Source organism: Hippopotamus amphibius, chromosome 4 (genome assembly GCF_030028045.1).
Source record: "Hippopotamus amphibius kiboko isolate mHipAmp2 chromosome 4, mHipAmp2.hap2, whole genome shotgun sequence".
NCBI classification, from domain to species: domain Eukaryota; kingdom Metazoa; phylum Chordata; class Mammalia; order Artiodactyla; family Hippopotamidae; genus Hippopotamus; species Hippopotamus amphibius.
The window spans coordinates 131,687,760-131,831,938 of NC_080189.1; the positions used below are offsets into that span (position 1 = coordinate 131,687,760).

Consider the following 144,179-nt stretch of genomic DNA (forward strand, 5'->3'; position numbering starts at 1 on the left):
ACCTGGGGGAGACGTTCACTTAGTTGGGAGCCACCTGGCTTGCGGCTGGGATGGCAGAGATGCTGGGATCAGCTGAGACTAGTGATGGGTCCATCGGGAAATCAGGGAAAAGATCTCAAAGTCCCAGCAGGGGGCGCTGTCCTGGGACCGCTGGTCACAGCCAATCAAGATCCAGCTCTGCCGTAACCAGGAAGGTGTTACAGCGGGACTTGGGCAGGGAGGGACCATTTGGGGACCTGCTGATTGGAGGTGGGCCAGGAAGCAAGGACTTAATTCCACAAATGAGGCAAAGCTGAGGTTCTGAAGGGTAGCAGGTGACGGTAGAACTGGATAATTTGCTCAGTGGGTTTTGGGCTACTTTTCCTGAGTCCGTGAGACTGAGCTAGGGTGGAGCCTACAAATGATGCTCAGGTGATCCCGGCTGCGGGGATGCAACAGGCCGGGAGCAGGAGCGTGCAGGGAGCTTCACCATTTCCCTCTCTGCGTCCACTGGTTCCACGGCTGGAAGGGCTTGACCACCTCCTCGCTCTTCTGTTGGATCGAAGTTTCTGGACTCTAACTCCAGGTAACCTCCCCCCACTGAGCTCGTGAGAAACAGGCTGAGGCCCTTCCCTTGCGAGTTTAGGTAAACCCGAGTGTTCCGTGCTGTGGGATTCAGAGCAGATGGGCGTATTCTGGGAGCCTTGGGCTTCCTTGTTTCCAGCAGGGTTGCCAGCGTCGTCCTCGGGTTATCTCACTCTGTTGGTCCCAGTTTTCATATCCAGCGAGCAATGGCGAGACTAATTATTCCCACCTTCTTTCTCTCTGTTTCCTCCGCCTCCCTCCCCGGCCACCACCTTAGAAGCCAATTCAAGTCTCTCTCCATTTCCTACACTCTTCAGATTCACTTTTGTGTCTCTATAGCCTGTGTGCTGTTTCCACGTGCACTTGTCCACTTTGAAATCTTGGGTTTTAACTTCTCTTACCTCCTATAAAATTCAGCACTTCGTTTGTTCTTTCAAGTCATGTTTTCCCTAATAACTGAGAGCTCTTTTCACAGGGCCTGACAGCGTTATGTAATTCTACCCCAGACTCTGGGATCAGAATATATACAGCTAATTAAAGTTTCCCACTATGTCCCAGGTTAGTGTATTACTCGAGCGAATACTTTTTGTTTGAAAGGTCTATTTATGAGTTTATGAATGCCTGAAATTGTTTCAACCTCTGCACCTTGTAAAATAAAGTTCTAATGAGCCTATCTTTGCAACAAATCTTTGGTTTGAGAAGTGGCTAAACCAGTTATCACAATCATCTGGGGGAAAAAAATCTTGATCTAACACACAAACCTTTCCATTCTACAAGGTGAACTCATTTGACCTAGCTCTGTCTTTTAAAGGGCAAGTGGCTGTAAGGAATTCTAAGGTTTTCCTCAGAATTCTAAGACAATGGGTAAATATTGATATAAAAAGTCAGGTTCATTAGTGATACTAATTTGATTTTCCTGAAAATTGGCCAGACAGAAAGTTCTCACTTTTTTCCACCTTCATTGTTACTCTCCATGGCAACTGAAAACTTTTCTGGGCTGAAATAATCCTCTCTAGCTCCCAGCGTACAGTCAAGGAATTTTAAAAACAGAGGACTTTGTAACCACGAAATACTCTCCGAGATTTAAAAGGCCACAGAACTCCAGATAAATAATCATTTGTCTTCTCAAGGTAAGCACTGGGTTTAGAAATGTTTGTATCATCCTCTCTCATTTTTTAAATGCTAACATCAGAATCTTAAACTCTCTCTCTCTCTTTTTTTAAACCATAAAAATAATGCTAGTATTTTTGTTGCTACCCCACAGTCATTATTACCATCTCTGGGCCAACATTTGCCATGAGATGCTGTTAACATTTTGCATTCCTTAAGCAATCGGTTGAAAAGATTAATTTTTTTCCAGAGAGCTGATTGGCTCTTAAGCTGTTCTTTCACTTCTCTAGTGAGCCCTGAATGTGTGGATTTATCATCGCTCATGCGGTCTTGAAACTCTCTTGTTTTTCTAAGAGAGTTCATACTTTTAATCAACTGAAAACTAAAAACTAACCAGTATTTTCTGGACATTACTATTTTCCTTCGGTCCCTTCCTTATCGAAACTCTTCTAACTCAAGTGATATCTGTAATTTATTCAAATTTATTTTCTGTTTACTTTTATTTACTTACTTCACTGATGTGGTCCATGAATCAGTGGGATAAAATGGGGGTGTTTCCCATTGGCAGGGTTGGAGAGATAAATTAGGAGTTTGGGATTAACATATACACACTCCTGTATATAAAATAGGTAAACAATAAGAACCTACTGTACAGCACAGTGAACTATACTCAATATCTTGTAATAACCTATAATAGAAAAGAATCTGAAAAAAAGATGTGTGTAACTGAATCACTTTGCTGTACACTTGAAAACTAACACAACAGAGTAAATCAACTATACTTAAATTTTAAAAAATGAGGGTGTTTTCTGTCCTGGGTCTTATGCCTTGTAACACTTTCAGGATAGACAGTGAAATCTATTCTTCCTAATTTTTGACTCTAGTTCTGAGAGAGGCAGTATAACACACTTCTTGGCTGTTGTACAGTTTGAAATTCTACATCCACCATAGTTTCCTGTGGGTGGGGGTTATAAACGACCTACAGACCCCCTGTTGTTCAGAAACAGCTACTCGTTGCCAATCAGCTTAACCACCCAATTAATGAATCCTTGCAAACCTGTTGCAGGCACAATAATTAAAGCCTTTATTTTCCCACTTTCTAAAGACATTCCTCCAGTTACCAGTTGACACCGTGAACACCAACCCACCCACCTCCATCAGAGACAGACTCCGGGTAAAGGAAGAGTGGAAATGTGCTTCTGGACAAAGCTTCCTGTGTTCTGGGCGCCCTTGTTCCTGCTACTCAGCCTCGTTCTCTCAACTGAGACAGAAAAACCCTCAACTCAGGACAGCAGCAGCACTTGGAGTCCAGGGCAACTGACGGAAGTTCTACGCGTTCTCTCTGCTGAAGACCCCCCACCCCTGAACCACTCCAGAAACCTCATCAGAACATTGCTGGAGAAAACCGGGTGCCCACGGAGGACGGACCGAAGGCAAGGAGATTGCAATCTGGTTAGTGCCGTAGACTGGGACCAGGGACTGGGCATGTTCCAAAGAGAGTCATGTATTCCCTAGCCACTTACTTTAGGAAAGTAAAATCCCGTGCAAACCTTCCAGTATCCAAGTGGGCAATGCACCCCATATTTAGCATATGACAAGCCACACAGCATTCTGCCTATGGCATTTAAAGACAGGGAGAACTTGCTTTTATTAAAATAGTGATGCTTCTGTAAGCCTTGCTATAACCCTTCTGCAGGTTTAGAGGTATTTATTTGCAAGTATGCAACTTCTAGTTCCCTCTTCTTTCTGATTGACTAATCCTTTTTATGAGCTTGCAGCGACCTTGAACATGATTGGTTAGATACATGCTATTTGTTTTCGGAGGTATAATAATAACAAATTGGTATTAGTCTAATGTTGAATTTTAAGTACTTTCTTCTGGATATCAGTAGGTGCGTTCTAATATTTTGCATCGTGGGAAGTTAGTGAATTGGATGGTGGTCATCTTAAAAATGAGGAATCTGAGCTGGGGAAGGCAAAGGCTACCGGTGGGGCTAAAATGAGACCCAGGGCCCTGGAGACCCATTTTCCATCCATTTCCTAGTCTATCAAGTGACTCCCAAACCCTGGCTATCATCAGCATCACCTGGCCAGGTTTCACAAAATGCCCAGGTTGGAGCTTCCATCTCCAGAGACTGAGATTTCACTTGCCCTGGATGGAATTTTTTTTAAACCAACATTTATTTTATTTTTTAAAAAACTTTTTTTTCAAAAATTTATTATTTTATTTATTCATTTTTGGCTATGTTGGGTCTTTGTTGCTGTGTGTGGGCTTTCTCTAGTTGTGGCGAGCAGGGGCTACTCTTCATTGTGGTGCATGGGCTTCTCATTGCCGTGGCTTCTCTTGTTGTGGAACATGGGCTCTAGGTGTGCAGGCTTCAGTAGTTGCAGCACGTAGGCTCAGTAGTTGTGGCTCACAGGCTTAGCTGCTCCACAGCATGTGGGATCTTCCCAGACCAGGGATTGAACCCACGTCCCCTGCATTGGCAGGTGGAGTCTTAACCACTGTGCCACTTAGGGAAGTCCCTGGATAGAATTTTTAAAAATCTCTGCAGGCCACTTTAATGTAAAATCAACATTTAATGTAAAATCAGAATGTCTCCATTGGCAGGGGAAGGGGGGAGGGGATTGACAAAAGCAGCTCCAGAGGTAAGTGCTTATGTCTTCAAATGACTGCAGACAAAAAACAGACCAGAACACTCTCAGCATTCCTTTCCTGAGATGAAATATTTTCGGGATGAACTCACAAATAAATAAGTAAATAAATGAAGACATAACTAGCTAACTAAGAGAAGCGAATCATTTCCTCCCAAAATAAATTTTGGCAGATTTTCTGAATCAGGCTTAGTTCGGGGGGAAACATTTCCTGGCCGTTTTGGTTTTTGTTTTTGTTTTTTTCATGACAGAAGGGTCTTGCTAACAGAGAGAATTTTTCTCTGTGCAAATGATAAATAATTCAATAATTAGTACAACTCCCAAGGGTTCTCAGAGAAAACATGTGTTGTAACAGGCAACTTGTCTGTGATGACATTAATTTATATATATAGCAGCAGAAGACTTCCCACCGGAAATAACTAGGAGTCATATCTTATTAATGTCCTCTGAGAATTTACTTCAGAGAAATGTTCTTCTCTAATGACATGAAATACCTTATTAAGGCTGGCTGACTATTTGCTTAGCTAGGAGGAGATGTAAACAGGCAAGATTGTTCTCCATTTTGCGGGGGAAATGGGTTGTTTTGCACATTTTTTGTATTCTATGACATTCACAAGTGTTTGGCCAATGTAGCTTCTGTTCCATTCCCAAGGAGTGAAACACTGTCTATAACAGCTTCACCCTCTTGCTGCTGCTGTTTCTCTTTCTTTAGCAGAGTAAGGTTAAAACAAAAACAAAAACAAAAACACCTCCCTGATCTCAGCTTCGCCTGCTTAGAAGTCTGCAATTAACCCGAATCACCATAACCTGAGCAGAAGCCCACGAAATCCTTCTGTGTCAGTTCAGAGGTACTGGACAGAAATACCCTGATTTTACAAACACCCACATTCTGGTGCAAACCACAAGTCTTCACCATGTTCTTGAATCTTTTTTTTTTTTTTTTTATCTTTTTATCTTTGTCCGCTGAGAGGCAGGGTACCTATCAGAAGTTCTGTGATAAAAAGAGGTCAAGAGAGTGAGTTCATGTCCTTAAATGTCTGAAAAAAAGAGATTGGTGCATATCTTGAGTTTGTGGGGAGGAAAAAAAAGTTTCCAATTTTACTTCAGATCTAGGTAGAAACTGAATTTTTTAAAAATCCGATCTGAAGTTTTTGAGAGCGTTGCACGTTTAAAACTAAATCCATTCAAGCTGCTGCCTTTGGAAATGAATCCTCTTGCCTGATCATGACTTTTCTTTTTCTTTTTTTAATGAGAAGGGTGAGAAGGGGGTTTTAATACATTTAATGAGGGTTTAAGTAACTCCAAAAGAATAAATTCCACTTCAGTAATGATGAGAACCACAACCCTGCATGGGTTCTGGGCGTGGTGAAGGGAAGGGAATCTGGTTTGGAGTCAGTCAGCCCTGGGTCCGTATCCTTGTGCTGACACCTTCTAGCTGTTAGGACGCCAAGATGCTGCTTTCCGTCTCGGGGGCTCCCTGTGAGGCCACATGACCATCTATGAATGCATATAGGAGCTCAAGCTTTCTTCCCCTGCTTATATTTGTGGAAATGTCCATCCCCTACTTTTCTGGGCCACTGCAACAGCCTTTGTGAAGGACCTTCGTGCTGCTGAAAAAACGAGACTTTCCTCGGCATCCCCCTCCTGCCCGTCCCCCAGCCCCACCTCAACTGTCCCAAGAGGTTTGGGGTTTTTAACCAAGATCTCCAGGTGATTCTCAGACACAGTCAAAGAGAACCGATGCTTTAAGGTCCTGCATTTAATTCCCTCCCCCTCCCTGATTTGTCATGATGGTCATGGGATAAAGTGTGAAAGGCATCAAGCTTTGTCTTGTTTATCAACCAAGTTTATCTGAACTCTTCTCAGTTAAGACTTTTCTTCTGTCACTCAGAAATGCCTCTAAATCTAGTACAGACCCACAAAAAAGCTAGCGCCCACCATCAGCTGACATCCTTCCAGGTCTTTGGGAGGAAAAGGAAGAAATAAAATTTCCCTCTTGTGTTTTACAGTCAATTGGTAGCAACCCCTCCCCCTCCTAAACAAACTATAAAACTCTAAGAACTTAAAAGAAGGCAGTTGATTTACTCATAACCCAAAATCAAATGCTAAGCATCTCTTGGTCTAAAATTCCTAAAGTTTATCCTGCAGGTTCTGATAACTGCCTTATTCATGTAGAAGATTTCATATAGCTCTTTGTCACCACAGCTCTCACGTGAAATACACAAGCAATAAACAAAGCTGAATTAAGCAGTTGGGAGAAGGCAGTCTGACTTGGCTCCAGGGCGTTATAGAAAATTATTACCAAACATCTGAATAGTCCATTTAGCTTAATAGAGAGGATGTCTCACATTTTGACTAGTCTTTTTACCAAAGTTTATTTCCTTATGAAGTTGAAAAACTAATTCGGGGAATCTGTGTTTTTCTTTTCCTGTTAAACCCAACAAGATTAAAAGGAAATCAATGGACTATTTCTGAATGACTTCATTTTTCTTTAACAAAGAATCACTTCACTGGAGTCAGAGCCTGGGACAGATCTGATGCCTATGGGGTGCCAGTATTTGCAAAATTTTTCTAAACATCCTCTCCCAAACCACAACTGAGCCACTTCTGAAAACTGTAACAACTGAAACAAATCTAGTGGTGATGAACTGAAAATTCCAGTCCCCCCACCAACCCGCATGGCAACTTTTGTTACGTCCATGCCCAGAAGACAATTCACCTTATGTTAGCTCTTCTGATTCTCCCTACACCATTCTTCCCTCAAGCCACCACCTTCTGCATTAAGGTAACTTGTCAAAGACTCAAATATCAGAGCACAAAGTTTGCACCATGTGGTCCTTTGATTGACAGTTGTTTCATTTCACTGGCCTCAAAAAACTTAAGTAAGGGGTAGGCAACCTCTCTTCATTCAAGATAACCAAAATCTAGTCAGACAAAATGAGATGCTTACACAACTTATTGAAAACTTTTCAAAGTCAGAAACTGATTTACCTTCCAAGCTGTAAGCATTTTACAAACCAATTCTGAAGTGAACATCTGCGTGATAACAGACCTTCCCCTCTCCTCTGCGGCCTCATGCCACACCCCTAGAAAGGGACACAGCAGAAGCATGGAGAGGAGCCACGAGTGGACAAGGGTCTCAGGCTGCTTGGATAGAATGAAGGGTCCCCACAGACACTGCTGTGTGCAACCAGCACACAGCCACACCTGGACCACATAAACGTCATCTGCTGGCCTCACGCAGGTCCTGTGTCTTCTTGACACTCTTCTTCTACCCCTGGTACCATCAAACAACCTGAAGAGCCCTTGGAAGTCTATCAAGATGAACTTGTTCAGCACTCTAGTTGTACCGTGTTCTCATTGATGGATAGTAGAGCCTTACCAATCTCCTAGCCTCCTAATTGACCAAATCTCTTCCTACCAAACAGGAGGGAGAGGCAATTACTGAGTGAGGGGCCGCACAGCAAGTATGTAGGTGATCCACAGCTGGTCTTCTCCATGACACATAACAAAGGAATGAGAATATAAAGTCTGTCAATGGCACAGCAGGAATTAAGACTGGGCAACCATTATGAACTGTGTGGCTTTAGGTATGTTACTCACCCTCTCTTAAACTTGGCTTACAAGTATACTAAGGGTATACCTTCCTCATAGAAGAAAAACGTACTTCATACTTAATTCTGGGCAGGGCCTTTGCATACTGCATATACCTATTCATCATGCATTAAATAATTGCATAATTGGTATTCTGAATGCTTTCTATTGTGCAGAAATGTTTGGTGGATGATGATATAGGCTTTTGTTTTTCCATTTAAAATAATGTAGTAGGTTTCCCCCATTGAAAAATTGATCATCCGACACCTTTTCCAGAACCAATTAGATTTATATACTGAGGGATGCCTCACTATATGGGAGGTACTTAGCACTGTCTCGGACACATGGCTTCTGATGAATGGTAGCTTTTACATTCAATAGTCTTACCAATACTTTAGTTTCAGGAGGTTATTTGGTACAAAGCATGATTTAGCTGATTCACCTCCTTGTGACCTGGTATCAGCCCCATCCAACAGGCACCAACCCATGGACTTTTCTCTCAGGCTGATTAGGGAACAAAACGGCTGGTGTGGTTTTGGTGGTTGAGTTTAATATTGGCATTCAGAGTTGATCTCATTGGGAAGCCTGCATCTGTTTGCTGAGTTCTTGGCCCCTCGCAGTTGAGTTGGGGAGAAATTGGAATCTGCATAGCTTATGAAAATGTGATTAATGCTTTGCTTTACAGATGGATGACATGTTTCTTTCTGACTCAGATGGTATTTTCCAGATGTTACCCAGTGGGACACACAGCAGACATGGAATTAGAACCCCTGAAACTTCTACCTCAGAGAACAGATTAAAAGGTTTTTGAGTAGATTACCCCACAATGGGACTACTCCCCTGGGGCTCAAGATAGGCATCTGTATTTATTTATTTATCTACCTATCTATCTCTAGATATCTGTTTATTGGCCACACCATGTGGCATGTGGAATCCTAGTTCCCCAGCCAGGGATCAAACCCGCATCCCCTGCATTGGAAGCACGAAGTCTTAACCGCTGGACCGCCAGGGAAGTCCCTCGAGATAGGCATCTCTTGATGCCTTTACTCTGAGGCTGGTGCCATGTCTTGAGCCGCTTCTCAGATCCTGGGAGCATCTCCAGAAGCTCCCCAACTGTCTTTGAAGAAATACAGCTCGTGTCTTGCTGGCAGAGCTTCTCTTCCACAACCCCTGTGTCTATCTTTTTCTCACCATCCCAATACATTACCCCAAACAGCTTCCTCTGCCCTGTAAACTTCCCAGATTAGACAAGCCAGGCTTCTGTCTGTGGGTTGTGGAACAAAGCATCATGGAACCATTTTTAGTAATTCTCGAACCATCAACCTCTTTGTTAACAGCAGGATAAAATAACTGATTGCATCTCAGAAAGGAACTGACATCAGGACTTCGCTGGTGGTGCAGTAGTTAAGAATCCGCCTGCCAAGGCAGGGAACATAGGTTCAATCCCTGGTCTTGGAAGACCCCGCATGCCGTGGATCAACTAAGCCCGTGTGCCACAACTACTGAGCCTGTGCTCTAGAGCCCTCAAGCCACAACTGCTGAGCCCATGTGCTGCAACTACTGAAGCCCATGCACCTAGAGCCTGTGCTCCGCAACAAGAGAAAGCCTGTGCACAGCAACGAAGACCCAACACAACCAGAAATAAATTTTTAAAATTAAAAAGAAAATAGAGGAATTGATGTCAGTTCTCTTAGGTAGGAGAAGAGAGATGCAGATGGTCCCCGTTCATTCCATTTTCACAGTTCTTAAGTGCCAGGCATGGTGCTGGAGGCTGAGATAGACCTGTGAACAAAGCAGACAAAATCCAGCCTTAATGAACCAGTTGTCTTCAAGAGGAAATAGAAAATAAACAAGGAGACAAAGTAATCTTAGAATTCTAGTTCTATGTAAAAAAAAGGGGGGAGGGAAGGGAGGGAGAAAAAAAGGAAAAATGGTGTTTGCTAGAGCTGCCTGTGGCCGTTGGACCCTTAACATGTGACTTGCCCCAGTTGAGAGATACTGATAAGTGTAAACCACACAGCAGATTTCAAAGACAGCATGACAAAAAGAATGCCAAATGGCTCACTAATACTTTTTAAGAATTTTTGATTGTTTTGAAATGATTATATCTTGCATATATGTTTCAAGAAAATATTCACATTGATTTCACCTGTTTCTTTTTATGGTTTAAAATGTGGCTACTAGAAAATTTTAAATGATGTGTGCCTTGCATCTGCCGCTTGCATTATGTTTCTATTGAATGGTGCTGTGCTGGAGAACACAGGGCAGGGATGGGGACTTTTGACTTTGGACAGGGTGTCTAGGAAGCCATCCCTGAGGAAGTGGCACTGGAAGCTGAGACCTGAGAAATCAGGTGGGAAAGAGCCTGGTGGAACTGACAGAAAATCTCAGAGGCGGAAGTTGAGTGAGAGAGGCTAAGATAAGGTAGGAGAGGTAGGATAAGCAGCAGCTAGAACCGAGGAGAAAATTATAAGGAGCTTGGATTTCATTCTAAACGCAATGAGGCATCACTTTAAAAGCCAGAGTCAGCTGGTTTTAATCAAGGCAGCAAATTGACAGCTTGTGTTGCTATAGTTGGAGTTAGAAGGACTGCATTTAGGGAATAAGGCCTTCCTGGGAGGGCATCCTTGTTATATAAAATTCCAGCCATGACTGTCTTACTTGAATCAGGCTGTTGAGGCTGCCCACTTTCCCCTCCTATTCATAAAATAATAAGCAACAGAAACTCTGTGGTTGTTCGTGTTCTGGGACTACTTGTCAAGCTTTGTTTCTGTTTTTTATTATTATTACTTTTTGTTTTCTATGTTTTTGCTCAGTGCTTTGAACCAGATGCTCTGTTACTAATAGCTGGAGGAGATTTTGAGGATCAGCTCAGAGAGGAAGTGGTCCAGAGAGTTTCTCTTCTCCTCCTTTATTACATCATTCACCAGGAAGAGATCTGTTCGTCCAAGCTCAACATGAGTAATAAGGAGTATACATTTTACCTGCACAGCCTTCTCAGTCTCAGGCAGGATGAAAACTCCTATTTCCTTTCACAGAATGAGACAGAAGATATTTTGTCTTTCACCAGGCAGTACTTTGACACTTCCAGAAGCCAGGTAAGAAAGTCAGAATTGCTAACTATCTCTGCTGCTAAGATACAGTCTCAGAGCATGATTTTTTGTCACTAATTTATTCCTAAGATACTCAAAAACTTCTAAGAGAGGTAAGTAGTTGTGGTTTTTAGTGATGGGATGTTAAGTGATGTAATTTAAAATTCTGAGTCGGAAGGGGGAAATGTAACGACTAATCATGTGAATGTACAAAAATATTTCCTTATTTTTTATTTTGTATAAAATAATTCAGAATAAATCTCAACAAAGCTGTTTTTTTTTTTTTTAAAGAAAAAAATAAAAGGGGAAATATAACAACTAATCAGTTGTCAGATGAGTTTTAGGTAGAAGCTGGGTGGGTGGGTGAGCAGGAGGACAGACCAGGTGACAGGGCAGCTCTGTTCTGAGTCCCTCTAAGCACTAAAGTGAGTGTGACTCATGGCTTTTGATCAGTCTCCAAGGACTGAACTATAGCAGTGAGAGTAGTGTGTCTGTTTGCCTTGCCTTCTGGCCGGGGAAGGAGAAGGCAGTAAGAGTTGGCAAGAGATGAATTTATCATTAGTTAGTTCCCCAAGGATGCAGCTTGCAAAAAGCATTATCCATGACAGTCAGGACAGGCATGATCTCTTTTGGGGCTTTTGATTGGTGCTTTTCAGGGGTCCCAAGTGCTTTTCTTTTCTCACAGCTCCCACTACTAGGAAACGGGCATCCTGTTGCCTTCATTACTATTCCAGCAAAAGCTGGCCTTTCAATTACCTTTTTTGCTTTCTGCTTTGCAATGGGAAGTTTGAACTGATAACGTTCTCTGAACATGAGTTTTTTTTAAGCCATATTTTCTTAAAGAGTCAATTGAGGAGCCACCAGCACATCTTGAAGAGTGTAGCAGGATGTGCTTTTTTTTTTTCTCTTGAATTATTCATTGACATGTGTCTTAGTCCATTTGGGCTGGTATAAACATAAATGCCATTAACTGGGTGACTTATAAACAACAGAAATTTATTCTCATAGTCCTGGAGGCTGAGAAGTCCAAGATCAAGATGCTGGGCAGATTTGGTATCTGGTGAGAGGCTGCTTTTTGGTTCACAGAAGATCATCTTTTTGTTGTGTTCTCACCTGGTCGAAGGAGCAGGGGAGCTCTCTGGGGTCTCTTATATAAGGGCACTAATCCCATTCAAGAGGGCTCCACCCTCATCCCCTAATCACCTCCCCAAAGCCCCACCTCCTAATATCATCATATTGAGGATTAGGATTTCAATATGTGAATTTTGGGGGGTAACACAAACATTCACTTTATAGCAACATATGTTGACAAATTTGATTCTTGCCCTCAATTCTGGTTTCTAGGAGTTCAAGGGTATCTGTGCAATAATGTTGCAACTTAATGCCAGCAAACGTATCCTCCAATTTGCTGTAAATAGGCTTAATTTCTCTTGCAATCAGCAGAACAAATGGAAAGCCTGTTTACTAAGGACTTTGTGGATATCACATCAGTAACCCAAATCTCATGGATCTCAAACTTTGGTTATGTTTTTTATTTCTATTTCCAATGGATAAAATGAGGTTCCTTTATAGAATTCAGTTTTCTGCTTAAATAAGGAGGTGTGCCTACCTAGAATTTCCTCAGTGCAACGTCTATGTAAGGATCGGTTTAAATTAGCCACTAGGATTTTAGTCATCCTATGTGCTACTGTCTTGATACAGATTAAATGCAAATGCAAAGCCAACACTTAAAGGCAGATGGAGTGTATATATTTAACGCAGATTTAGGGTTATCCAACACATACTGCAAATACCTGGGCTTCCGAATGTGTGTGAGATTGAACATTCCTAGGACAGAATAAACTAGTTCAATATTATATGTAGACCTACTTTATTCACCTATTCAGTCAAGAAGAATTGAGCTACTGATGAGTCATGGCCCTGTGCTAGGCCTTAGAACAACTGTTTTCTGGAAGATACCATTGCTTCCAGTTCCTAGGAAGGGTCCTGTGGCCCATGCCCTTGGCCTTGAATTCTCTAGGAAGTCAGTCAGTCCAGACTTTTGCAGGAGGCCTCTTGACACCTCACTGCAGGCTGCTGCTCTCTTTGACTGGAGGGTGTGAGGTCACAGAAGATATTGGCAGTCCAGACCCACCATGACTAGCATTTCCAAGTCTTGGTTTCATTGGATTCAACCTCCATAGGTCTCAAGCCACTAACAGCAGCTCCAGGTGGGCCTTAACCAGCTCACTAAGAGAAACCAGCTTACAGCATCATACCCTGATCTAGCCACCCTCCCTAATGGTCCAGACAGAGTCTGACCTCCCTCTATTCTTTCCTTCTCTTCCTAACTCTGGTTTATCTTCCTGACTCAATCTCTTAAGGCTGCCACCTCTGTCCATTTTTTCCACTCTTTTGCTGTTTCCGTGGTAAATGTACATGGTCCTCTACTAGCTCTGCCTCTTATATGGAGGACGGGTATTCGTGACCACATCCTAAGGACTTCGGGGTTGGAAGCAATGGTTAGAGTCCTTTGTCCTCAGTGGCACTTTGGGACCGTTACTCTTTCACACCCTCTGTGAAAAACTCACACCTCTATGAGGTTCACACTCTGTGTTATTCTAACTTTTCGTTGTCCTCCATGAATCTTCTGGCTACTTCTCCAAATCTGCTAAAATTCTGATAACTGCCTCTTGGCCTTCCATGCTGCTCCCTACCATAGCTGTGAGTAGGCTCTTGCCAAGCTCACCAATTACAAGCTTAAAAAAAAAATAAACCCAGGGTATTGAATATAGTTCCCTAAACCATAATGGAAAAGAGTATGAAAAAGAATATTATATATGTATATCTTAGTCACTTTGCGGTACAACAGAAATTAAACACAACATTGTAAATCAATTATACTTCAGTAAAATAAATCCAATCAGCACTCCCTCCACCCCCCCCCCCCCACCCATGTCACAAGAAGGCAACGTTGACATAGTGATCTTCCCTTGGTTCCTCCTTGACGAACATACTTCCTTCTTCACACATTCCTGTACCCTGTATTTCTCAGCAATCTCTGTCCTGCTCATTGCTCTCTCACTTTTGTCAAGTCCTGCCTCCATGAAGCTCTCTTTTGTTCACTGATTTCTGTCATCCCATAGTTTATGCTTTTTTCCCCCGTTCCTATCACCCCATCTTCTGTTTTTTTTTCCTCCCTTGTCCAGCTATTTTGTATCAAGTTGCTTTGAAAGATCCACTTGACCTGCCATCCCTTAAATCATGGTGTCCTCCTTGGCCCAAACTTTGGTTTTCCCTCTCTTCACTCTACATATTCTTGTCGAGTGAGATGCTCTCACAACATCAAGCACTCCTTAACACTGCTGACTTTCAATTCTGCTGCAAGCCAGCCCAGATTTCTCTTTTGAACCATCAACTCATGTATACACCCATCTTTCAAACATCTCCATGTGGATATTTCATTGGCACTTGAAAGTCAATATTAAAATCAAAAGTCATATTTCTATTCTGGCACCTGTCCTTTCTTCGGTGTTGCTTATGTAGCTCTTGAAATAGTCTCTACTTTGGCTTGTATAACTCTGTACATTCCTGGTTTTCTTTCTCTCTGACCCCTGTTTTCACCTATGCAGGCTCTTCTCTCTCTTTCTGTAGATTTTTTTTTTAATTCCTTATGCTGTATATTATATCTCCATGATTTGTTTATTTTATAACTCAAAGTTTGCTCCTCTTAATCTCTTTACCTATTTTACCCAACCTCCCACTCCCTCTGGCAACCACCAGTTTGCTCTCTATATGTGTAAGCTTGTCTCTCTTTTCTTTGGTTTGTTTTGTAGATTCCACACACAAATGAGATTACATAGTGTTTATCTTTCTCCACCTAATTTATTTCACTCAGCATAGTAACATTTTGTTGCAAATGGCAAGATTTCATTTCTTTCTCAGCCAGTATAACTCATGGCTGAGTTATATTCCTTTGTACATATGTACCACATCTTCTTTTTTTTTTTTTTTAAGCTCTTTCTTGGAATATAATTGCTTTGCACACTTGTACCAGCTTATGAGGTACACCAAAGTGAATCAGCTGTATTTATACATATATCCCCATATCCCCTCCCTCCCACCCTCCCTATCCTGGCCCTCTGAGGCATCACCCATCATCGAGTTGATCTCCCTTTGTTATACAGCAACTTCCCACTAGCTATCTATTTTACACTTGGTAGTGTATATATGTCTGTGCTACTCTCTTACTTCATCCCAGCTTCCCCTTCACCCCCTGCCCAACCAAACCCCATATCCTCCAGTCCATTTTCTGCATCTGCATCCTTATTCTTACCCTATCACTGGGTTCATCGGTATCCTTTTTTTTTTTTTTTTTTAGATTCCGTATATATGAGTTAGCATACAATATTTGTTTTTCTCTTTCTGGTTTATGTCACTCTGTATGACAGACTCTAGGTCTATCCACCTCATTACGTATAGCTCCATTTCATTCCTTTTTATGGCTGAGTACTATTCCATTGTATATATGTGCCACATCTTCTTTATCCATTCCTTTGTTGATGGGCATTTAGGTTGCTTCCATGTCCTGGCTATTGTAAATAGTGCTGCAATAAACATTATGGTACATGTTTCTTTTGGGATTATGGTTTTCTCTGGGTATATGCCCAGTAGTGGGATTACTGGATCATATGGTAGTTCTATTTGTAGTTTTTTAAGAACCCTCCAAACTGTTTTCCATAGTGGCTGTACCAGCTTGCATTCCCACCCACAGTGCAGGAGGGTTCCCTTTTCTCCACACCCTCTCCAGCATTTATTGTTTCTAGATTTTTTGATGATGGCCATTCTGACTGGTGTGTACCACATCTTCTTTATACATTCATCAATCAATGGACATTTAGGTTGCTTCCATATCTTGGCTATTGTAAATAGTGCTGCGGCCACTATGGAAAACAGTATGAAGTTTCTTCAAAAAATTAAAAATAGAACTACTAAATGATCTAGCAATTCCACTGCTGAATATTTACCCCGGGGAAAAAATCCCACTAATTCAAAAACAGCCCTGTGTTCACTGTGTATAGATTTTAAGCATTAGCACTCTTTCAGACATGGTCTTAGCCCACGTCATTCTATATGCTTTCTCCAGGGTAGCACATCTATACTTAAAGATGACTCACCACAGTGTATCTCCATCCCAGACCTCTCCCCTGGACTCCAGACCCACACAGACTATACATCTTTTCTTTAAGTACGTATTAAAGACACCTTACACTTAAAATATCCAAAATCAAGGTCATAAATCAACCCAACGAGACCCAATCTTCGTGTATCCTTTCACAGGTCAGCAAATAGCATTACCATCCAGTCAGATGCCCAATTAGAAATTTTATTTTCCAAATTTCTTCTCCTTTTATGTCTAGTTGGTCTCCAAGTCCTACTGCTATTACCTGCTGAAGAGATCCCTGACCTGATAAATTTTCTCCATTACCTTCATGACTGTCTTGTACCTGGACTGCTGTAATAGTCTTCTAACTGTGCTACGAGGAATCACTGACTCTCTTTCTGGTCTGTTTGTTCTCCACCATGTAGCCAAAGTGAATGGGTCCAAACACGCATCCAGTCCTATAACCCCCATTCCCATCCCTTGCTCAAAATTCCCCTTTTGCTTCTGGTTGATTTTAGGATTAAGGGCAAACTCCACTACATGCCAGCAGACCTTCAGCTTTCACTATGCCCCCCTCACTCCACCGAGTGCCTACTCCAGTGACGGTCCTCCTTCCAGCCCTTCATATCTGCCATCCTTCCTCTGGTCACAGAAACTTTGCACATGCTGTTCCTCCTGCCTGGACAGTTCCTTTCTCCCACTCCTTCAGATGTGTGTGTGTATGCGTGTGCATGTCAGAATCCCTGGGATGCCTTCTTAGGTCAAATTGTTGTCTATTTTTACATCACTGTACCATGTACCTCTCCTTCAAAGCCATTGCCAAAGCTATCAACTTACATTTGATTACATTATTGTTTTCTTAACGATGCTATATGTTAAGCTCCAGGGCAGGCAAGGAATGCCTTTAGTTTGGGTCACCATTGCATTTCCAGTATCCAGGGAAGTACCAGATATATAATGGGTATTTGGGGAGAATTGAGGGAATAGTGGGTATTACCCACTATACAGTTATACAGTTATACCATTGTACAGTTGTCAAACCCAGAAACCTGAGTCATTTTTGACGGCAGTCCTTCACATTTTCTTCCAAATCCTTTTGTCTAACTTCTTAATATTCTTCAAATGCATCTGCTTCTTTCCATCTCTAGTGCTACCATCTTAGTTCATGAGATATCTTGGATTAATCAATAACTTCTTAACTAGACTTCTTGCCCTCAAGTTCTAACCCTGTCAATCCACTTACTACTTTGCCACCTGAGTGACATTTCTGTAACCTACTTTATTGTATGATTCTCTTATTTATAATATTCAGGGGTTTCTCTGGAGATTTGCACTGTTGCATTAATTTCTGCTGTACAGCAAAGTGACTCAGTTATATAAATATGTGTGTATATATATATATTTGTTTTCATATTCTTTTCCATTATGGTTTATCACAGGATATTGAATATAGTTTCTTGTGCTGTACAGTAAAACAGTGAGAAAGGTTAGACAAATAAGAACCAGTGGGATGGGAGTTAGAAAATTCAGTGTCACAGCAAATGAAAGAAACAAATATTTTCCAGATGGAGCTCTATCTGAGACTAGAGAATGATGCAAGGCACATTCCCACAAACAGTTCAATCCTCTTTTAGAAGAACGATTCCTTGTCTTTAGGGGAGATCCTAGAGATGTTCTAAACAGAATAACGTCAGAAGTTAAAATTTTCTTTTTACTTTGTGTCTCATTTCAGTGTATGGAAACCAAAGTGCTGCAGAAAAAATCTGGAATCTCAAGCAGTGAAGGTGCCGATGAAAACACCCTTCCTCAGTTGGCGGCGGCAATCATCGCTTTGTCCCTCCAAGGTGTCTGTCTGGGGCAAAGAAACTTGCCGTCCCCAGACTATTTTACAGAATACATTTTCAGTTCCTTGAATAGTACAAATACTCTCCACCTATCGGGTAAGGATGCTTTTCATGAATTTCACTTCCAAGTCACACCTACTAAATATAAACTGCGCCCAAAACAAAGGCAGAAGCTTTGTGATGACTGACTGTGTCCAGGTATGTTTTAAACACCCTCTTTATCTCAGCATGTAATGAGACAGCCCAGGGGGCCTTTTCAGGGCACACATGCTATGATATTTATGTGGTGATAAGGCAAAAGTGTGCATTCAGCTCACTTGAGCAGGGATGATGGAATCGTGGATGGAGAGCAAGGGATGATCTGGTACTGGTACTAACTGAACACTTCCCTGTGTGGTACAGAGTGCTGGGCCAGGTGTGCCAAAGTATCGTGTATAAGAATAAAATAGTATTCCAAGTGGTGCAAGGGGCTTGGTAGCAGTTTGCTTGGAACCATAAAAGTAAGTCATTTAACATTAAATAAAAGTCCTGTAAAATACGCCTCCTGGTTACATTCGTGACTGCCAGCATTTCAAGGATCTGAGATAAAATAGGACGTCAGGAATGGAATCAGAATGTTTCTTTCACACATTTCTTTGTACTTGACAAGACATGGAGAGTGAAATGACTTATTTTTTTCATCTGCATCAGAACACCCTGCTTTGCACACACACCAAGGCGACATACTTCCTCTCTGGAAGTCACAACATGGAAGAGAAATACAGATTTTCCAAGGCACCAGCAACACCTTGATAATCTAGATAAATCTTCCAACCCTGAATGGGATCAAGAGCTAGGAGTCTTATGATTCCACACAGAACTTTCTCTGACTTGTTTGTCTAACCCACTGAATGACAGATGTGCTTTTCTGCAATTTGTTTGTGTTTGCTTTAAGAAATGAAAGAAAGAAATCTTTGTTAAGATGCAAGTTGAAGTATAATTCAGTCGTAGCTGTCATCACGAGGAAACAGGCCAGGGAAAAGCATGCTATGCTGAGAGTGATTTTGAATGTGACAAACAGGAATTGCGAAATTCAGATTTTGAGTGATTGAGTTTTAGCAGGACTGTTACCATGTCAACCAAAGGAATGCAACGATTCCACTTTTCAAATAAAAATATATGCCAGTTGAAGGCTCAGTCACTCTCGAAATAGGAAAAGCCATCAGACTGGAATACAGAATACAGGTAGAGGCAAGCTGTACTGTAAGATCAAGGCAAGGTGTCTGAGTATTGACCATCATGGACCCTGGATAAGAAAACCCACATAATTGTTTGTGAGAGGTTCTCAGTATCACCCATTTGAGCACAAAGCAGCCACATTTGCATCTGAGAACTCAGAATTCCATCCCATCTCAGTGCAATTAGATACTTATTCCACAGGCCCTAAGGCATTTTTTTTTTTTTCTAACAGCTGCCTCTGAGCTAGGGCTCTCCTGACACTGATTGCATTTTGGGGGTAGGAGGGAAAAAACTGTGCTATTTTTAAGTGTTTTTTAAAAAACGTTTTTATTATAGAGATTGTCAAACATAGACTTTCATATAATTTTGATCTCCTGATTGAAAATTGCTATTTGTTAATTTATTATTGTCATACTTTCCTTTAATTTCTCAAATATTATTCTTTTTAGTTCCCTGAACATACTTATAATGGCTGCTTTGTAGTCTTTGTCTGCTAAATCCAACATCTGGGAATACTCAGAGACTTATTCATTGACTGCTTTTTTTCCCTGACTCTGGGTCACACTTTCCCATTTCTTTGTAGGTCTCTTTCTTTATGTTGTTGTTGTTGTTGAAACTGGCCATTTAAAATAAAATATTGTAGTAATTCTAGTTTGTAATTTTTCTATGACTGATGGTAACATTGAGGAGAACACCAGAGATATTGTTTTCAGCAGTAAGAAGAGGAAAAAATCCAAAGAAATTCACCATTATACTCAATTATTCTCTGTATCAATCAGTTTTTAAGGCTGCAGCTGTACCAAGGGAAACCAAACTGCAGCCTGTAAACTGACCACCGTACCATAGTAGCATTAGAAAACAAGGTCTAGTTTGTCTCGATAATCTCAGCTCCTTTTCAATTCCTTTCTCTTTCCTGCATTAAACACTTAAGAGGAAAATGATTAGATTGACTTTAAAGTTATAGTTAATGTACTAAGGATGTCTAATGCCAAAAGGGAATAAATTTTCTAAGGATTAATTCGGTTTCATCTTTTGTTTACGTTTTTATGGGGAACGCGTAGAAAAAGATTTAGTTGACTTACCAGAAGGCACTCCATTTTTGGAGTTGCCCATTTCATCATGGTTCAGCCCTAAAACTTAGCCAAGATCTTGTGAGGGAATCAATGTCCATTTGAAGTGTGAAGTATAAATGCTCTTTATTCTTTTTTTTTTTTGGCCGCACTATGCGGCGTGTGGGATCTTAGTTCCCTGACCAGAGACTGAACCTGTGCCTCCTGCATTGGGAGTGCAATGTCTTCACCACTGGACCACCAGGGAAGCCCCTGAATGTTTTTATTCTTCTTCAGAATAAAACCTTGGCTTTTCATTAGAACTTAGAAATGTATCTAACTCATTAGATACTTAGTAAAATATCTATGCTGTGGCCATGTGACACTGTGATTATTCTGAAACTGGCCTGTCTTTATTCTATGTGACACCAGATTTTGTATGAAATTTCTAGAACTAGACCAGCTCCTCGACACTCTCTGGACTAAAAGTACCTGTATCAGAAAAGATAAAATCCATCTGCTTCGAAGGAAACAAAACAACCTAACAATCCATGATTGGGACTCCCCTAATCTGTCTGTATCCATGGACCCAGAATCAGATGATGGTCCAGTTTCCTGGGATCAGGTATTGTCATTATTCCTCTTGTACCATCATTTGCTACTGTCAAAGGAAGTAGCTGTGAACATTCTCTGAGAGTTGTAGAAAACTTGAAGGATAATGTAGATTTCCTTAAATGTAAAAATATTCTATTTCCACAGCGTGGGCAGGGCTTTTTGCTTTTACAAGTGGATCTCTATAGACATAAACTTGAGGCCAAGATATTTAGGAGGATGATATATCTTGCTTTTTCCTCCATTGGGTCCATATTGAATGCATGAATAATTAATTTGGCAAACATGTGAGCGTTTACTATATGCTAGTCACCATCGTGGGTTCCAGGGATAAAGAGCTGAACTAAAACAGGCACAGCTTCTATGGAGCAAACAGGATAGTGGGTGGATATAGACATTATATAAAAACTTACAATGATGAATGAACACTTTAAAGTTAGATTATGAAGATATTCCTTTGGAATCTGTGCAACAGAGAAATATTTGTATAGTAGGTAGAAGTGAGAAGGTTTTTGTGGAAAGGTGATGTGAGGCTATAAACATATTCATATTTTTATTTCCTAAAATTGGGTTCCAAAGTACATTCACTAGTCTACCTAGATAATTCTTGAAAAGGGGTGCTGTGGTCAAATCTCATTGGGAAATACTGAAGATGTATATTGCACTATAGCGTATTAACGTATCTGGGAGAGGTCCTGTCATAAATAAAATTCTTTGATCTTATTGAATCCAGCATTTTTCAGACTCTGTTACACATAGAAAACTTCCCTGCCCTCATCATTTAAAATCTTGTTTTATAATTTCATGCCTATAACTTTAGATCTGTAAAAGAGATACTTGTGTATTTTTTAGTAAAAGACAAAGATGGCAACTAGTTATCTCAACAGAAAAGAGTTTTTATTTATGAACTGGGATTTTGTTTATCGCTCCAGTGTAGGTGGGGAAGCACTTACTAGGATCATTCATGGGATAGTTAATTCCAAGTAGTCAACAAAGAATAACTATTAGTTTGGTTTATGCAACAAACTCCATCATCTCATTAATGTTCATTGATAATCAAAAAGATAAAACATACCTGTTTTACTACTATTATTATCAACGTGACGATTTGTTTACATAAATAACTGTGATCTTCATTAAAGGCTGTTACATGAAAAAATAAAATCTTAAAAAATTGATATTCCATGATAATGGCTTACATTTAATTAGTACATAAATACCATGTGTTAGACACTGCACAGTTTTACCTGCATTCTTCATGTAGCTATTACAACAACTATTTGAGGTTGGGTTATATGATTCCATCCTACAGATGAGGAAATTGACGCATGGAGCTAGTAAGTAGTTGCTTAATTTCACAGAAACTGAGGATATATACGTAGGTTGTCTGATAGCATATTCTGTACGCTTAACAACTATGCTATTGTTTGCGAAATGTTGACTTAAATAAAACTATTTTTGTTATTTGTATCTTGGATGAGTTAATATTCCTATTAAGCACAATCTGTATTTTAAAAGAGTAAAATTCCTTATATATTCCTAACAATAGTGAATGTTGTTCCTGTAAGTTATAAGTACCTGATTGGGCATTCTCACATATTCTAAAACTAGAAAGTATTCAGTGCCTTGACAGTGAACTAGGGAAAGATGCATGGCGTTCTATTTATGTTTATCTTTCTTCCCAGGAAGGCATTTTTCAATAAGAATATTTATTATGAAGGATTCATCATCAGAAGTTTGTTCTTAGTTTCTTTTTATTGTTGCCAATATTTTTAATGATAAAGTAATTCCGTCCCATGATTAATACATGATGCAAAAGAGACTATTGCCTTTGGTGTAAATTATTTTCACAGAGGGAAAAAAATCACAAGTTTAGCTTTCTGTTGCTGCTTCGTATAGTAGAAACCTTTTGGAGTTCTTGCCCAATCCCTTTCTGAGAAATGCCTTCCTCACCCACAGGGCTGGGTCCAGTGACTATGTTTGAACGGCATGGTCCTACCGCCTATCTTGGGAGCAAAACTGATGGAATCAAGTGGGCATTTGACTAAGAAAGCACATCGTGGCTTTGCTGAGCCAATCAGATCTGTCAGGACTTGCAGACTCAATCCAATCTTGGGTTCTTGGATGGAAAGGTCACTTTAGGGTCAGGACTTATATGGCCACGTGTTTATTGAAGAGAGAAGGACAGATTGTGAAAGGAAATAGATGTCTGCAGAGGGAAACAGAAAGGAGAAAATACTGAGCCCTGAAGAGAGAGAGAAAAATCTTTGGTTCTAATTTTTCAGCTTCCGGTTGAGTACCTCTTGAGATGTGGCTGTCCTTCCCATCTCAGACATCCTCTGTAAGCTTCATGCATCCTCCTCTTGGTGTCTGCTGGTTTAAGTGGGTTCTATTTTCATGCAACCGAACATCTCCCGATCAAGATAAAACTTTTTAACCTTCGGAATCATCCCAAAGGATTTTAATGTGGGAAAACTTGGCAAATGTGTCATCATTATTTTCTGATTAGCCATGTGCTTTTGTTTAAAATCCCTACTTTCTACAGCATGGCAAATCAGACAATCCTTGTATACACCACTGATTTTTTAAAGGTACTTTACTATAACTAAAAATCACACTGATTTTGCGTTGGGGTCTTATTTCAATAGAAGACAGCCATTTGTGCTAGTGAAACTATACACCCTTCTCATCCACATATGAAAACTTTTCAATGTAATTTTTGATAGATGGGATGTCTGCCCTTAACACTTCTGAAATGGACAAGTGCTTTGAGGCAATTTTTAGAGACCCGTTTCATCTGTTGTTTGTTACTACTTCTTATCTTATGAATATTCCCATCCAATATGAAAAAAACCCCAAAGATCTAGATAAAAATTAGTGAAATCAGTGGGCAAGAATAATGATTTCAATTGTTTTTGTGGTGAAAGGCTGTCAAGGGACAGAGATAGCTATGTCGTTTAGTATTTACATACCAGCAAGTTGACACTGCAGTCACTTTTAAAAATATTACTTTTACTGCTTTTGAAAATGCTTGTTGCCTACACAGGCTTATTAACTCAGAGAGTATTAAAGACGATGATCTCATCACCTGAGAGCTCCTGTTTATCCTATAAAGTTTTAGCTTTGTCCAACAAGAGCTTCAAGATTTCCTTAGGCTGCTGGTTAGAACACCATACAACACATTGTAAAACACAGCGCATCTTTTCAGGAAAGAAAAAAGTGTGCAGAACTGCTACAACAATGCTCAGAATGAAAGTGAGATACAGCTGCTTTCATCGGGGATGAAAAATAATCCTCGGGAATTATTTATGAACAAAAGTTGCAGGGAAACACAGAGAGTAATGGCTTCATGTGTTGACTTGAACCTCTCCATGTAGTCCTGACTCCTCCAGGATAGTTGTTGATGGTGAATTCGGCTCAGTGCTGAGATGGTAACAGCGTGTGTCCTTCCTCCTACAGACTTGCTTCTCCGCCGAGCAGTTGGTAGAGATATTTCTACAGAACAAGCTTTCACCCATTTCTAAGGAGGACTTTAAGCAAATGAGTCCAGGAATCATCCAGCAGTTGCTCAGCTGCGCTTGCCAGCTGCCCCAGGACCAACAAGCAAGGCTGGCACCCACCACTCTGGAGAGTAAGTTCTGGTTCTTCACTCAGAAAGCTAATAAATGCACACAACGTATGTAGTCATGATGGTGGATGAAGGATACATACCCCATACCAGGTACTGTTCTCAGTATTTTACATTGATCACCTCACAACAGTGCTACCAGCTAGAAATTACTATTTTCCCCACTTTATTTTTTTAAATAAACTTATTTATTTATTTATTTATTGGCTGCTTTGAGTCTTCGTTGCTGTATGTGAGCTTTCTCTAGTTGTGGCGAGTGAGGGCTACTCTTCATTGTGGTGCACAGGCTTCTCACTGTGGTGGCTTCTCTTGTGGCAGAGCACAGGCTCTAGGAGCATAGACTTCAGTAGTTGTGGCACTCGGGCTCAGTAATTGTGGTGCTTGGGCTTCGTTGCTCTGCAGCATGTGGGATCTTCCCAGACCAGGGATTGAACCTGCGTCCCCTGCATTGGCAGGTGAACTTTTAACCACTGTGCCACCAGGGAAGTCCCTATCCCCACTTTAGAGATGAGGAAACTAAGGCACATAGAAGTTAAGTGACTTGCCCAAGGACACACAGCTGGTAAGTGATGGAGTTGGGATTCAGATCCAGACAATCTGGCCCCACTACCTTTCAATGAGTATTTTATATTTTGTATATAACTTATATAAATCAATTTTGTCCTCTGTATTTGACTCAAGCATGGACCAACTTCAGAGTCCATAGTTGAGACGGGGCATGGTGTAAGAGAAAGAACTTCAGTGCTGGGATCAGAAATGCAGAGCTGAGTCACGCCTTCTATCAGCAGCCAATGCTGCGAGCTTCAGCAGTCTCTTTATTTCCCGAGTCTGTCTCTTTCCCTGCACAGTGGGAAGCAGTGACCCTACAGGGCTTCCTGTCCTTTCCCACATCATGGCACATATTAAAAAACGAAGGCACATTGGAGTAAACCAAAGAGGCCACTCTGGAATGGAGGTAACCAGTGCAGGGAGGTGCCAGCCTCCCAGCTGTGGTTGGCAGCCCCAGGAAGTGGAAGGGTTAATAGTCACTGTCACCTGTGACCCATAACATCATTGCAGTAGGTGAGCTCTTGTTAGACGTCACAGGATACCAGTGAAGTTCCAATGGGATAATACGCACAAAAATGCGTTCTGTCCATTTAAAGCACTTGATATTTAAAAGACAAAAAAAAAATATTGTGGCTTAAGAACATCTACAATGGATAGTAAAAATATGACAGTTAACCGTATTTAAAATGTTACCACTGATCGGAGGGACTTCCAGATTTTTCAGAACTGCTTTTCTTTCTCTTTGAGGTAATCTGCAATGCCATCATAGCAGAATTGTTCAGTTACTTATTTCTGACTCATAATGGATTCCACATCAGGTGGCTCATTTGAAGATTGTGAACCAAAACACGCCAGGCCTATGTATCTAGGACTCTACATCCACTGAGAGGAAAAAAGCTTCATTAAAAGTGAGCAGCTCAGTAATTCAATACCTTGTGGTCAGTGATGGCTCAAAAATGGATGCAGGGGACAGAACCGTGGTACCTAGGAGCTCTCATGTTTGTATTTGCCCTCCCTGGTATGATGTCTGGTCACACATGCCAGTTGGAAACAGGGTTCTGGACTGAAGATCCATGAAAAAAGCTTTATCCCCTTTTTAATTAACTTCTAGACCCTTCTGGGAAATAGTTTTCCTGAGAAAAATCCAAACCAGTCATACTTACTAAAGAACCTAGCAGAACGTCACTGTCCTCAATTTAAAATGTTGCATCGTATAACTCAAGAGAAAGGTTTGTGTTGTTGGCCTTTTGAAATTACAGGAATATATGATGTTCAAGAGAGGGAGACACAGGGAGACATTATTAAGAACACAGTGTTCCGAGCGCTGAAACTCAACCCTTAAGCCCCAACGTCAATTGAATTTCCAGGAAAAGAATGGTACGGCAGTGTAGAAATCATTTCAGACTTATTAACAGAAGCTGCTCAGGACTGGCTAAGAATTTAGTTGGTAGGTCCAGTTCTGTCTTAAGGATGGGAAAGATTTATGTTGAATCTGACCCCAATCAAGATGCCGAGACACTGTGTAGAGAACTAGAGTAACACAGCAGAGTCTGGTGGCCACGGAAATCAGAGATTTTATGGTTTGCAGACTGTTCTTGCCGCAGAAGAGCAGGTAAAACTGACTCACAGAAGACCTAGAAAGATTTACAAGCTCTCAAGGAATGAAACATCCTTTCTCTTCCCAAACCACACTGGAGCTGCCCTTGGGACAAAGGGGAAAGTAGGAGAATTTGAAGAACTTGAAACGCTGCCTTTTGCCTGGGAAATGTCAGCCCCTAGTTTGTCCTTGTGAGTTCTTGACATTTTCTGATGTTTTGTAGCCACCATAAAAATGTGGCAACTTTGAACTTTATTAGGCACCCAGGTGCTCATGTTAAACTTCAAATGTCTTTAATTTATGTGCTAGTTGAGAAGAATCACTTTCCCACTCAGAGTCTATGTGTGGAAGAATGGGATGTGAAACTTGGTTAAATATCTCTAGGGATTTTTAAATAACATATGTATTAAATTAGAGCAAAATAAAACCTCTAGGCAGGTGTATGGTCATTCTGAACTATTTTTTTTTAATGTGGTAAAAAAATACATGAAATTTACCATCTCAATCCTTTTAAGTGTACAGTTCAGCAGTATTAAGTATTTTCACCTTGCTCTGCTGCAGATCTCTAGAACTGTTCATCTTGCAAAACTGAAATTCTATATCCATTGAGCAACAGTCATTTTATAGAGATTCCCTAGCAGCAAAGCAGTAGTGGTGAGAGTGGGAAAAATCAGTGTGAACGTTTTTTGCCTCCCCTGAGTACGCTACCAACATAATTTTAATGTTCAATCTCTGTATAATTTAGCGCTTATAATTCAGTAGGGGTCCTCTTCACACCACAAGCCTCTTACCATCTTATCAGCTAGTGTCATTAATATGATCTACCGTAGACAGTGAATGTCCCAGAAAAGGACGAGAATGATGAGGATGGAACATCTTCAGTTATAACAAATTTTAAGATGGTAGTTTCTTAAAATCCATCTTAATATGGGCTTTAAGTACAATAGTACGATAGCTGAGCTGTTTGATTTATTGTCTATCTGTAGTCACAAAAGGAAATGATAATTTGTTTGTTATGACCTACCTTCATTGTTTACAGACTATTTGGCGTGAACTTGTTAGTAACTTCTAAATAAGTTGAAACAGAGTATTTGCTCTGAATATCTGCAACTAAAGGAAAATGGTGTGTGAATACTCTTTATCCCCAGATCATGTATACTTGCCTCTGAAAGCCTTCTTTTTTTTTTAATTTATTTTGGCTGTGTTGGGTCTTTGTTGCTGCGCAAGGGCTTTCTCTAGTTGTAGTGAGTGGGGGCTACTCTTTGTTGCGGTGCATGGGCTTCTCAGTGCGGTGGCTTCTCTTGTTGCGGAGCATAGGCTCTAGGCGTGCAGGTTTCAGTAGTTGCAGCACATGGGCTCAGTAGTTGTGGCGCATGGGCTTAGTTGTTCCACGGCATGTGGGATCTTCCCGAACCAGGGCTCAAACCCATGTCCCCTGCATTGGCAGGCAGATTCTTAACCACTGCACCACCAGGGAAGTCTCCTGAAAGCTATTTTTTTCTCTTTTAATCTTTCTCTTTCCTTTCTTCCTTTACTCTTTTATTTCTTCTCTCCTCCTACAATATTTGTTTCTGTTTGAATAATTGTGTAAAATTGCACTTTCTGAGTATTTTTTAAAAATCTAGAAGCTTAGAAATTGGAATAAATTTTAGGGGTTATAAAAAATTATTGCAATAAATCAAAATGTAGGCTGTCCAAATTTATATTATCATCCATTACTCATTCATTGATCAGTTTTTACCAATACAATCACTTGTTTTAGTCACTGAGAATAATAAACACTTTTGACATTACAAATGATCTTGAGAATTTGGGGAAGAAAGTACTCATTTTGTCCACAAATATTGATCTACAATGGCCCAAACTATATGCTTCCTTCTGTAACATTGCTTCCTTGCCTTTGAAAGGTTTAAATGTGATTAGATGACAAATATTACCAGTGTCTGTCAGTGGAGATTGTAGTTTAAAGTGAGGGAAATTATTTTCTTTGGGGACAGGAGGTAAGCTAGTACCTTGCTTGCTACAGTGATTTTTTTTCATAAGGGGTACTCAGGGTAACTTCAAAGCAACAGGGTAATTTGGTCAGTCTTTTCATTCTTTTCCTTATAAAACCTTAAAACCTTTCACCCAGTATAGCACTCACAGAACAATTCCGTATCCCTATGCATTGTAGTATAGGATGGATTCTTCTGGTGTGTTCGCTGACAGGGGCCCTCACAGGGGGCTCTGACGGGTGTTGCAATCTCCTTCTGACTCAGAATATGGCTACGGCACCATGGCAGTGACGGTGCTCACACTGGGCTCCATGCTTGGGACCACCCTGGTCCTTTTCCACAGCTGCGAGGAGAACTACAGGCTCATTTTGCAGCTGTTCGTGGGCCTGGCTGTTGGGACACTGTCTGGGGATGCTGTGCTCCACCTCATCCCTCAGGTAAGCTGCTGTTTTCTGTTTCAGGCGGAGTGGTTCTAATTTCTCTTTCCTTTGAGCCACTGGAGGTGGTTATGCAGAATTTCACAGTGACTTGGATGCATCGATACAGTGGCCAGTGTTTTCCTTGGGAATTAGTATTATTTCCCCAAAGCTCTTATAGGATAAAAGAGATTAGATTCACCATGTTATTTTTGAAATGAAAAAATATGTGATCAGATATAGGTTCCTCTTAGGAAAAATTCAGGAAGTGTACGTATCTAGTTCATGTTTCGCCATATGATGGTATAGACAAACCCGAACAAACTTTTTGGCCAACCCGATAAATAAAAATGAATGGGCTGTAAGATGTACTGGTTTTTCTCCAGTGACCCCCAACCCTCATCAGATCCATTCTCTGCCCTTCTCTGCTGTCTTTTCTGCCCCAGGAGATTGCAGCCCCTCAGCTCCCTTGCAGGCTGTATGGTTTGGGTTCCCCCAAGGGGGGCACAACAGAGAAGCCAGGGCAGGAGGAGAGAGTGGCAGGGGTATTTCTTCCCCGTTCTCTCGCTCCGGCACTGGCTCTAGATACCTGCAACATTACCGCATTTGATTACCTGCAGTATTACAGCTCCAGCTCCTGCAGGAAGCCTCCTTCCTGACTTCATCTCCCACTGAGCTTCAGTAACATTTATTTCCAACCTTTGCCCTTTGCCCTTTCAGCCCTAAAAGTGGTCACGGTTTCTTGGGGTTGCTAGTTTCCGGGTGTCCCATCATCCCTCATTCATACCCTTGACACCTGCCCACGCCTCTGTCATAGACCATCATTAACCTCTGCATTTGAACTATCAAAAGGAAGTTCTCTTTCTTGCCCAATTATTAGCGTCTAGATTTCCTTTAAGAAACATGCAAGCTCCAGGAAGCTGGCTCTTTGCTGAAGTCTCCGGAGACTCTTTATTTGTCAGAAATGAAAGGATTAGGACCAGACATGCAAAGAGTTCAGCGAGAAGGGTCTTCAGATGAGGTTATTCATTCCTTCTGAAATCTCTTATGATGGATAACGATAAGCAAATGATTTCCCCGACCTCTCTCAACGTCTGAGATGTTAAAATTTTCCACAAGCCTCTGGCAATTTCCTACAGGGTCCCTCTTGTTGCTTAGAGGCTCAAACATTATTAGATGTTCTGAAAATTGCTAAGTGAGCATTGGAGAAATGAAACAACCCATTATGAGTTTTAATTTCCCTTGTAATCTAATTTTCTGGAAATATTTCAGGGCTTACTGGCCTGAGCAGTGCCCAAAGCCTGTTTCTAGGTTACTGCAGTGGGTGCAGGGCTGTTCACAGCCCAGGACCCCGGGAAATAGCCGCAGGATCTCGAGGCTGCCTGGGTCTCCCCCAGTGGGAGAGCACACAGCCTAAGGCAGCAGGGCTGGACGTGTGGGGTGGGGGTGCTGTCCACCGACCCTGCAGAGACATGTTACAGAGGGGAGCTTCTCTGGGTTCCACTTAGAAGGCAGTTGCTTTACTTGAGAAAAGAGAGGAAGACAAAGGTTATTGGGACGAGGAAGAAAGGTGCAGTACAAGTGTGGTGGAAAGCTGGAAAAATCAGTGGTTCCTGAATGGGGTCCAAGGCAAGTGTTTAAAGGTCTGCACAGAAATGAGAAAAATCCCACTGTCATGATTTACTCTTTTATCTAGCTAAATTGATTAAAGATCTACATTTTCATTCTGAAATTGTGAGGTTTTCCTCTGTTTTCTTTGTGACATTACAACATCCTCTGTTTTGTGACATAACGGTAATTCCAAATACTAGGTGGTTGTCCTTCAATGTCTTTACCCTAAGAAAAAGTGGACTAATGTGTATATGTTTTTAGTTATGTCCATACACTCAATGTGTATATGGAGACCCATACACATACCACACATGTACACATATGTATCAATACATGTATGTGTACATACATAAATATCTATACGCATATTTACATGAATATACACACACATGATTTCTTCCTTCTTTTTAAAATTTAATGGTCAGTAGCATCCCAAATGTGGAAACCAGTGAGCTATTTCCCAAACTCTCTTCTCCTGGAGAGGGAATATGATACATTACGATCTACTAGCTCACAAGAAATCAGGAGGTCAGCCAATGGAATGAGTCAACTAGAGGAAAATTCTTAGTGCTTTTCTAGTATCCTTTTGTATCCCAGAGAGCTGACCATATTGCTGGGCATATAGGATGCACTCGATGGAAAAAGTCTTTCAGGTGGATTTCTTAGTTATTTGGACGCTTATTAAAAGCTTTCTTTAATTGCAAGGGGGCATGGGGAAAATAAACCCTGGATGATATGTATCTTTATATGAGGGTGAGTCAAAAATTATCCGCACTCTGGTTATGTTAAAACTTCTATAAATTCTACAGCCAGAGGGTGGATAATTTTTGACTCCCCCCGCGTATTTGTTCTGAGTATAAAAAAATCCATTTGTTATAAAGCATTGCTGTGCAAATAGGGACGGATTGAACTGAAAAAAATTCAGCTAAAGGACTGAGAATGTATGAAAATTTAGGCCACTTGCTGAAATACGCTTAGGCTTTATTCTACTCATTAGCAAAAGCTAGTCAAAGCTCCCCTTTCTTTTCTCACATCTTTTTTGACCCTGATTAAATCATATAGTGGAAGTATTCATACATCTAAAAGCAAACTGGGCTTTGAATGAATTCAGGTGTTGTCTTGGGTTCCCCAGCATGGAAGTTGAATATATTTTCAACAATGGGCCTACTGAATAATATTTAAGTCATCAAAAGTTGTTTCTATCCCTCTCTTTTCTTTTTAGGTTCTTGGTTTACATAAGCAGGAAGGCTCAGAGTTAGGACATTTCCATGACATCAAGGGCCATGTTTGGAAACTGTTGGGATTAATTGGAGGCATCCATGGATTTTTCTTAATAGAAAAATGTTTTATTCTTCTTGTATCACCAAGTGCCGAGGTATATTTTAAATTTTATTTATCTTTTGCTTAATGGTTTTATGATATTTGTCTTTTATTTCAGAACTGCTTGTTCAAAAGTAATTGGCATTTCATGAGTTTGTCGGCGTAAGGAATGGGGCTCTGATTTCCAGAACACACAGATCCTTCTGACGGATGGCTTCCCTACAAAAGCATGATTATTAATTTTTCTTTTTCTCTTTTTTCTTTTTTCTTTTTGGCTGTGCCATGTGGCTTGTGGGATCTTAGTTCCCCGACCAGGGACTGAACCCAGGTCCTCAACAGTGAAAGTATGGAGTCCTAAACACTTGACTTCCAGGGAATTCCCTAATTTTTCAAATATCTGTTACTGGCCCATTAATATACTTTTTACAACCTTCTATTTGACCTCCCTGGCTAGTTTAGAAGCAGGAGAATATTTCATATCTGAGAATGAGGGCATTTAAAGGCCTAGCTACCAGCTTGTGTTTGGGGTATCTTAACCCAAAACAAATGAACAAGGAAACAAAAACTTTGAAAATTCCCAAAATTATGCATCATTTTCTATCTTAAGGACATTGAAAATTATGAAAATAAGAAGCTCAGGAGTGGAAATTCCAGCAAATCTTTTTTTCAGCTTGAATATGTGCTTTCATCATGCTTGTATTTGATCAATTTCTACATATATGATGAAATGTAAAATGCAGTGTGGTTTAGTTTTAGATTTTGTTTCTTTTTGCTCTAATATATTATCCTATAAGAAAAATAGATGAACAGTTTTGTGGGATGGTTAAAAATGTAAATGCTTGTAGAAAAAAACCAAAAAACAAAACTCCCAGAGACTGAAATAAACTTTCCCTACAAAGTCCTGGCATTCTGCAGTCTTCATGGTTTTCCGCTTATTCCCTGACTTTCTGACTGTTCACATACTATAAAATGCTTGTGCTCAGGGCAAACACTAGTAGTCTTTTAAAATATCAGCACTTGTTGTTTATTATCTTTCCTAGATTTATTCAAAAATTCTATTTTATGCCTCCAAAATAAAGTGGCTTATGGAGGGAGAGAGGGATGGTAGGTGGATAAAATAGGTGTAGTAAGATGTCAATGGTAGGATCTAGGGAGTGAGTATCTGAGTGTTGACATCACAATTCTTTTAGCTTTTTTTTGTATATTTGAAACTTTTCCCAGTAAATTTATTTTAAGCAAAATTTTGTAAACATTTTCTGTTTTAATGTATCCGGGTTGTTCTTTGGCCTGGGGTCCAAGCTAGGATGCTATAGTAATTCAGGAATTAGGAATGGCAGTTTCAATCCCAACACTTTCTCTAAAAATTCAGGAATTTAACCTCCACAAAAGGAGTTCTAATCTAAGCAAGCATAGAAGACGATAATGAGATCTGCGTTTACACACGATAGGCTGGCCTTCATGGACTGGGAAAACTAATTTCCGAAGCCACCGTATCAACTTATGCATAATAATTAGGAATGTAGCCAGATGGAAATGAGTGAAATAAATTCTGAACATCCAAAAATTATACTTTTTTCAGATTGTCCTTGGATTTGTCAGGGAACTTAAAATGTCTTAACATAATTTTAAGATTCATGATACTGTGTAAAATAAAAAAGGAATGTGAATATTTTAGAAGCTACAAGTACTGTAATTGGTGAATATCTTTCTGGAGATATTCATTTAGTAGTTGTAGGGTACAATATAGTTTCAATGATCCTCCTTTTGGTATCTCCATCAGAAAGAGCTCACAATTTAATTTTGCAGTAAATAAAAAAGACAATATAAAAACTATCACTGTTCAAGCTTTTGTAAATCATGACTAGAAATTTTGAGGTTGCATTCTTTTTTTATGGAAGAATAGTTGATTTACAATGTTGTGTTAATTTCTGCTGTACAGCAAAGTGACTCAGTTATACATACATATATTCTTTTCCATTATGGTCTGTCACAGGATATTGAATCTAGTTCCCTATGCTATACAGTAGGACCTTGTTTATCCATCCTCTATATGTTAGTTTGCATCTGCTAACCCCAAAGTTGAAGTTGCATTCTTAAAGCATTTAGACTATGCATGATGTTTCCGGGCAGTCCTGTGCTTCTCCATTTTAGCAAGAATTTATCGTGATGAAATTCTCCCAGTAATCTTTTGGTGTCATCCATCCTTTTGGCCAATAAGCAAAATGTTAAATAGAACTGTGGAATTGATAAAGGCTGTACCTGTGTCCTTCTGGCTTCAGCACTAATTTTAAACCATCCTCATCCAGCAGGACGTGTCATTGATTAATGGGCACGTAGCACATTCCTGCCATCTTGCATTCAACTCTGAATTAAGTGACCAGTCAGACAGAGGCAAATCCACTTCAACTATCCAGTTGGTAGGTTACTGATCTGAAGTATTCTAGTGATTTGATTACCTTCTTTCCTTAATTCCTTGATAAATAGATGAAAATCAGTAGGATAGATAATAGAATCCACTCCTGATTTGCCTATTCTTGATCATGACAAATCCTATTTGCCAAACTTTGCCAAGCACCTGAAGGCTGTTTTAAAGGGGAAAATACATTTCTGCAGATTCAAGTCACTGCTCTCTGCACGACTTTGAAACACATGTGGATCAGATTGATATAATATACATATTTTCCATGACAAAAGTCTTCCTTATGAATTCTGAAAACCCAATCTCCAATCAGGTTCAAAACAATATTCCCCTTCTAATTCTTAAAGTCATAAGTAAAGGGACAGGAAGAATGTGAAAGTATACATATCACAGTTAGAAAACGTGACTTCTACCATGGCCTTGGGGGAGGAGGTAACAGTTCGAGGGTAGATTCCTGAGGAGACAGAGGTAAGCTATTCCTGAGACAGTAACCTGGCAAAACACAAGTCTGGCAGTAGATTGCAGAGCTAGAGTTAACTCAAGGATGTGAACAAAAAACATTTCTTTAAAATAATGTTTTTAAAAGCCTTATTGTGTTTATTGTTCAGATACGTCACATATGGCTTGAAAGAAGATAACTTCAAGCTGAGATTAGGTTTTTGTTTTATTTTGGTTTTGGGCCACACCCTGTGGCCTGCGGGATCTTAGTTCCCCAACTAGGGATTGAACCCAGGGCCCATGGCAGTGAAAGTGCCGAGTCCTAACCACTGGACCACCAGGGAATTCCCTGAGATTAGTTTTTAAGTGGCTTTAATGCTGCCCTCATTCCTTCTATGTGAATTAAGGGCCCGGAGCCCCAAGATGCAAACTTAATGAGTTTAGAACGATTTGACTGCACTAGCTCACTAATAATATAGTCACCATTTCTTTTGTTATTTAAGCTGCAAGATCAACCTAAAGACAAATGGAAATAATACGAACGTTTAGGATTGTTTGACAGGCTCAATTTCCTGTTTTTTAAGGAAGGAGAGAAACTCACAAATCTTTCCAGTCATCAAAGGAGTCTTAGATGTTTGTCTCAAAATTCCTTTACATAGTGTGACAATATATAGCTTTCTGGGGGAAAAAAAAATTCTGGAATAGATATGTGAACTATCTTTTAATAGAACTATAGAGTCTTTTGATTATAATCAGAATTTTGACACAATGTAATTTTAAAAAGCCCACATTTTCCTTTTGTTTCTAGATTCACCAATTTCAGGCAAGAGGCCTGTCTACCTCCTCTAATCCTGTATCCTTCAGATCCTACCTTCTCAGCCATCCTTCTCCAAAAATAGCCTATCTTGACATCTTTTGAATAACTGCTGTTATTCTAACATGTGAATGTTAAGTTTACATCCTCTGTTTTACATTTAAAAAAAGATGCTTATGTCTCACATTAAATTTGTCTCAAATTTCCCACAATTGGGGGTAATATGAATATGCTTCTGAAAGGACATCCCCCATGGGTAGATAAGAAGTATTCTTTTCACATAATAGAATAAGAATCTGAGGCCTAGGGAGGGAAGGGGGGAAAGTGACTTTCCTGAAATCGTCAGTCTCTGAAATAAAATCACATCATCTCAACTTGTAGAGAAGTCAATTTCAAAATCTCACTTCCCTGTCATGTGAAAGGATGAAAAACCTTTTCAAATGTATTGTAGTCATCTTTTGTAAGTTTGTTGATCTACTTTGTTAAACAACACAATTTAAGAAAGTAGAAAAATATTCTTGAAATGGGGCAGGAAAACAGAATAAAAAACAAATTATTTCAATAAAGTATCCTATCACATAAAAAAAAAGCAGCAAGATTCTTTTTACTGAATGGAAAGGCAACAAAAACAGCATCTTCTGCTATGCTGAACAAAAGGAGGTGTTGGAATTGCGAGGGTTTCTTCTCCACCACCTACTGTATTTAAAAATCAGACGGTGAACCCTAGATCCACAGTCTGCCACAGAGAAGGGCCAACTTAGGTCAAGAATCCAGCATCAAGAATCATTTTTTTCTACAGCTTTTGGGTTTCATAAAGGCTTCCATAATTTAAGAGTGAATTACAGACTATCTAGGTAGCCTCCAGCTCTCTGTGGAAGCCTGAGCTACGTAAGAGTGCTATTTTCATCTAAATGTAGACAGTGGGAAAATCGTGCTTTGCAGTCTCTCGGCTCTACCTTCTATGTCTATCTATGAAACTGAGGAGTTCCCATATACTCCAGAGGGTCAAAAATGTCTTTTGATAATCAACATGTTTCATTTTTCAATAAAATGACGACTATTGCTTATGTTTCATCTTTTATTTTTTAATTTAAAATAGAAAGGCCCAGAAGATGCACAGGCAGCTGAAATTCCTATAGGCAGTATGAACGCCCCCAACAGAACACGTGAGTACCAATTTAAAAAATCAAAACATTAAATACAGAAAGCGCCACAGAGAAAGGCTACATCTGTTTTGAAATAAATATGTCAAAACCATGTACATTTCATACTGGGTATGTATTTCATTACTAAAACCTTTGCAACGAAATTTTTAATAAAAGCTCATTCCTATCAGTCTTTGAAACCTAGTACATGTTAATATCAACTTTACTTCATTCTTTAAAAATGTTTTTCCCAATAGCTTAAAACTGATCCTCTGGAAACTTCTATTAGTGTAAATACTTATGTGGTTATCGAGGCTCTTTTAAAATCCTGCTTACATGATGATTTGAACCTTTCACTTCCCATGAAGTCTGGAGACATTATTGATTTTTTACCCTCTGTCACAGTCTACTGATAATTCATCACAAAGGTCTATCTCCTTTGTGATATTGTCATTAAGATGGTGGAGTTCAAGTCAGTACTATCTTTTTATTTACATCTTATGCTATAAGTCATTTGTTTGTATACTTTGCATGCAACCTTTTGCTTTCTGTGATTTTCCCTGTTTCTGAATTTGAGTTCCCAGTTTTAAATAGGACTGTATTCCCTTTTGCTCGTGCTTCTGAACAATTCTTAGAACTTTTTATATTTTTTTGGCCTGTTTTGGTTTTCTTCAGGTGCTCCTGAATCTTTGCTCCATTTTTCTCACTGATATCACCCTTTTGTAAACACACTTCTCAGTGTTTTAATGTTAAGCAGTCATGATGAGTTGTTCCCATTTTGCCAGAAGTTAGTTACCTAAGAAGAAAAAGAGCTATTTATTGAGTATTTATTATATGCCAGGCACAATGCTAAACACGTGACCTGGATTATCTCATGTAATCCCCTTACACTTTACTGAAGTAGGAATAGTTAGTATCCAGATTATACAAATGAAGAGACTGGTGATTAGAGAGGGTAAGTCACTGCCCAGGACTACATAGCTACTAAGCTCTAGCCTTGAGGAACTAAGAGATGCTAATACAGCAGCAATTTCCTTGTGACCATTCATTCAGACATGCATCCCTGCATTTTTTCGCATTTTTTCATTCATTTCAAGAAATGTTTGAGGATGTCTTAGGCGCTGTGTGTGCACTGGGGGATAACATTAGGACTGGTCTTCATCCCTGTTTGCGACGTGGCTGAGGATATAAATGCTAATAAGAACAGCGTTCTGAGTATGTGTTCAGGATGTGTTTCCTGTTTTCACACCTGTGATTTATTTCTATGATTCAAAATATGTGATTACATAGTCTGTCCAATTCTTTTTTCAGGACATTGCTAGTGATATTTTTTCCTTCTTAAATCTTTAGTTCCAGGAGAAATTTTAGAATGCCTGGCACATAGAAGGTGTATCAGAGACATTTCTTTGTATTTGTTTTGGAAGAAAGGAAGAGGAAAGACGGCTACACCTAGTCAAATTAGGAGCAGAGAGCGGTTGCTGGATCAGGGAGTAATGATGATCTTATTCACATATTTTGTAGACCTCATATCTTTCCACTTCAGATATCAAGCTTGGCATAGAGAATGAATAGCGAACAAATCCAAACCCTATTATGCAACTGCCCTTTTTGTCAGGGACATATTGAATTAGCTTCAAATATTTGATTACTTGTTTCATATTACCTCATTGGTGGGACTCAGGATGTGGAAGTCCTATCCACAATCTGATTTAAATAAACAAAAAGCAACATGATACAAGGTCCAGCCTGGGTATCACCATGGAAAACCTCTGATAAGTCAGAAATGTGGAACTCAGTATGACTTCCAGGTACCAAAGGAGAGGTAAAATATTATCCATAGTTCTGTAATGAGTACCTTGCTTTGCCAGTGAATGCTTGTCTTATCTTCCCCCGAATAATGTTTGAATTGTCTTAAACCACATGCACAACGTGTTCCTTGTAGCTTATATGCAAATTAGTATATTTGCCTTGTGGCTTGTTAGGTGGCCATGACCTGACATTTAGAAACCCATCATCTGAGATAATAAAATCATAGGCAACAAAAATAGGCCGCACTGTTTCTTGGCAGAGTATAAGTTGGGTAAAGATTTTCCATCTGAATATCAAAGCTGCACATAGGCATACACACAGGCATAAAATGGAAATCACAATTTATTTCTATGCTGCAATGTTGTCAAAAGGATTACTTTAATTTATTTGACTTTATTTCCACACACAAAAAAGAGCTTTCCTTCTGAAAACTGGCAGGAACCGCTTAGGGCCCTGTGTGCATCATCAGGCTCAGACAGCTTCCAGGCAATGGCACTAAGAACTCTCTGAATTCAATAATTTGATATTTATTCTGTGTTTTTATGACTGTTGCCTAAAATCTTCTCATGTTTAATAAAGAATAACATGAATTAGGAAACCACAAGAATGGTAGAACTGAGTCTCACAGGGATGGGTCTAAATAAAGCCTGACTTTGGGAAGTAAAATGCATGGGATGTCTTTGCAGCACAGTCAATACACTCATCTCCTAGCTGATGGTCTGGACCAGATGTGCTGTTTACGGAAGTTCCTTGTTTCACAGTGTGAGCTATGAAATAAGTCAAATCATATTCCCCCAATAAACTGTATTATAATCTGACACCAGGTAGCAGAACCCAGAAGGTACATCTCTTCCTATTTTTATTGAGTGTCCAGTTATTAGAATATTTTGTGCAGTTCTGATAGGAACAATAGCAGCTCCGCACAACTGTCACACAATATACATCAACCAAGTAATTAATGAAGTTTTAGACCACAGCCATTGATTGTAATGGCTATTCCTATCCAGTGGCATTCCTAGGTAGTTCACTGTCAGAATATGTGTTTATTCCTGTGATATTTTTTTGTCTCTGTTAATGGTTCCACCCTATAATACTAACATATAATTTTAGGTTTTTTGAGACAAATCGGTCTGTTGAACACTTGAACCTAATTATTTCATTAACTAAACTCATTATGGTCCAAGTTATGTCATTGGCTGTCTCCTAATCAGATAATGTATATGATGTAATAGAATCTCATGAAGACGGCTTCTCTTTATTTTATTCAACGTCTAATTGGCCTAGTACTGACTTATGTTTCAGAAAGACAGAACATTCAGTAATTGTTCCAAAGCTAACTTTGGGATCAGAAGGCTGGGAGTCATGGTCACATTTGGGGAGTGAAGGTCGCAGTGGGGGTAGGACCAGAAAGCGGAACCACAACAGAGTGGCAGGAGGTTGACAGTTGACTCCAGGAGATTGATACAAGGGAAAGTCTGACTCAGGGGACAGTTTCAGAGAATAGACTACATTTTAATGACATTCTGCCTGAAGGGTCTTAAATTATTTAAAAATGCTTTACGAAAGACATATGTGGAAAGGTCATCGAATGTATTTTGGAAAGTTATAACAGTATTATTTTTACCTTCTCTTGGCACAGCTGCACAGGAGCATAGAAGACCAAATGCTGTAATTTATCTCATAATTAGACCTGTTAGAAAAACAGTGACCGTACATCCAAGCATGCCATATTGGTGGCTGTATCTGCATCTCCAGTCCTGACTTACTTTGAAAGTTGAGACAAAGTAGAGTTACTTAATCTCATGCCATTTAAGAATGTCGAGGATAGAGGGGAAAGTTGGTCATCATTGAACGATTCCATGAACTACGTAGCACTGTTAATGCTTCTTACACCTTTATTTGGTTCTTTAGGCAAAAGCATTAGCTTGTTAGCAATAATGATCCTGGTTGGGGACAGCCTGCATAATTTCGCAGATGGCCTAGTGATAGGAGCAGCCTTCTCATCTTCATCCGAGTCGGGAGTGACCACAACAATTGCTATCTTGTGTCATGAAATTCCCCACGAAATGGGTAAGTCGGACAGTAGAATCACTGCTTCCTGCTTCTTGAGAAAAGCATAATATATTTCTAGCCACAGTTTACTAGGCTTCTTTTTCCAGCACACGATTGAAAGATGAATACTTTCTGCTCATAATTTATTTAAGCCATCAAAAGCAGAGAACTAGAAAAAAATTCCTGCACCTTGAGATAGAATTCAATTAGACTCCTCTATGGTATTTCTCAGATCCAGAAGTGAATCTTTTTGGATTCTGGAGACTTCTATACGGGAGAGAGTCATTAAAGGTGGGAGGAAGGGATAAATTAGGAGGTGGGATTAACATATACACTACTATATATGAAATAGATAAAAAAAGACCTACTGTATAGCACAGGGAATTCTACTCAATATTCTGTAATAACCTATATGGAAAAGAATCTAAAACACAATGGATATATGTATATGTATAACAGGTTCACTTTGCTGTATAACTGAGACTAACAAAAAGTTGTAAATCAACTATACCCCAATATAAAATAAAAATTAAATTAAAAAATAAAAATAAAAATACTGGCACAATAAAAAAATTTTAATTTTTTAGAAAAGAACTTCAGCAATAACTTCAAAATCTGCATATTAAATGTGAGAAAAGCATTAAGAGGGGAACTTGACCCATTATGTCAGCAAACAGGCCAATGAGAAAAAATAACATTTAAATTAAAACCAAACCATGGTTTCATCAACCTGATTTATACAGAATGTCTAAAGCCAAGCGTAACATTGAAATGACAGGCGTTTGGTAACAGATGCACGTAAGACGCTTTTTCTGGATAATCTTAATAACCCGTGTAATTCAAATCCTGCCTTCCAGGAACCAAGAGGAGACAGAATAGACATTTCTGAAATGGGTCCAGAAAGAGGAGATGCTGGCTCAGGCACATGCATGCTCTAGAGAGAGGGCTCTTGGCGGTCATTCTTATGCCGCTTTCACCTTTACGTTGCCTGCTTGGGCCACCCCGACCTCTTGGGTTCTGTGTCTGTTGCCCAAAGTCCTGTCACTGATCATCACTGACCTATTCCTCTCTGAGGCGTTTATCCAAGGTCCTTCCTAGATCCATTAAAATGTACCTGGTCTGGTAGCCACATTGTATGGTCCTCTTTTAGCTACTATAAAGAAACCAACAGAGGTGGGTGACAGTCTGTGACAGGCCAGCAAAGACATCTAAAGACCTGTTCATGGGATTAATTATGCAATAGAACTAAGAAACTGAGTCCCCAGGCTGTCTCTTTTTTTTTATTGAAGTATAGTTGATTTACAGTGTTGTGTTAATTTCTGCTATACAGCAAAAGGACTCGGTTATACACATATATACATTCTTTTTAATTTTCTTTTCCATTATGTCTCTTTATTTATTGAATTTCAGCCTCTTCTTAATTCAGAACCTCTCAGATTAAAAGATTATTCTTCTTTTGGAGGAAAAGGGTGGAGAGGATAAGGTCATTTTTCTACAATCATTGAGGCAGTAAAACATTTTCTAAAGGAAAAATTTGTTTTCCTAACCAACTTTTGCAATGATTTAAAAATCTCCTATTAAGTCATTTTCTCTTTCCCCATAGCAGTCCCTACATAAGTAAAAAAAGAAAGAAAGAAAGAAAGAAAGAAAGAAAGAAAGAAAGAAAGAAAGAAAGAAAGAAAGAAAGAAAGAAAGAAAAGAAAAGCCCATAGAATGTTTACTACCTCAAGATTTTGCCTGGCAAGTTTCCAGGTAAAAAGATTGAGAAATCCCAGGGCAGCGAGTGCTTTATTTTGCATTTGCCTAAGTTGAAAATGTCACAGGACGTTAGGAAGTAAAGAGTATGTCACAGTTCTCTCTGTGTGTACTATCTTCCAGGGCAGGAAAAGGAATAGAACTCTTGAAATGTGACTTCCTAAAATATGATGAGTTAGGCTATAAATCCTAGAGAAATAGAGGAAGGTGTTTTATTAATTGATCATTCAATTTTACTTAAAAAATCGGCCCCAGTTGCTGAAATTTGAAAAGAACTAATAGCACAGGAGTCGAACAAAGGTATCATCAGTTAAATGATAATTCTATTTTCTTTTCCCTTAACTTTCAGGAGACTTTGCAGTGCTCTTAAGCTCTGGACTTCCTATTAAGATCGCCATTCTGATGAATTTTATAAGCTCTTTAACTGCCTTCATAGGACTGTATATCGGCCTCTCGTTATCAGCCGATCCGTGTATTCAAAACTGGATCTTAACAGTTACTGCCGGGATGTTCTTATATTTATCCTTAGTGGAAATGGTAAGCTTTGTGGTTTTTCTGTTTTGTTTTTCCAAACATCAAACATGTAAAACAGAGAAAAGGCTGCAAAATGGTAGGATCAATGAGGAGAAGAGAAGAACCTAGATGACAGTATAAGAAAGTAAGGAAGTATTCTGTGCATTCCAAGAAAGTAAGTGGTAGGCAGAAGAAACATAATTTGAGATTCAGAGAATATTGACATTCTTTAAGTGAATTTAAGTGGAACAATTGAAACCTTTATTTATTTTTTTATTAATTAATTAATTTATTTATTGGCTGTGTTGGGTATTCATTGCTATGTGCAGGCTTTCTCTAGTTGTGGCGAGCAGGGGCTACTCTTCATTGCAGTGCGTGGGCTTCTCATTGCAGTGGCTTCTCGTTGCGGAGCACAGGCACGCAGACTTCAGTAGTTGTGGTACATGGGCTCAGTAATTGTGTCTTGCGGGCTCTAAAGAGCAGGTTCAGTAGTTGTGGCGCACGGGCTTAGTTGCTCCACGGCATGTGAAATCTTCCTGGACCAGGAATTGAACCTGTGTCCCCCGCATTGGCAGGAGGTTCCTAACCACTGCACCCCCAGGGAGGTCCCTAAAACCTTTATAATCATGAAAAAATTTTCGTCATTTCATTTTGCTCCAGCTTTGCTTCTATAAAAGATGCCTATGCTTCCAGCTGAAAAATGAGAAATTCTGTTAAACAGCCAGTCATTTTGTTTATACATTAGAAAATATTTCAACTGAACTTGTCATTAAATTAAAGAGCTGTTTGGGTTAATGAACCAACCCTATTTTTAAAAACAATGATTTCATCTTTAAGTTTTAATTGCTACAGTGCTATCATGCTGGTGAAATGAGAAAGATTATTATAGTACTGAGTCTCTAAAATTGCAATATATTTTTCCTAAAGAGGTCCTTGCTGACATTAATGGTTAACTCAGTCATTACTTTTCATCCTCTATAGTCTGAATTGAACCTGGGAAATTTCACATTATTTTTGCCTCTTAAATTCTGGTCTCTGCAAGATAAACCAGTTTTTAAGGTCACCGTCTATTGGATTTATAGATTCTTTACAACTTACATGTTTTATTGGTTTCTTTTTGCTGCTCCGTGGGGCTTGCGAGATCTTAATTCCCCGACCAGGGATTGAACCTGGGCTCTGGCAGTGAAAGCACCAAGTCCTAACCACTGGACCACCAGGGAATCCCCAACAACTTACATGTCTTAAGATAAAAGTTATAATGATTTTCCTGTCTCCTGGGCTGGAATATGGCAAATAAAAATGGTATAAATTAAAAGAAGTATTTAAGACTTAAAATCAATAGAAAGCCAATCTGATCAGAAATAAAATGTGTAATTACCTGTATCCTGGAGCAGCAACGTAAAATAAACAATCTTGAAGGTCAAATGTGGAACAGGACCATTGGGGTTGACTAGTGATGTGATAGAGTTCAGCGATTGTCCCAAAAGTAAGTAAAGGGACAGTTTCATGAGGAAAAAAATCTGGAAGGCAGGAATCTAGGCTTATACAACCAGAACAGTGCATTCTGTAAGCAGAATTCAAGAAGGGGACTCTTCAAGTGAAACCACCATCTGAAACCCCACTGTAGGGACTTCCCTGGTGGTCCAGAGGTCAGGACTCCACCCTTCCACTTCGAGATCCCACTGCACGAGTTTGATCCCTGGTTGGGGAGCTAAGATTCTGCATCTTGCATGTGGCATGGCGCAGCCAAAACCAAACCAAAACAAAACAAGAGCAAAAGCAAAAACGAAACCCACAACCACTGTAAATGCTTCTGACTTTTTGGTGGTCTTTCTTAATTCTCATGAGATTCAAACATGAGGTAAACACCAAGATGTACTTCCATGTTTGGAAATATTCTTATATATTGTCTGTGATACTTGGGAAATTTCCTAATCTTAATAGTGAATATTGTCAAAGGAGCGGCAGATCCTACCCATCTTTTCTGAACCCCAGCCCCCAACCCGTGATCAACGTTACAGAATCCTGCCATCCTTCCAGTTTGAGAAATCTGGATTTCTCGCCTTGTGTGACTTAGAAAGCACACGGCCACTCATCACTGAATGTTGTGAGCTACCTTTTGTTTAAAATGTCTGTAGGTCTGTCCTTAAGTTCACTTTGCAGCCTTCTGATTTTCAGCTTTGCGTTTCTAATTCCTTTTCTCTTTATGAGTTTGTTGGGGGCAGTTGCTATATTCTTTTGAAGTTGATTTTGTGTTTCAACACTGTGGATCTCTCTTCAGGTAAGATGGATGTGTATGTATGTAGTCAGTCCTTTCTCTTTGTCTGCCAAAATTGTCCTGAGAAGATTACCAAGAACCATTTGAGCCCTAAGCTAAAGACATCATTTTTCCCCTCTATACTTCTCCTCCTGGTCTTATAAGGATAAAGAATTGCTTGTAAGAAAACAATGTGGCTAACATCCTATGAAATTCCAACTAGAAGAAATCCTGACCTTATTGCAAATGACTGTTGGCCAAAGGAAAATCAGCATCCTGGCAAAAAGACAGGGAAGAAAATACTTGGAGCTTCCTGGGGCGACTTCCTATAATCCAGGTCGCCTGCTCTCACGGCCTTTTGAGTAACTTCTAAACAAATACAGCTCTTTCACATAGTGGCAAGATTAACTGTTGTTGTATTCTGGGGCCGTGCCAAAGAAAATACTTTTCTTGTCATGTCAAGGGAAGAAAACAAGGTTTTAAGACTCTATAACAGCAAAGACAGTAAATGACAGCAACTAAAGGGTAAGGGGGAATACTTTCATACAATGGCTATTTACCAAATTCTGGAAATTTACCAGGCACCTTCCGGGCAGGGTTAATGTGAAAAGATTAGCTGGATTTTTGCTTTGCTTATTTGTTTCAAAGAAATTGGGTATGTTATTTCAAACTCCTCAAAGGAAAAGAACTGGGAGCAAAAATGTGGCCATTAGCAGTGAGGCCAGCAAAACAGAAAGCCTTCACTAGGGAAGTTGGCCAGCCTAAAATTCTCCAAAGTGGTATTGCCTTATCCAAGCACACCAACTCCCAGTTGCATTGAATGGTTTCTAAAGGAAGTTAAGAATGAATGCAGCTCTGGGTGGCCAGAGGAAATTCATTCTCTATTATGAAGATCCATGTCCTAGACTGGGTTTCCCCAAAACAGTCGAAGACAAAGGCGTGTGTGAAGTCAGTTCAGCTGGGAGGTGATCCCAGGGAGCAGGAGTGAAGGGCAGGTGGAGTGAAACAGAGAAGGATGAAAAAAGTCAATAAAGCAATGGGTTTTTATGAAGTTCAGCACCATCATGGGGCATCCACCTCACAAGACCTTCTGAGGGGGGGGTCCTGTCCCCATTGTTCAATGGTCCCCTCAGCATCACACCCCACACTTCAGGTTGTACATGCTTGAGTGCCAAGATAGGTCCCTGGCAGCACCATGCCATCACATAGAGGAGCCTGGGGCAGGAGAAAGAGGAATGCAGTGTAGACCTGCAGCAAGGCTCTGTGCAGGGCTAGCTAACGCCCTCTTGGAACTGGTCTCTGCAGCAGTAGCTGGGGTGAGAGATGGACTGAAAGAATATAAAATAGCACACACGTGCTGGCCATTCACAGCTGACCCCATCCACCACTCAAGTATGCTCCTGGTCTCCTTTACTTTGAAGTTGCATCTATACAAAAGCACCTGCATGGTGGTAGACAGCCAAAAACTCCACGAAGACTTAACACAAGAGAGTCAGTGGAAATAGTCCCTAAACTCTCCTGGTCTTGAGGTAATATTTGATTTCATGGTCTCTGTCCTTCCAGCACCCAATCTTGATTCTCCCCACCTTCAGGCAGCACTTTGGCTGACTTAGATTTCTTTCCTGGTAGGGACACCCAGGTTTTCCCTGAGGGGTCCACTCTGTCCTTGTCAGGCCATGTTTCCTATGGTTTGTCACCAGGCGTGGAAACACCAAGAGAGGCTCCAAGGAATTCTTAGGTCTCCAGATACAGTCCTGGCTTACTCCATTGTGTAGCAATCACCCAAACTCTGCATGGTAACCATTGACAATTGCTCTCATCAGCACAGTAACTTTTTTCTCTGTTGGTTGACTCCTTAGCATGAGATGCTCAAGTGACCAGGTGGCAGTCATAGCTTCAAGTTCAGTGGAAATGTTCCCTGGTGTATTCTCCTCAAGAACAAGGATCTGTGTGATGTGATGGTGCTAAAGTTTGCAGGAACAGGAAGCACACATTCTACAAGCAGAAAAACTGGCAATGATCATATACCATTGCTTCATGATTTTCCCTATCATTTTTGCTCTTTTTTCTATTATTTCCTTCATTCTGCTCACTTTGCATTTAATTTTCTGATCATTTTCTGGCTTTATGAGGTGGAATGATGTGTCATTGATTCTAAATCATTTCTTCTTTTCTAGTATAAGCATTTACATCTGTAAATTTTCTTCTAAGCACTGCTTTGAATCTCATGGATTTTAATACGTTCTGTTTGCAATAATGATCATTTTTGAAATGCTTTTAAACATTCAAAACATCTCATAATTTTTTCTTATTTAATCCACGTAGTATATGGAAGTATGTTGGCTAATTTCTCAATATTTGTAACTTTAAAGAATATCTTTTCATTATTTAATTCTTGCATAGTCAGAGAATATAATTTGTAATATTTTAGCCCTTTGAAATGTTTTGAGACTTTTTTTTATGGCCCAGAATATGTGTCTGGTGAACAGCCCCACGTGCACTTGAAGAGTACATGAGTGCAATAGCTGTTGGGTGTGGGGTTCTGTGAGTGTCAATTAAGTCAGGCTGGTTGATAGTGTTATTCATATTTTCAAATTCTGTACTGTTTTTTTTTTTCTCCACTAGTTCTGTTAATTATTGAGGGAGTTAGAATACAGACCTATATTTGTGGGTTTGCCTGTCTCTTTCTCAGTTCTATCAGTTGTGCTTCCTACATTTAAAGATGAATGCATACGTAGGGCTGTTCTTTCTTCTTAATTGAACTGATAACTTGTATCACCATAAACGAATCCTCTTTATCTCTGTTAAAACTCCTTGTCTTGAAGTTTCCTTTGCCCGATGATAATGCAGTCACACCTGCTTTCCTGCTTACTATTAGCACAGAATATGGAAAGTAAGTGGTAGGGCTTTGATAGAGTATTTGAAGTGGTATAACAGGAGAAATGTCTGATATAATCAGCAATGTCTGTGATTAATACGTTAGTATCCATGTATCTTATTCATTGAATTTCTCTAAATCTTATTTATAACCAGATGTATTGGTTTGCCATCTTTTTCATATTCCCATGTTTGCTACAAAGATATCATGAGATTTGTTCTTCACAGATATAATGGCCCTTGAAAGATATACATGTCCTAATCTTGGAAACTTGTGAGTATGTTATTTCACAAGTCAAAAGAGAGTAGCAGATGTGATTAAGGTTTAGAACCCAGAGATGGAGAGATTACCGTGGATTATCTGGGTGGTTCCAATCTAATCACCAGTTCTTAAATGTGGAAAACCTTCCCCAGCTGTGGTCAGACAAAGATATGTGATGACAGAAAGGTCAGAGAGCTTTGACATTGCTGAATTTGAAGTTGGGGGAAGGGGACCTGGAGCCAAGGAATGCAGGCAGCCTCTAGAAGCTGGAAAAGGCAAAGAAACAGATTCTCCTTGAAAGAATTCAAAATGGAAAAACACGCTACCAAACTCAGGTCCAGCTGTTCGCTGCTCAAAAATCAATACCCGATCCTCTAAGGCATCATCCATCCTCGAGTTGAACTCCTTTTGTTATACAGCAACTTCCCACTGGCTATCTATTTTACAGATGGTAGTATATATATGTCTATGCTACTCTCTCACTTCGTTTCAGCTTCCCCTCCCCCCCGTCCCCCCAATCCTCGAATTCTCCAGTCCATTCTCTGCATCTGCATCCTTGTTCTTGTCTTGTCACTGAGTTCATCAGTACCATTTTTAGATCCCGTATATATGAGTTAGCATATAATATTTGTCTTTCTCTTTCTGACTTACTTCACTCTATATGACAGGGTCGGGGGGAGTCGAGGGAGGGAGGGAATACAGGGATATGTGTATAAAAACAGATGATTGAACTTGGTGTACCCCCAAAAAATATAATAAATAAAATGGAAAAAAAATAAATAAATTCAAGCCAGACCGACACTCTTAAAAAAAAAAAAATCAATACCCAAGAGGCAGTTGTTGGTAGAAAGGAAAATTGCTTTTAATCAGAATGCTGGTGATCTGGGGAGATGATGGACTCAGAGTCCCCTAAAACTATCTGCAAAGATTCTGCTCAGCCATGAAAGTTTTTAAAGGGAAAGGGAAGTGCTCTCAGTTAATCATTGAGATGGGGGTCAGAGTCATCACCATCCGTCACTGCATGCAGGGTTGTTGACTTCTTGTGATCTTTCTTTAGATGCTATCTTGTTCACACAGTTTGTTCACCAGGTTACTGAAGGAGAAGCTAGGGAAGAGGAATTAATTACTTATTCCTCGTGTCTACTTCTTTGATCTATGGGAAGAACCAACAGCCCAGGCCAGGTATTACGTGATCACAAGATCTGATAGGTGCACTAGGGCCAGCGATGAGTAGAGCATGAGGGTGCCTGATTTAAAAGTTAGTTACAATGTAGCTTTGCTAAATTGACAGGCAAGGGGGTTTCCTTCTAAGGGTTGTTTCCGGCAAAGAGCTGCTTATAAATCTCCCCCCCCCCACCACCATCAGATATCATTCCATTTCTATAGGATTAGGGATGAAGGTCCGTCTACTACAACTACTTCACGCTGAGAAAAGGCATTGAGGTCTTAGTGTGAAAGATATCGACATGGGTTTGAAGCAACTCTTTGCTGACAGTTTTAGTTGCCCGTTTACAGGTACAAGCAGAACAGGCTAAAATTATTTTGTTGCCCACAAAGACATAGATTATTATGAGCAACAGTGTTAATCCCATTCTGTTACGGCCAGTTCTTGAAATTGTGCTAGCCACTGATTCAGCTCTGCTCAAGATAGAGCAGCTTGTGTCATGACTGCAGTCTGGTCATCATGCAGTCAGTTTTTCCCTCAGGTGGCAGTTATAGTATCTGTAAACAACTCAGGAACGTGCATCAGACACTGAGTCTGTGACTCTATTGTCCTAATCCTTGAACCTGCTCTTTTGTGACCCAGGAAGGCCTGGGAGATGTCAGCTTTTCTACAAACAAGAGACAGGGTACATGGAGGGGCCTTTTTACTTGGGGGGCCCACAGGACTCTGCTTGGTTCCAAACACGTTGATTTTAGCCTGGTGAGACCCATGTCAGACTTCTGACCTTCAGAACTGTAAGATAAATATGTGTTGTTTTAAACCACCAGGTCAGCAGTAATTTGTTAACAGCAGCCATAGAAAGCTAATATGTCCCTGTGCTACTAACCTTGGCTTAGATGTACTTGGGAACAGAGGAGCTTCTCATTTTGTCTGAGAACTGAAAATTCCTTCTAAGAAAATTCCCAGAACTAAAAAATCAGGAAGATCTTTCACAGCCACCATCTCTAAAGTTTACAAAATCTCTCAAATAGAAGGAAAAGACAAGCCCTGAAAGTATTGTTTTCTCAGCAATTCAAATGAGAGACTTTATTTTTAACAATATGATTTATTATTTAAAGAACAAGTTAATTCATTTTGAAGAGCATTAAGTAGGTTATGCCAAGGAAAGGTTTATTTTGGATCTGAAACAAGTTTCAAACCTTTAGGCATTTTTCCTAAGGTTTCAAATCCTGCAAAACTGTTTCCATAGCAATAAGCCCATAGAAATCTCAAGGGGCTATCACGATGGATGTGACTGGAGATGTCCCTAAAATGGGGATAACTGGACAGCTGCCCAGGATCCAGTACTCTCATAGCATCCAAGCTGATAGGGGAGGAGCTGTAACTCAGAGAAGTATTCTTAAACATTTATTTATTTTACTTTTATTTGGTTTCACTGTTAGTTGTGGCAGGCAGACTCCTTAGTTGTGGCAGGTGGGCTCCTTAGTCATGGCATGCGAACTCTTTGCAAATATACCCAAACACAGAAAAATAAGATTCATCTGTGAAACCCACTCAGTAAATAGGATTATCAGTAGTCCAGATGAAGAGCATTTATTGGCTTCTCTACCATTATTTTATTTCAGTAAATATAACAGCTTTTCAAGAGAGTGAATTGGGTAAAAAGAACATAAATTGACAAAACAGCCACCTTCCTAGCTAGGTTTCGCATCTCTTTAAAATCAGGTGACTATAATATTAAGCTATTCCTACACTTTTAGGATATTGGTCCTAGTCCCTGCTCCCCATCATTCTTTTTTTATCTTCTAATTTATTGCATTTGATTGAGTCTTTCTCAGAGAAATTTAAATAGATGCCAGTGCAATTCAATCAATAATCTGTAATCACTAAACTGGCTCTGGTAAATGAATCCTTTATCCAAAGAACTAGTAAGCTATCTTTTCTTTGAAGTTTGGCAATAGCTAGGTGTAATGCCCTTTAAACAATATCCATCCATAGAAAAGGGATAGTTTATTTGAAAAGACATAAAATAATCTTGATATGCATATTTGCTTTCAACAAACACTGCACTTGAAATTAATGAGTGTAACTGACATCATTTAGATACTCTTTTGCTGTGAAAAAAAATGACAAGCATTTAAAAACCATGTCAGGCAGTACAGTGAATATAATTTAACATTCACAATTATTTCTTCACAAAAGCAGGAAGTATGAATCATTCTTACCAACAATTTTGGAAGATTTCCATTCTCTTTCTGTAAAAATCAGTCAAACCCTACACTTAGATACTTTCTACTGAGAAAATGATTAATAGGCCCAACTCTGATGAATACTGAGCTCTGTAATTTTTAAAAATTGACCACCAGAAATATTTGTATTTTTTCCTCTTCATCTTTCTTTTCTTCTAGCTAGTTTCTCAGACCATGTGGCAATGTGCGCACACGCGCGCGCGCACACACACACACACACACACACACACACACACACACCCCTTCCAAAGTAATCCATTTCTTAGGAAAATACTACAGCTGGCTGATGACTCTTTGCTGAGCTATACAAGTACAGTTTGTCTAACTCAATTGTTTCCCCTCAGGAAAAAATGGAGAAGTGAATTATTAAATCCAAATTAAATGCAGGTAACATCTTTGTCTCTCTGAATTGTGTGTGACAGTGATGTTGTCTTTGTCTTACAACTCAGTTTTCATTTCTCTTCTGTTGCAAATGGCTTCATGAATTCCTTTGGGATACCACTGAGAAGGAAGAAACCTATAATGTATCTGAATATTGAACAAATAAAATATCTAATGCTGAATTTTTTAAAAGAACCTTATAAGTCCACAGTTTGGTGATCTCAGACACAATGAGAGCTGTGGCCCTTGCTTTCTTTCTTGATAAGGAAAATTAAAACTACTGTATTAAGTTGTTTTACAGACATAGCTACTAATTTTAAAAGACCTAAATTCAAAACAGGACTTGTGTCAGTGGGAACAAATCTGCCAATTTCAGGATGTTGCTGGGTCAACACAGTAATTTGTGTTGAGGGCACTAATTCTATTCATGTGGGCTGTGTCCTCATGACCTCATCAAATCCTAATTACGTCCTAAAGGTCCCACCTCCTAATAACAATCACATTTGGGGCTAGGGTTTCAGCATATGAATTTTGAGGGGACAAAAACATTCATAACATGACATTTATGTTCTGGGAATTTGAGATCTAAATGTAATCCAGAACCTCATATCTCTCAATACAAAGTGAATGCAATGAATCCTTAGTAAATGACACCTCTCCCTATTGTATATTTTCTTTTTTTCTTTTTTTTTTTATTTATTTATTTTTTTATTTTTATTTTTTATTTTTTTTTGGGGGTACACCAGGTTCAATCAACTGTTTTTATACACATATCCCCGTATTCCCTCCCTTCCTTGACGCCCCCCCCTCGAGTCCCCCCCACCCTCCCTGCCCCAGTCCTCTAAGGCATCTTCCATCCTCGAGTTGGACTCCGTTTGTTATACAACAACTTCCCACTGACTATTTTACAGTTGGTAGTATATATATGTCTGTGCTACTCTCTCGCTTCTTCTCAGTTTCCCCTTCAGCCCCCGCCCCCTCCCATACCTCGAGTTCTCCAGTCCATTCTCTGTATCTGCATCCTTGTTCTTGTCACTGAGTTCATCAGTACCATTTTTAGATTCCGTATATGTGAGTTAGCATACAATATTTATCCTTCTCTTTCTGACTTACTTCACTCTGTATGACAGACTGTAGTTCTATCCACCTCATTACATATAGCTCCATCTCATCCCTTTTTATAGCTGAGTAATATTCCATTGTATATATATGCCACATCTTCTGTATCCATTCATTTGTTGATGGGCATTTAGGTTGCTTCCATGTCCTGGCTATTGTAAAGAGTGCTGCAATAAACATGATGGTACAAGTTTCTTTTGGGATTATGGTTTTCTTTGGGTATATGCCCAGGAGTTGGGATTACTGGATCATATGGTCATTCTATTTGTAGTTTTTTAAGGAACCTCCAAATTGTTTTCCATAGTGGCTGTACCAACTTACAGTCCCACCAACAGTGCAGGAGAGTTCCCTTTTCTCCACACCCTCTCCAACATTTGTGGTTTCCAGACTTTGTGATGATGGCCATTCTGATTGGTGTGAGGTGATACCTCATTGTGGCTTTGACTTGCATTTCTCTGATGATGAGTGATGTTGAGCATCTTTTCATGTGTTTGTTGGCCATCTGTATGTCTTCTTTGGAGAAATGTCTATTTAGGTCTTCTGCCCATTTGTGGATTGGGTTATTTGCTTTTTTGGTATGAAGCTGCATGAGCTGCTTGTATATTTTGGAGGTTAATCCTTTGTCCGTTGTTTCATAGGCAATTATTTTTTCCCATTCTGAGGGTTGCCTTTTAGTCTTGTTTATGGTTTCTTTCGCTGTGCAAAAGCTTTTAAGTTTCATGAGGTCCCATTCGTTTATTCTTGATTTTATTTCCATGATTCTAGGAGGTGGGTCAAAAAGGATGTTGCTTTGATGTATGTCAAAGAGTGTTCTGCCTATGTTTTCCTCTAGGAGGTTTATAGTGTCTGGCCTTACATGTAGGTCTTTAATCCATTTGGAGTTTATTTTTGTGTATGGTGTTAGGAAGTGTTCGAATTTCATTCTTTTACATGTTGCTGTCCAGTTTTCCCAGCACCACTTATTGAAGAGGCTGTCTTTTTTCCATTGTATACTCGTGCCTCCTTTGTCAAAGATAAGGTGCCCATATGTGTTTGGGCTTACTTCTGAGTTCTCTATTCTATTCCATTGATCTTCCTTTCTATTTTTATGCCAGTACCATACTGTCTTGATCACTATGGCCTTGTAGTATAGTTTGAAGTCAGGAAGCCTGATTCCACCAACTCCATTTTTCCTTCTCAAGATTGCTTTGGCTATTCGGGGTCTTTTGCGTTTCCATACAAATCGTAAGATTTCTTGCTCTAGTTCTGTGAAAAATGCCATTGGTAATTTGATCGGGATTGCATTGAATCTGTAAGTTGCTTTGGGTAGTACAGACATTTTCACGATGTTGATTCTTCCAAGCCAGGAACATGGTATGTCCCTCCATCTGTTTGTGTCATCTTTGATTTCTTTCATCAATGTCTTAAAGTTTTCTGCATACAGATCTTTTGCCTCCTTAGGCAGGTTTATTCCTAGGTATTTTATTCTTTTTGTTGCAGTGGTGAATGGGACAGTTTCCTTAATTTCTCTTTCTGCTCTTCCGTTGTTAGTGTATAGGAATGCAAGAGATTTCTGTGCATTCATTTTGTATCCTGCTACTTTACTAAACTCATCAATGAGTGCTAGCAGTTTTCTGGTAGAGTCTTTAGGGTTTTCTATATATAATATCATGTCATCTGCAAAGAGTGACAATTTTACTTCTTCTTTTCCAATTTGGATTCCTTTTATTTCTTTTTCTTCTCTGATTGCTGTGGCTAACACTTCCAATACTATGTTGAATAACAGTGGTGAGAGTGGACACCCTTGTCTTGTTCCTGTTCTTAGAGGGAATTCTTCCAGTTTTTCTCCATTGAGAACAATGTTGGCTTTTGGTTTGTCATATATGGCTTTGATTATGTTGAGGTAATTTCCTTCTATGCCCATTTTCTAGAGAGCTTTTATCATAAATGGTTGTTGAACTTTGTCAAAAGCTTTTTCTGCATCTATTGAAATGATCATATGGTTTTTATCCTTCAATTTGTTGATATGATGTATCACGTTGATTGATTGCGTATATTGAAGAATCCTTGCATCCCAAGGATAAACCCCACTTGATCATGGTGTATGATTTTTTTAATGTGCTGTTGGAGTCTGTTAGCTAGTATTTTGTTGAGGATTTTTGCATCTATATTCATCAGTGATATTGGTCTGTAGTTTTCTTTTTTTGTGACATCTTTGCCTGGTTTTGGTATCAGGGTGATGGTAGCCTCGTAGAATGAGTTTGGGAGTGTTCCGCCTTCTGCAATATTTTGGAAGAGTTTGAGAATGATAGGTGTTAACTCTTCTCGAAATGTTTGATAGAATTCGCCTGTGAATCCATCTGGTCCTGGGCTTTTGTGTGTGGGGAGATTTTTAATCACTGCCTCAATTTCCGTACTTGTGATTGGTCTGTTCATGGTTTCTATTTCTTCCTGGTTCAGTCTTGGAAGATTGTATTTTTCTAAGAATGTATCCATTTCTTCCAGGTTCTCCAATTGATTGGCATATAGTTGCTTGTAGTAGTCTCTCATGATCTTTTGTATTTCTGAGGTGTCCGTTGTGACTTCTCCTTTTTCATTTCTAATTCTGTTGATTTGCATCTTCTCCCTTTTTTTCTTGATGAGTCTGGCTAAAGGTTTATCAATTTTGTTAATCTTCTCAAAGAACCAGCTTTTAGTTTCATTTATTTTTCTTATGGTTTCTTTCCTTTCTTTTTCATTTATTTCTGCTCTGATCTTTATGATTTCTTTCCTTCTGCTCACTTTGGGGTTTCTTTGTTCTTCTTTCTCTAGTTGTTTGAGGTGTAAGGTTAGGTTGTTTATTCAATAATTTTCTTGTTTCTTAAGGTAGGACTGTATTGCTATAAACTTCCCTCTTAGAACTGCTTTTGCTGTGTCCCATAGGTTTTGGGTTGTTGTGTTTTCGTTGTCATTTGTTTCTAGATATTTTTTGATTTCCTCTTTGATTTCTGTAGTGCTTCCTTGGTTGTTTAAGAGTGAATTGTTTAGCCTCCATGTGTTTGTATTTTTTGCAGTTTTTTCCCTGCAATTGATATCTAGTCTCATGGCGTTGTGGTCTGAGAAGATGCTTGATATGATTTCAATTTTCTTGAATTTGCTGAGGTTTGATTTGTGACCCAAGATGTGATCTATCCTGGAAAATGTTCCGTGTGCACTTGAGAAGAAAGTGTAGTCTGTTGTTTTTGGATGGAATGTCCTATAAATATCAATGAAGTCGAGATGGTCTAATGTGTCATTTAAAGCTTGTGTGTCTTTATTTATTTTCTGTTTGGATGATCTGTCCATTGATGTAAGTGGGGTGTTCAAGTCTCCCACTATATTTGTGTTACTGTCGATGTCCCCTTTTATAGCTGTTAGCATTTGCCTTATGTATTGAGGTGCTCCTATGTTGGGGGCATAGATATTTACCATTGTGATATGTTCTTCTTGGATGGATCCCTTGATCATTATGTAGTGCCCTTCCTTGTCTCTTTTAATAGTCTTTACTTTAAAGTCTAATTTGTCTGATATGAGTATTGCTACTCCAGCTTTCTTTTGACTTCCATTTGCATGGAATATCTTTTTCCATCCCTTCACTTTCAGTCTATATGTATCCCTTGGTCTGAAGTGGGTTTCTTGTAGGCAGCATATAGAAGCGTCTTGTTTTTGTATCCATTCAGCCAGTCTGTGTCTTTTGGTTGGAGCATTTAATCCATTGACATTTAAAGTGATTATTGACATGTGTGTTCCAATGACCATTTTCTGAATTGTTTTGGGTTTGTATTTGTAAGTGTTTTCCTTTTCTTGTGTTTCCTACTTAGAGAAGTTCCTTTAGCACTTGTTGTAAGGCTGGTTTGGTGGTGCTGAATTCTCTTAACTTTTGCTTGTCTGGAAAGCTTTTGATTTCTCCCTCAAATCTGAATGAGATTCTTGCTGGGTAGAGTATTCTTGGCTGTAGGTTTCTCTCTTTCAGGACTTTCAGTATATCCTGCCATTCCCTTCTGGCCTGCAGAGTTTCTGTAGAAAGGTCAGCTGTTATCCTGATGGGTTTTCCCTTATATGTTGTTTGTTGCTTTTCTCTTGCTGCTTTTAATATTTTTTCTTTGTGTTTAATTGTTGTTAGTTTGATTAATATGTGTCTTGGTGTATTTCTCCTTGGGTTTATTCTGTATGGGACTCTCTGTGCTTCTTGGACTTGGTGAATTATTTCCTTTGCCATGTTGGGGAAGTTTTCCACTAGAACCTCTTCAAATATTTTCTCAGACCCTTTCTTGTTTTCTTCTTCTTCTGGGATGCCTATAATTCGAATGTTGGTACGTTTAAGGTTATCACTGAGATCTCTGAGGCTGTCTTCTATTCTTTTTATTCTTTTTTCTTTTTCCTGCTCTGTGGCGTTTATTTCTCCCATTCTATCTTCCAACTCACTTATTCGTTCTTCTGCCTCAGTCATTCTGCTGGTTATAGCATCTAGAGTATTTTTAATTTCAGTTATTTTGTTATCCATTGCTGTTTGTTTTTCTGAGTTCTTATGAACTGTTTCTTGTACTTTCTCTATTTTGTTATCGAGATTTTGTATCATTTTTACTATCATTACTCTAAATTCTTTTTCAGGCATTTTTCCTATTTCCTCCTCATTTATTTGGTCTTGTGGGTTTTTTTCCTGCTCCTTTGCCTGCATGGTGTTTCTTTGTTTCCTCATGGTTGTCCAAGCTTTTGGGGTTGCTTGTCCTGGTGATAGAGGTGTTTATAGAAGACTGTCCAAGCCTCAGACTAATGTCCAAGTATTGGATTAAACGAATATTAAGTCTAGGAAACACATACATGTATAAGACACACAATTATTGAATCCGTTAGGACATAAGGCTCTGGAAAGACCTGACAGAACCCCAGTGTGCTATCAGATATTCAAAGAGAAACCCAACAGAAATTGACAACTGAAACAGAACAAATCAGAGACAAAAGCAAAAGCAAACAAACAACTAATAACACCCTACACTTACAAACATCAATCCAGGGAGATTTTGTAAGCTAGGATCAAATATAGAAATGAGCTGGAGTACCACCAGAGAGAATGGAGATTCTCAGAATGTAATTAGACAACTGTACTAAGAACTAAGATAAAGACAAAAGCCTAATATTAATACCAAGGCAGTGCATCATCTGGAGAATAGAGTAAGGAGTCTGAGCAGACCGATAGTGTTGCTTATATGTATGTTAAGATAAAATAAACTTAAAATGGCTGGAAGAAAGGGGAACAGAAGAGCGTAATGTGGTTGGAAATATGGAAATAAAAAGAAAGGAATAGAAGTGTATAAAAGAAAGGGATGAAAGGAAAGTATGAGAGATATTTTGTCCGTACTACCAAAAACTTAGCTAGATATAGAATATATAAAAAGGCAAAAAGAAAAAAAAAAAAAGAATAAAAAATATCCTTAAAAAATTATGTTATAAAACTTGTAGATCGCTTAGGGCTAAGATCGTATTTAATAAATCAAAAAAAAAAAAAAAAGAGAGAGAAAGAAAAAAAAAAAAATCCAGAACTGATCCCAGAATGGACCAGTTCAATAGGTATTGATACTACTATTTCTGTTTCCTTAGCGTCTCAGCTGTAAGTGTCCTTCTCCTTGCCTTGGGTTTTTTTTTTGCGTTATTCTGTGACCAGCAGAGGTTCCTTTATTGTTCGTCTGTAAGCCTCAGTGTGTGGGGAGGGAGAGGGTACAATAGTGGCTCCTTCTCCTGGGAGTGAGTGAGCAGTGGCGCACTGTTGTTTCAGTCAGGCTTGGAGGTGCCTGTTGCAGAGGGCGCTGGTGGCTCAGGCGTACACAGAAAGTCTTAGAGTTGGGCCTCTCTCGGGGTTTTTTCTTTTTGATGCTGGTTTTTTTTTTTTTTCTCTTAGCAGCCTCCCCGCTGCTGGCGTTGCAAGGAGTTTTAATTGAGCCCCGCCCGAGTGCCTGAGGGTGCTTGTTATCCCTGAGCGCCTTAGGTGGCCCGCAGGGCGTCTCTCTACTGCCTGTTGCAGAGGCAACGAAAGAGAGGGAGAGGCTATGTGCGCAGCTCCTCCCCCCTGCCCGGGAGCCTGCAGCCTCCAGCTGCCATCATGGCCGGGCAGCTCTCAGGGACGGGCACTCCTCTCCGTGGACCTCCTCCCTCCTGTGCTCTCGGTCCGTCACCTTACTGGCAACAATGTTTCTCACCCTGAACCAGCTCTCCGGTTCCCACGCTCCCGCTCCTGGACCCTCCGTTCAGCCGCGGATCGATGTCTCGGTCCGGGAACGCTGAGCTGCGCTGCGGACCCTCCGTATGTTTCTCACTCCCTCCCGTCTGCCACAGCTCCGCCGCCTCACCCTCTTTGAGCCCTCGTAGATGCCTCCCTACCGGCTATGTCGGGCTCCCCGCAGTCCTTTCTGGTGTCCGAGGCCGTCTGCTGGTGTTCAGCTGGTTCTCTGTGGGAATGACTGCGTCCTTCCGTGCGTTCCCAATGCATCTGTGGAGAGGGATGCACTCCACGTCTCTCTACTTCGCCGCCATCTTTTCTCTTGTATATTTTCTTAGATGTAATCTAAATGCTACTTATTGTAATGTTACAATAAGCTAAAGAATTAATCAAAGCAAAGGTTTTGAAACCTTGGAATGAGTGAGTGTGTGTGTTTATTATTGTGCAACCTTCATCACCATCCAGCTCCAGAACTTAAAAAAATCTTTTCAAACTGAAACGCCAAACTCATTAAACAATAACACCCCGCTACTCCCAGCCCATGGTAACCACCATACTTTCTTCTCTTTGAATGTGACTGCTTCCTGTCGGTGCCTCATATTAGTGGAATCATGCGGTATTTGTCCTTTTGTAATTGGCTTATTTCACTTCACATAATATCTCCAAGGTTCATTTGTGTCATAGTATGTGCCAGAGCTTCCTTCCTTTTTATAAATTTATTTATTTATTTATTTATTTATTTATTTATTTATTTATTGGCTGAGTTGGGTCTTCATTGCTGCACACGGGCTTTCTCTAGTGTGGAGAGTGGGGGCTACTCCTCATTGTGGTGTGTGGGCTTCTCATTGTGGTGGCTTCTCTTGTTGTGCAGCATAGGCTTTAGATGTACGGGGGTTTAGTAGTTGTGGCTCACAGGCTCTAGAGCGCAGGCTCAGCAGTTGTGGTGCACAGGCTTAGTTGCTCTGCGGCATGTGGAATCTTCCCAGATCAGGGATTGAACCCGTGTCCCCTGCATTGGCAGGCAGATTCTTAACCACTGAGCCACCAGGGAAGTCCCCTAAATTCTTATTGAATGACAAATTTGGTCCTCATGTGATCTTTTTCATTCTCTAGTACAACTTCCCAAGTGTTTTTGTAAAGTTTGCGACAGTGAAGGCCAGATATAATCTTGTTCGCTCATCAGGAGTAACATAGGCTGTTTACAGTTCATCTAAAGTTTATTGAATGTATGAGATGATCCCTGCACTGAAGGCCCAGCCCATGAATGTTGTCAGCAATCTGGAAGAAAAGCAAAAAGGTCATGTGGTTGTGTCTGTGGTGGAACACTTACTAACACAAGTAAATTGGTCAGCCAACACATGGGAGAAGACTGACAAAAGGCAGTGCATCTACTTCTTGGATTCATAAAGGCCAAATAGTCTTTTTGCTTTACCAGTTTTTCAGCAAGTTGTGATCTCATGGATGATATCTTCAGAAAATTTCCCTGGAGACAGTGTATAGACAAAAGATTACACAGACTGAGTGTTTAGATTTTGCAAACACTGAATAAACTTTTGGGTGTCATTAACAACTGTAATAAATCTATCTACCTATCTACCTATTCAACAGAAGGACTCCTACATGTCTCTTTGTAATCCTTTTTTAGACCACATGTTATCAATGAACAATTGTCAAATGACCCTTCAAAAGTCAAGAGAAAAACTAATTGAAAAATTAACATTGTTATACTGTGTGAATGAGTGAATATTCACAAGTTAATTTTTTTCTCATGTGCTTGACAATATAGAGATGTTGCAGTGGCTCTTCATAGCAGTGATGATTGTCTGGAAAAAAATCTCGGTGTATTAGTGTTATAAGACTACGGAAAATACTTGGAAAAAATCTTCCTGTCCTGAGTATAAATAAAAGGCACTGTCTGGTTTGGCCGTAGCCACCAAACAGTCCAGTAACTCAAAATATGCTTTAGGTTTTCCTTCTCCTTTTTTCTTTTTTTCACTTTTAGAAAATAGGAATGTGTAGGTAGAACAGGAGAAATATCATTAGATTCATAATTGATACCAGAAGATCCATAACCGTTATGATTTTTCTCCCAGTAAACCTATAGGCCATACTGAGTGTTTCTTTAATTTACACTGGGCTTAGATAATAAAATATTTTGTCTGCACAGTCTCTGACAGTGGCCACACCCACATTTGACTATCCTATCGAGTGCTTGAAATATGGTTAGTGTTAGTAGGAAATGGAGGGCGTTTTTTAATTAGTAAACTTTACTTTTAGAGCAGCTTTAGGTTCATGGCAAAACTGAGTGGAAAGTACAAAGAATTCCCACACAGAATCTGACCCCCACCACATACACACACACCTTCCCGCACTATGAACATCCCACACCACAGTAATAATACGTTTGTGACAACTGATGAAACTACACTGACACAACATGAGTACCCAAAGTCCAAATTTCCATGAGGGTTCATGCTTGGTGTTGTACATTCAAGGGGTTCTGACAAATGACACGTGTTCTACCACTGTAGTATCAGACAGAAGAGCTTTCCTGCCCTACAAATCCTCTGTGATCTGCCTGTTCATCCCTCTCTTTCAGTTAACTCCTGGAAACTACAATCTTTTTATTGCTTCCATAGTTTTGCCTTTTCTAGAATGTCATATAGTTGAAATCATATACTATGGTACCTTTTCAGATTGGCTTCTTTCACTTAGTAATATGCATTTGCATTTTCCCCATGTCTTGGTAGCTCTTTTTTTTTTTTTTTTTTTTAGCATTGAATAATATTCAGTTGTCTGGATGTACCACAGTCTACCTATCCATCTACCTACTAAAGGACATCTTGGTTACTTCCAACTTTTGGAAATTATGAAAAAAGCTGCTATAAACATCCATGTGCAAGTTTTTCTGTAAACATAAGTTTCCAATATATTTAGGTAAATACCAAGGAGTGTGATTTCTGGATCTCACAATAAGAGTGTGTTTAGTATTGCAAAAAACCTGCCAGACGTTTGTCAAAGTGGTTGTACCATTTTGCATTCCCACGAGCAATGAAGGAGAGTTCCTGTGGCTCCAGATCCTTGCCAGTATTTGGTGTTATCAGTGCTTTGAATTTGGGCCATTCTTATAGGTGTGTAGTGGTATCTCATTGTCAGTTTATTCTGAAATTCCCTAAATTCATGTGATGTTGGATATCTTTTCATATGCTTATTTGCCATCTATATGCCATCTACTTTCTTTGGGGATTTGTCTTTTCAGCTCTTTTGCCCATTTTAAGTATTGGGGTTTTTTGTTTTCTTATTGTTGAATTTTAAGAGTCCTTTGTGCATTTTAAACAGTCTTTTATCAAATGTGTCCTTTACAAATATTTTCTCCCAGTATCTAGCTTATCTTTTCATTCTCTTGACATTATCTTTTGCACAGCGGTTTTTAATTTTAATGAAGTTCAGCTCATCAGTGTGTTCGTTCATGGATCACGTCTTTGATGTTGTATCTAGAAAGGCATCACCATACGAAGGTCATCTGGGTTTCCCCTATATTATCTTCTAGTAGTTTCATAATTTTGTTTTTTATTTAAATCTGTGCTTCATCTTGACTTAATTTTTATGAAATTCTGTGTATAGATTCATTTTTTTTGCATGTGCATGTCCAGTAGTTCCAACACCATTTGTTGAAAAGATTGTCTTTGTTCCATTTTATTACTTTCACTCCTCTTTCAAAGATCAGTTGAATATATTTATGTGGGTCTGTTTCTGGGCTATCTACTCCATTCCATTGATCTGTTTGTCTATTCTTTTGCCAGTACCACACTGTCTTAATTACTGTAGCTTTGTAGTAAGCCTTGAAGTTCTTCTCCAACCTTATTCTTCTCCTTCAAAATTGTGTCAGCTATTCTGTGTCTTCTGCCTCTTCATATATACTTTAGACTCAGCTTGTCAGTATCCACAAAATAACTTGCTAGGATTTTTATCTTGATTGGGATTGCATGGAATCTGTAGATCAAGTTGTAGAGATCTGACATCTTGACAATATTGAGTCTTCCTGTTCATAAACATGCAATATCTCTCCATTTATTCAGTTTTTCCTTGACATCTTTTATTTGAGTTTTATAGTTTTCCTCATATAGATCTTGTACATATTTTGTTAGATTTATACCCAAGTATTTCATTTTGGGTACTAATATAAATGGTAATACGTTTTTAATTCAAACTCCACTTTTTCATTTCTGGTAAATAGAACAGCAATTGCCTTTTGTACATTAAACTTGTATTCTGCAAACTTGATATAAGCATTTGTTAGTTCTAGGAGCTTTGTTGTTGATCCTTTTGGATTTTCTGCATAGATGATCATGTCAAGTGCAGATGAACACAGTTTTATTTCTTCTTTCCCAATCTGTATACCTCTTATTTCCTTTTCTCCTCTTATTGCATTTGCTACAACTTCCAATATGATGTTGAAAAGCAGTGGTGAGAAGGGACATCCTTGCTTTGTGCCTGGTCTTAGCAGGAAAGTTTTGAGTTTCTCACTATTGAGTAAGATGTTAGCTGTAGGCTTTTTATAGATGCTCATAATGAATTTGAGGAAGTTTTTCTCTATTCCTGGTTTACTGGGAGTTTTTATCATGAATAGGTGTTGAATTTTGTCAATGTTTTTATGCATCTATAGATAGGATCGTGTGATTTTTCTTCTTTAGTCTGTTGATGTACTATAGATTAATTGATTTTTTAAAAAATTTTATTATATTTTTTTATTTATTATCTTTTGGGGGGTACACAAAGTTCAATCATCTGTTTTTATACACATATCCCCATATTCCCTCCCTCCCTCAACTCTCCCCCCACCCTCCCTCGAGTCGCCCCCACCCTCCCTGTCCCAGTCCTCTAAGGCATCTTCCATTCTCAAGTTGGACTCCCTTTGTTATACAACAACTTCCCACTGGCTTCTATTTAACACTTGGTACTATATATATGTCTGTGCTACTCTCTCGCTTCATCTCAGTTTCCCCTTCACCCCCCACCCCCCCCCCCACAAACCGCGAGTTCTCCAGTCCATTCTCTGCATCTGCATCCTTGTTCTTGTCACTGAGTTCATCAGTACCATTTTTAGATTCCGTATATGTGAGTTAGCATACAATATTTGTCCTTCTCTTTCTGACTTACTTCACTCTGTATGACAGACTCTAGGTCTATCCACCTCATTACATATAGCTCCATCTCATCCCTTTTTATAGCTGAGTAATATTCCATTGTATATATATGCCACATCTTCTGTATCCATTCATTTGTTGATGGGCATTTAGGTTGCTTCCATGTCCTGGCTATTGTAAAGAGTGCTGCAATAAACATGATGGTACAAGTTTCTTTTGGGATTATGGTTTTCTTTGGGTATATGCCCAGGAGTGGGATTACTGGATCATATGGTAGTTCTATTTGTAGTTTTTTAAGGAACCTCCAAATTGTTTTCCATAGTGGCTGTACCAACTTACAGTCCCACCAACAGTGCAGGAGAGTTCCCTTTTCTCCACACCCTCTCCAACATTTGTTGTTTCCAGATTTTGTGATGATGGCCATTCTGATTGGTGTGAGGTGATACCTCATTGTGGCTTTGACTTGCATTTCTCTGATGATGAGTGATGTTGAGCATCTTTTCATGTGTTTGTTGGCCATCTGTATGTCTTCTTTGGAGAAATGTCTATTTAGGTCTTCCGCCCATTTGTGGATTGGGTTATTTGCTTTTTTGGTATGAAGCTGCATGAGCTGCTTGTATATTTTGGAGGTTAATCCTTTGTCCGTTGTTTCATAGGCAATTATTTTTTCCCATTCTGAGGGTTGCTTTCTAGTCTTGTTTATGGTTTCTTTCGCTGTGCAAAAGCTTTTAAGTATCATGAGGTCCCATTTATTGATTCTTGATTTTATTTCCATGATTCTAGGAGGTGGGTCAAAAAGGATGTTGCTTTGATGTATGTCATAGAGTATTCTGCCTATGTTTTCCTCTAGGAGTTTGATAGTGTCTGGCCTTACATGTAGGTCTTTAATCCATTTGGAGTTTATTTTTGTGTATGGTGTTAGGAAGTGTTCGAATTTCATTCTTTTACATGTTGCTGTCCAGTTTTCCCAGCACCACTTATTGAAGAGGCTGTCTTTTTTCCATTGTATACTCGTGCCTCCTTTGTCAAAGATAAGGTGCCCATATGTGTTTGGGCTTACTTCTGAGTTCTCTATTCTATTCCATTGATCTTCCTTTCTATTTTTATGCCAGTACCATACTGTCTTGATCACTATGGCCTTGTAGTATAGTTTGAAGTCAGGATGTCTGATTCCACCAACTCCATTTTTCCTTCTCAAGATTGCTTTGGCTATTCGGGGTCTTTTGCGTTTCCATACAAATCGTAAGATTTCTTGCTCTAGTTCTGTGAAAAATGCCATTGGTAATTTGATCGGGATTGCATTGAATCTGTAAATTGCTTTGGGTAGTACAGACATTTTCACGATGTTGATTCTTCCAAGCCAGGAACATGGTATGTCCCTCCAGCTGTTTGTGTTGTCTTTGATTTCTTTCATTAGTGTCTTAAAGTTTTCTGCATACAGATCTTTTGCCTCCTTAGGCAGGTTTATTCCTAGGTATTTTATTCTTTTTGTTGCAATGGTGAATGGGAGAGTTTCCTTAATTTCTCTTTCTGCTCTTCCATTGTTAGTGTATAGGAACGCAAGAGATTTCTGTGCATTCATTTTATATCCTGCTACTTTACTAAACTCATCAATGAGTGCTAGCAGTTTTCTGGTAGAGTCTTTAGGGTTTTCTATATATAATATCATGTCATCTGCAAAGAGTGACAATTTTACTTCTTCTTTTCCAATTTGGATTCCTTTTATTTCTTTTTCTTCTCTGATTGCTGTGGCTAAAACTTCCAAAACTATGTTGAATAATAATGGTGAGAGTGGACACCCTTGTCTTGTTCCTGTTCTTAAAGGGAATTCTTCCAGTTTTTCCCCATTTAGAACGATGTTGGCTTTTGGTTTTTCATATATGGCTTTTATTATGTTGAGGTAATTTCCTTCTGTGCCCATTTTCTGGAGAGCTTTTATCATAAATGGATGTTGAACTTTGTCAAAAGCTTTTTCTGCATCTATTGAAATGATCATATGGTTTTTATCCTTCAAGTTGTTGATGTATCATGTTGATTGATTTGTGTATATTGAAGAATCCTTGCATCCCAGGGATAAACCCCACTTGATCATGGTGTATGATTTTTTTAATGTGCTGTTGGAGTCTGTTAGCTAGTATTTTGTTGAGGATTTTTGCATCTATATTCATCAGTGATATTGGTCTGTAGTTTTCTTTTTTTGTAACATCTTTGCCTGGTTTTGGTATCAGGGTGATGGTAGCCTCGTAGAATGAGTTTGGGAGTGTTCCGCCTTCTGCAATATTTTGGAAGAGTTTGAGAATGATAGGTGTTAACTCTTCTCGAAATGTTTGATAGAATTCGCCCATGAGTCTGTCTGGTCCTGGGCTTTTGTGTGTGGGGAGATTTTTAATCACTGCCTCAATTTCAGTACTGGTGTTTGGTCTGTTCATGGTTTCTATTTCTTCCTGGTTCAGTCTTGGAAGATTGTATTCTTCTAAGAATTTATCCATTTCTTCCAGGTTATCCAATTGATTGGCATATAGTTGCTTGTAGTAGTCTCTCATGATCTTTTGTATTTCTGAGGTGTCCGTTGTGACTTCTCCTTTTTCATTTCTAATTCTGTTGATTTGCATCTTCTCCCTTTTTTTCTTGATGAGTCTGGCTAATGGTTTATCAATTTTGTTAATCTTCTCAAAGAAACAGCTTTTAGTTTTATTAATTTTTGCTATTGCTTCCTTCCTTTCTTTTTCATTTATTTCTGCTCTGATCTTTATGATTTCTTTCCTTCTGCTCACTTTGGGGTTTCTTTGTTCTTCTTTTTCTAATTGTTTGAGGTGTAAGGTTAGGTTGTTTATTCAATAATTTTCTTGTTTCTTAAGGTAGGACTGTATTGCTATAAACTTCCCTCTTAGAACTGCTTTTGCTGCGTCCCATAGGTTTTGGGTTGTTGTGTTTTCATTGTCGTTTGTTTCTAGATATTTTTTGATTTCCTCTTTGATTTCTGTAGTGCTTCCTTGGTTGTTTAAGAGTGAATTGTTCAGCCTCCATGTGTTTGTATTTTTTGCAGTTTTTTCCCTGCAATTGATATCTAGTCTCATGGCGTTGTGGTCTGAGAAGATGCTTGATATGATTTCAATTTTCTTGAATTTGCTGAGGTTTGATTTGTGACCCAAGATGTGATCTGTCCTGGAAAATGTTCCGTGTGCACTTGAGAAGAAAGTGTAGTCTGTTGTTTTTGGATGGAATGTCCTATAAATATCAGTTAAGTCGAGATAATCTAATGTGTCATTTAAAGCTTGTGTGTCTTTATTTATTTTCTGTTTGGATGATCTGTCCATTGATGTAAGTGGGGTGTTCAAGTCTCCCACTATTATTGTGTTCCTGTCGATGTCCCCTTTTATAGCTGTTAGCATTTGCCTTATGTATTGAGGTGCTCCTATGTTGGGGGCATAGATATTTACCATTGTGATATGTTCTTCTTGAATGGATCCCTTGATCATTATATAGTGTTCTTCCTTGTCTCTTTTAATAGTCTTTACTTTAAAGTCTAATTTGTCTGATATGAGTATTGTCTAATTTGTCTGATATGAGTATTGCTACTCCAGCTTTCTTTTGGCTTCCATTTGCATGGAATATCTTTTTCCATCCCTTCACTTTCAGTCTATATGTATCCCTTAGTCTTAAGTGGGTTTCTTGTAGGCAGCATATAGAAGCGTCTTGTTTTTGTATCCATTCAGCCAGTCTGTGTCTTTTGGTTGGAGCATTTAATCCATTTACATTTAAGGTGATTATTGACATGTGTGTTCCAATGACCATTTTCTGAATTGTTTTGGGTTTGTATTTGTAAGTGTTTTCCTTTTCTTGTGTTTCCTACTTAGAGAAGTTCCTTTAGCACTTGTTGTAAGGCTGGTTTGGTGGTGCTGAATTCTCTTAACTTTTGCTTGTCTGGAAAGCTTTTGATTTCTCCCTCAAATCTGAATGAGATTCTTGCTGGGTAGAGTATTCTTGGCTGTAAGTTTCTCTCTTTCAGGACTTTCAGTATATCCTGCCATTCCCTTCTGGCCTGCAGAGTTTCTGTAGAAAGGTCAGCTGTTATCCTGATGGGTTTTCCCTTATATGTTGTTTGTTGCTTTTCTCTTGCTGCTTTTAGTATTTTTTCTTTGTGTTTAATTGTCATTAGTTTGATTAATATGTGTCTTGGTGTATTTCTCCTTGGGTTTATTCTGTATGGGACTCTCTGTGCTTCTTGGACTTGGTTCATTATTTCCTTTCCCATGTTGGGGAAGTTTTCCACTAGAACCTCTTCAAATATTTTCTCAGACCCTTTCCTGTTTTCTTCTTCTTCTGGGATGCCTATAATTCGAATGTTGGTACCCTTAATGTTATCACTGAGGTCTCTGAGACTGTCTTCTATTCTTTTTATTCTTTTTTCTTTTTCCTGCTCTGTGGCATTTATTTCACCCATTCTATCTTCCAACTCACTTATTCATTCTTCTGCCTCAGTCATTCTGCTGGTTATAGCATCTAGAGTATTTTTAATTTCAGTTATTTTGTTATCCATTGCTGTTTGTTTTTCTGAGTTCTTATGAACTGTTTCTTGTACTTTCTCTATTTTGTTATTGAGATTTTGTATCATTTTTACTATCATTGCTCTGAATTCTTTTTCAGGCATCTTTCCTATTTCCTCCTCATTTATTTGGTCTTGTGGGTTTTTTTCCTGCTCCTTTGCCTGCATGGGGTTTCTTTGTTTCCTCATGGTTGTCCAAACTTTTGGGGTTGCTTGTCCTGGTGATAGAGGTGTTTATAGAAGACTGTCCAAGCCTCAGACTAATGTCCAAGTGTTGGCTTAAACAAATACTAAGTCTAGGAAACACATACATGTATAAGACACACAGTTACTGAATCCATTAGGACATAAGGCTCTGGAAAGACCTGACAGAACCCCAGTGTGCTATCAGATATTCAAAGAGAAACCCAACAGAAATTGACAACTGAAACAGAACAAATCAGAGACAAAAGCAAAAGCAAACAAACAAACAAGTAACACCTTACACATACAAACACTAATCCAGGGAGATTTTGTAAGCTAGGATCAAATATAGAAAAGAGGTAGAGTACCACCAGACAGAATGGAGATTCTCAGAATGAAATTAGACAATTGTACTAAGAACTAAGATAAAGACAAAAACCTAATATTAAATACCAAGGTGGTGTGTCATCTGGAGAATAGAGCAAGGAGTCTGAGCAGATTGATAGTGTTGCTTATAAGTATGTTAAGATAAAATAAACTTAAAATGGCTGGAAGAAAGGGGAACAGAAGAGTGTAGTGTGATTGAAAATATGCAAATAAAAAGAAAGGAATAGAAATGTATAAAAGATAGGGATGAAAGGAAAGTATGAGAGATATATTGTCCGTACTACCAAAAAGTTAGCTAGAAATAGAAGTATATAAAAAGGCAAAAAAATAAAAATAGAATAAAAAATAGCATTAAAAAAAATGTGTTATAAAACTTGTAGATCCCTTAGGACTAAGATCGTAATTAATAAAGGAAAAAAAAAAAGAGAGAAAAAAAAAATCCAGAGCTGATCCCAGCATGGACCAGTTCAATAGGATTGATACTAATATTTCTGTTTCCTTAGAGTCTCAGCTGTAAGTGTCCTTCTACTCACCTTGGGTTTGTTTGAATTATTCTGTGACCAGCCGAGGTTCCTTTATTGTTGGTCTGTAAGTCTCGGTGTGTGGGGAGGGAGAGGGTATGATAGTGGCTCCTTTCCTTGGGAGTGAGTGAGCAGTGCACACTGCTGTTTCAGTCAGGCTTGGAGGTGCCTGTTGCAGAGGCACGCTGGTGGCTCAGGTGTAAACAGAAAGTCTTAGAGTTGGGCCTCTCTCGTGTTTTTTTTTTTTTTTTCTTTTCTCGGGAGCCTCCCTGCTGCCGGGGTTCCAAGGGGTTTTAATCTAGCCCTGCCTGAATGCCTGAGGGTACTTGTTATCCCTGAGTGCCTTCAGTGGCTCACAGGGCGTCTCTCCACTGCCTGTTGCAGAGGCGCCGAGAGAGAGAGAGAGAGAGAGAGAGAGAGAGAGAGACAGACAGACAGACAGACAGACAGACAGACTACGGCCATGGCTCCTCCCCCCCACCCCCTGCCCGTGAGCCTGCAGCCTCCAGCCGCCATCTTGGCTGGGCAGCTCTCAGGGGTGGGCACTCCTCTCTGTGGACCTCTTCCCTCCTGCCCTCTCGGTCCGTCACCTTACTGGCAACAATGTTTCTCACCCTGAACCAGCTCTCCGGTTCCCACGCTCCTGCTCCCGGCCCCTCTGTTCAGCTGTGGATCGACGTCTCAGTCCGGGAACACTGAGCTGCGGTGCGAACCCTCCGTGTGTTTCTCACTCCCTCCCGTCTGCCACGGCTCTGCTGCTTCACCCTCTGAGCCGTGGTAGATACCTCCCTACCGGTGATGTCGGGCTCCTTGCGGTCCTTTCTGGTGTCCGAGGCCGTCTGCTGGTGTTCAGCTGGTTCTCTGTGGGAATTATTGTGTCCTTCCGTGCATTCCCAATGCATCTGTGGAGAGGGCTGCATTCCACCTCCCTCTACTTCACTGCCATCTTTTTCTCTCGATTAATTGATTTTTGAATGTTAAACTAGCCTTGTGTGCCTGGGATAAATCCCACTTTTTTTGTGGTATAAAATTCTTATACATTGTTGGATTTGATTTGCTAATATTTTGTTGAGCTTTTTTACACCTCTGTTCATGAGAAATATTGGTCTATAGTTTTCTTGTAATGTCTCTGTGTAGTTTTGGTATTAAGACGATAGCCTCTTAGAATGAATTAGAAAGTATTTCCTCTGCTTCTTTCTTTGAGAAGAAATTGTAGAAAATTGGCATAATTTCTCCATGAAATGTTTGATGGAATTCACCAGTGAACACATCTGGGCCTGGTGTTTTGGAAGATTATAGATTATTGATTCAATTTCTTTAATAGAAATAGACCTCTTCAGATGGTCTATTTCTTCTTGTATTAGTTTAGGCAGATTGTGTCTTTTGAGGAATTTGTATATTTCATCTCAGTTATCAAACTTATGGGCATAGATTTATTCATAATATCCCTTTATTATCCTTTTATTGTCCATGGATTTTTTTGGTGATGTCCCCTCTTTCATTTCTGATATTCGTAATTTGTGTCTTCTGCCTTTATTTCTTAGTTAGCCTGCAAGAGGTCTGTTTTATTGCTCTTTTCATGGAATCAACTTTTGGTTTTGTTGATTTTTCTCTGTTGATTCCTGTTTTCAATTTCATTGACTTCTGCTCTAATTTTTTAATGTCTTTTCCTTTCCTTGGATTTAATTTGCTTTTCTTCTTCTAGTTTCCTAAATTGGAAGCTTAGATTATTGATTTTAGATCTTTCTTTTTTTCTAATATACGCATTCAATCCTATAAATTTCCATCTACTCACTGTGTTCACTGAATCCCACTAATTTTGATAAACTGTATTTTCATTTTCATGTAGTTCAAAATATTAATTTATCTTGAGATTTCTTCTTGACTCAGGTTATTTAGAACTGTGTTGTTTAATCTGCAGTATTTGGGGATTTTCTAGCTATTTTTCTGTCATTAATTTCTAGTTGAATTCCACTGTAATATGAGATCAGACCTTGTATGATTCCTATTCTTTTACTTTTATTAAGCTTTATGGCCCAGAATGTGGTCTATCTTGTGAATGTTCCACATGAACTTGAGAAGAATGTATATTCTGCTGTACTGGATGCAGTAGTCTATAGATGTCAACTTTATCCAGCTGATTGGTGGTGCTGTTTAGTTCCACTTTGGTCTTACAGATATTTTGCCTCCCAAATCTGTCCATTTCTGATAGAGGCATGCTAAAGCCTCCAACCGAATAGTGGACCCATCTAGTTCTTCTTTCAGTTTTATCAGTTTTTGCCACTTGTATTTTCACACTCTGTTGTTAAGCACATACACATTAAGGATTGTTATGTCTTCTTGGAATATTGACTCTTTTTTCCTTATGCAACACCCGTCTTTATCCCTGATAACTTTCCTTGCTCTGAAGTCAGATCTGTTTGAGACTAACATAGCTTCTCTTGCTTTCTTTTGATTAGTGTTAGTTTTAGCATGATATATCTTCCCCCATCCCTTTACTATTTTTTTTTTTTTTTTTTTTGGCTGCGTTGGGTCTTCATTGCTGTGTGGACTTTAACCACTGAGCGACCAGGGAAGCCCCCCACCCCCATCCCTTTACTTTTAATCCATATGTATCTTTGTATTCACAGTGGGTTTCTTGTAGACAGCGTATAGTTGAGTGTTGGGTTTTTGATACAGTCTGAAAATCTCTGTCTTTTAATGAACATATTTAACCATTGACATTTAGAGTGATTATTAATATAGCTGAGTTAATATCTACACATTTATGCCTATTTTCTAATTGTTACCCTTGTTCTTTGTTATTTTTGTCTTCTACATGTTTCTGCCTTTTGTGATTTGGAGCATTTTATGACTCCACCTTTACTCATTTCTTAGCATATTAATTATACTTCTTTTTTTTTAGTTTTTTAAGTAGTTGCCCTAAAATTTTCAATATACATTTACAACTAATCCAAATCCACTTTGGGATAACACTGTACTGCTTATTGGGTAATGTAAGTACCTTATAATAATAAAATATTTCTAAACCTTCTGTCCCATCCCTTGTGTCAATGCTATCATTCCTTTCACTGTTATATGAGCACACATATTCACACACACACACAAGCATAATCAAATACATTGTGACCATTATTATTTTGAACAAATTTTTATCTGTTAGATCAGTTAAGAATAAGAAAAAATAAAGCTTTTATTTTACTTTTACTTATTCTTTTTTTGAACACCCTTTCTTTCTGTAGATTCTAGTTTCTGATATATGTTATTTTCCTTTCTCTGAAGAACTTTTAACATTTCTTATAAGGCAGGTCTACTGGCAAAAAATTTCATCAGTTTTTGTTTGTCTGTGAATGTCTTTATTTCCCCTTAACTTTTGGAAATTTTTTTTCCTTTGGCTGCATTGTGTCTTCGTTGCTGCGAGGGCTTTCTCTAGGTGCAGTGAGTGGGGGCTACTCTTCGTTGCAGTGTGTGGGCTTCTCAGTGTGGTGCCTTCTCTTGTTGCAGAGCACAGGCTCTAGGCACACAGGCTTCAGTAGTTGTGGCACGTGGGCTCAGTAGTTGTAGCACTTAGGCTCTAGGGTGCATGGGCTTCAGTAGTTGCAGCGTGTGTGCTCAGTAGTTGTGGTGCATGGGTTTAGTTGCTCTGCAGCATGTGGGATCTTCCTGGACCAGGGCTTGAAGCCGTGTGCCCTGCATTGACAGGCAGATTCTTAACCACTGTGCCACCAGGGAAGTTCCTCCCCTTAACTTTCAAAAGATAATTTTGGGGGTACAGAATTCTAGATTGGTGGTTTTTCTCTCTCAACACTTTAAATATTTCATTTCACTTTTTGCTTGCATAGTTTCTGAGAAAAATTCAGATATAATTCTTATGCTTGCTCCTCTATAGGTAAGATATTTTTTCCCTTTGACTTCTTTCAAGATTTTTTTTTATCTTTAATTTTCTGAAAATGATATGCCTATGTGTCATCCTAAGGGGCATTTTCTCTGAGCTTCCTGGATCTGTGGTTTGATGTCTGACATTAATTTGGAGGAAATTCTCAGTCAATATTGCTTTGATATTACTTCTGTTCCTTTCTCTCTTTCATTTTCTGGTATTCCCATTGCACATGTGTTACATCTTTTGTAGTTAAGCCATGGTTCTTGGATATTGTGTTTTTTTTTTTCCAGTCTCTTTTCATTTTGCTTTTCAGTTGTAGAAGTTTCTATTGTCATATTCTCAGGCTCAGAGAGTTTTCCTCAGTCATATCCAGTCTATTAATGAGTGCATCCAAGGCATTCTTCATTTCTGTTAGAATTTTTTTGATCTCTAACATTTCTTTTTCATTCTTTCTTAGAATTTCCATCTCTCTGATTATCTCACCCATCTGCTGTTGCATATGTTGCCTACTTTTCCCGTAAATCCCTTAGCATTTTAGTTATAACTTTTAAAAATTCCTAGTCTGATAAAGCCAACCTTCTTACCATATCTGACTCTAGGTCTGATGCTTGTTCAGTCTCTTCAAAGAACTGTTTTTTGCCTTGTAGTATTTAGTATTATTTTTGTTGAAAGGATGGTGTGGTGTATTGGAGAAAGGAACTATGGTAAATAGGCCTTTAGTAACGCAGTGTGAGTCATGGGGGGAGGGGAAGCATTCTATAGTCCTGTGATTAGGTCTCCATCTTTTGGTGAGCCTGTGCCCCTGAACTGTGGATTCCTTGTCCTCTCCCTGCTTATGTGGGACAGAATGGCTAGAGTGGGGCTAAAGTTGGGTATTTCCCTTCCCCAGGTGGGTTAGGCTCTTTTTAAAAAAATTTATTTATTTGTGTATTTATTTTTGGCTGCGTTGGGTCTTTGTTGCTGCATGAGGGTTTTGTCTAATTCTGGTGAGCAGGGGCTATTCTTCGTTGCAGTGCGTGGGCTTCTCATTGAAGTGGTTTCTTATGTTGTGATGCATGGGCTCTAGGCACGTGGGCTTCAGTAATTGTGGCACATGGGCTCAGTAGTTGTGGCTCAGAGGCTCTAGAGCATAGGCTCAGTAGTTGTGGCACACGGGCTTAGTTTCTCCACGGCATGAGGGATCTTCCCGGACTAGGGCTCAAACGTGTGTCCCCTGCATTGGAGGGCGGATTCTTAACCACTCTGCTACCAGGGAAGTCCCAGTTAGGCTCTGATAAAACAGTTTCTCTTGAGGGGAGGCTTTGTTCAGAACAAAATGCTCTGGCCTATTTCAGCATGGCTCTTTGAATCCTCTTCCTGCTGGAAGCTTGAGGGCATTTTTATACAATATTCACTATGAGAATCTGGTAGAGCTCCTGGCAGTAAGATTCACAACAGTGGGGGGGGGGGCTCCCTAAGTCTGGTTCCCCCTGAAGTTTTTAACGCTTATGCTTGTCTGCACTCAGCCTCTAACAGTCCATCAGTTAAGGTTCAGGTTTCACTCCTCTGGCACTGGTTCCCACCAAGGTTTCTGTTCCAGTAAATTGTGATTCTCTGTGTCTTCATGTCTTTCTTTCCAGTGTTTAAGGCCCACAGTCTGCCCTGTGACCTCACTTCTCTTACACATCTAAGAAGTGTTGATCTTTGAGTTTGTTCAACTTTTCACTTGTTAGGACAACTTGGCGACCTGTAATTTCCTTACATGCCATACTAGAAACCAGAAGTCTTCGATATTCCACTTTAAAGTACACAGTTGCACATGCAAACAGATGAGATTTGCAAGCCAAATGGTGACTTCCATTAGCAAGTTTCTATTTTGTTTTTAGATATGAGTCTTCTGCAAGGACAAAATTAAGCTATTTACAAATGTGACAGGTAGACCAGCCCATGGCGTATGTGACCCTAAAAAGATTAAACATTATTAGGACATCCTACGAAAAAGTTTCTGAGGTTTTTTTCCTCATCATATTTTTCTTTTTTTTTTTTTTTTAAAGATTTTTGTTCAATAGAAACCATTTTTAAAGTCTTTATTGAATTTGTTACAATATTGCTTTTGTATTATGTTTTGGTGTTTTGGCCCCAAGACATACGGGATCTTATTGAATCCATACCCCCTGCGTTGGAGGTGAAGTCTCAACCACTGGAATACTAGGGAAAGTCCCCCTCATCATATTTCTTAGGAACACGCATGGTTCTTCTTGTCAAATGCAAATATATACCTGACTTACTGTGCACAATGGGGTTTAGGATCCCTCTGAAAAGAAGATGGCATAAACCAGTTGCTAATTGTGCTTCATGAATGGAGAAACACATAATTTCTCTTGGAAGCTGATGATGCCAAGAGCTATGCACCCCTGAGAAAGGAAAAGTATTTACATTACAATTTTACCTTCATAAGAGATATCACCAAGTGTCTTCAATAAATGAATGTTGAATTTCTGTATTTGAATTGTACATTGTTAATAATGAAAGGCTTTTGAAATTCTCAGTGTATTGTAGAAACACTGAATGCTGAGCTTTCTTTTTCAGTATGTACAATTTATGAACCATACTGCAATATCCAGTAATAGATCCTTCATGACACCAACAAGAAACCACTTTCAGAATACAGATGGAAATAGAGAAGTCTCTGTATGGCCCAGGAGTGTGAACCTTAGATATACAAGAAGGAGAGACACAGGCTTAGTTTGAGAGCATGCTGTATAGACTATCCTTTGTGACAAGTCCTCCCTAGTATATAATTACTACATGGTACTTGGTATTAACATTTATCCACTTTCCTTCCTGATGTGCTCTAACTTCTCTGTGAGCATTTATTTTAAAGCTTCAGCTTGACTAGGGATACAGTTATGTGGATGGACTCAAGTGTAAAACACTTATTTACTATCACTTTCTAAAATGTTCAGAAACCCTAGTTAGCAGTTGACCATCGTAACTACATCTTAATTAGTTAATAGAAGTTGTGGGGACCGTTATCTGTAGAACAGTCACAGTCAATATGTGGACTTAGTGCATCTCAGGGAATTTCTTTTTCTGTGCCTGATTGAAAATTTAAAAAAGAACTTAACAATAGTATGTTAAAGAGTTGCATCTTAAAGACTGTTTTCCAGAAAATTACAACTCCTTAACTATCATGTCTTGGCATTCACTGATCTGACTTGGGGAACTTGCCAAGCATGGAGGTTAAAAAAGGAAGATACTTTCTACTTCAGGGTTTCCAAATATCTGGCAGAATTCTAAAGAACATTTCTCCAAGTACCATCTCTGGGCAAGGATGTTTTGCTACCATCTCTTTTCTTTTTTCCTACCTTTTACTTCAGTGTTAACACACTCTATCCATCATTTCACCCCCTCTAGTCTTAGGGTATAAATCAAAATCTGTAAAATTGTTCAGTAATAACATTTAATTGCCCTGGAGGAAAAGGGGACTTTTGTCTCTTGAAAGCCGGGGGAAAATGCTGGCATTTCAGCTCTTGTCAGACTTTTTTAGAAAGAGAAAAAGCACAATAGATGCTCTTGAAGTTTCATTCACATGGACCTTTATTTTCCTTCAAAATTTGCTGACTGAAATGATTTTTAAAATGTGGGTAGATTCAGAGCAAGTGAAATGCTGTAATCAGATGTGGTTTGAGCTTTGGTATATTATGTTTGTATCTTTTGGAAGGATTTTCTGTAGAACTCTCTGGTATTTTGGTATGTACCCAAGAGATATTATGGTTCATATGTCATACATAATCATCCAAAAGAGTGCCAAGTACTGTCTCAAAAGCAAGCTTAGCTGGATTTTCTTACCAAACCATGTGCACATGGAAAGTTCAGACAGGCCATCCAAATTAAGATCAGAGCCTCCATATCAGAGTGAGAATCTCCTTAAAGTTTTTGGAAATGTTGATTTGCATTGTTTGTCTGTTTCTATAGGCTTACAAAGTTCATGTGTTCCAGCTTTCTTCAAGTGCATATTGTCTGCCATAAAAACAGAATCAGCAGTGTGATATCTTTTATGACAAAGGCAACGTGATATCTGTATATTCTATTACATATTTTTATCACATGCTGTGACTAGTTTATGCCTAATTGGACATCTTTAGTGTTGGCATTTTCTGTTTTTTTCCTAATTAAAATGTATTGGCCACAATAGAGGTGAATTTCAGATAGAAAGCTGGTCTTTGTAGGTGTTTGTATATCCTCTCCAATAATGAGATGATCTGACTTCTTGTCCTGGTTCTGACATCACATCTACATGCCTTTGGGTAAGTCATCATCCTCCTTGAGCCAGTGTTTCCTCATAACTGAAAGGAGTTAGTAATTTTACCTCCTGCAGGATTATGAGGAGTAAATAGGAGAAGGGGAAAGATATAAGAAAGTGTGTGATAAAATAGATGTAAATGAAAGTAAATAGCGCATAAGACCTTCCACCAGACCTCGAGGGAGAGATGAGCTGCTAGAAGGTATCCCTGAATGGATGTCAAGTTATCACAGAGCTAATTATTAATATTTTGATTTAAAAAAAAAAGCAAGGAATGCCCTTTGCAGCAACATGGATGGACCTAGAGATTATCATACTAAGTGAAATAAGTCAGACAAAGACAAATATCATATGATATCACTTATATGTGGATTCTCAAAAAATAATGATACAAATGAACTTATTTACAAAACAGAAAGAGACATAGAAAACAAACTGATGGTAACCAAGGGGGAAAGGGAGGTGGGGGGAAGGATAAATTAGGAGCTTGGGATTAACATATACACACTGCTATATATAAAATAGATAATCAAGAAGGACCTACTGTATAACATAGGGAACTCTACTCAATATTTTGTAATAACCTCTAAGGGAAAAGAATTATTCCATCATTTAAGCTATCCATCCATCCAGGATAGCAGTTTAGGATCCTACTTTGTCTTTTATTCCACTGCTCTGTGCTAGGGTGTGAGATAGCAGGTTGCAATGATCTTAATCCTCCTTCCATCAGTTTTGCTGATTAAAACAGAGAAATACCCATCTCAAGCACACCCAAACAGAACATTCAGGATGTTCTCATACAGGCATGAAAAAATATGTCAGCCTATTTTTCATTGCCATAAATCTAAAGCCCTTGCATATTTTATATCTTTGGCCCTTCTCTCTTTTTAAAAAATTTTTTTTAATAGCTTCTTTATTTTTGGCTGCATTGGGTCTTCATTGCTGCAAGTGGGCTTTCTCTAGTTGTGGCAAGCGGGGGCTGCTCTTCCTTGTGGCTTCTCTGGCTGTGGCATGTGGGCTCAGTAGTTGTGGCATGCGGGATTAGTTGCTCCTCAGCATGTGGGATCTTCCTGGACCAGGGATCGAACCCATGTCCCCTGCATTGGCAGGCGGATTCTTAACCACTGCACCACCAGGGAATTCCCTTGAGCTTTCTCTTGTGAGGTAAAAGATCCAGTAGTTCTCAACCAGAGGTGATTTTTTTACCCCCCAGAGGACATTTGACAATGTCTGGAGACATTCTTGGTTTTCATGACTGGGGCAGAGGTACAACTGACATCTAGTGGATAGAAACCAGGGACACTGCTAAACATCATACAATACACAGGAGAAGCCCCACAACAGAGAATTATCCAGTCCCAAATGTCAGTAGTGCCAAGGTTGAGTTCAGTCTCCAATCCATGTTGCCCTGAGCCTGTGCTCCAGTAGAAATGACTGTCGTGAAAGAGATATAGTCACTCTGACCTTCTCAGGGTGAGGGATTCAAAAGAAAGTGAGACAAACACATCGAGGCACTACACACAGATGCTTGAGTGAACTTTTCCCTCTAAATCATAATATGGCATTTCACAAACATAAAACAGTTACCATTTCTCTCTCTGAGAATAAAACATAGCCTTAGGAGATGATGCCTTAATTGTTCCAAAGGTCAGGAAGACCTTGGTCATCATTTTGAAAAGAAACAAATATATGCTTTGTAATAGGCAATGCATTTAGCAACTTTATAAACCTAACAGAATCATCAAAAATAATACCTTTCATCTATTATCTATTTCACATTCAAGCATTTTTCCAATAATAAAAGTCAGAAGAGCTGGGTTTGCTTTCAGTTGCTACCTCTGTCATTTTAAGATTTCTGGCATCACTAAGATCTTTTTAACCTCAATCAAATGGCTTAATTTATCTGATGTTTTAGAATTTTGGTAAGAGTAGGTATTAAACATTTTGTAACTGTTTGGGGAATTTGAAAGGTTATGAAGTTCCGAGTAACAGAGTCCCTCATGTTTTCCCACCAAACTTTTCCCAGCAGTGGGTATATCTGGATCTTATTCTAGTTTTTTATTCTTTTTTTAGCTTCCTGAAATGACTCACGTTCAAACACGGCGACCCTGGTTGATGTTTCTCCTGCAGAACTTTGGACTGACCCTAGGCTGGCTTTCCCTCTTACTCTTGGCTATATATGAACAAAATATTAAAATATAAGTTGAGTCTCAAAATCCTTCAAAAATCAATTTCTATGTCCTCATCTCGTTTCTTTTGTTGTATTCTAAAAGGATTTATAAATTAAATTTTTCATCTAGGGTGAACTGTGTGTCTTTTAGTTCATTAACTTATTAATTTTATAATGCAATTTTGTTTCTGTGATGTATAAATGTCAGGTTGTCCTTAATTTAAATTTTTGTTTTTAGTTCCCAACACCGTGGTGTAACTCACACCTTTTTAGTGATTCATACACTCTAAATTAATCCTAGTAAACTTTCAAAAAATATTGTTTCCCTAGTAAAGGATGTTTGTTTGTAGTATTGGAAATGGACAGATGTCTGTTGGGATAAAATCTGCAACTTCTTTGATGTCAATAATATATTTTGTGTGTGTATGTAAGATTATAAACCAGAAGCCAACTAAAAAACAAATGTAATAAAGTCTAGTTTTCATGTGATGGTTTGTATTACCTTCTATTACTGGATGTCAGATTCTGAGTCAATGCTAAAAAAAAACCCAATCTAGTATAGGTCACCCTGAGAGCAAGACCCACTGGCTCAGAAATGCTCATAAATAAGCCAGTTTGGGAAGTTTAAAGGCTACTCTGTCAGCACTCTTCTCTATAAGCACCAGAGGAAATATGTTCTGAGCAAAGAAAACTGGAAACAAAAGATGAAGTTCAAAATTTTTTAACATAACAGTAGACTAATGCATCAACTTTCACAGATTTAAGAGTCTGTTTATGAGAATAATATTACTAAGTGAAACATATTTTATATTCTTTCTGAGGAAACATAGAATCCTAAACATTATTTCAGTAAGTTCATGAAGTGTACAAGCAACATTACTGATAACCTAGCAAAATTATTAAAATAGAAAATAACTCTGGCTTTAGTCATTTTTCTTGGAAAACATGCCTTGTATTTTTCCTTATTTTTTAATGAGATATCTTGACAAGTGGAAAAAAGCCCATTTTACTGCCAAAATGACTCATGGCACTCCGTGAACTATATCTCTCCTACTTACTCACTAGTAGTCTTTCCTACGCACACCCAAACACAATCTTCTTCAACCTTTCTTCGATTTCAAAAAGAGAGGGTTTTCTCCGTCAGTTGTCTTTAGAGCTTCGTTTAAGGCACCACGATATAGTGCAGTAGTTCTCACACTTCGGCAGACGTTAGGACCGATGGAGGATTTATGACAATGTAGACCTCTGGACTGCATTCCTAGAGTTCCTGATGCTGTAAGTCTGAGGTGGGGCTTGATTTTGAACAGCTTCCAGGTGATACTGTTGCTGATGCTACTGGCTGGATGCCCCGCCCCTCAGCCCGAGCTTCGCTGGCTTCGTGGAGATTGGACACACCTGGCGTCGAGAAAGAACATGCACACGGCTCTGTTGCCCATTTAAGTTGATTAACGCCCAACAAGCCTCACAGTAGACTGAGTTCCTAGGTTGAAAGCCCACTGCTCTTTCCCCTTTGCTTGAGAGCATCGAATCAGTCGCAGGAGTTACCGGATAAAGAGCCTGCATGTAGCACTTTTATTCATCTTTGCCTTGAAAGGTAAGCGAACCCAACACTTAGAGCTTTGCCGTTGTATTATTGGAAAATAATAAGTAGCTGAACAAACTTCCTTTGTACAGGTTGACGTGGTGTGGAGGTTACACAAAAGAAGCACCTGGCACCAACTGTGTTTAGGTTTCTACAAGCACGTTCTGATTTTGGCGTGAAGCCTTTGCTTAAGCCAGTTTAATTAGAAAAATTCCGATGGATGACTTTGTTCTAAGTTCAAGTTTAGAATAGTTTGGGACTTGTCTAAATTAAATATCTTGGTGTGACCTACTCTGTAACCAAGTTATAGTGGGTTTAATTTCTTTTTTAATTTTATTGAACTATAGTTGATTTACAATGCTGTGTTAATTTCTGCTGTACAGCAAAGTGACTCAGTTATACATATATATACACTCCTTTTCATACGCTTTTCCATACGGTTTATCCTAGGATGCTGAATATAGTTCCCTGTGCTGTACAGTAGGACCTTGTTGTTTATCCATCCTGTATATACTAGTTTGCATCTGTTAATCTAGAGTGGGTTTAATTTGACTGTTGGGCGAGGTGGTGCCGAGGGTGTAGAGAGGCTGAAAGGAATTAGCTGTTGGAAGGATTTGGAGGGACATTTCCAGTGAGTATTTTGCAACCCACCACCAGTGTGCTCTGGTTGTGAGCAGAGACCTGGCCATCAGAGGTCATCTACAAGGGTCATCCTAAGAATATGATGTAGTGGCTCTTGGGGGCACCTTTTTAGGCTGTCCACCCCCCACCCCCATGCTACCTTATAACTGGCTCTTTGTTAACTCCCATCAGCAACACAATAGCCTGAGCTGGACCTCCAGCCTCAAGCAATCTTAAAAATTGCTAGAAATTCTCTTTTCCTCAAAACTGAGTGGTAATGATAAAAATATTACGACAACTCTTTGCCTTCTAAATATGGACAGAGTCTAAATTTGGGATGACTGACCGTGGTCATCCCTCGCAGTCATCTAAGCTATGCGTTACTCACTGAGCATTGGGGTAAATGGTGTTTTCCCTGAAACCAGATTTCTCAATAACGTTAGAGTATTTCTGTTTATGAGGCCTAAATTTAGGATTCCACTGTATTTCTACTTCGTGATTGATTTGTTTTTTAGTCGCTGAACTAGAAATCCTCCTGGAGGAATAAAAAACCAAAGAACAAGTCTGCCGAGACCAGCTCAGCGACTTGAGGCTAGTGACGGGTGCCACAAGCTTAAAGAAAACACAGACACAGATTTAAGAGAAAGATGGGACCGGGGGCCTCAAGACCTCTAGGATCAAGAGCCTCACTGATTGATCCCACGTTGCTTTTATTGAGTTCTTGGCATAGCCTAAGGGTCTAACACTCCCAGTTTAGTCCCACAAACAAGGTTATCTTTGAAGTAAACAAACAAAGGCCTCACATGACTGGGGGCAGTGATCTTTGTTTGCCTCCTGGGTCTGATTTGAGCTGGGCGAGGATTTGAGCTGGGCGTGAAGAGCAAAGCAGCCCTGGGGGCAGGAGACCTCTCTCAAAAGGATTAAGGGTCTGTGCCCCACCCCTGTTGGCCCCTCTGCGACTGTGCCTGTCTTAGGTTGTTCCTCCCCTGAGGAATCTTACCCGTCTCTGGCTAACCAGCCATCCTCCGGGGCCAAACAGGGTGATATGAGGTATGCAAGTGAGAATGGGGCTGTGCCCCCAGAGAGGGTCAATTTTCTGTTTCCACAGTAGCCTATGCCCCCATGGTCTCCACGCCCAGCACCCTTAGTTCCTCCGCTACTCAAGCAGGACATCCTGCATCCAGTTGCTCGGCCCACATACTTTAATTACTTTTAGTAACACTTTCAAGGTTTCAGAAAGACTTCTGAATGTTTTCCCACACAAGTCATACAGAGTTTTTTTTTTTTTTAATTTATTTAATTAATTTATTTATTTTGGCTGCATTGGGTCTTTGTTGCTGTGTGCGGGCTTTCTCTAGCTGTGGCGAGCGGAGGCTACTCTTCATAGAGATGCGAGGACTTATTTCAGTGGCTTGTGCAGTAGTTGTGGCACATGCGCTCAGTAGTTGTGGCACACGGGCTTAGCTGCGCTGCGGCATGTGGGATCTTCCCGGACCAGGGCCCAAACCCGTGTCCCCTGTGTTGTCAGGCGGATTCTTAACCACTGCGGCACCAGGGAATTCCCATACAGAATTCTGATTTGAACATCCACCACCCACTGGAAGAGCCCTCTTTAGGGAAAGGAGAATTGATACCATGTTGCTGCGAGGCAGACAACTTCCATTCCTCTTCCAAGCTGGAGGGGGAGGGTCAGGCCCTGACGATGCTGGTCACCAGGGTAGACTGAACCAATCAGGTTGAGACTCTTGTGTGATCACTAAGAATTCAGGCTCTAAACTGGAATCTTGCTTCAAATCCCAGCAGTGCCACTTGATGGCCTTATAACTTGTTCGAGCAATTTTTATTTCTGTAAAGTAGGGCTAAAAATAGACCTGACCTCATTGGATTGTGGAAGAGTCGATATGAGATGCTTACTGCTCATGAAGCACAGTGCCTGGAGAATAGCAATGGCTCAGTAAATATTACGTCATCACCATCAGTATCCCCTTCCTTCATCACATTTTCACAGTTGATCTCTCAGGGCTGCATCTTAGCCCATGGATTGTCTTTTCTTGTAGAGAATGGAGATCAAACCTTTTTATGTCTTTACAATCTTCTACTCAAGCCTCCAAACCAGCCCCACCAGTCACTCAAATCTGTCCTTAATGTTGTTTCCCCTTGACTCACTTTCCGAGCCAGAGAGATGGGGGGACCTTCTGGTTGACCTCACTCTGCCCATCTCCCCTGAGAAGCCTCCCTCCACGTGTCATAATGTGTACACCCAGCATGAGCTCCTTTCTCTTATTCTTTGTATCTTTTATTTATTTGTTTGTTCTTGATGTCCAGAGGCACTGACTTTATTTTTTTTAAAACCTTTTTATTTTATAATGGAGAATAGTTGATTAACAGCGTTGTGTTAGTTTCAGGCCTACAGCAGAGTGATTCAGTGACACATCTACATGCATCTATTCTTTTTCGAATTCTTTTCCCATTTAGGTTGTTACATAATATTGAGCAGAGTTCCCTGTGCTCTACAGTAGGTCCTTGTTGGTTATCCATTTTAAATACAGCAGTGCGTACATGTCAATGCCAAACTCCCTAATTATGCCTTTTAGTAAGCAAAATCTATTATGTTCCACTCTGATCACACTTTTAAGGATCTGGAGGCTGGGTAACGGATGCTGGTGGAGAGGAACCTGTCAGAGGTCACGGTTATGGTCACAGCTTGACTTTAATTCAGAGCCCAAAGGAGTTGAACCCACTGCCCCCTGTTGCCAGTACACCTGCTGAAGGTCCACGAGGCATCACCCTCAGGAGTGCTGGCTTGTTCAAACAGGGCAGACACCCTCCAACAGAGGCCCACGCAGCCGCCCTGGACAGTGAGGTCACCATGGACAGCAGTGCCAAATCACCCAACAGATGTCTGTACCTGCCCTAGCGTCCCTTTGTGTGGGAGGACTGAGCCCCCTACGGTCAAGCTTTTACCTTCATAGGCACCTCTCAAAACCCAATGGAAATCACAGGAAGTTTGAGAGGCTAAAGAGACTTTCTCAAATCCAAAGTGATCTTACCCCGTGTAAAGGGCCTTTGAGATGCATTTGCACACCTGCCCTCCCCTAACCACAATGTTCACATCTCAGAGACAGATTCTGTCATACAGTCCTTCCCCCCACCACCCAGCCTACCCTGCCCCAGGATGCTTAACCTGCTTTGCAAAACCTCTTGTGTCTCAGATGCTTCCTTTCTTTGTATGGTAAATCCCTTCACCTCCCTAGTCATATTGAACAATATAAAGAAACATCTTCCTCTTCCCCTGCTCATAGAGACAGGTGCTTCCAGCTGGGACCCACATGGACTGTCACCAATTCTCATCCCTACCCTTAACTTTATACAAAATTTGGAAAGTGTCAGGATTTTTGGTAAGGATTAGTTTTGTTTCGTGATCTCAGCATTTCCTTTAAATAGTAATGTAGAATGCCCCTAGACCGTCATGCTGGTACTAGAACCAACCTCAGAGATTTATTCAATAATTCAACTCTTTGATTTTATACTGGTGATGTAATAGCAAATATTTTTATAGTGCTTACTAAGTGCCAGATATTCTTAAAGCAGCTTTATAAGACTCGTTTAATTCTCTTAACCCTGAAAGTATAGGTGAAACACTCTTTTCATCCCCATTTTACAGATGAAGAAACGGAGGCCCTGAGGGGTCAGTTAACTTGCCCAAGGTTACAGAGCTAAGGCAGGCTAGCTCCAGAATCTGTGACCTCAATCCCTGCATCGCAGCCCTTACAGAGAAGAAACTTAGGTTTGGAGAGTCTCAATGACGGCCCAAGCTCTTATCTCTCTAAAGTAGTCGACCAAGGACTTAGCTCGAGATCTCTGACTTCTGGTCCAGCAATCCTAACAATCATTACAATCCTCTCTGGTCCCAGTCAAGACCCAAATATAGACCTTTCTCCTCTATAAGGTCTCAGTCATTTAAGGTGGCTTTACCTATCTTTGTTCATGTTAATTTCTTCCCATAAGGATCTACAGTCTATGCAGCAAGTTTTTTTTTTTAATGGAAGTTGTAATTTTTTTAAACTATTTTTTTTTGAAGATTTATTATTTATTTTTGGCTGCATTGGGCCTTTGTTGCTGCACATGGGCTTTCTCTAGTTGTGATGAGTGAGGGCTACTTTTTGTTGTGGTGTGAGGGCTCCTCAGTGTGGTGTCTTCTCTTGTTGTGGAGCACAGGCTCTAGGCATGCGGGCTTCAGTAGTTGCAGCATGCAGGCTCAGTAGTTGTGGCTCACAGGCTCTGGAGCACAGGCTCAATAGTTGTGGCACACGGGCTTAGTTGCTCCGTGGCATGTGGGATCTTCCCAGACCAGGGCTCAAACTTATGTCCCCTGAATTGGCAGGTAGATTCTTAGCTACTGCACCATCAGGGAAGCCCTGTTAATTCTTTTCTGATTGTTTTTAATTTCTCTGTTTGTTTCTTCTTCCCTTGCCCTCTTCCTTTGTGATTTGATGGTTTTCTGTGGTGATAAGTTTAGGTACCTTTCTTTAGATCTGTTGTGTATCTACAATTAGTTTTTGCTTTATGGTTACCATGAGGCTTACATAAAACAACTTATATTTGTAACAATCTGTATTAAGTTGATAATAACTTAAGTTTGAATTCATTCTAAAGCTCTACATTTTTACTTCCCCCACCCACGTTTTATGTTTTTGATGTCACAATGTACATCTGTATAACCATTAACAAATTATTGTAATTTTTTTTTACTACTTTTGTTCTTAACCTTCATATAGTTTTTAAGTCATCAACCCACCACCTTTACATTAGATTATTTTGAATTTTACTACATATTTACCTTTACCAGTGAGATTTATCTTTCGTATGTTTTCCTGTTACTAATTGGTGCCCTTTTGCTCAGCTTAAAAAGTGCCTTTAACAATTCTTGTAAGGCTGGTCTAGTGGCCATGCACTCCTTTAGCTTTTGCTTGGCTGCAAAACTTTTCTCTCTCCTTCAACACTGAACAACAACTTTGTCAGGTAGAGTAGTCTTGTTTGACAGTTTTTTGTATGTTTTTTTGTTTGTTAAAAAACAAAGCTTTTCAAATATATCATGCCACTTTCTTCTGGCCTGCAAAGTTTCTGCTGAAAAAGTCTGCTGATAGTCTTATGGTGCTTCCCTTGTATACAACGAGTTGTTTTTCTCTTGCTGCTTTGACGATTGTCTCTCTGTCTTTAACTTCTGACAGTTAGGATGTGTTGTGGTGTGGGTCTCTTTGAGTTCAACTTTTGTGGAACTCCCTGGGCTTCCTGGATCTGGATGTCTATTTCCTTTCCCAGATTAGAAACATTTTGAGCCATTATTTCGTCAAATAATTTTTCTGCCCTTTCTATCTCTCCTTTCCTCCTGGGACTCCCATAATGTGAGTGTTGGTCTGCTTGATGGTTTCCCATACATCCTGTAAGCCATCTTCACTCTTTTCATTCTTTTTTCTTATTGCTTTTCTAACTGGGTGAATTCCAGTGCCTTGTTTTCAAGTTCATCAATCCTTTCTTTTGCCTCATCTAGTCTGCTGTTGAACCTTTCTATTATATTTTTCAGGTGAGTTATTATATTCTTCAATTCTGTGACTTCTACTTGGTACTTTCTTATATTTTCTGTCTCTCAGTTGAAATTCTCACTTTGTTCATCCCAAGCTCAGTGAGTATCTTTATGGCGATTATTGTGAACTTTTTATCAGGTCAATCATATATCTGCGTTTCATGAAGGTCTTTTTTTGAGGTTTTATCTTATTCTTTCATTTGGAACATATTCTTCTGTATCTTTGTTTTAACCCTCTCTGTTAGATGCATTGATAAAACAGCCATGTCTCCCAGACTGCAAGGTGTGGCCTCATGCGGGAAATGAATCTTACCATTCAAACTTGCCCTGGATCTTGGTTGTTTCTCAGATTTTTTGTCCAAGCAGACTACTTTACTTTTAGTGGCTCCCAGTAGTTGAGGGAGTGCTGAGACCTGTGATTGTCCCAGAGGGGAAGATCTCGGTCAACACCTAGATGCAGGCGGATTGGATGACAGAACCTCCTGCAGCAGCTTTTCAGATATGCAAATATTCTTCTTTCAGGGGAAGACTGAGAGATGAGTGTTTCTGTCTGTTCCCAATGCGCTGAACCCTGGTGTGATAGCTGGTTAAGCACTTTCTTTCTCTGCTACCATCTCATTGAACCCATGAACATAAGCCCCACTGGCCACCAGAGCTGAGCTATCAATAAATATGTCCTCTGGGCAGCAGCCGCAAAAACCGAGGTGTCAGACATAAACGAGGGCTCCAGGAGCTCGTACAGACTTTCCCCTGGGAGATAGCGGTGCAGCAGAGGGAGAGTGGAAGAGCGTGTCTGCCCCCCACCGTCTCTGGAGAGGATTAGAGTCAGCCCTTAGATGCTTGTTTAGTTAGAAGCCTGCTTGTCAGGCCACAGCTTGAATATGTACTAATAAGATTCTTATACGGAGAGACTGGTGGCCTCAGTGTCACCTCTTGTCCTGTGCTGGGGGTGGGAGCTGGTTAAGAACTCTTCCTCCATTTGTTACAGTCGTGTGGGACCCCCAAGCGTAAGCCCCATGGGTCACCAAAGCCAGGAGATCTAGACATGTCCCCTGGGCATCAGCAGCAAGGACTGGGACACCAGACCAATGTAGAAGTTCGTTATGGGAGACACCAGCAAGCCGGAGTGGGGCAGAAGGAGAGCACAAGGCGGGCGCGCGCCCTCCATCCCTGGAAAGCACCTTCACAGGCCCCTGTAAGCGCACCAAAGCCGAAGCCTGCCCCCAGGCCAAAGCTCCAAGACAAGTAAATAGGCGTCCTTCACAGAAAGAGATGGAGTGTGTTTCAGTCTGCTGTCTACACTGTTCCCTAGGGTAGGGGCAGGCCGAGAACTATCTTTCCATGTGTTCCAGTCGCATGAAGGCAAACCTTGCTGATCACCAGAGCAAGGTGATCAAGGGGTATCCCCCGGGCAGTAGCCACAAAAACTGGGGCACCAGCTGTGTGTGCAAGCTCCCCAGTGGGAGACACTGGCCCTCTGGAGCCTGGCAGAGGGAAAGTGCAGAGACAGAATCCACCCTCTAAGGTCTCTGTAGAGGACTGGAGTCTACTCTTAGATGTGTGTTGAGTAGAAGCCTGACCCTTTGGCTGCAGCTCTGAAGATAACAGGCCTCTTTCACAGAGAGACTGGGTACCTCAGTCTGCTGCCTTTCTGCAGTGCCCCAGGAGTGTTGCCTGGGTAAGAAGTCTTTCTCCATTGGTTACAATCCTACGGGACCCATTAGCGTCAGTGCCGCTGGACACCAGAGCCAGGAGATGCCAAGGAGTCTCCCAGGAAGCAGTTGCACAATTCAGGGTGCCAGACAGGTGAGAGGCTCCTTTTGGGGCGGCACCAGCCACCTGGAGTGAGGAGGAAGGAGAGCGGAGAGCACAGGGATGGTAGCCACTGGCCTCTGTCAGAGAATATTTCAGCCAACTCTACATGTGTGTTAAATTGGATGCCTGCCCCCTTGAAATGATGCTTTAAGATAAACAAATAAGCAATAAGCCTCTTTTGCAGAAAGTCTGGGCACCTCTCAGTTCCTGCCTGGTCCCTGGGGTGAGACTCCCAGCACATGAACCCTTTAAGAGTCATTTCTCAGTTTACAGTCATCCTATGGGTCTCATGGAACAAGCCCTGTTGGCTTTCTAAGCTAGATGCTTGGGGGGCTCATGTCTCAGGTGGAGGTCTTAAGAGTTGGGTGCCTGATGTGGGGATCAAACCCTTTGTACATTGGAGAGAAGCTCGGGGTTTTGAGTTTCCTCCTGGTTATGGGTTATCACCACGTGGCTGGTGGGGTTTATGGTGAGATTGTGCCTCAGTCCCTCCTATCTGCTTCCATGTGGGTTTTTTTTTTTTTTTTTTTTTTTTCTCTCATTCATCCAACGTGTAGGAGTCACTCAGCTAGTTTGGGGTTTTTTCGTGAGGACATTGTTCCTTATGTAGCTGTAGATTCAATGTGTCTGTGGGAGGAAATGAGTTCAGGATCCTTGTACATTATCACCTTGAATCAGAACCTATTTATTCATCTTGAGTCTTTGACCAGTCCAGGAAGCAATTGTGAAATGTTAGATATGCAAGGTCACCTAACGTGATTATTATGCGTAAGAAACAGCTCTCATTTGGAGTTTGAAATGCATCACCCTTAAAAAGAATGCACAGAGAACTACCTGGTTATCAAGCCGACTTGAGAGAGATGGAGTTCTTGTAGCAACTAAGTCACCCAGCTCAGCTCTGGACAGTAAGAACAGATGGAAATAGACATCTGAAATTGCCTGATATTTATTTTTCTGCTCTAGAGAGATAGTATTCCATGACTGTATTACCTGTGATGAACCCAGGTAAGGAGTTCAATATTAGGACCAACATTTGGAGAGAGTTCATGGAAGTTTTGCTTTTTTTTTTTTTTTTTAAAGAAGTGGGGGCAGAGGCATATCCAGAAGTGATGGCTTAATCATCACAATAACAGCTATTATTTATTGAACTTTATTATACAAGGTACTTGCTTATTGCTTTACCTGTATTTCTCTTATCATGTAAGTCCCATATCAAACCATTTTAGAGATGAGAAACTTGAGTCAGAAAGTTTAAGTAACTTGCCCAAGACCTCACAGCTAGAAAATGTCAGAGCTACTGTGATTCTCTGGTCAGTAGATTTTGTCATTATACATGCTGCCTCAGACAAGAGTTAAAGGAACAGGAAAGGCCTTACCAGAAAAGGAAACTCTGAAATTCTATGCAAGAATCACCTTTGTAGCACATCTACTTCCAACAGTGGAACAAGCTGACTTGGGTGCTTTGATAACAGTTGAGGAAGGCTGTTATTAAAGAGATAGGAGACTAGATGACTTCTAAGGCCCCCCACCAAGTCTGGGAGCTCTTGCCTGGGCAGAGGCATTTTGTTGGAAGGAATAAAGAAAGACAATACACTTGTGTTGCAAAGACTCAAATGTACTACGTACAACTCAGGAAAGAGAAGTATTTTCCCATCTATTTTTGGAGCTGTTTTGGGTTTGCCAGCTGTATCTGGGTGTTCTTTTGTCAAATATCCAGGTCACCATAGTACTCAGCAAGCGTTTTGAAGTGAAGTCTTTCCTTGTCTGTCTTTTCCCCTAGACTTTCGTTCTTTCAGAGTAAAATGCTAGCTCTTATTCATTTTTGTGCTCTTCTAACTTAGTCTACTACCCAGAAGGTGCTAGATAAAAATTTGTCAAAATGAACTGTTTAAAACCAAATCTAATCACATCATTCCCCTATTCAAAATGTTTTGTTTCTCCCTATTGCCTCCAGGAAAATGTCTAAGTTACTTATCATGGAGTAAAGCCTCTCTGTGACTTGTCCTCTTTCTACTTCTCCTGTTGCATTTTTGTGCCCTCTTTCTTTGTGTTTTAGGCTCCAACCAAATCAGACTTCTTGCATGTTTTCCTCGTGCTCTTGCTGTGCCTCACTTCCATGTATTTGCAAGGAGGGTCCCTCTGCCCGGCTGGCCTCCGGCATGAGTTCTTCCACAAGTTCTTCCCTCATTCTCCAAGCACTCACCAAACCCAGGGGCATTATGTCACCACCTTTTATGCTCCCATCCAACCTCTATCGTGGCACCTCAGGCTCTGTGGTTTATCACTGCTGAGATTGCCCTATTTCCCACCAGGGAGCTACCTCTGCATTTTCTCAAGCATCTGGATATTTCCAGAAGCTTGCTCTTCACCTGATCTACAAAAGGCATTCATTTACTATTTGATGAGTGACTAAATCAATCAATCAATCAATAGTAAATCTCCCTCCATATCTGAAGCCTGTTGAGCAAAAAATAAGAGACCATTCTAATGAAATGCCCGCCTAACCTTTTGGATGGGATAACAAATAAGTATTTACCCATAGGTGTACAAGCATGAATCTCTTTTTTTGTGAATTATTAAAAAATTATTTTGTTGATCTTCTAACAGTGTCACAAGGTAGATAAAAATTATTAGCCTTGTGCTACACACTAAATGTTGTTTGCATCCCCTCAAAATTCATATGTTGAAATCCTAATCCTCAAAGTGACAATATATGGAGGTAGGTGATTAGGTCATGAGGGTCATGAATGGGGTTACTGCCCTCATAAAAGAGACCCCAGGGGGTTCCCTTGTCCTTCCTACCATGTGAAGACACAGTGAGAAGGCAGCCATCTATAAATAGGAAGCGGTCCCTCACCAGACACTGAATCCACCAGCATCTTAGGCTTCGACTTCCCAACCTCCAGAACAGTGAGAATAAATTTCTATTGTTTATAAGCCACTCAGTTTATGGTATTTTGCTACAACAGCACAAAGAGACTAAGACACCTTTTTCAAGAAAGGCTGTGATAATGAGTCAATGACCAATTCTTTTTATTTATTTATTTTATTGAATTTAGTGGATTTACACTGTTGTATTAATTTCTAACTGTATGGAAAAGGGATTCAGTTTTATATATATATATATATATATATTTTCTTCTTCATATTCTTCTCCATTATGGTTTATCACATGATTTTGAATATATTTCCCTGTGCTATTTAGTAAGACCTCATTGTTTATCCATCCTATATATAATAGTTTTCATCTGCTCATCCCAAACTCCCACTCCATCCCTCCCCCACCCTCCCTCCCCCTTGGCAACCACAAGTCTCTTCTCTATGTCTGTGAGTCTGTTTCTGTTTCATAGATAAGTTCATTTGTGTCACATTTTAGATTCCATATACAAGTGATATCATATGATGTTAGTCTTTCTTTCTGACTTACTTCACTTAGTATGATCATCTCTAGTTCCATCCATGTTGCTGCAAATGGCATTATTTCACTCTTTTTTGTATGGCTGAGTAGTGTTCCATTGTACATGTACACCATATCTTCTTTATCCATTCCTCTGTCAATGGACATTTAGGTTGTTTCCATGTCTTGACTATTGTGAATGGTGCTGCAATGAACATTGAGGTGCATGTATCTTTTTGAATTATAGTTTCCTCTGGACATATGCCCAGGAGTGGAATTGCAGGATCATATGGCAACTCTATTTTTAGTTTTTGAGGAACCTCCATACTGTTTTTCATAGTGGCTGCACCAATTTACCTTCCTGCCAACAGTGCAGGAGGGTTCCCTTTTCTCCACACCCTTTACAGCATTAGTTATTTGTAGACTTTTTAATGATAGCCGTTCTGACTGGCGTGACGTGGTACTTCATTGTAGTTTTGATTTGCATTTCTCTAATAATTAGAGATGTTGCGCATCTTTTCATGAGCCTATTGGCCATCTGTATGTTTTCTTTGGAGAAATGTCTATTTAGACCTTATGCCCATTTTTCAATTGGGTTTTTGTTGTTATTGAGTTGTATGCGTTGTTTGTATATTTTGGAAATTAAGCCCTTATCAGTTGCATCATTTGCAGATATTTTCTCCCAGTGGTAGGCTGTCTTTTCATTTCATTTATGGTTTCCTCTGCTGTGCAAAAGCTTGATTAGGTCCCATTTGTTTATTTTTGCTTTTATTTCTATTGCCTTGGGAGACTGACCTAAGAAAACATGGGTACAATTTATGTCAGAGAATATTCTGCCTATGTTCTCTTCTAAGAGTTGTACGGTATCGTGTCTTATATTTAAGTCTTTAAGCTGTTTTGAGTTTATTTTCATGTATGATGTGAGGGAGTGTTCTAACCTCATTGATTTGCATGTGGCCGTCCAACTTTCCCAGCACCATATGCTGAAGAGACTGTCTTTTCTCCATTGTATATTCTTGCCTCCTTTGTCAAAGATTAATTGACCATAGGTGTGTGGGTTTATTTCTGGGCTCTCTGTTCTGTTGCGCTGATCCATATTTCTGTTTTTGTGCTAATACCACACTGTTTTGATTACTGTAGCTTTGTAGCATTGTCTAAAATCTGAGAGAGTTATGCCTCTTGCTTTGTTCGTTTTCCTCAGAATTGTTTTGGTAATGCTGGGTCTTTTATGGTTCCATATAAATTTTAGGATTATTTGTTCTAGTTCTGTGAAAAATGCCATGGGTAATTTGATAGTGATCATATTAAATCAGTAGATTGCTTTGGGTAGTATGGACATTTTAATAATATTCTTCTAGTCTAAGAGCATGGGATATCTTTCCATTTCTTTGAATCATCTCACTTTCCTTTATTAATGTTTTATAGTTCTCAGCATATAAGTCTTTCACCTCCTTGATCAGGTTTATTCCTAAGTATTTTTAATGTGATTTTTGAAGGTATTGTCTTTTTACATTCCCTTTCTGATATTTCATTGTTAGTATAAAGAAATGCAACCAATTTCTGTATGTTGATGTATCCTGCTACCTTCCTGAATTTATCAGTTCTAGTAGTTTTTGTGTGGAGTTTTTAGTGTTTTCTATATATAGTATCATGTCATCTGCATATAATGACAATATTACTCCTTCCTTCCCTTTTTTTTTTTTTCTTGTCTGATTGCTGTGGCTATGACTTCCAATACTATGTTAAATAGAAGTGGTGAGAGTGGGCAACCTTGTCTTGTTTCAGATTTTAGTGGGAAGGCTTTTAGTTTTTCACCATTGAGTATTATATTGGCTATGGGTTTCTTACAAATAACTTATTATGTTAAGATATGTTCCCTCTTTACCCACTTTGGTAAGAGTTTTTAATCATGAATGGAGGTTGGATTTTATAAAATGCTTTTTCTACATCTATTGAAATGATCATATGGGCTTTTTTAAGCTTTTTATTTTATATTGGAGTATAGCCAATGAACAATGTTGTGATGGTTTCAGGTGCACAGCAAAGGGACTCAGCCACACACATACATGTATCCACTCTCCCCCAAACTCCCCTCCCAGCCAGGCTGCCACATAACATTGAGCACAGTACCCTGTGCTACACAGTAGCTCCTTGTTGGTTATCCATTTTAAATATGGCTGTGTGTACAGATCATGTGATTTTTGTATCTTCTTTTGTTGATGTAGTTTATCGCATTGATTGAGTTGCATATATTGAACCATCCCTGTGACCCTGGGATGAATCCAACTTGGTTGTGGTGTATGTTCGTTTTTATGTGTTGTTGGATTTGGTTTGCTAGTATTTTATTGAGAATTTTTGTGTCTGTATTCATCAAAGACATTGGCCTATAATTTTCTTTTTTGGTAGTGAATGACTGATTCTTTAATCAAATTCAGAGTATACTGTTTGCTCCAGAACTCAACTGTTGACTTACCACTGTTCAGGAGTTTCCTTTATGACTAACATAAAAAAATAGGTAAAAAAATGTGACAGGATCTCTATTCAGTTATCTTTTATAGAAGATAGTTATTTTATATTAGAAGTGAGATTTGGAGTGGCATTCCACATCTACATCATATGACATAATGAGAATAACTAACCCCCACCCCCCCGCCCATACCACTGCTGGCACTAGGAACACATCTTCATTTGTTCTGTTACCAGACACTATTCCTGGCTTATAAGTATCTCTCCTTTAACCCTCAATGCAAGTTTCAGGTGGTTATTCTTACATAAGTACACTGATGTTTGTAAGATATTGGTGAAAGAGTTAATACCATGTATCTTTTAGGGTTAGTGTAAAGAGGATGAGGAAATGCATTTGAGAGTGTTTTCAAACAGTAATTTCTATACAAATAGATGATTTTATTCCTGACAGCTTATTTCAAGAGGAGACACTCAAATTTGAGCATGTGTAGTAATTTTTGTCCGATCATCAAATTGTGTGCTATACCAAGACTATTGTTGACTTGGTAACCCAGAGCCTTAATTGTCAAACAGAATTCTTCTCAAAAATAGACATTAGATGTGATTATATACACCTTCATTTACAGAATCATAGGATGCTAGGTCTGGTAGAAACCTTCGATGGCTTCCAGCTCATCAATTTCTTTATTTTACAAAGGTGGAACTTGAAACAACAGGAGAGTGGCTTAATGTAGTCAGAAGTATGTTCTGGCAAGTTCTGGATGACAAAGCATTGGCAACTAGGGAGAGAAAGCTATGGAAAGGGGTTTGGAGAAACTGACCTTGCTTTGGGGAAAAGGAGTTGGGAGAGAGAACAAGCTGTCCAGACACAATATTGGAAAGGGCATCACAGGCTCATCCCTAATTCCTGAAGCCTTCCCTCATATGGCATCAAAGAATCCAGACAGCAGAGTCAGGTGGGCTGGGGGTCCAGGCCTGACCAAGAGGATGGCTGGGTCACTGCATCTCAGGCTTAGACCAGGTGGGTCTGAATTCCAGCACCACTCCCAAGTCTGACTATACTGTTGACTCATCAAAGGATTTGCGAGTCCAGGAATTGGAAGCTGGGGCAGCAGGATGGGCCCGGTCGAGGTGCTGCAGTTGGTGAGTGGCAGAGCTGAACCCGGAATCCAGCTTCCCCGACCCCTCCTCCAGCCTCCACGCTGCCTGGATGTGTTGAATCTACCTTTGGCTGTGGTCTTCCTTCCTGGACCTCCTTTGTCTGTTTCTTCAGCAAAAACTTTTCTTGCAAAAGGATTGACAATATGATATGTGTAACTCTATAACTGGGAGAATGAGAGGTGGGGGACGATTCCATGTCTGCATCCTATCATGTATTAGAAAGAGGGATCCCTCACCCCACTGCCAGCACTATGAGCACCACCTACACTTATAAGCACTGACTGTATACCAGGCACTACGTCAGGCACTGTGAGGATAGCCATTACTTGGTGGTAGTTACTCTGATGTAAGTACACTGATGTTTACAGAACATACATAGCCGCATCTAGGGATCATTCGACAGTTTGAATGGGTCTACTTCCTCATGCAGTCTGTTCATCAATAACAAAATGTGTTTATTCTGCCTTCCACGGCCTGGAGTATTGAAAGAGCCTGGGCTGTGAGGCCGGCCTCTGATGTGTACTTGCTGTGTTAACTTGAACAAATTCCTTAACTTCTCTGAACCTCAGTGCTCAGCATGGATGTAGCACTTTCTGCCTTGCCGGGTCCATGATATATATAAGCAACCTAACCTAGTTACTGGCATGTAATGAACAGTCCATAAATGAGAGCTATTATTATATTGTTACTTCTGTTAATAAGATTTTTTTATCAGACCAGTTACAAGAAAATAAGTAAAGCTTAAATTGAGTCCTTTCAAAAGCAGTAATAATAATAATAATTAATAATAATAATAATATTTGCCAAGCACTTTCTACATTTTGGGTGCTGTTTTATAAAGAATTACCTGTATTGTCTCATTTAACCCTCACAACAACCTTTGCTACCTATTTACCTATTTAAAGGTAATGAATTCATGAGTAAATACTTGTAAGTAGTTGGAATAGTCCTGGCATATGCTAAGAGCTATATACGTTTATTAAAATTAAAAAAGATAAATGCTATTCTTTCCCCCACTTCTCAGCCAGGGATGCTGACTCCCAGAGATGAAATGACTTGGCCAAAGTGACCCAGCTAGAGAGCGGGGAAGCTGGGACCCACACCCTGGCGGGTGGGGTTCCTGCAGGCCTCACGTGAAGTGTGTGGCAGACCGTCCTGGTGTTGCTCACCGAGCGGAAGGCTGCACCCGTGATGGAGATGAGGAGAAAAATGCACCTGCTGAGTCATCCTGCGTGTTAGCTCTTTTCCCTCATTGCTTTACATACCAGCTTCTTCCAGTCCCCTAACATCCAGGTCTCACTCTGTTCATCCAGTTGGGTGGTCCTCTGTCTCTCCGGAGAGCGACTGGACGACACCAGTCTCTCTCTGATCCTACAGGGACCTTGAAAGGTCACCCTTCTCTCTCAAGAGCCTTCCTGTTGAAAACAGCCCCATTTCCGTCCACGTTGTATGTGGCAGGTCAACCCAGATCAGAAATCTACCTGAAGCGAGTCAGAAAGGGAAAAACAAATACCATATGCTAACGCATATATGATGAATCTAGAGGCAGAGCAGGAATAAAGACTCAGATGCAGAAAAGGGACTAGAGAACACGGGGGGATGGGGAGGCTGGGACATAGTGAGAGTGTAGCATTGACATATATACACTACCAAAGGTAAAACAGATAGCTAGTGGGAAGCTGCTGCATAACATAGGGAGATAAGCTCCGTTGTTTGTGATGACCTAGAGGGGTGGGATAGGGAGGGTGGGAGGGAGGCTCAAGAGGGAGGGGATATGGCGATATATGTATACATACAGCTGATTCACTTTGTTGTACAGCAGAAACTAACGCATCATTGTAAAGCAATTATACTCCAATAAAGATGTATAAAAGAAAAAAAAAAAGAAAGAAGGCAGGCAAGCAAGCTACCGGACTTTCCCCCTTCTCTTTGTGGGTTTTCCTAGAATGTTCCTAATCCCCCCTCCGCACAGATCTGTATATGACTCACCCAGAGTCTCAAGAAATGCATTCCTGGAAATGGGCATTCGTGTTACATAATCGTACAGAAGCAGTGTGGGGACACAGGTGACCTTTTAGCTGCTTGCGTCGGGACAGCCAGGCGTGTGAGGGGATGCCCGCTCCTCGTTAGGCCATCATTTACCTTTCCTTCTCAGTAACCTCTCTGGCGCGTGTCTGCGCGGAGAGCCTCGTGCATCTCCGAAGGCTGCGATCTTGATCTCCACGATAAGAACATCGCTCTCGCTCGAATCCCCAGCTCTGCGGGGCCTGCTTTGCTTCTCAGGGACGCTAAGTTCTTAAACCCAGGCGAGATGAAAAACATATTGCGCAGCCCTCGGGGACTATTTAAAATGTAAAATATAAATATTTCTCCTTTGAATGGACTTAACTTAGCAAGCCTGGGTCTGGTTTGTGTCCTTTCAGTCATCACACCGAAGGGGTGTTTGCCAGCCCTTCGTTTAGCTGAGTGGAACCGCGCTGGGATAGAGCCAGTCACCCCTCGGGTGCTTTCTGCAGAGGCGGCCTCACGAGGGTTGCCAAGTCACCCTTGATCACATAATGCCTTTCAGATAAGGTTAACTCTGCAGCGAGCCCTGCCTCGTGTTAGTGCTTTATGGTGACAGATTCCCCTGGCTCCGGGTCTCCCGTGGCAATGAATCCCTTGTGAGGAAAATCTAAAGGGAAAGTCAACCAGCTAGGGGTGGGGGTGGGGTGCTAGGCCTGGGACTCAAGGTCAAGGCAAAGCCACCCCCCTCCTCCCACCCCTTCCCCTAACCAGGGTGTCCTGAAGAATTTCTGAATAGAAGGGAAAAAACTAAGAGATCGGCCACATCTTTCTTTTAGCATCCTCCCACTTTGCCAAACTTAACAGCTGTGCTTCAAATAATACAAAATACTCAGCATCTCACACAGTGTCAGAAGTCTAGCCTGCCCCTTCCTCCTGCCTTAATTTAGGACCCAGGGCTTGTAGGGGACCAGGGAACAGGCTCTCCAATTCCCTTCTGCAGTTGGAGTGTTAGCTCCTGATGCTTGTGGGGTTGAGTGGTAGATCTTTTCTATGTGTTCTATTTGCAGGTATTCTTTGGTTCTTTTTTTTTTTTTTTTAAATATTTATTTATTTGGTTGAACCAGGTCTTAGTTGCAGCAGGTGGGCTCTTTAGTTATGACACATGGACTCCCTACTTGTGGCATGTGAACTTTTAGTTGCAGCATGCATGTGGGATCTAGTTCCCTGACCAGAGACCGAACCCTGGCCCCCTGTGTTGGGATTGCAGAGTCTTATCCACTATGCCACCAGGGAAGTCCCCTCTTGTTTGGTTCTGAGAAACATTAAACAATGAAAAAAAAAAAAAAAACTCATTGGGTGCAGGAAAGATATGTCATTGTGAAGCCAGGAGATACTTAGTACTCCAGGGACAGAACCAAGTGGGAAAGTAGCTTCCGAGTCTCCCAGCCTCAGACCCCTTTCTTCAAACAAAATCTCATGAGGAAGCCCCTCCATTAAAAGGGATGTTTCTGGCTCAAGGAGAGTGTTAAGTGGAACACCTATTAGTGGTGCCCCTGGGAAGCACCTGAGGCTTTGAGGAACAGAGCTAGGGAAGAATTTGGATGTAACAGGAACACGCAACCTGGGGTTCTGGCTCCAGTTCTGCTATAACCTCCTTGAATGGTATCGAGCAAGTTATTTCATACTTGGAGGCTTGTTTTCTCCTCTGTCGACGGGTGTTCAGATGAGAATAGTGTGTGGTGATCAGTTCACTCAGCACAGAGGGTCCTGCTTGACTCGGTTTGCAGGGGACTGTTGGGGACTGGTCCAGAGGAGTCAGAGCTGGAACTCCATTTGTTATTTTTCTTTCCCTCCTCCCAGCTCCCATGTCATTTTAGATCAGCCAGAGAAGAGATTCTTCCTGGGGTCTCCTTGCATCCCCAGTGTCTTGATCCAAAGTTCCATGGACTGGGTAGCTTACAACCAACAGTAATTTCTTCCTTGCGGTTTTGGAGGCTGGATGTCCAAGGTCAGGATACCAGTACAGCTGGGTTCTGATGAGAGCCCTTGTCCTGGTTGCAGATGACACATGGCCTTCTTGCTGTGTCCTCACATGGCCGATGGAGCTCCCTGAGGGTCCCTTTAGTAAGGGCACTAATCTCATTCATGAGAGCTGCACCCTCATGACTCATTTACATCCCCAAAAGCTCTATCTCCTCATACCACCACCTTAGGGGTTAGGATTTCAACATATGAATTTGAGGATACTCAACCATTGAATCCATAACACCCAACCACCCCACATATTGCAGTTCAGCCAACCTCAGTCATGCCCTGTCTTTTTCCCACTCTGGGGTCTTCTATGGCTTATTTTCTCCTCCTCTATACTTTGTTTATTTTTCTTTTTACCTTTTCATTAAAAAAAAACCCACAAGCAGCACTTCCCAGGTGGTGCAGTGGTTAAGAACCTACCTGCCAATGCAGGGGACATGGGTTCAATCCCTGGTCCGAGAAGATCCCACATGCCTAGGAGCAACTAAGCCCATGCGCCACAACCACTGAGCCTGTGCTCTAGTGCCTGCGAGCCACAACTACTGAGCCCATGCACTGCAACTACTGAAGCCCACACACCTAGAAGCCATGCTCCACAACAGAGAGAAGCCACCACAATGAGAAGCCCACACATCGCAATGAAGAGTATCCCCTACTCACAGCAACGAAGACCCAATGCAGCCAATAAAAATAAATAAGAAATAAACAGGAACAAACAAAAAAAATTCCCACAAACAGTTGTGTGTACTAGGGACTGTGATGTCTCAGGGATTTGCAAGAACTGGGAGAGGGAGCTGGAGTCCAAGTCTATGGACACAGATAACGTGGGGGATGTCAACCCTCCCCCCTTTGTGCAAGGCTGATGTCTCTGGACTATCAGAGGCCATTATCCCTGGCCTCAGGCTGTCATTTACTCCAGGCTCCTGCCTCCCTGGGGGGGTCTCCGGTTCTCAGAGTCCTCATCTATAAAATAATGGGGCTGAGTTTGCTGATTGTCAAGATGCATGTTAATTCTAATGTCCTTTGAGGATGATGCCTTGTATACCTCTTAAAATGGGCTTGGGGTGGAGCTGATCAGAGCACCAGCAAAGCAAAGCGGAATTTGGAGGAGTTCAAAGGTCCTGCAGTTAGATGTCCTTGGTGCTGCTTGGCTCATAAAATAAAACAAAACATCATGAGTAAGATATTTTACTATCGATGAGGAAGATTTCCCTTGGCCTCTTTTTTTTCTGCATTAAATTGTACCAGCAGTGCAACACAGTTGCAGATCTTTTGGAACTTTTAGTTTACAAAAGTCACCTACAATCACATGACCCTGACGTTATAGCCATTACTTTTGGTTTTTCTGTTTACGAGTTATCTCAGCTACGCGATGATCTCAAAGTTGGAAGACATTTGTTTATGCATTTTTTTCATTGACATCTTATGAACATCTTTGGTGCTAATGACATCAGAGGCTTAGGGATCAAATAGCCACTTTCTACCTGGATAACTCTGCCACTTTTTACCTGGATAACTCTGGAGAGCAGAGCATCTAGACCATCCATTTCCCTATCTGTAAAACAGTACAACTACTAGGATTAAATGAAATAAGATATGTAAACACGTGTACCACAGAGTTTGACATAGAAGCAATACTTAAAATATCAGTTCTGCCCTGCTTCCTTCTCAAGATCCCAGACAGCTATTATTTATGGTATTTCCTATCTGACTAATTGAAATTTGGAAAGGGATTATGAATCTGACTCTACGTTTTGTTTTGCCAAAATTATTTTGGTGTGTAATGTTAATCCAATCCAACATGTATCTATTGAACCTCCACCTTGAAAGACACTGAGCCTTTTACTGTCTAGAGTATAAAAAGCATGGTCCTAGGTCTCAAGGAACTTACCATCTATAAGGAGAGAGAAAGCAAATGTGCAAATAGCTGTCATACTGATGCAAGGTGTGTTGAAGAGATGTAGGAGGAGCATGGATTGCAATGGGCTAAAAAGTAGCAAAAGGAAACTTCTGGCCAGAGACTCAGTTCCAGCTCCAACACATTAAATGAACCCACCCACTGGCCAAAGCCCTGTTCTTTTCTTTTTTTAAAAAAACCTCTTTATTGGAATCTAATTGCATTACACTGTTGTGCCTGTTTTTGAGATACACCAAAGTGAATCAGCTGTATTTATACATATATCCCCATATCTCCTCCCTCCCACCCTCCCTATCTTGCCCTCTAAGGCATCACCCATCATCGAGTTTATCTCCCTATGTTATGCAGCAACTTCCCACTAGCTATCTATTTTACATTTGGTAGTGTATATATGTCAATGCTACTCTCTCACTTCATCCTAGCTTCCCCTTTGCCCCCCCCACCACATGTCCTCAAGTCCATTCTCTACATCTGCATTTTTATTCTTGCCCTGTCACTGTGTTCATCAGTACCATTTTTTTTTAGATTCCATATATATGAGTTAGCATAAGGTATTTGTTTTTCTCTTTCTGACTTACTTCATTCTGTATGATAATCTCTAGGTCTATCCACCTCATTACATATAGTTCAATTTCATTCCTTTTTATGGCTGAGTAATATTCCATTGTATCTATGTGCCACATCTTCTTTATTCATTCATCTGTTGATGGGCATTTAGGTTGCTTCCATGTCCTGGCTATTGTCAATAGTGCTGCAATGAACATTATGGTACATGTTCCTTTTTGGATTATGGTTTTCTCAGGGTATATGCCCAGTAGTGGGATAGCCCTATTCTTTCAGCTCCTGTTCTTTTCTTAGCATATCCTCTGGTTTCTCCACCTTGTTTAATGCTGTGCCTTCCTGCCTCTCCCTTTAAACTTCTTGGCCATTTGTCTTTAAACCATTGTTCTCATAGTCTGCCCTTATGACATCTTGACGTCCTGACTCTATACACTGTATATACAGTAAGGTTTATCCTATGCTACTCTGTCCAGAGCTCCAGGAAACCTGCCTGGCTAGCCACACCCTCATTCATTAGCCACACCCCAGGTTATGAACCACTCCATCATTCATTAGCCACGCCCCAATTCATGAGCCACGCTCCTATTCCTTAGCTACGCCCTGATTCACCCTTGTCCTGTGCTCAGTAAGGACTTTTTGGTAGAGAGATTTGATCTATTCCTTTAAGAGCAGGTGGTTTTTCAGAAGGTAGAAGGGATTTCTAAATAGTGGGAATGAGCCACGCAAAAGTGAAAATGCTGGAAATTGTCCCGTGTTTGGGGCATGCCGAGTAGTGGGACTGGAACACAGAAGTACATAGAGGCGAGTCACATAAGAATTCTGGATGGATGAATTAAGGTAAGATAGTGGAGCCTTCAGAAATCTCATTTAATAGTTTTAAACTTCACTTAGATAGTATGGAGATACTAGAGATTTCTAATCTAATTATGTTCAAGCTTTCCTGATCAGGGTTTTGCAGCATGGGAAGGATTATAATCCCATGTACACCATGCTTCTTTGGGGTCCCTCCATGGTCCACTGTTACCCCAGATGTCACCTGGTGGCACTTGTTTCAGCTTCAGCTGTCTTTTTCACTTTCTGGCCTCTGGCACTTTTCTGACACTGCAGCCTGGATGGGAAGAAAGGCCCCTTGCAGATACTTCATCCTGCCACCCAGAAGTACAAGCACGTTCACCCAGGCAGCAACCTGTCCCCTTGGGGAGGCAGGTGGGTGATAAATGCTACCCTCTGGGGCACATTCCCCACAGCTCCTAGGAGCATCCAGCATGGCTGAGCCCGGAATGTACTTATGGAACTGATGCCCTTATTTTCTGTTTCATTCTCTGCCCTATTCCCCTCCTATTTCCTGGGATCCCTTCCCAAAATAAATACCTTTGAGAAACGCCTTGTCTCAAGGTCTGTTTTTCCTCAGAAAGCTGGGCTAAGACCCATGGGACTGGTGTCTCTGCCCTAGAGCAAGGATGAGAAAAAGGTTTCAAACTACATTTCAAATTCATTATCCTGTTGAACTGTATAGGGGGCTTTGTTTTATCAGGGTTTTTTTCCCCCAAAGTCTTTTTGTTGTTGTTGTTATAAAATATATTTAATACAAATTTGCCATTTGAACCATTTCTCAGTGTACAATTCAGTGGCATTAGTTACATTCACAGTATCTGCCGCCATCATCACCTAAGCTTCCATCTTCTTTCACCACCCCGACAGAAACCCTAGAGCCATCAGGCAATAACTCCCTGTGTCCTCCCAGCCTGGGTAACCTGTAATCTACTTTCGGGCTCTGAATCCGTCTATTCTAGAGATTCCATGTAAATGTAATGATACAGTATTTGTCCTTCTGTGTCTGGCTTATTTCACTCAGCATAACATTTTCAAGACTCATCCAAGTTGTAGCGTGTATCAGAACTTCACTCCTTTTTGTGACTGAATAATATTCCATCGTTTGGATATACCATATTCTGTTTTACCATTCACCCATTGATGGACACGTGGGTTGCTTCCACATTTGGCTATTGTGAGTAATGCTGCAGTGAATATTGTCATACAGGTGCCTGTTCGGATCCCTACTTTCAGTTCTTTCGGATATATACGCAAGAGGGGAATTGCTGGGTCATATGGTGATACTATGTTTAGCTTTTTGAGGAACTGACAAAATGTTTTCAACAACAGTTGCACCATTTTATGTTCCCACCGGCAGTGTATGAAGGTTCCAGTTTCTCCACATCCTCACCAACACATTATTTTCCATTTAAAAAATTATTATTATTATTTCCATCCTAGCAGGTGTAAAATGGTATCTCATTGTGGTTTTGATTTGCATTTACCTAATGATGGACACTGAGAGCATCTTTGCAAGTGCTTATTGGTCATTCATATATCTTCTTAGCAGAAATATCTATTCAAGTCCTTTGCCTTTTAAAAGTTGGGTGATGTGTGGTTTTGTTGTTGAAAATTAGAATCTCTTTATATATTTTGGAAATATAGTCAAGTAGACCAGAAATACAGTTTGCAAATATTTTCTCCCAGTCTGTCAGTTGTCTTTTCACTTTCTTGATGTTGTCCTTTGATGCCCAAAAGTTTTTAATTTTGCTGAAGTTCAGTTTATCTAGTTTATCTTTAATTGCTTGTGTTTTGGTGTTATATGTAAAAATCCATTGCCAAGTCCACAGTTATGAAAATGTACCTCTGTGGGTTCTTGAACTTTTTTTTGAAGACTGATGTCTCAGGCGCTTTCCATATATAATGTTGTTTAATCCTTGCAGCAAATTTATACAGTAATATTGTCCCCTTTTGATTGATGAGAACATTTAAGCTCAAAATAGTAATTTGCCCAAGATTATACAACTAGTTTAATGATAAACTATGATGTGACAAACTATGATTATGATAAACTAGTAAAATGATAGAGGATGGATTTGAACTAGTGCTTCCAAGGTCCTGATAGATACAAATTTGGGGCCTTCAGGAATGAGATACCATAATTTATAGGATTTCTCAAGAATTCCCCCAAATCATAAGTTATTCTTAAAATACTTCCAACATTCTTTATACTTTTCACTCATTATTATGGATATCTAAAAAAATTTGTGTAATAAACAAGAAATATTAAATTTAGTAGTATTTATAAAGTATAGTGAATGTTCAAACACTGGAAATGCCAGCAAACAGTATTGGCTTGTATTCAAATAATGTAATATTTGGATCTCTTAGCAAGATTAACAGAACATGAAAGAATCTTGTGTAGAAATTGCCAGTTTAAGGATTTATTTGCTTCTAAAACTTGTTATTTCTTAAATCATTCTTCATAGGATTTAAATAAAGCATACAATGTGTATAAACTTATTAATATTTATTTTATGTGCCAGAATGATTCATTGTTAGCAGAAGACAGGGCCAGAAGCAAACACTTATAATATGGCAACAGTTACAAGCAAGACTGATTAGATCGTAAATTCTCCTCTCCGATGTCGACTGTTAAGCTTTAATTCTCGCTAGAGGATGATAATACTTTCCCCCTTTCCCCAAGTTCTCAACTGATTTTTCCCAGGATTTAGCAAAACATAAACTTTCTGAGGAATGCCAAGAAAGAATTCTTGCATGGAAACACTAATTAGAACCACATTTGGGTGTTTCCCCTTAAAATCCCTAGAGACATTAAGGAAGGAGAAAAGGAAAAGACCATTTGGTTTTATGACCAGGAGGTCTTTAGTATAACATTTTGAGAGGGATTATTGGTGTATTATTTTCTCATTGTTGCTGTTACAAATTACCAGAAACTTACTGGCTTAAATTAATGCAAATTCTCCCACTGTTCTGAAGGTCAAAACTCCAAAGTCAGTGTCCCTGGGCTGAAGTCAACACGCTGACAGAGCTGGCTCCTTCTGGAGGCTCTGCTGTTTCCCTGTGTTTTTCATCTTTGAGTGGCCACCTGTATTCCTCAGCCTGTGGCTCCTTCCTCATCTTCCAAGAACATCACTCCAATCTCTGCTTGCATCACCTCATCACCTTCTCTGACTCTAACTCCTCCTTCATCCCTCTTTTAAGGACCACTGCAATTACACTGGGGCCACTGTATAATCCAAGACGATATCCCTCATCTAAAGATCTCGAAATTAATCACATCTGCAAAGTCCCTTTGCCATGTAAGGTAACATTCACAGGTCCCAGGGAATAAGTCAAGGACCTAACGCAGGAGCCATTCTTTAGCCTACTGCGTCGGGCATTGTGGTCCACTCTTCAAATAAGAATGAAAGGCAGATAGAGGTGGCCAAGACCTGACAACAGGTGAGCCATCTAGGTCAAGGTACTAAATAAAGAATGTGCCTCGGTGCCAAGTAGGCTTCATCTCAGTAGGCAACATTCAAGATCTAAAGGAGTTGGCAGGCTCCTATCCTGATCAAAGTCAAGAGCTGGTGAGCATATAAGCTGAATTACAAGGGGCTCAACTTGGAAGGAAAGGAAGTAGGATCCAGATGACTGATGCTCTGAGGTTTAGGTGGGCAGCCATCATGGAAGTTCTGTCAATAGAACAAGAGCTCCTGCTTAGGCTCAGATTTTAAAGGAGGTCTATTCTCTTAGAAGGAAAACTGGAAAGAATTAAGTGTGGCTTCAGGGCTTCAGAGGAACCAGCTTGTTCCTGCATTACACATTCAGAATGTGGAAAGAAGCAAAAGCATCGCTCTTACGACCTGTGTGTTTTAGGAGAGTATAGATTTTGGAAACCGTGTATCTGACCCTGGTGTGGTAAGGGATATGTGAGGTAGGTGAGCTGTGACCTAACAAAAACACGAGATTCTCTATGATTAGAATTAGGACTAGGCTTAGGCAAATCAGATTTAAAGAAAGAAAGATTGTGTTATTCTTAAGGCTATTGAGCATTTACACCTGTATCTGCTTGAGTGTACATGGGTGCATGTGAATTTTAGTAAGAGTACATTTTACTTATCCTCTCTCCCAGTGAGATATAGCAAGATTGCCTATAGCTTCCTGATACCAAAAAAAAAAAACAAAAAAAAAACCCAAAACAGAAACACTGGAATAAGTACACTCAAATACTTCTTATGGACTCATAAGAGGATTTCTTTGAATATATATATCTGGAATGGGACTCCTAGGTCAGGGAATATAAGAGCCTGGTCACTCCCTAGAACAATGGATATCAGTCTACAGTTTTTTTTTTCCAGCAGCGCATAAGGATTCAGGTATCCTCACATTCCTGCCAACGTTTATCATTTTCCAACTTTCTAAGTTTTGCCATTTATTACACAGTGTCTCCTTGTAGTTTTATTTATTCATTTATTTTTATTTATTGGCTGCATTGGGTCTTCATTGCTACATGTGGGCTTTTCTCTAGTTTCAGAGAGCAGGGATTACTCTTCGTTGTGGTGTGTGGGCTTCTCATTGTGGTGGCTTCCCTTGTTGAGGAGCATGGGCTTCAGTAGTTGTGGCACACAGGCTCAGTAGTTGCGGCTCATGGGTTCTAGAGCACAGGCTCAGTAGTTCTGGCACATAGGCTTAGTTGCTCTGTGGCATGTGGGATCTTCCTGGACCCGTTGTCTCCTGCATTGGCAGGAGGATTCTTAACCACTGCACCACCAAGCCCTCCGTGTCATTTTAATTTGTACTTTTCCAACTACTGAGTTTCAACATAGTTTCATATGCATATAGTCACGTGACTTTCCTTGCTATACATTGCCTTTTTGTATCCTTTGTTGACTTTTTTACTAATTGTTATCTTTTTCTTGGGTGGTATGAAAGTGTCTCTTATATTCTCAAATATTAATCCTTTGTCAATGTCAGGCATTACAGATAACTTTTCCATTCTGTCAATCTATTAATTTTGTCCATAGTGTTCTTTGCTGAACAGAAATTCATAATTTGGAGGTGATCAAACGCATCAAGTTTTAGCATTATTGTTTGCACTTCTGAGCTTTTAAGAATTTTCCCTCTTGCAAGTCACAAAAATATTCTTCTAATAGTTTAATAACTTTAGGTCCTTAATCTATTTGGCATCCACCTATCTGGCACTAGATATTAATTCAGGTTTATTTTTCTTCTAATACTAGCTACTAGACAATGTGTTGTTTCCCCATTGATTAGTGATGCCATTTTACTATACATTAAGTCCCCTTTTGTATGTGAATCTGCCTCTGACCTCTTTTTTTCTGTTTGATTGGTCTACTTTGCTGCCATTCTGGTTTTATTACTGTGACTGTGGTTAAGTCTTAAAAATTGATACATGTCCCCCTTATAGATTTTCTCTAAGAATAACTTAGCTTTTGAGACCTTTTATTCCTTTCTTTTCCATTTTCTTTTTTCTTTTTCTTTTTAAGATACAATTCACATACCATTAAACATACTCTTTTAAAGTGTATAATTCAGTGGTTTTTAATATATTTGCAGCCATCACCACTCTGATCAGAACTGTTTTATCACCCCAAAGAGAAACTTTGTACCTATTAGCAGTGACTCCCCCTTCTCCTTTCCCCAAACACCTGGAAATTACTAATCTACTTTCTGTCTCTATGGATTTACCTATTCTGAACATTTCACTTAAATAGAATCATACAGTGTGCAATCTTTCATGACTGGCTTCTCTCACTTAGCATAACATTTTCAAGGTTCATCCATGATGGAGTATGTATCATATTCTGTAGTATTTTTGTTGCCAGTTAATATTCCATTTGTATGGATGTACCATATTTTGTTTATCATTCATCTGTTGATGGCTATTGGCGTTACTTCTACTTTTCACTGTCTTGAATGATGCTGCTGTGAACATTGGTGTACATGTTTCTTTTTTTAATTTTTTAAAAAAGTTTATTTATTTATTTATTTATTGGCTGTGTTGGGTCTTTGTTGCTGTGCACAAGCTTTCTCTAGTTGGGGTGAGCAGGGGCTACTCATTGTTGCAGTGTGCAGGCTTCTCATTGTGGTGGCTTCTCTTATTGTGGAACACAGGCTCTAGACGCATGGGCTTCAGTAGTTGCAGCACGTGAGCTCAGTAGTTGTGGCACCAGGCTTAGTTGCTCCGCAGCATGTGGGATCTTTCCAGACCAGGGATCAAACCCATGTCCCCTGCATTGGCAGGCGGATTCTTAACCACTGTGCCACAGGGAAGTCCCTTGTGCACGTGTTTCTGTGTGAACAGTTTTCAGTGCTCTTGGTTATATACCTAGGAGTCTAATTGCTGGCTCATATGGTAATTCCATGCTGAACTTTTTGAGAAACTCCCCAGCTGTTTCCCAGATTGGCTTCACCAGTTTACATTCCCACCAACAGCACCATCAGCTTTTACCTGGGTTATCGCTTAGGCTTCTAACTCTTTCCCCTGTTTCCACACGTACCCTCAAACTATCTCTTCTCAGAACAATACCAGAAAGATTCAGTGGATTTGATTTCTGTTTTTAATGGCTGATTATGTTGAGCATCTTAATATGTGTTTGTTGGCCATTTGTATATCTTCTTCAGAGAAATGTCTATTCAAATCCTTTGTCCATTTTTAAATTATGTTGTGTTACCAAGTAAAATCGGATTATATCACTCCTCTGATCAAATTTTCCCCAAACCACTCAAAGTAAAAGCCAAACTCCTCGCAGTAGCTTAGGAAAACTGCAAGACCTGCTCAATCCATGAACACTTTTCCTTCCACTTACCCACCACTCAACTCTGCTCTTAGCTACTGGCTGCTTCTGGACTCCCACATCTGGGCCTTTGCACCTGCTGTTCCCTTATCTTGATGCATTCTCACAGGTGAGCACAGGACTCAGGTGTTTGCTTAAATATCATCTTTCAGTGAAGATTTGCCTGTTCACCTTGTTTATTTATTTTTATTTTTAAAAATTTATTTACTTATTTATTTATTTGGTCTTCATTGCTGCTTGTGGGCTTTCTCTAGTTGCTGCAAGTGGAGGCTACTCTTCATTGTGGTGCACGGGGTTCTCAGTGCGGTGGCTTCTCTTGTTGCTGAACACAGGCTCTAGGTGTGTGGGTTCAGTAGTTGTAGCATGTGGGCTCAGTAGTGTGGCTTGTGGGCTCTAGGGTGCAGGCTCAGTAGTTGTGGTGCACGGGCTTAGTTGGTCCGTGGCATGTGGGATCTTCCCGGACCAGGGCTCGAACCTGTGTCCCTTGGATTGGCAGGCGGATTCTTAACCACTGCACCACCTGGAAAGTCCCCTGTTCACTTATTTAAAAATCACACCACACTTCTATTACCACCACCACTGACTTTTCCGCTTGCCTGGTTTATTTTCCTCCATAGCCCTTGTCCCCTTCTAAGTGCTATACACTATGCTTATTTTTATTTTTGTCAGTCTCTCTCCACCCCCACTTTAGAAAGTAAGTTCCATGAAGGCAAGTATTTCAAAAGACATTAAGATGCACAAGAACCCCCTAGGACCTTTGGCACTTTTCTGTTTGGAGATCAATACAGCAGCACTTCAAACTGATCGTCTCTCCTGCTTCACGTGGATTTCAATACAATCTTTCCTCCTTCTCCATGCAGGGCTGCTTCTGTCACAGCACTGTGATTTCTACAGGGCAAGTGGTGAGTTCATTTGCTTTTGTTTGTTTGCTTTTTAAACTCAAAATGTGAATATGTGTTTAAATAAGGAAAGACATCACTGGATTCTTAAAAATTAATTCCTTATCTCTTTCTTTTTTTTTTTTTTTTTGGCACACGGGCTTAGTTGCTCTGCGGCATGTGGGATCTTCCTGGAGCTGGGATCGAACCTGTGACCTCTGCATTGGCAGGCGGATTCTTAACCACTGCGCCACCTAGGAAGCCCCCTTATCTCTTTCTTTAAGAAATTTCTGATTGCAGTCTGGCTCCCCCCGCCCCCCCAGAACACTCAGCTGCTCCCAGCTACCCTTGATGCCTCATTAGAACCCAGAAGGGTGGTAAGGGGCCCAGGAACCTAAGCCTCATAGCTTCAGGATAAATCACACTCTGCTCCCCTGCAATCCTGCATCCTTTGTTGATTCTATTCCCTTGTTCTCACTCTGTCATTAGTGTCTTTTTTTTTAATACAAATTTATTTATTTATTTATTTATTTATTTATTGGCAGCATTGGGTCTTTGCTGTTGCGCGCGGGCTTTCCCTAGTCGTGGCAAGTGGGGGCTACTTTTCATGGTGGTGCTCGGGCTTCTCATTGCGGTGGCTTCTCTTGTTGCAGAGCACGGGCTTTAGGTGCACGGGCTTCAGTAGTTGTGGCACATGGGCTCAGTAGTTGTGGCACCAGGCTTAGTTGCTCCGTGGCATGTAGGATCTTCCCGGACCAGGGCTCAAACCCATGTTCCCTGCATTGGTAGGCGGATTCTTAACCACTGCACCACCAGGGAAGTCCTAGTGTCTTTTTTATTGATTAGCATATAACACACAGAAAGCACACAGACCATACGTGTACAGCTCAATTACATCTCACAAGGTCAACACACCTGCCCAACCAGCTTTCACATCAAAAGACCCAATGCTCCCCAGCAGAATCCATCTGGATCGGTTGTACTTTTCGCTGATAAAGGAGGTCAAGGCAAAAGAACAAACGAATGGACCATAGCAAGGTACATTTTTACCTTAGTAACAGGACTGTACCTTTTCAAAAATGAGCTTCCAAATGCTCCTGATACTCTTGAATTTCCATCATAAGCTCATGTAATCTTTGTGCAGATGTCTGATAGCATGATTCATCCTAGCGTTTTAGCTTTTCTCTCTTTTTTTAAAAATAAACTGAATTTTTTTTTTTTAGGTGGGAGCTAATTTTGAATATGTGGCCAGTTTGTCTTTTGATACCATAAGTGGATGGCTCCCAGGAGGAGAAGAGCAGCAAGGCGCCATGGAATTTACTCTAAGATAACGACACTCAAAATCTTGTCACCCCTTCTTCTCAAGCAGCCTTTGCCTGGGATCCAGGCGCTCACTTCAGGAAGCAAAGCAGACAGTCCTCTATGGCCCAGAAGTGCCGAGAAAGCCCCAAGCTCAAAATATCCCTTCTAAATGTGCTCGTTTCTCTGCCAAGTTCTGACCTTTACTCCTAGACCTTCATGTGAGCAAAGACAAGTACTCCTAGAAAGACATGATTTGAAGCACAATACTTTAAAAATTCAACCAGTTTGACGTACTTTCTGGGTGTAACGCTTTTGCGGGATAGGTTAGAGAGAATAAAATGCTGAGGGAGAAAAGGGGTAATCAGGAGAAACTGACATTTGTGAGAATTATTGCGGTTTAGTGGTGAAGAGATTAAGCGTGAGAGACAGAGAAGGGTTCCAGTCCTAGCTCTGCCGCTGTGCAAGCACTGTGAGCTACAGGCCACTGCATTCAACTTCCCTGCGCATGGGGTTCATTATCTACAACACAGAAGAATCATTGTACTAGTGCAATGAGATTCTGCAACATGGGGGTAATTATACTAACAGTGTGGGGAGGATCGAATGAAATAATACATTTATAGGAGGCAGAGTAATGTTCCCTAAAGATGTCCACATCCTAATCCCAGATATCTGTGAATGTGTCACCTTACATGTTGAAAGGACTTTGCAGTTGACCACAGTTTAGGACCTTGAGCTGGGGAGACGGCAAAGAAGAACTGAGGTTGCAGATGGAATTAAGGTTGCAAATCAGGGAGATTATTGAAATAGGGATCTTCCTGGACCAGGGATTGAACCTGTGTCCCCTGCATTGGCAGGCAGTTTCTTAACCACTGCGCCACCAGGGAAGTCCCGTATCTAGGTAATTTTATATCTCCATAAGGGAAGAAGTTACCTTAACAAAAAACTGATAGCAATGCAAATGATTCTTGCCCACAACAAGGCAAATAAATTTTGTTTCACTAGAGAAACAACTGATTTCTACAAAAAAGATATGAAAAGATCATCTCAAAGTTACATTTAATTGCCCCATAAGATATTAACCTGTTTTGCATCTGCTAACAAATTTTAGCATTCTTAACCAACTATCTACATCTCTACCTATCTATCTATCTATCTATCTATCTATCTATCTATCTATCTATCTATCCATCTATCCATCCATCTATCTATCCAAAGTGTCTTTTGAATTAGTCTTAGTATCTGATTCCTTCATTAATTACCAAGTTGGTTAGAATCTTGGACACGTGCTCATTTTTGACTTATGCATGAGATGCATATTTTTAACATTAAAAAATCTCTACTTTAGAAATTTTGGAGGCTGCCATGCAACACTCCTGTGGACTCACCTGTAAGCCTGGTACAATGCATTGCTTAAGATGTGAAACTCACAGGCTACGTCAGCCCAGGCTTGTCTTTTCTTGGCTCCCAGGGTGAATAACAGAGAGCAGCAGAGCTTTAATTTTGTTGACTCTTGGTTTCCGTAGGTTCTTTTATCCTCTCTACTGTTTGGGGTTGTTTTGAGTGTGCGTTATGTTTGGTTTTGGTTCTAGTTCATGCAAGGCCATGAGGTCACTTCCACTGGGTTGCAGCCGCGTTGAGGTATTTGGTTTCATGGTCTTTCTAGTGATTCTAACCAGATGGATGATGGAGAGGAATAAGGGTCATGTTTTTAGTTTTTTGAAAATTACGCTATGGCAGGGCAAAGCGGGTGACAAACAGAAGGAGGCTCCTTTGCAAGAGGGCCTTTTTGAGATACTGGTCCCTGCACAACTTGTAAAAGAAAAATCAGAGTCTGACAGTAAAGTGGTAAAAAGAGATTTTATTCAGGGGCTATTGCACAAGGGAATGAGAGACCTCAGCCTAGAACTGAGCTCAGTTCTGAAGGCAGCAAGGACTCGTGGGTGTTTGTAGCCAAGGAGCAGGGTGGGGGTCTGTGGATGGAACAGTACTAAGAGGAAACATCTAGGATGAAAGGGATTCTGGTTAAACCAACCTGACATTCTTGCTGAAGGCAGGCTGGGGTGATCAGACATCACCTGCAGAATGGTGGTGGGTGAGGAATTTAATCAGATATCAAAGTGATCAGATATGGAGGGTGGGAGAATCCTCTAACCTGGCTAAGCAGGATTTTTGGTAAAATTGGGCAATGCCAAGATAGACACAGGAGTCCAAAGGTTGAGTCCTCGTTGAAAAGAGGATTCAGAGCAGCCCAACCAAAATCTGGTAGAGGAGAGAGTTTTGTTACCCTAAACAAAGATGAGAGTTTGGTGTAGCCTTTGGAAAGAAAACAATTACTTTGCCAAATCTATAATCAAAGATACGCTAAGACTGTGAACATCGACAGAATAACAGACAAAAATAATGATAAAGATGAAAGCTTGTTTTACAGTCCCTGAGTGTGGAAAGTGGGGTAATCAATAAGGGCAGGGCCTGAAAAGTGGAAACCTCTGGAGTTTATTTTGGGGGTTGAGACATTAAAAGGAAGGAAAAGCCTTTCAAAAGAGTCCCATGTGGTCCAGGTAGAAGACTCTTGCTTTTATACTGTACTTTGAAATGTTACCAGAGGAGAGAAAGGATAAGTAATAAAGTGAATGTAGCCAGGAGAAAGATTTCTTTGACAGATAAGAAGAGAATTATGAATAACTATAGTAATGTCAGGTAGGAAAATCTTTACCTCTACTCTCTTACAGGGAGTGTCTGGGGGCCTGCAAACTAAAGTAACAACAGACAGGTTAGCAGGAGAAAAGGCACTCAATTTTCATTAATATTGATGTGCACAAGAGTTCATAGAAAAGTGAAATTCAAAGAAGTGATTAGACTCAGGGGCTTACATACCCTTTTAACAAAAAGGGTGGGGGGCTGGGCTTCAAGGGGTGAAAAATCATGGGGAAGTAACTAGGAAATATACATGGGAGAACTAATGGAAGATAAGAAGTATTTTAGGGCAATGTCCACTCCCCTGTCTCCAGTGATATGAGTTGCTCTTCTCTTTCCACTGCAGAGCAAGGTAGGGAAGAGAGAGGGGGACAACGTCACACATGGAAATTGACACCCTCCTTTTAGGCAGAGAGGGGAAGGGCAGGGAATTCTTCTTGTACCTGTTCATTATGAATCATCTTCAGCTCAAAATAATCTTTATGCCAAAGTAGTATATTTGGGGAGGGCATATTCTGATTCCCTTCAATGGCTTTCTAAAACTGTATTAGGTTTTTATGTGTAAAGATCAGCAAAAATTGAAGAAAGCTCTTATTCATTCCTTTATTCATTCATTAATAAATTTTTATTGAGGGCTACTGGTATGCCAGGCACTTGTCCAGGAGCTAAAAATAGTGGGATGAGGCATACTTTTTGCTCCTGAAGGCTTTCAAGCAAGTGGGAGACAAATACGGAAGAAAATCCAATGAAATACAACAGCCGTAGGTACTACAATGTAAGTATCTGATACTAAAAGGAATCCAATAGGATAAATTATCTATTTTGTCCAAACAGCACATATATGCAATACTGAAAAAATATGATTGCAGCAATCATTTTCCATGGCTTCTGACAAGCTCTGAGTACAATCTGAAATGCGAGTCACTCTGTGACTCAGTAATGACATCTGTCAAACAGCAGACGTAGCCAACGAGAACTCACCGGAAAGAAGCCATGTTCACTAAACAATTTATTTTGAGATGTTACTTGGGCTGAAAATGCGTGTCTTTGAAAGTTTTACCAGTTTCTTATTTTCTTCAAAAGGAAAATAAACCAACAAAATGATAGTGGCTATACTCATACCCAGTAATATATTACTGTGAAAAATACACAAAATTGGGGATTTGGGAGATTCAGTGGAATTTCCAAAGTCTCCTTCAACTGTCTGTTGCACCAACGAATGTATATTCTGAACACCTGTGTCTGACTTACTTCAAACCTCATCCGAGAAGGAGACTTTGGATCAGATGTTTTGGGTTGGATTTTATGGAGTGACATCTGCTCCTTGTGTGAAAATGCATTTGCCAGATTTGTTTAGTTATTTCTATGCCTCCGGTGAATATTTTTCTTAGAAGTTATCCAATAGCTTGCATGCAAATTCTCACAAGAACTCAGGCTTTATGTAATAGACTTTTCACAACTTGCTAAACATATCTAAAATCTGCTCTTGTTTTCCTAACTGCTTGATATCTTTCTACACCCCATTATAATCTGATCTCAAATCTCTTACAAATAAACTTGACTTTCCTTAAGCTGTCAATCACAGACAGGCTCTCTTTGAGTTAAATTGGTTGCCCTGAGCAACACGGAAGGGCTACAGATTTCGAGGAAACCAACATTGCTCTTTGACGTAAAGAGGGATAATTTTCCATTCTTTTTCAGAATACTTTGTGCCAGTAGAAAAATCAAACCTCAGGGTGATGATAATATAAATGTGGTGATCTTCCATCACAGTCTGACTCAACTGCTGCTAATGCCAGAAGATGCTTTTGTATGAAAATTCTTTCTGTGTCTTTGAACAGACCCGAGGGCGTGTGGGCAATTGGGGTGGCTGTGCAGGTGGCCCCGTTAGGCAGTGACAGCCATAAATGGCCATTTCTTCCCAAAGCCAAGCTGCCTACTCTGTTCAGAGTCATTCTTTCAAATCACTTTCCAAAACCTTATCTCTGACGGCATCTTTTGCTCTGTTCAAGGCTAGGTTCCTTTGAGCTCAAACCATCTACAAAGGGATTTCCAGGCTTAATTTTTGTCTGCTACCTTTTTTTTTTTTCCCCCGGGTCTTTCCGTCAGGCTGCCCTGGGATTTTCTTTGAGCATCTTGTCCACTCATCCACCCTCCCACCATTTTCCAGACCAGGAAACAGCTTCCTGCAGCATCATGACCTTCAGTGTCCACAGGTAGCAGAGTCGAGGAGAGGGCCCAGGGCTTCTGATGGCAAATCCTGCTTGGCATGGGACTAGACACGGGATGTTCCTTCTATAGAGTTTTGTTGAGTCAGCTGCGCACAGAAGCTTGTCTCCACAGAGCAGAGTCCTGACTGCCATCCGAAATACACATACCCTGTGGTTTCCACTTAGAAACACTGTTGACTTCTTCTCTCTGTTTTCTCCCTCTAGTCATCACCAGGTCCCACCAGGCCTTCCTCCCTTCCTTCCCTCCCCTTCCCGCCTCTCAGCCCTCTCATCTTCTGCCTCAGCTATTTCAGTGGCTACTGAAGACGTGGTCTCCTGTCTCCCCCTCGCCCACCCATTTCACCCTCCATAGAGCCAGGAAGAACAGGTCAAATCACGTTGCCTCCCAGGCTCGAAAGTGGCTCCCCTACCGAACACTGGGGGTCACAGATCTGGAGGGGTTTGGTGACATCTTCTCAGGGATCCCTTCATTTCTTGATACACATTTTTAAAAATCTTTGTCTTCATTTTGATGATAAGGTATAAAGGTAAAATAAGAGTTGACTTATCTGAGTGCTTGTAACCTAGTGTTGACAGGTGATTTGAGCGCCCACATCTGTTTCTGTGTTTGCTCATCCCCTGCAGAGCCGTTAAAAAAAATGAATGTCACTTTTCTTAAACGTGTGGTTAGAACTCTCAGGGACCTTAGACTGAGTGAAACAGTGGAGCCAATTTTTTTAACCAGGCCGTTTAGGCACAAAATGGTGATTTTCAAAATGAAGCCATGTTTTACAGATTATTCAAGGATCAAATAAAAGCATGCCCAGTGGTGGATGATGCTTTTTGAACTGTCTCCACTGCTCAAAGCCTCTGTCCTGTGGGTGTTCTTTCGATCGATTTGCACCGTGAAATACCCCATGGGGCTGTTTGCTTTATCGCGTGAGTTGGGTTTTCGTTTTCTGAGGGTTCCAGGAGGCTGCGAGTTTGTCGAGAGCTTTGCACTCAACGCTTCGGGGGCTGCAGAGCTTTATGAAACGTTTCCGCACACTCCTCAGTCCTTCCTCCCACTCTCATTATCTGTTCTCAGTCTGGTGACTAAGTTTTTTGAATTAGAAGGTACACTTTTCAGCAGAACAGTCACTCTCCCCCGTTTTCTGGCTCCTCGTGGCTGTGCTCCAGCTCCGGATCGCTGTGTTTCTTCTCTCATTTCCTTCTAGTTTTAAGATAATCTGATGTTTTCGTTGCCTCTTCCCAGGAGTATTTGCAACTTGGGCGTGAAGTACAGGGTGTAGACAGGAAGCACGTTCTGGTTGTTTGGGGGGGGCGTCATCGACTAAAGGAGAAGTTGATTCTTTAACAAGGATCCTTCTCAGAGGTTAGGTCTCAGATTCTCCCCTCTCTGCTCTGCCAGCCTCCCAGCTCCTCCCCACTCTGTCTCTGTCTCTGTCTCTGTCTCTGTCTGTCCATCTGTCTCTCTTTCGTGCCCGCACACACTCCAGAGAAATGTCTCGTAAATCACGTAGATTACTTTTGACTCCTAATTTCTCTCCTACAAAGCACCTTGAAAAAAAAAGCAATTATGAAACCTGCACACTTTATTAGGCACTCTGCCTTGGAGGTTCACACATTGTGTCTGCGGGCACTTTTAAGAAATCCACCTTGGCCATTCAGGCAAAAGAGGAGATTCACTGGCCACCTCTCTGCAGATCAGCTCTGTTGTGCTCCAAAAACTCACACCTTGTGTATTTTTCACCGCAGGGTTTCAGCCATGGGAAGAAGACAGACCACACTCATTCTGGTTTGAGTGCAAAATGTTGGCGGGTACATGTTGCTTTCACCTGGAACTAATAAACTGGGACCAGGGAAAGGGGCATTTTCTCTCAATGTAGTAACTCCCATGTGGACCCAGGGCAGGATGGGCAGGGTGGGAAGGAACGAGAGCTACCAGGCAAGTCATCTGAGGCATCCATTCACCTTTGTCCCAGTATGTGAAGATCTCAGCAATCTTAGGTGGCCAATATTACTACTCCTACTTTACAAATAAGGAAAGATTCTTGGAGAAGTTAAGCCACACAGATGATAAACGGCAGGTCGGGTCAATTTCTGAATCAAAGTTTATCCCATTCCCACTATGACATGACACACAACAATATGTGACTGATGAATCTTGAGTTGCTTTAGTAAAATAAAGACATTCTTAACCGATTGTTATCCAATATTATTCACTGAACTTCACTAAAAGTCACCACTGACTTCATTGTTAGCTCCTTGCATACTAAATCCAAATAATATGATGTTAGAGTTACAAGGACCTCTCCACCCAACCCTGCTGAAGTCACAGCTGCCTTCAGTCTCCACATCAGCATCTGTACTTCCTACCCTCTAAGCTCTCAGTTCTTGTGACACCCAAATTCCAATAACGTCCTCCTTCTCTCACGTCCACTCCATCACCACACCAGATAACGTTACTCCATCTGCCTCCTTTATAAAACCTGAAATCCAAACTTTGTGTTCTCTATACCTGGCCCCTATCCCAGATCTCTCACCCTGATCCCGCTACACCTGCTGCTGTCTCATCAAGGTACCTGCTCCCTTCGCCTCCTGAACCCCAACTGCCACAGCTGCCGACAGCTCCTCTGGTCCTCTCTTACCTCCCTATTCAGGTATGTCAAATACTCTTTACCAGTTTCCTCCAGCCCCTACTTCCATGGTCTTCACATCATGCTCAGCAGCAATTTCCCCAGCTTTGAACCAACTAGATTGTTCATTCATACCCTCTAAAAAAAATCACAAGAAGTACAGATTGGTACAACTGGGCATGAACCCCCAGGCTCTCATTGTCCCATTCTCCACAGTGGCTATTTCAAGACTTCCCTGTTTTTTTCAATCTTTCTACCCCACAGCATTCTCCCCACTCTCATCAAGTTGACCTTACTTTCTTCTGAAGGAAAATTGAAGCTTTTTTATGACCATTATCTTACCTTCCAAACTGAAAGCCTATGATCTTCATGTATTTTTATTAAACCATTTATCACAAAGGAAGCCTCTTTCTCCCTTGCCTTGGGGGGTGGGGAGGCAAACCCCTTCCTTTTCAGAAAGCACAATCTACAGATTTCTTCTTTCTCGCCTGCATCTTTCATGTCTTGCTATTTTGTACTTCCTTTCCATCAAAAATTTAAAAATCCTTGGTTCTGCTCACCAAAAGCAAAGTACATATCCTCCTTCTTTAGACTGGTACTGGTTTCTCACTAGTAGAATATGATCTCCTTGGAGAGAAATGGGATATTTCCCCACCATAGTTCCTGATCTTAATAAAAATATAAATATTTATTCATAAACATGATAAAATGAAAGAAAATACATGCGCTCATATGCCTCTGTTGATGAATAAGGAAACTGAGATCAGATTATTATCCAGGTTTATGTAATGACAAACCAGGTTTAATGTCCCCAATACCTTATTTAGTCAATTGATAGAAGCATAGATATTCAAATACAATATATAACATGACTTGTACTTAGTTTGGGTGCTTTTGAGATACACATTCTTGGAGTAGCTAAAGAATAACATCTTGCATGGATACAGTGAGCTGATCTGGGGTTTAATAGAGTAACAGCAGTCCCTCCCAAGTTCTTACAGAAAGATTATTGTCAACCCAGCAGCCAGGACCTCCTGAAGTCCATACTGTCCATACATACAGGACACTGCCCTGCTCAAAACCCTCCAATGCTTCCCATCTCACTGAGAATCAACACCCATGCCCTGACCATCACATCCAGGGCTCTTCAAGGTCCCACCTTCCATGAACCTGATCTCTGCATTCTTCATGACTGTCTGAACGTGGCGGGCTTGTTCCCTCCAGGGATGATGGACGGTTGGGCAGATCAACGTCTGAGTCAAAATTTACCCTATTTCCGCTATTTCCACTATGTTTGGTTGGAGATGAACATTGAGTTGCTTTAGTAAAACCCACCTTGCCTGGAAAGCTCATTCCCCAGAGAGCCACGTGGCACATCCTTCACTCTTCTTTGCTCCAGAGTTGCCTTCTTGGTGAATTTTAGGAAGCTCTGTATCAGTCACTGAAACTTAAAGAGTAACTTCTCTGCATATAGAAAACAATCGGGAGGCCATCTTCCCAGGTGTTAAGGGGGAAGATGGCAGCCACCAGGGACCTAGGAAGATGTCGAGGAAGATAGGCTCTGTCCTGAAAGGGCTCCATCTCCCCCTTCTGCCTTCTCATGCCTTCCCTCTCTCTCCATCCCGGAAGCTCCTTGTGAGGAAGCGTGTGCTGATTCCTTTGCACTAGTCAGAGCCTCCGCGGGCAGCCCCCTCTCAGGCGTCCTGTGTCAAGAGTCCCTCCCGTCATCACCTCCTTTTCCTCAGGGCAACCAAATTCGCTGAGTGTGTTAGCTCTGAGGACGCTACATACAAAAAGTCTGCTGTGTTTATTCGCCCCACAGGTTGTTTGCAGCTTAAAAGATGAGCTTGTTGATCCAAACAAATATGGAATTGGTAGAGGGTCTAGGGAAGTTATTTTTGACTGGGGAGAATCTTGTGGGCAGCTTGGCGTCCTTTGGGACAAAACAGCAACAGGAAGTAGACGCCTTACTTTTGCAAGGAATTGTTTTTAAAAGTGCCATAAAAGGCAAGTCATTGATAGACTAAGATTTTCATAGCAACAGGTCTCAGATAATATTATTCGGTTTCACATTGCACATTTATATATACTTTTAATTTTATCGACATATAGTTGATTTACAACGTATTGTTTACCTTCTGCTGTACAGCGAAGTGACTCAGATATACACAGATATATGTTCTTTTTCATATTCTTTTCCATTGTGGTTGATCCCAGGATATTGAAGATCCCTGTGCTATACAGTAGAACCTTGTTGTTTATCGTTTTGTTAAAAAAATTTTATTGATTGTATTTTTTCAAATTTCAGTTTTTGTCAAGCCAGTACCGTGAGTGGGGGCCCTAGTCCCGCATTGGTTTTGGCCAAGACTTTTTATTAGTTTCAAAGTGTAGCATTTGCTGATCATGGCCTGAAGGATACATTCTGTTTTTAAAGGGAATGTTTCGCCAGGGAGCAGGACAACTTATCACAGGCACTTAATTTAATGTGGAAACCCAGCTGTTACTTTCTCTGGAACTTTCAGTAACTATGAAGGAAGGTAAAGTGGCAGCCTTGGAACCTGAACTCTGATTCGTGCACCAAAACCGTTCTCAGGAAAAAGACCTCCAATTGGCTGGAAAGAGAGCTTAACTCACTGGGGGACAGCCCAGAATGCGGAGCCAGAATTCACAGAGCACTTCAAACAAACACAGCCCAACCTCATCCTTGAACTGTCTTTTGTTGGCCCAGGGCCGGGGAAGATATTTGGAACTCCTGGGAAGTGTGCCCAAGGCAGGAGTTCAAAGCTCCCTTTTTGAGCAGATTGCAAGAACCAGTAGATAAAGGGCCATCATTGCCAAAAAGACTAGGGGTGCTTTGCTTGGTGGCCTGATCTCCAAATATTTCAGAAGGTGCTGGTCTCCACGTCTCTTGCCTTTAATCATCAGCTGTACCCAGGCTGTATTTTGGGGGTGGGCTTAGCAAAATATATAATAGCTTTAGAAATTACAGAGTGGTTGAAACAAAGGTTTTATGCAGAAAGGAACAGTTGTATATAAACTCCCATAATGGAAATTTCCCCCAAATGATAGGACTCTGACTTGGTGTGTATGCAGATTTCAGACTGGTTTGGAAATGTATGAAGTTGGGAGAGGGCAAATGAAAATGTCTTCATTCAAATTTAACTTGATATCTTAAGAGAGTCTCCTAACTTGTCCTGTAACCTTCCTTTAAAGTGAATAAAATACAGTCATGACTTGTTATGACTCATCTTTGGTTTTACATTTTTATGAGCAACATTGGGATGAGGGAATCGGAGCAGTTCTTTGTGTATCATTGAGGAAAAAGACATGTATTAAGACAATTGAGCACTTTGTCCTTCAATAGGTATCATATAAACTCCTCGAGGAAAATGACTTTTGTTTTATTAAATGGTATCTCCAGAGCCTAGCACAGTGCCTGGCAGGTTGTAGGAGCTCAGTGAGTGTTTGTTGAATAAATGAATGAATGAATGAAAGAACGAACACACATTGGGGATTCACTTTTAGGAGATATAAACTTTGGGGTCTATACAAGGAAACCTTTATGGTATTTTCCAACAGTGTTGGAAAAACTATATATTTGGAAAGTTCAGATACACCATGGAGAAACTGTCTAGTAATCCTGTGAGCAGTTAGAACTTGTTGTGGGTTGAGAAGAGACAGAGAATGGGGAGAAAGATATAGTTTAGTTTGAGTCAAAGCCCATTGAGGCTGAAAATAGGAAATCAGATAGTTTGGGGATGGTCACGTGGCATCTTCACTAAGTTGGGGCAATATTGAAAGCTTCTGAGTAGAGACAAGAGGGATAAGCTGAGGTTAATTTCATCGACTGCCCCTGGCAAATATGCAGAAGAGTGCACCTTAGGGATCAGGTCAACATCTCTTTGAGTTTCAAGGCTCAGCTACGGGATTCTCCAGAATCCCTGCAAGATGACCTTGCCCTCTCCCGTATCCTGTTTGCACCATGCATTCTCATCTGCTCTTTTCTTACCGTGACTGTTTGAACTGGCAACACCAGCTGTTTGCGTTGTTCCGAGAAGGTCTCAATCCATGCAGCCTGGCATAGGCCTCCATCCAGCTGGTGCTCAGTTTAGGTGTTGCCTAAACAGCCCATCTACCATTTTGGATGTGTCTGTTCATGGAGCAAGTTCAGGTCGGCCCAGTTCATGTATCACCTTGTTTACCAGGTTGTGAGTAGTTTGCCGCCACCATCATCCAGGCTTAGTGAGTTGGTGGTTCCTGAGATTCACCCTGTACTTTTTAGATCTGAGCTCTGGACTAGCAGGGAGAACATGGACCTAAAAAGTTGTGCGTGGCCAGGGCTGGCCCATGGCAGAGGCAATGTAAGGACGGGGTGGGAGGTTTGGGAGGGTACAAAGTAACTCTGAAAGCCTCTGAAAACATACAGTCGTACGTTTTGAGAAGCAATGTTGTAAAAAGAAAAAAATTTTTTTACATTTTTGTTGGAGTATGGTTCATTTAAAATATCGTGTTAGTTTCAGGTGTACAACAAAGTGAATCCGTTATATGTATACATATATCCACTTTTTTGGATTCTTTTCCCATATAGGTCATTACAGAATATTGAATAGAATTCCCTGTGTTGTACAGTAAGTCCTTATTAGTTATCTATTCTATATATAGTAGTGTGTATATGTCAATCCCAATCTCCCAATGTATCCCTCCCCCCTTATCTCCTGGTAACCATAAGTTTGTTTTCTACATCCATGACTCTACTTCTGTTTTGTAAATAAGTTCTTTTGTACCCATTTTTTAGATTCCACATATAAATGACATCAAGATATTTGTCTTTCTGTGTCTTACTTCACTCAGTATTACAATCTCTAGGTCCATCCATGTTACTGCAAATGGCATTATTTCCTTCTTTTTTATGGCTGAGGAATATCCCATTGTATATATGCACCACATCTTCTTTATCCATTCCTCTGTTGGTGGACATTTAGTTTGCTTCCATGTGTTGGGTATTGTAAATAGTGCTGCTATGAAAAAAAGAAATTGACTAACATGTTCTGTCCTGATATCCTTGAGACGAGAATCAGTGGTCCCCAAATCACTTTCATATATCGTTGCATTCAATCAACTTTAGAGACATCTTTTAAATGTCCATTTTTATTTCTTCCCATTGATGCCACACACAGTGCATTAATTCACTTCTGAAAACCATTTTGTCCTTGGTTAATATTTGATGAGTCCATTGGCAGGCACTGGTACCTGCTCAGAGCTCATTATGGGGCTGGATACTGCACAGACAGACCACACCACATGCCAGCTCTTGAGACTCAGTCCCTTCAAAGAAATCATTTAACTAGGGAAAGCGAACCCAAAGTACTCGAAGGAATTGAGAGAAGAGGGGAATCTGTGAGAGATGGGCCAATCTTGGGAGGCTACAGGGGCAACTGGAGCTTGGGCGTGGGAGGGTGACAAGGCATTTGAGTGAGATTGAAGCGGGCCCCTTTGGGAGGGTAACCCAGCAATCTGAGGCAGGTGGTGTGTGTTGGTGGGGCAGGAAGCGTTGACCTGGGTTGAGTCACAGAGCCCATGGAGAAGTTGCTTTAACAACTCAGGCATCTAGTGAGTTAGGGCTTGGGCTAGGATGACAATGGGAGTAGCGATTAGGTCAGGTCATTGAAATATGTGAAAGGAAAACTAAATAGAAAATGCTCTACAGTGACCGAATATAAGAACTGTTAATGATGATTTCTTGTTTTTCCTTCTCCCTACACATTATGGTCTACAGATCCTGCAACATAAGGTTTTCTGAATTTCTGAGCACTTCTAAGATTACATCTTTTTTGACCAATCCACTAGCAGCAGCAGCACATAATAGAAAATAGAATGAGAATATATGGTTTAGAGTCATAGGAACCTGTACTTCAACTTGGAATCTTTGTAGAGTGACCTTGGACAAACCAGTTAACTTTTTATTATCTGCAAATTTAAGGTAAGAATGCCCCTTAAGATAATTGTGAGGATCAAATGTAAGTGAGGATTCCTAGACTATAGGACCCCTTTCCTTTTCTTCCTTCAGAAAGGTCATGAAAGCCTGGAGAATCCCTGGAATGTTTAGTCCCAAGTCATATACCATGTTGACTATGGCCAAGTACCAGCCATAGACTTTTCAGGAGGCATTTACCCTTCAAATTACAATGCCTTCATCCCAGGACTTATAGCATCTGTTGCAAATACCTTCCCCAGCCCCACTTTACATACTTAATTTTCCTGTCTGCCCTGCTCATCCTCAGATATTAGAGTTTGCAACACACACACACACCCCTAAACAAACTAACAAACAAAAACCAAGAAGGTACACACTCTGTATCCTGGAAGCAAATACAGTCCTTGGTTCCAGTACCTCTTTTTTTAACCAGGCCTTCGTTTGGCCTTCTTATCAAGGATGTCTCTGTATTTGCTGCAATTATCTTGTAAGCAAATTCATCTTTTCTGAAGTGGGTTTTTTTTTTCTTTACAAAAATAGAAAGCCTAACTTCTGCAATAACAAGCTTGAGTGTTTAGCACGTTACATTCTGGAGAGACATCAAATAGCCGTGATTTAAAGAACAAGACACACTGTGTTTGAGTTATTCATTAGCCTTCTGACTGTCGTTATTCCAAATCACCAGCCAGGTGTCCTGTCTAACCGTTCCCCACCCACAGCCTAGGCGAGGAAGGCCAACTCTTGAAAGGGTACTTGAGCTGGAGAAGAAGAGGTCTTTTTCATATCCATTGAGAGTAAGCTCTCCTCGGTGAGAACAGTGCACCCTCAGACTCAGAAAGAGTCGTGAGTCAGATTAGATATTGATGTGGGAAGCTGAGGGCTTCTGAATTCAAAAGGATGGAAGGCTTCTGAAATCAAACTTGAACTTCTTCAGTTTTGTTTGCCTAAGTTTTAAAAGAACAGGATTTTGTCGAAGACTCACTGTGGGCTAAGTGATGGAAATTTCAAGGATATTCTCAAAGAGCCTCAATGTTTGTATGAGCAGAAGAAAAATGCTCTTATTGTCACAGCTGACAGAGTTTTGGACAGACTGCCCTAGAGGGACAAAATGCTGCTTACTTAGAAAAACGGTCTTTATGTGGGAAAATACCCATAGCAGACTTTTAGTTGCTATGAAAAAATTTCAGAGCCAGTCTGGATGAAGGAGGAAGAGAGATTGGCTTCCGGGTAGATAAAGGAGGGAAAATGTCTGGATGGAGAGAAGAGCTGAGGTTAGTGAGGACAGCCTTTCTCTGAGGAAAAAGATGGCCAATGAGAAAGTCTCTTTGCTACAGATGACTGAGGGGTACAAAGTCAAGTGACACCTAATATTCACTTCCGGGTTATCTCCAGCTTTTCTAAGATGTGCTGTTGTCCGTTACTGTCTCAACTTTTAATAATCGTAAACTTCAATAAAATATATTAAAAATAACAATGTTCTTTGGAGAATGAAGAAGGAAAAGATACCCAGAAAAATTATGAAAGAGTGTGTGGTGGGGCAAAAAAGATTATTAAATCTTTTTTTCCTCTGTTCTCACCAGCTTCCATTGCCTTTGATCTATTTGGCAACCCTGCTAGCTAGAATGGTAGTAGTGATGCAGATGATTCTTGTTCACAGAAGTACAGATTGTGGGGAGATACAGTTGATTGTCACCATGTGGTATTGACCACTTTTGCTGTGATCTGTAAATTTTTCAACATATATGCACATATTTTCAAAATTCTTATTTGAAGCAGTGATAACATCCTATTGGTTCCCTCAACAATAAGTTAAGTAAAATCTTTAGCATTGGTTCATTTTATTTGTATGAGCATCACAATTTAATGTTTTTAAATTATCCTTTAACAAAGGAGAAGCAACATAGGAGGGAAGATGGGGACCACACATTGAGAAAATCTATGTAGACTGTGAACAAAGGAAGATAAATAGTGAGAATGTGTCAGGAGTTAGAAATTATAAGAAGAGATGACCATAAAAGCAATCACCCTTCACCAGGATTCTGCACAGAATTCTTGGGAATATGTGCTAGAATTTTCACAAAGAAATTGTCTTAAGGTATTCTATTTGACTATTAAAAGAGTAATCCCAGAAAGGGGAAGATCTGGGTACCAACAAGTCACACAGGTAAATAGATAGTTGAAACAGTGTGATAATTGTCAGATTGGAGATCTTTACAAATCTGATGAAATCATAGGAAGGACCCTTAAAATCTGCTGATTGTATCAGCCAAGTTTTAATTTAGATTTATATTAGCATTTGAAAGTTAAATCAAGTTCTCGGAAATACAAATATTTACATCTATCTACATCTATCTGTCTAATTATTTATCTGATATATTCATCCATCTATCCATCTATCATTCTATCTGATATATTCATCTATCATCCATCTACCTGTCATCTACCTATCAACCTACCTATCTGCCTGCCTTCCTATCTGTCTAGTCTGTCTGTCTGTCTGTCTGTCTATCCATCTATCATCTATCTATCTAATTAGAACTTTTCTCCTCAGAATAAGTCCTTCCATAGATTGATGGACAGACTGCTAATTGCTTTGTGGGCATACTCCAACATTGTCAAAGTAACTGAGAATTCTTTACTTGCCTAACATAAAAATATTCTTTTTGAAATAAAATCACGATGTCATTTCTAATGTCAGGGGGGGAAGATGCCCCTCCAAGTTGACTTAAGTGACATGTGCAAATGCAGATGAAGATGGTTTGATTCTTTAAGGAGTTTTGGTGAGGGTGGTGGTCGAGGGGCAGGAGTCAGTGTGTTGCTCTGGCAGGAAAACCTCTCAGACTCTGAGGTCCTCTCTCCCTTTTTTTGTGCAACCTTCATTCAATCCTTCATTCACTGGGAATTACCACCCCTGTTGGCTTTACCCTATGGGCAAATTTAAGAAACCCTTATTAGAGGGACCTCAGCTACAAATACCAACATCAGAGGTGCCCTTGTGACCAGGTGAAAATAACAAGAAATGTGAGGTCAAACAGATATGCCTTTCCATCCCAGCTCCATGCCTTACTGACCATTCAAAATATATCAATTCTTAACTTCCCTAGTGATTTCTAATACTTGAGATGTTGAGATAGCATGCTAACCTTGGAGACAGATAGATAGATAGATGATAGATAGATAGATAGATAGATAGATAGATAGATAGATAGATGATAGATAGATAGACAGACAGACAGACAGATAGATGATAGATAGATAAAGGGGAGAGAAAGAGAGAAACATAATTCACAGAACTTGGCAGATGGTGGATGTTCAGTGTGTTTTCCACTGCCTCCTGTAATGGCCAACTCAGGAGAATGAACTAGATCTGAGATCCTACAAATAGATTTTTGAAAAACGAAATATTGAATTTCCAAACAATAACTTTATTTTAGGGGTGTAACAAAAAAGAAAGAATTTGGGGCTTGGGTTCTCCTGTCTTTCTGTTACCAGGTTCCAGGGAAATATGCATGGTTCTCAGTGGCAATGGACTTGATTTCTTCTTTTCTAACCTCCTTTGGCACTATTGCAGTAATAAAAGCATCATGACTGATCAACAGCCTGTGCACATTGGTTTCTGACTGACTCTCTGGCATGGGGGTTCTAACCTTTGAACATCTATGTAGAAGAATCATGAAGGAAGGGGGAGTAAGTGCTGTCCTTTGTACTCACTCTTCAATTCCAGAACATTCTGAATTTGTCTGTGGCAGGTAGACAGCCTTGGGACTCTCTCACCCCCACAACTAGTCATGTACTTGACTCCTACCCACAAAATTGCCTTTAGCTGAGAATACATGCCTCCTCCTCATCAGCGGGTGACTCAGTGTGAGTTTTCTGTCCCTGATTATTTTCCTGTGATGTTGACTTACACAGCATAATGCCACTGCCCTGCTCACAGGCCTTTTCTCTTCCTGGGTCTATCTGTAAACATTGCTCTTTCAGGGAGTGGCATCAAAGCCAAGGCTAGGAAAAGAATTTCCAGAATGTCCATGAGAAGATCACGTTTTAAAAGGATTTTCAGGCACAACCAAGCACACTTTATTTCAGGACCATTCATTCTTCACATCCACACTTCCTGCAAGGCCACTAAGCCTCCCTACTTCAGACGAGTAAGAAGAGGCTTAGCTGACAGTGCTGTGGGGGCCCCTGTTTGTGGGATATTGTAAACGCCCTGAAATAGCGGTATGACTTGACTTTGTGTCCTCTTCCTTCATCCGTTAGAAAAATGAGTGATTTGTGGTCATGGGAAGATGCTGAATGGGGTTGTCTGAAAAAGGAGAGAGAAGAAAAAGGAAAGGAAAGGAAGATTTCTGTGAGAATAGGTCTTTCAAGAACCAAGTGAGGCCAGGTTCTAGACTGGATGCTCTCTTGCATTGGAAGAAAGACCACGAAAGTTGTCCTGACCTCATTTGCAGAGGTGACAGTCCCTTGCTCATGCTGGTAAATATTTTCAATCACTGAGATTTAAACAGTTGCTATAGGTAATGTATTTCTCAAACTATTCAACTCTGGAGGGAGGTAAAGATTGTAGAAACTCGCATAACTGCTCCCCTTTGCAAAATAGGAGTGTCTTCATATCTGTCTTGCAGGAATCTTAAAAGCTTTTTTTCCTCCCACAAAATATTCTGAGTTCTTCAGAGAAGGAAGCTCTGGAAATACTAAGAGATTGTGGTGGTTTTTTTTTTTTTTTAAACATATTAGTAAAATACGCTTTTCCCATTAAACCATATTTGTACATGTAGATTTTCTCAGATTTTCAGGTCTTATTCTCTTGCTTCTGACAATTCCCTTTAAGTGAATTTTCAGGCTTATGGTAGTTTGTGAAAATCAAGAGCAGCAAAAAAGGCTGCTTTTTTCACTTCAGCTAAGAAATTGAAGTAGGAATAGTAATTGTGTCCACTAGAAATTGTCCCCTGAGATCATGTGAGCAACCCATATTTCTTTCAGGTTTATCAACTTCTTAGAGGTTCTGGAGAACCGCAGCTTGCTCATTCCATGAATGAATAGAGTTTCTGTTATAAAATCTGAGTGAATCTTCAGGATGCAAAGCAAATATGAACACATTCAGTTGCATAATATATTATTCTATAAGCAGGATTTCCATTTAAAAGAACCCGAGGTCCTCTAGAGAAGAGGGTGAACATGATCTCATATTTCATTGCTGTACCAGAAGCACAATGATTAATCATTATATTTTCTCAGAGGCAACTATGTTTTCTTATCTTCATCCTCGAGTACTTAGTTAGCCAATAGGAATGTTTCCTTTGCCAGATATAGATCCTCTGTTGTATTTTTCTTTGTACTTAATTGTTAAAACTTACAGGTACAGCTGTGATAAATTGTTATAATAATCATCATTATAATAATAGTCACCATTTATTGAGAACTCGCCGGGGCAATGAGAAACATCTTACATATTATCTCATTTAACCCTCATAATAAATACTTCTGAAGCAAGTATTGTCTCCATTTTACGGATGAGGAAACAGGCTTAGGGGGAAAAAGTAATTTGCCTAGGACACATATCAAGAAAGTGGCAAACTTGGAGAGTGTTTATACAAATTATTAGCTGTTGTGGTTTTTTTTATTGTTTAGTTTTCAATGATCCCACATAAAAGGACAGAATGAACTGTGTGTAAAGTTTCTGTAAATCAGTGTCTGTTTCTGAGCAGCTGTGGGACCACAAATCAAGTTGAGAACATTGACAAGCACTTGTGTGTTCTATTCCTCTGCCCTGTTGATGCGTGAAAATCTAGTTGACCTGGTGATACACTGATTAGTTCGTTCATTTACAACCATTTCTTATCTGAGTCTTTTGATTTTCTTTATCTTCAAGCCCCTCCTCAATTCCACCTCCTCCACAAAGCCTTCCTCGGTATGTTTATCTGCTTTTCTTTATAGTCACTTATTTGTTATTTCTTTATTCCTGCAATGCGGTATTTGGACTGTTGGGGAAACAAGAGATGGTCCTAAGTGATACACAGACAAGTGTTTTAAATAGCTTTAGTTTTATGTTCTTTCCTAGAGGAAACCTAGCACATTAATCTGTGATTCACAAATATTATTGTTTATGCCAAAGCTAAATTTGTCAATTAAAAATACTACATAAGAGACAGTAAAGCTGAGAATATGGTATGTGACTTCTTAGCTTAAGGAGAGCTTGGGGAATACCATATCCAGTGACACATTATTATGTTTTATAATGTCTGTTTGTTACTATGTGTAGGTTTTATTTTGCAGACAACATAGTTATCATCATTAACACTTACTGAGTACTTAGCACATGTCCACTGGTATATGGTCTCAATTCTTTTTCATATTAACTGTAAGTTTGGTACTGTATTGTAAACCCATTTCTAGAAAAGAATACTGAGAAGTAAGTTAAGCAACCTACTCAAGTGTACAGAGAATACAGTTAAAAATCCAGGTCTGTCTAATGCCAGAACTCACTTTATTACTATTTACATCTCCTCCTTCACATACAGATTATTCCTCAAGATTAGAAATTGTTGGCAGGTAATATGGTGTCTGAAATTACTGCTGGAGTATCTTGTCCTTTCAATAAAATTTTAGAAAGCTAGAACTTCTTAGAAACAAGGACAGATTTTTTTTTTTTTAAGGACAAAGATTTTGCTCTTTTAGAAGAACCTAAAATAAATATAGAGAACTGGGAGAACATTACAGCCTTTCCAGTAACAAGCTGAGTACGGGTAAATCCTAAGATAATTCTTTGTGTCTTCAGTTATTCTTTGGACACTGCTGACTGGGCAAAGAACAACCTTCCAAGACTTTCTTTGATCCACCACACACACACACACACACATATGCACACACAGTCTTTTCTTTAGCTGGTTAAGACAAAGTTCTGTTTCAGGCAAGTTTATCTGGGGACCTAACTGACTTTGGGGAGCATAGACAGTTTGGGGGACATTAGCTAATTTTGTGGACTGCCAACTTTTCCATTTCATTGCTTGAACCATCAATTTTCTGTACATTAAACAAAAAGATAAGAACATCAATCTGTTAAAATCTGTGTGGGTTCAAAAGAAATGAAACAAAACCCCCAAAGCCAGATTGACTTCATTTTAAATCCTTTTAGTTTTTAATAGAGAAAAATCCCCTTGATCTTTTATTGATGAACTCTGGAGATTGATTTGGATTTTTGGTACATGGCATTCTCAATTATTAAAGTAGACTCATGATGGTGATTACGGGAAGAAAATGCCATCCTCTTTGCCCCAAGTCATTGCCTTTCTCAATTTCAATCTGAAACAAGAAAGCTGAGTTCCTCTTAGATAGGCAGGGAATGATGTAATTGCTCCAGTCTTGGCCTGGGTATGTGTATCAGTCAGGGTTCTCCAGAGAAATGGAACCATAAGATGTACGTTTACAGTTGACCCTTGAGCAGCATGGGGTTAGGAGTGCTACCCTCTGCACAGTTGAAAATCCCTGTGTAACCTATTTTTGGCCCCCTGGATCTGCAGTTCTGCATCTGTGGATTCAACCAACTGTGGATGGTGTAATACTGTAGTGCATATTTACTGGAAAAAATCTGCTTATTAAGTGGACCCACATAGTTCAAACAATCTGTGTTGCTCAAAGGTCAAATACACACACACACACACACACACACACACACACACACATATTTAAGATAGATAGATAGATCGATCGATCTGGAGATGCCAGAGAGGCTATGATATAATTCCAGTCCAAAGGCTAACAGGCTTGAGACTCAAAAAGAGCTGATACTTCAGTTCAAATCTGAAAGCAAACAAAACAAAACAAAACAAAAAACCCACCAACGTCCCTGTTCAAAGACAGGCAAGAAGAGCTCCCTCTTATTCCTGGGAGGGTCCACCTTTTTGCTCTCTTCAGGCCTTCAACTGATGAGATGGGGCCACCCCCATTAGGGAGGGCAATCTGCTTTGTTCAGACCGCTGATTCAATCTCGTCCAAAAACAGTCTTCCAGACACACCCAGAATGATGTTTGACAACATATCTGGGCCCCCTGGGGCCCAGTCAAGTTGACATATAAAACTAATCATCACAGTATAATCTCCATATTGTAGGGAAGCAAACTGAGACTCTTATCTGCTAATTCTTTGCCCCCAAGTTTGCAGAATTTCTCTGAGGCTGAACAAGTTCTAAGCTCCTTTAATGCACTTCCCAGTAATAAGAAATCAATAAACATTGCTGAAGTTAATTTTGTATTAATTCTATTTTATTAATTTTGTCATCCCTGTCCGGAGCCAGGGACAGTAAAAGCTTGAGGCGGCAAGAGGGGGACACTGGACTCCATCTGCTCAACTTCTATTTTCTATACACTCATTCTAGGTGTTAAGAAACTAGACAGTTCCTTGCAGACAGGAACAAATGAGACTAGCAGAGTTCATAACACATTGTAGATAAGAAAGAAATGTTTATTGTATTGAGGGCACTAAGGAGTGCTCTAAAAGGTACATTGTCTCCAGCGTGTCAGATTTCTTAACATTGCCATAATTATTAAAATGAGGTGGTAAAAAAATTTTTAAGTGTAATCAGTAGAAGTGACCTTTGGTACTCTGTCCCAAAGAGGATGATCAAAATACTTGCACATGTTCTAGAAAATGAATGGGCATATTGGGTTCTGAGGATGAAAGACAGCAATGATTTGCAATTTCTTCCCTGTTGCCAAAAATAATGTTAATACCTTCTGCTGTTCATGGCAGGGAAAATAAATGCCCTCTGTCTTTCCCCTTGTCAGAAACACACTAAATCATTCAGGATTGTTTGAAGTAACTTCGTCTATTTTTGGTCGTGTTTTTATGAGCGTGGAATCTCTCTTTGGAACCTGGGGAATGTTTTCAGTTGAGGATCCATATTGCAATGTGTTAATCTGTGATGGCCATTTGTATGTGTATCTCATGGCCTTGAAGGACCCAGGTCGCTTTGGGAAAGATGCCTTCCACTTGACATTCAGCCAGAAACTGGGGGTCCCCTTCCTTGAACATCCTAGTGGATATACAAAAGCACACTGGTACCAAGTCAAAACTATTTTTAAGAAAAAAAGACTGAACACTACCTGTTCTGCAGTAGGCAAATGACAATAACCTGGGGTCCCATATACCAACAAACTCCTGCTATCGTGACGTCTTTTATGAAAACGTCTTCCATGAAATTAGTTCTGTGATCTGTCACACTGCCCTCTGCTGGCCTGGCCGGTACCTGCTGATAGGGAAAATGAAAAATTCTTGAAGATGTTAGGAAGGGAGATCTCCGATTCCTCCTCTGGATCTGACCATTGATTACAGCTCTCCCAACGGAATCCACGAGTATATCCCCCAAATGCCATTTATTCAACACTGATGGAGCATTTACTCTGCTGGGCAGTGCAGGCACTGAGAATAAAACAATGAACACATCACTGCTCTAAAGGAGTTTCCAGTCTAGCGGGAAGGATGGTCTAGTAAACTAGACATTATAGAAGAGGTGAAAATGCCCACATTTGAGTAGCGATGATGTCAGTGGTCTTTCCGATCATGACTAGATCCTACTCTTTCTCTTGCTCTAAGAAACACACCCTCTCCTGGCCTTGATGCACTGATCACAGATATTTGGCCTTGTAGATTTGTGACGCTCCACATTTCCTCTGAGTGTGGGCCTGTGCCATTCACTGTTTGTCTGGAAGGCGAATGCCTAAGGATGCCTGTTCAACAACGTGGACATAAAATGTGGTGAATGGCTAGGCCCGATGTTTTAATGTACAGTTTTAGAGATATTCTCAATCATTAAGATGTGTCTAGAGCAGCAGTCCCATTCTTAATACGCTTGATGCTCTGTACCTTCTGATCCAGATTCCTTGCTTGAACAAACCATGTCAGCAATATAATTTGGGGGGGGGGTTAAAACGTAAAGAATAACAGATTAATCATTTGCAATTGATCAAAAGTATAGTCAAAATTTAACCCAAAGGTCTTTCAGGGTTAAATCTAGGAATGCATGTGATGTGGGGTCAGAGTAAAGATTGGCACCTGGAAGGTAAGCAGAAGGCCTGAGACAGGAGCCTTGATCTTTAACTATACTTTGCCGGTTTGCAGCTGCAAGATCAGAATGCGAGGCGGGCGACTGTTTCTTCCTGGTTATTTCACTTTTCTGATGTTAGAGCAATTGCCATTCAGGGGGATCTTGGCCCAAAGGCATTGGTTCACTAAATCAAGGGATTTCATAGTTTCCCAACCAACTGTGCTGTTCTATCATAACAGCATTCAATTTTTTTTTTAATTTCAATTATGAAACTAATATATTTATAAAACCATTTAAAGCAAGACTAAAGGGATACAATTGCTTAGGTATCTTTTCTCATTAATAACTTGCATTAATAATTGCTTAGTTCAACCTGTTTTTCTCTTACACTTGAGTACCTGACTCAATTTTTTTTTTTTTGGTTTTCTTTTTGTTTTTGTGTTTTGTTACAATGTGTCTATGACTCCAAGTTACCTATAGCTATTTTTCAGTAAAAACTTCATGTTGGAATTATCCCCTTGGTTCTGGGTTTTTCCTTGCTTTCCCCTATTTTTTTAAATTGATTTATATACTTATTTATTATTGAAGTAGAATTGATTTACAATATTACATTAGTCTCAGGTATACATCCACTTAAAGTTGTTACAAAGTAATGGCTATATTTCCCTGTGGTGTACAATATACTCTTGTTGCTTGTTTATTTTATACACAGTAGTTTGTATCTCTTAATCCTCTACCCCTGTCTTGCCCCTCCTCCCTCTCCTCATTGGTATCCACTAGTTTGTTCTCTATATCTGTGAGTCTGTCTTTTTTGTTTTTTTCACTAGTTGTATTTTTTAGATTCTATCTGTAAGTGGTAACATAGAGTATTTGTTTTTTCCTGTCTGACTTATCTCACTAAGCACAACACCCTCTAGGTCCATCCACATTGTTGCAAATGGCAGAATTTCATTCTTTTTTATGGCTGAGTAATATTTCATTGTGTATATATACCACCTATTCTTTATCTATCCATCTGTCGATGGACACTTTGGTTGCTTCCATATCTTGGCAATTGTAAATAATGCTGCTGTGAACATTGGGGTGCATGTATCTTTTTGAATTAGTGTTTTTATTTTCTTCAGATATATACCCAGGAGTGGGATTGTTGAATCATGCAGTAGTTCTATTTTTAGTTTTTTGAGGAACCTCCATATTGTTTTCCATAGTGGCTGCATCAATTACATTCCCACCAACAGTGTAGTAGGGTCCCCTTTTCTCCACATCCTCACTAACAAGGTTGCATTTTGATGATAGCCATTCTGATCAGTATGAGGTGGTACCTCACTAGTTTTGTTTCACATTTGTCTGATGATTAGTGATGTTTAGCATCTTTTCATGTGCCTGTTGACCATCTGCATATCTTCTTTGGGAAAAAATGTCTATTCAGGTCATGTGCCCATTTTTAATCACCTTGTTTATTTTATGGATATTGAGTAGTATGAGATGTTTATATATTTTGGATATTAACCCCTTATTGGCCATATCAATTGCAAATATTTTCTCCCATTCAATAGATTGTCTTTTCATTTTGTTGATGGTTTCCTTTGCTGTGCAGAAGCTTTAAAGTTTAATTAGGTCCCATTTGTTTATTTTTGCTTTTGTTTCTTTTGCCTTAGGAGACAGGTCCAAAAAAAATACTGCTATGATTTATGTCAGAGTGTCCTGACTCTGGATTTTTCGTAAGTGGAAAGCTCAGTAACTTCCAACTTAATGAGAGGAGATATAGCAAGTGCCTGCTAAACAGTCTTAATTAGTTCTCTGAGTTCTAAAATGTTCTTTTGTGTTTCTTATGCATCCATTTTTGTCTTCTTTACCATAGCAAAAATAAGTAAATAAAAGTATAAGGGAAAGATTAAACTTTAGAAAAAATTTAAAGTATTCATTTTATCATTTATTTTTATTATTAGAGAAAGGTTTCTACTGGAACATATTAACACTCCACTCACTATTCCTCAGCAGTAGAGCGTGGGTATTTGGGGATGTGCCATTGTAGGAGAGACTGAGAAACATGACTTGCTCTATGGAGAAGTCATGCTTGAAGACAGGTCTACCAGCAATCAACCAAAGCTTATCACTGACTTCTAGCAAAGTAGTTAGTGTACAGGAGGTGATGGAATGTTTGTTGAATGAATAGCTAAAGGGACAAGTAAATCTGGTTCTGCACCTTGTATAAGCAACGGCTATTACTTGACCAAGGTCACACAATTACGTATGGAACAAACCCAGAAATGAAGCCCAGTTTCTTGCTGTCCAGCAACTGTGTGCCCCCTTCTAGCCCTGACCCAGGTTGACCAGGACCAAATATTACTCAGCCTCTTCTCATGTGCTCTCACAGTCAGATCTGAGTGACAGAGTGCAAGGCTGGATGACTGGCATCTTTCTTTTCCATTTTTGGGGAGCAGATTTTTAACAGTGAGTTTTTGTTATCTATTATGGTTCAGTAAGAAAGTAGAAAGTGGAAAAGGTGGAAGTTAAGAGAGTAAAGGATTTAAAAATTAGCAAAACTACATAAATCTATTTCTTAGACTGGCTTATATTTGACAAGAAACTGCAACATAGCTCACCCTATTTTCTCCACCATAAAAAGTAGAGTTATTTTTAGACATCTTGTGATCCAGAAAATAGAGGATTTTATAATGACTGGTCTCACCAGTTTGTTTCCCCCCATTAAGATGGTGATATTCAGTGACAAATTTAGTATATTTGATTGCCCATAAATGCACAGCTCAATTTAGTTTTGAGAGGTAAAATCTTATAAATAGAGTGCAGTTTGGGTCCTGAAAAAAAAAAAAAAAATCTCAGAATCTTTCATAACAGATGAAGTTAAATTGCTCTTAATTTATTTAAACTGAAAAATGTCCTTCTAAAAACAGACTTAGATCATAAGACCAGTAGAGAACGTATCTGAAGATTCTGCTATCAGAAATAGCCAGCATAACAGAAGAAATGTGATCCTTTTTTGGAAATGTAGTGAGGGGTTAAGTGCAGGTACTTGCACATTCTCTGATAAAGTGAAAATGACTGAACATTTATCTAGATTAGGAGAAGGGGAAGAGAAAAAGCTGTGTGGTTAGATAGGAATGAAGACCAACTTTCTTTTCTGAGTGCTTTTCAGATGTGTATTTCTATGTCTCTAATACAATAAATACGTACACTCCCACACTTGGGATTATTTATACTACTCTGGCCCCTTCATAATCTACCCATGTTTTAAAATCTCTTTTATTACACTCAGGTTCGTTAATTACTAACAGCTTTTTCCTTTCACTGTGACTTTTCTTTTTAATAAATAAATTAATTAATTATCTATTGGCTGTGTTGGGTCTTTGTTGCTGTGCACAGGCTTTCTCTAGTTGTGACAAGCAGGGGCTACTCTTTGTTGTGGGGCAGGGGCTCCTCATTTCAGTGCTTCTCTTGTGGAGCACAGGCTCTAGGCACGCAGGCTACAATAGTTGTGGCACATGGACTCAATAGTTGTGGCTCGTGGGCTCTAGAGCACAGGCTCAGCAATTGTGGCGCACGGGCTTAGTAGCTCGGTGGCATGTGGGATCCTCCCAGACCAGGGATCGAACCCGTGTCCCCTGTATTGGCAGGCGGATTCTTAACCCCTGTGCCACCAGGGAAGCCCCACTGTGAATTTTTAAATTTTGTTTTAGATCTTCAAACTTTCTTACTAAGAAAGTATACTAAGTAAGATTCTTAATCTTTCTCATGGGAAAACGAGAAACATAGCAACTTATTGTGGTGGAATGCCAAGCAAGGACCAGTGAACTGTTCAGATTTAAATCCCAGTTTGGCCCCTGCCTCAGGCCTTTGACCACTGGTCATTATTTAAGCGTTTGAGTCTAATTTTATACATATTCAAATAGAAATTTTAAAACCCACATAGAGTTTTTATGAGGATGGGATGAGATAATCTATGTAAAATCTTAGTTCAGTACCTGGCCCTTAACGAAGGTCAGTTTTTAATTGTTATTATTATTTCTTCATCCCCACTAAGAATCTGGCACTCTGGCTAAAATGTTAAGAAGGTATTGGCTGAATAGGCAAAAGTGGGGATTGTTCTTTTACAGCCTCATTTGATCATAAAAGGAGGGGAGTGTGTATGTGTAAGAGAGAAAGGCAAAGTCAGACACACGAGTCATCTTGAGACTTGGCACAACTTCTGAATATCTTTTAGTCTTTACACCCCTCTCTGCCTTCTTGTTCGCTTCATTTTCTCTGCCCTCCCCTCTTGAACCTGATCTTGAATCTCTTGTTTCCTTCCCCACACTGTCCCTAGACGATCACCTCCATTCATGTCCATGGTTTCAACACTCACCCGTCTGCTGATGGCACCAAAATCTTCATCTGCAGTTCTCCTGAGCTTCAGATTTGTCTTCCAGTGGCTCTTTGGGCATCTCCCTCAAACGTCCCTTAATCTTTTTAAACTCAACATTTTAAAATCTGGACACATTTTTTAAATTTATTTATTTATTTATTTATTTTTGGCTACATTGGGTCTTCGTTGCTGCGTGGGCTTTCTCTAGTTGTTGTGAGCGGGGTCTACTCTTCATTGTGGTGTGTGGGCTTCTCAGTGCTGTGGCTTCTCTTGTTGTGGAGCATGGGCTTCAGTAGTTGTGGCACATGGGCTCGGTAGTTGTGGCTCATGGGCTTAGTTGCTCCATGGTATGTGGGATTTTCCCAGACCAGGGATCAAACCTGTGTCCCCTGCATTGGCAGGCAGATTCTTAACCACTGTGCCAGCAGGGACATCCAAGGACACATTTTTTAAGCCCCTCTCTTAGCTGCTAACCTGCTCCTCCTGGGTTCCCCTCATTGGCCAGTAGCGTCATCATCTACCTGAAACCTCTAGCTTAATAACCTCAGATTCATTCTGAACTTGATTTTCTAAGTCAACTCACCCATCAACCCTACTTCTAAATCAACTCTCATTTCTTTGTAGAAGTGCTTGGGGGGTGGGGGAGGAGTATTGAAAATCAACACCAATGGACTCCCCAAAGCATTGACTGCAATGTTGTTCTTTCCTCAAGTTTTCTAGTGGAGAAAGAAATCACTTTGCATAACTCAGAGAAATATTTTCTTTCTAAAGTTCCAGTCTTTGTGGCAGCTACTCAGAGTCTCCACAGCTTCCCCCTCTTCCTCTTTTCAGCTCTATCTCTACCCTCACCTCCAGCCTCATTCACCTTTCTGGATCTTTCCCTCTGGGTGTCTTTCTGTTCTCATCTCATGCAGTAAACTTTGGCCCATTCTTCAGTTCAGGAGTTAGAGTTCTAGTAAGTCAACCCAACAAAGTCCAATATCTAAGCAGAAGAATAAAACAAAGAAACAAACAAAAAGAAGATGATAGAAGACAGGGTGGTTGGGTAGTGGGAATGATGAAAAAAAGATAACAGAGGCAAAAAAAAAAAAGATAACAGATGCTGTATGTTCTTAAGCTTCATATATTGGCCCTTCTCATACCAATATACCTTATAACCTTGTACTGTTGTGCTTTTCACATGTAAACTCTCTACTTTGAATGCTCTGCCCTTCCCCTGGGCTTCCGGTCCAGCTTTTCAGCTTTACCTATTCATCCTTGAGGTGTAACTCCAAGATCCCTTTTTTTTATATGAAGCCCACACCAGCTCCCACACCCAACACAGTAAATGGCTCCCATTTCTATATTCTCAAAACACTTGGAACACATGAATTGTGCCTGTACGTTCTCTTCCACTACAATGTGAGCTCCTCAAAGGTAGGAATCCACTAATTCAGTAATTAAAGATTGAATTGTACTCTGTGCCAGGCTGCGTTCAAATACTTAGACGTGATCAAGGAAGAAAACAGATGAAAATGCCTACCCTACCAGGCGCATACATTCTGGTCAAGGGACACAGACAGTAAACAATAGCATTCTCTTAAAAAAAATTTTTTTTTAATTTTGTTGAAGTATAGTTAATTTACAATGTGTTAGTTTCAGGTGTACAGCAAAGTGATTCAGATATACCGATAGGTAGATACGTAGGTAGGTAGGTAGATAGGTAGATAGATAGATAGGTATAGATGTATATTTTTACATACATAAATGTCTTTTTTTTCTTTTTCAGATTCTTTTCCATTATAGTATTGAATATAGTATAGATATTGAATATAATTCCTCGTGCTGTACAGCAGGTCCTTGTTGTTTATCTACTTTATATATAGTAGTGTGTAGCTGTTAATCCCAAATTCCTAATTTATCTCTCCCCCCAACCCTCTATCCCCTTTGACAACTGTAAGTTTTTTAATATGTCTGTGAGTCTGTTTTTGTTCTGTAAATAAGTTTATTTGTATCATTTTTTTTTAGATTCCAAGTATAGGTGATATTATATGATATTTGTTTTTCTCTGTTAGACACGTTTTACTTAATGTGATCATCTCTAGGTCCATCCATGTTGCTGCAAATGGCATCATTTTTTTCTTTCTTATGGCTGAGTAATATTACATTATAAATATATATGTACTGCATCTTCTTTATCCATTCATCTGTCAATGTCTTCCATGCTTTGGCTATTGTAAATAGTGCTGCTATGAACATTGGGGTGATGCATCTCTTTGAATTAGAGAACAATAGCATTCTATCAGTAATTAAGTAAATCACGGATTATGTGAGAAGGTCATAAATATTACAGAAAAAAAATGAAAGAATGTAAAGATATCTTGATTACTGGAGGGGCAGAATGCAATTCTAGACCCAGTGGGCAAGGTCAACTCACTGAGAAGGATAAGCTCAAGCAAAACCAGAAAGAAGGGGAGGACTTAGCCTTGGCTGTATCCAGGAGAAAAGTATCCAGAGAGGTGTGACAGTCACATCACAATAAAGGCCCCCAGGTGGGAGCCACCAGGCATTTTGCCATAAGAGCACATCTGGTGTGACTTGAGTACAGTGGGTGAGGGTGGCCAGAGAGAAGGTTGGAGAGGTTGCGGAAACTAAGTCATCTAGTGCCTTGACGTCAAAAAGCCTCTGACATGAGAAGCTCCTTCAAGGTATTAAGCGCAGACCGACATGA

At 40.1% G+C, this 144,179-nt stretch overlaps 1 protein-coding gene across 1 annotated transcript; it reads left to right on the plus strand.

The window, feature by feature from the left end:
* The first annotated feature begins 1,616 nt into the window (after positions 1-1,616).
* Positions 1,617-80,613, plus strand: SLC39A12 (solute carrier family 39 member 12). Its single transcript, XM_057732778.1, has 13 exons — positions 1,617-1,694; positions 2,780-3,126; positions 10,740-11,021; positions 17,891-18,098; positions 20,722-20,894; positions 24,341-24,512; positions 28,914-29,086; positions 31,899-32,051; positions 34,303-34,413; positions 36,767-36,833; positions 40,533-40,691; positions 42,778-42,965; positions 80,485-80,613. Exons 2-13 carry the CDS (start codon positions 2,866-2,868, stop codon positions 80,611-80,613), a joined length of 2,076 nt encoding a protein of 691 aa, XP_057588761.1. The 5' UTR covers positions 1,617-1,694; positions 2,780-2,865.
* The last annotated feature ends 63,566 nt before the right edge of the window (positions 80,614-144,179 follow it).

Bases quoted from the DNA above. Each gene is read 5' to 3' on its own strand.
- SLC39A12 (XM_057732778.1), top strand. From the start codon at position 2,866: ATGTGCTTCTGGACAAAGCTTCCTGTGTTCTGGGCGCCCTTGTTCCTG. The intron at 11,022-17,890 runs GTAAGAAAGTCA...GTCTCATTTCAG, and splicing joins TTGACACTTCCAGAAGCCAG to TGTATGGAAACCAAAGTGCT. The intron at 24,513-28,913 runs GTAAGTTCTGGT...CTTCTGACTCAG, and splicing joins GGCACCCACCACTCTGGAGA to AATATGGCTACGGCACCATG.